This window comes from Dicentrarchus labrax, unplaced genomic scaffold (genome assembly GCF_905237075.1).
Source record: "Dicentrarchus labrax unplaced genomic scaffold, dlabrax2021, whole genome shotgun sequence".
NCBI lineage: Eukaryota > Metazoa > Chordata > Actinopteri > Moronidae > Dicentrarchus > Dicentrarchus labrax.
In genome coordinates this window covers 14,520,337-14,664,515 of record NW_026136718.1, presented here as the reverse complement: position 1 = coordinate 14,664,515, position 144,179 = coordinate 14,520,337, and the positions used below count along the sequence as shown (strand labels likewise).

The 144,179-nt window shown below is 39.8% G+C and overlaps 1 protein-coding gene across 31 annotated transcripts; it reads right to left on the bottom strand.

Moving 5' to 3' along the window:
* Positions 1-39,199: 39,199 nt before the first annotated feature.
* On the bottom strand, positions 39,200-132,082 carry adgrl2a (adhesion G protein-coupled receptor L2a). 31 transcript variants are annotated; one of them, XM_051377700.1, is made up of 27 exons: positions 131,281-132,082; positions 110,714-110,898; positions 93,399-93,612; positions 81,397-81,506; positions 79,801-79,860; positions 76,181-76,195; positions 74,250-75,050; positions 63,196-63,492; positions 62,330-62,427; positions 61,500-61,685; positions 60,905-60,943; positions 58,689-58,872; positions 57,793-57,915; positions 57,158-57,363; positions 56,334-56,507; positions 55,917-56,120; positions 54,934-55,154; positions 54,234-54,300; positions 50,105-50,196; positions 48,707-48,751; positions 48,377-48,403; positions 47,464-47,632; positions 47,131-47,259; positions 46,237-46,333; positions 44,503-44,631; positions 43,661-43,678; positions 39,200-41,772 (listed from the first exon to the last, which is right to left on the bottom strand). In XM_051377700.1, exons 2-27 carry the CDS (start codon positions 110,787-110,789, stop codon positions 40,922-40,924), a joined length of 4,632 nt encoding a protein of 1,543 aa, XP_051233660.1. In that variant the 5' UTR covers positions 110,790-110,898; positions 131,281-132,082; the 3' UTR covers positions 39,200-40,921. The 31 variants fall into 31 exon arrangements, with proteins under 31 accessions (XP_051233660.1, XP_051233632.1, XP_051233633.1 ...); XM_051377694.1 differs by lacking the exon at positions 79,801-79,860 and adding an exon at positions 42,394-42,432 and having other exon boundaries at positions 41,625-41,772; XM_051377693.1 differs by lacking the exon at positions 79,801-79,860 and adding an exon at positions 42,380-42,432 and having other exon boundaries at positions 41,630-41,772.
* Between the last annotated feature and the right edge of the window lie 12,097 nt (positions 132,083-144,179).

Here is a 144,179-nt window from a genome sequence, read left to right as displayed (position 1 = left end):
TGTCAAACTCACTTTTAATTCCTTCAGGAATTAATCATTCAGACATGACTTGAATGATTCCTGGACCTTTAGTTTAATCAGACCTGCACTTAAAGTTTCAAAGATGTGTCCAATGCTAGAGAGACCAGCGAGCCAGCCAACCATGGTGCTTTCAGCCACTGCTTTATTTGTCCTGGAGTACTGCTCTCCTTTTATTCTTTTCTTCCTCATTTCTCATTCCTCTTGCCCTGCTCGCGTTGGGCTCATCCCCCAGACTTATTAGAATGGCTTTGACCTCATTATTCTGCATAGACCCAGCTGCTTTCTCCTTTTTAATATCAGCAAAAGCTACAAAATATGAGAGGTGCGTGCGTGTGTAGGTGTGTGTGTGTGCGTGCGTGTGTGTGTGTGAGAGTAGGAGGTGGGTATTGGTCATCAAAATGTGTTCGAGTCCCACAAGCTGTGAGTCAGGCAGAAATGAGAAAAGAGGAAAGAAGAGGAGGCGCGCTGGCCATCAGGGAAGAGTGGGCAGACCTGGGGAGACATGAAGATGCAGGTGTTTGGCTGGTTTCTGTGGAGCAGGTGCGTTGTGCATGTGTGTGTGTGTGTGTGTGTGTGTGTGTGTGTGTGTGTGTGTGTGTGCACTAAGGGTAATGCTAGCCAGCAAAATATTGAAGTAAGCACTGACACCACTCAGATTGAGAAGAATCATTTTGACGAGGGACTGCAAATGATTACCACATTAGAGTCCTTCCCTCAAAAAACAACACCTGCACACCTCCAGCTTGGCGAGCTACATCACACAAAGAGGAGATAGATGTTGATGCCCCTGCTCTCTGTCTCTTCTCTTATCACACACACACACACAAATGCACGGTAAAACATCCTTGCACACACACGCTCGTACTTCGGTGCAGGTGGCCTGGAGGATGTAGACGGAAAAAAACAGAGTTGCTAATAGATTAGAAAGGATCCTCGATGTAACGTTTGGTCATTACATTTTACTTTTTGTTGACCTCTTTTGAACGTAAAAATTAGAGCTCATTTGTCCCGCTATGGAACTGAAAAATGTGTCTTGAATGTAGATGAACAAAACCATTAAGTGTCTAAGAACACAGAATACACACAAGATAGCCTGGATGCAAGCATAGACGCACATACACTGTACACAGGTGGGAAGGTTTGGGAGAAGTTTGTTTTGCGGTTTACCCTGTGCTCACTCCGCTCTGCACCTGTTTATTTTGTTATTAGTTTCTCATCACAGTTTTAACTGTAATAAACTGCAGTGAGGTAAATATAAATATATTTTTAAAATATTTTTAAATTCACTGCCCCGTGATTCTTAGACATTTATCCGCAGTAGAATATCGGTAGATAATAAGCCAACAGATTCACCACCAGCCTTTATCTCTCATTGACAGAAAAAAATTCCGTGGAAAAATGTGGTGTTAAATATAGTTAGAAGCCCTGAGGTAATGTAGTTTAATATCCCTCAATAAAGATAGAAGCTGCCCAGGTTTGTCCCCCGCTATGCAAAACAGTGAACACCTTTCCCCGACAGCAGAGAGCTGCTGAGAACATTAATAACAGCCCTCAGTCTACGGTGAAACTTCAAACAGGATCAAGAGTCAATAACACTCGAGGTCAAAATTAAAATCAAAAACTGAGTCACAACTTAAGAGATTCCAAAATGGGGGGAATAATACCGGATGAATAATTTATCAATTTCAAATGAGAACACACTGATTCAAGGATGAACACGCAGTCCTGTCCGTGTTCGCCCTATAAATAGGCACTTTCCCTTGCTGTAGCAGCTGAGCCCATTCAAACATTATGGATACGGTGGTCCCGGGAGAGAGAATGAGGTGTCACTGGATCACAACAGTAGAAACAGTGGTTACCATGTAGCCTTTGCCGTGGTACCCAGCAGTAAACATCTGTGCCATTACGGGTGTGAGCTCCAAAGGATGAGGCCTGGAAAGAATCCGAACAGGCAATTAGACAACCTCAGGCCAGCTGCTCTCCATCCCTGCAGCAGCGGGGCCTTCTTCTCTTGGAGCTAATTACATAACAAAGACAGTCTTTAATCAGGTCTTGCCTGTCCCCTCCCCTACCCCCACCAACAGCTTCCTTCCTCCTCCTCTTCTGTCCTCTATCTCCCCTTCGCATCCTCTCGCAGACTGCAGTTTCATGCACCCTGAGAGATGAGCAAGAAAAAGGATGAGGGGAGAAAAAAAAAGGCCAGTGGTTTCACTTCCTTATGTTCACCCACGCTGCTGTCCAACTGGCTAGTTGGTTACGGTTAGCCTGCTGACCTCTCTCGTATTCATGAAGACATTGACCACTGATTAATTTGAAAAAGTAAAAAATAACATGAAATCAATTTTGTGAACTGATTCAGACAGCACAGAGCCCTGAACATGAGATTTGTGTCTTTCTACACAGAAAAACGATAATTCTACTACTTTTATCTGTTTTTGTGCTGTTTTATAATTATTTTACATCTTAACTACAAATGTTTTTTTTAACATATCCTTAAACATAATGGGTTCTTGGAAAACAACAACATTGGTTTTATCATCTTGACACTCTTGATTGTGAATTGAATTCATTTCTGTATTTAGTCAGCATCATCAAATGTGCAATCTCTGTTTGTGTCAAACCACTTTTAATACATTTCTACATATTTGTTGACGAAGTATAGCAACAAAAGTCAAGGGTTAAAATTTTTATAGTGAGTTGAATGGTTGAAAATAAGTTGGTTTTACCTCTGCCACACTGTACAGAATCATAATATAATATATCTTTATTGACCACTGGGTGGAAATTGGGGTGTTTGTTTTTTATATTCTCATCCATAAAAAAAATATCTGGTGGCTTTGAGCAGAAAAAGGTGGGTTTAATAATGATATCTGGTGTCTCATTCATCCCACTTACAGGCAAAGGTTGTTTATTTGTCCACCCCCAAAGATAAATGGGAGAAAATACTGGCACAGAAAAGGTTTTGTAAAATTTCTAAAGAGAAAATACAGTTGGTGGGAAAGTCCTTGACTATTGACTTGCTGTAGATAGAATATACAAAATAATTTTCTAAAAAGTTGATGAAATAATTAGCCTTTCATACATCCATTTGTTCATTCATCCTCCCTCCTGACACTTATCAGGTTCAGGGTTTTGGTGGCAACAGAGCCACTTCTAACTCATAATGCTCAAACTTATGAACATAAGAACATAAGAACAGAAAGTTATTCTGAACTTTGTCTCATCCCTTCATATCTCACCAGTTTTCTATATCAACATCAAGCTCCCTCTGTGAAAACGAACCCATCTAAGCAGGCTTGGATAATTCAATGTAAACTTCATCTCCGCTCAGTGATGGGAAGTACATTTATGCAGCACAGTACAGTATTTGAGTACAATTCTAGTACTTGTACTTGAGTATTTTTAATTGTATGCAACTTTATACTTCTACTCCACTACAATTCAGAGGAAAATATCTTACACTTTACTCCACTACATTAATCTGACTGCATTAATTGCGAATTACCTTTCAGTTTAAGATTTTACACAACATACAACACCATACTGAAACTACACACCTAACACCCACTCGACCTTCTACATCATTAAAATTCTATGAACATGGAGGCAGCTTTTACTTTTGATACTTTAAGTACATTTTATTGCTAATACTTCTGCCCCTTTCTGCTTGTGTTCCTCGAGTGTGTTGCTGCTACTTTTACTTTAGCGAACATCTGAACATTGTATATGAGGGCAAGACTATCCCATTATGTTAAGTCCCAAAGAAGGCAATCCCAACCCTAAGCACATACATATTGTGCTCATACATTGTTTAACATGATGATCTCCCCCAAATGGTATCAGTGGGCCATCTGTGTCCGAGATTATTAAACATATTCCGTCTTGGTTCCCTCTCTTTTTGTCTGAACAGGAGCTCTTATCCTCTTGTGCCACCGAGGCGCAACCATTCTAAGTTGGGGATGCAACATCCATCACAGTTAATGTTCTCAAGGAAACTCTGGGTTATCCTAATTATCGCAAACACAGACTAGCACAATTTACTCGTTTAATCAAATCGTGTGCTTTGTTTAATTAGCTGGATATGTGCTCAGAGTGGGAGAGGACAGGGTGAGTTTTTGGAGGAGAGAGAGAGAGACACTGAGAGAGCCAGAGAGAGGAAGAGTGAGAGAGATGGCTATGCACGTACAAACATTCTTTGCCTGAGGACAGAGGGAATTAGAAAGAAAATTACCAAGCCATTGTAGAATTTGCACTCAAAGCACAAAAAAAAGAGACATTTCACGAAAACTCCTGCAAAGACTAATTCAAGGTACAACTAAATCTGCTCAACAACCAGGAAACTAGACTGAGCACAAAATGGTTGACACTATGACAGAATTATTAAACTCAACTCTTTTTGTTATACGCCCCAAAAAATTAAAAAATATGAAACCAATTTAGTTTGCATCTCAAATAAAGTTATGCATGTTAATCTTTTAACTGACATTATTTATTGGGTTGGCATCTGAAAAGGCCGCCGTCATTTAACAAACTGTTATAATTCTAATAAAGTCATGCTAATGTCGCTGTCAGAGGTTAATTGCGTCTCAACTTTTTCATATGCAATCCACCTTGACTTTCCACTCTTATTTGCTTTGTTTGACAAATTAAGCTTGGGAAACTGAGAATTCATGTGATCTTTTGAAGTCAGATACAATTTTCTGAAAAAGGTCCATATTTGTATTAGTCCACCATTAGTCACTATCATAATTACTCTGTCCTCCCATAATCCAATATTTAACTCCCTGACCTTTACAAATAAAACTGGAGTTTTCTTTCAGAATGATTAAAACAAAGGACAAAATCACTATAAACCTTTCTTCATAATCTAAACTAATGCTGTAATGCAAATTCTCTTAATATGTATGTTTATATAATGGGATTAATGATGTTTAACAAAGGCTGGTTACATTGAAAGTTATCCTATTCTTAAAAATGCATTAATTTCTTAAATTAATTTAAAATTTAACAACTACTTACTTAAATAAAACAATATCTTTCATGCTTTTAAATATACTGTGACTATTATGTATAACATATCCCTTTAAATACATTCCAAAGGGCTTTTTAGACAGCATGTATTTAAAAATACATAATAAATTATCCTATATGCTACACTATTATTAGATAATACAAATTGACAATGCAGTCAGAAAGGTTAATCCCACCCCTCACTTCTCATTGTTATTAACCTTTACAGAACAGCTATGGTATAATTCCAGGTATACATGAAGTATTAATGCAGCTTGCAGTGAATTCTAACTTCAAAAACAAAAGAAACACAGTGGATCAAAGCTTTGAGGGCAAGTACCTAAAGACTGTCCTTTACTGAAGTGGAAGATTGTGTTCTTTTCTCCAGGACATGAGTGCACACATGATCCACTCCTCATCCTGCATTGCAGTTCCCCCGGTCCAGCTCTCTGAATCTAACCTGCTACAGTGTCAAATGAGACCAATTACGTCTCCCACCAATCAATCGTTCCCAGCAACTGAACCAACATCAAACTCATTGATTGAGAACAAGGCTCCGGTCGACGTAAGGTGATCAACCCCTCACAACTTCTCTCAGCCACATCGATTTTTTTGCCACTGCACTCTAGGCAGATAAATAGATATTGTTAGATAAAGTACAGTAGATAACACCCACTGTTAACTGTAACTTCAGACAGTTTTGACCCAACTTCTAGAAAAGTTTCTGTGGAGAGAAACAGATTTGGACTTGTTCCACCAGTGATGTTGCTATACATGTTGCTGCCGACCCACACACTCAGATGGGCAGGACAACATTTGTTGTTACACACACTGCATTTTAAGCAGGACAGCACATTTGTGGTTTGATTTCAGAGCTGATGCTGCTTAAAATGAATGCAAACATCAAACAAATGTGTCAATGAGCAATCAAATCACTGGTGTAGTTTTGTTGTCATAGCAACAGTGAAAATGACAACAGGAGCTTACATTATTTACATTTTACATTTCTGCCCGTACATTTTGAATCAATGGATATGACTTCAAGTAGTCAGCAGAACAAAAAAAAAAGCACACAATTAGAAATGACATTTAATAAACTACTTATTTGTTTTCCTAATTAGGATTATTTGGGGAATGTAATTGTTGCCCTGATAATGTTCCCTGGCAATATTTTTTGTAGCGCGTGAATGTGAATTGTTGGGAGGAGCATCCTGACTGCGGTGTATGGTTTGGTTGGAGGTAAACAGAAGCACTCTGATTAGGCAAAGCTTTTCCTGTCACATCCTTAGACTATCTGTTAACAATAAGGATAGCAAGAGTCAAACACACACACACACACACACACACATATATATATATATATAACAGCTGGAATAGTCAAGCGGGTCCCCGTGGTAGTAGGAGCTCTCGGGGCAGTGACCCCAAACTGGGGGAGTGGCTCCAACAGATCCCAGGAACAACATCAGAAGCCTCAGTCCAGAAGAGCGCAGTCCTAGGAACAGCTAAGATCCTGCGCAGAACCCTCAAACTCCCAGGCCTCTGGTAGAGGACCCGAGCTTGAGGATGACACACACATACCACCCCAAGAGGGTGAGAGGGAAGTTTTTTTTTTTTTATATATATATAAACATAGCAGTTCAGGCTTATATAAAATTGAGATGCGTAACAAATAAGAGCTAGCAAAAAAGAACAACAGAAACTTGTATTTTAAAGCTAAAGTAAGATGAGCTATAAGAAGAAGAGAAAGGTGGGCGGGGGACTGTGGGAGAGAAGTATATGAAAAATGTTCTCTCATTTCCTAAGCCTAATAACTTTCAAAGATACATGAGCAGCATTGTTTTGTAACTTTCAACAAGCTCCACTGTGTTTTTGTTTTGTTGCTGAAGATTTATTCAATTTCTGATTGATAAGTAGATTACTGATCGCGTAGGCACACACGCCTCTCCCTAAGCTGCTTACTTAGTGGATTCAGCAAGTCATCAGTTACCATGATAACAGGTCTGGCATAGCTAATAGTGAAAGGGTTAACAGAGAAATTATTATGGGCACACAAACACAATAAGTCGACTACGATGCAGAGACTATTAAATATTATGCGTGTGTATTAGAATTTCATACACCCAATAACATTTCATTGCATTGTGTAATGGTGGTATGAATCATTTTCCCTGTGCCCTGGATGGCAGATGATTGTATTAAATACACCTATTGTTACCTTCATATACTTTCTTCCCTCTACTTTAACAAATGTGTTGCTCCATTGCTCTTTCACTTCCTTCTAAGGTAATATTTAATAATGCACTCTGAGAATTGTCAACCTTGTCATTCAAAACAGTGACTTTCTGCTACCAGGGTGTTTTTTTTTTTTTTTTTGTTTTTTTTTGCTTTGCGTCTGTACAGACTTAGGGAACAAATCTCCTGCCCTTGTTGCAGCTCAAGGACACACAATGCAGTGTGACCAGTATTATCAAATTGTTACAAAGACAAACCTTGAGAGCCTCGGGCTACAACTGCCTGGGAAAGTGTTTTGAATTTTTTATGAAGTGTACCTGATGCAGAGTGCTGGACTCTGTGATAGTTTCACAATCACAGGCAGGTGCAGAGTAAATAAGTGGTTTTACTTGAGTACTGTGCAGTAGTTTAGTATATATAATTGTACTTGAGTTGGAAGGACCCCCCCCCCCCGTCTTCTGCACTGTTTCCTTTTCCTATCTTTCGTATCTTTCTTTCTTTATATTTTGAAAGTATTTTATTTTTCTGTGTGATTTTTGTGTGATTTGTATATTTGTATATTTTATACACTAATGCACCAGGACACATTCCTCGTAGGTGTAAAAACCTACTTGGCATTAAACCTAAACCTGATTCTGATTCTGAAGATGTGATCTTTTTTGTCATGTTTCTTCCAGGATAAATATATTCAATACATCATATATGTTGCCAAGAAAAAACAGACTTGACAATTCTGTCCAGGATGATCACATTATAGTTATAGATGTGATTGTTTCATGTGTTAAAAAAAATGCTATGTACTGTAGAAAAACTAATTTGCAATATTGTTATTGTACAGAATTTGATCATTCCATTTGAAACAGGATGCAGGGGTGGATCCAGAGAAATATTCATGGGGTGGCATAGAGACTTTAAATATATAAAAATATGATCTTTTAACTGCAAACAATCACATATATCAATATTTGCTTAGAAAATATCACAAATGAAGATATTTTAATTGCTAAACATTACATTATTGTGGCACATTGGTAAAGCATTGCATAGACATATCTAAAGGTGGCAATAGACATTAGAATTGTTTTATTTCCAAATCCTAAAGACATTTTTCCAAATACATGTCTTTTTTAATTGAACTTAACTTCACTTAGTTTTAAATGTGGCCATAACAAATTATTAAATTATATGTGTTAAGGTAAAGTAGATTTATGATATGGTAATACTGTGACAGTTTTATTAATTTAAATATGTATGTACATACATTGGCATGACTTCACATAATCACTAGAGTTAGACAACAAGGATTTATGGGTTAATTTTGTGTGCTATGGTGCAGAAAAAGTGTAAATAAATTGATCATTATTTCTTTTTTGTGTCACTTTGAATAATTGAGCCATATCTTTTGCATTTTGCCTTTATCTATTTGAAAAGCAGAGGAGACACATGGGATCAAACTTCTGGAATCAGATCTCAGACAAGTTAGGGAGCACATGTTGCTTCAGAGGTGGTGGACTGAAACATCTCTTTCAGTACACAAGATGTCTGATATAACATCACATCATACAGATGTGAACAATAAAGAAAACATCTGTAAGACATTTCCATGAGGCAAATAGACACTGCTCTGCTCTGTTGGACCAAACAAAACCTGCAGAACTTCCTGTCCTTTTTTACCACGGACCGTTATCTGTTTTAAATTCACTACCAATTGGGCCTGGAAGCTGTAAAACTGGAGTCTGGCTGATATTCAGACATTCTGGGACTGATCATAGTAACAGCAGTCAAGTTTTCCTTCAAAACCTGCGTCTAGTGGTCTCACCAAGGTGGCCTGAAATGCAGCTCTCACGCATGGTAAGTAGAGAAAAAGGTTTGTCTGAGACTGTGTGATGACCACATTATAACAGAAAAACCAGATCATACAGACTCACAAAATTGCCTAAAAGAACACGAAAAAAAAAGTTTGCACTAACAAGTGTCAGATGAATGTGCAGCATTAATCCTCTATTTAAGCCAAAGTGAACTCCTGAGTTAAAATAAGTATAATCCCTTCAAATTGCGCTAAACTTATTTTTCATAGATTACACCTCCTTATTCCATAAAGTCACAATGGCAATAAGGAACAGAGCATTTGACATATTGTGAGGATATTGTATAAACTACTGTCTCTCAAATGTTCTGTTACGTGGTACCTTATGGAGAGAAGCAATGCTACAACACTAAGCTACAGTATTCTGACTATAAAATCAGACATATTATACACTTGAACTTGTTTTCAGTGACGTTTTAAGTTCCATTGTTTTCTTCTGGTTTCGTAAATACAATAAATCATATCACACAGATAATGAAGTGCCTATCTCCTTAAATCAATGTCATGCCTCCAAAAAACAACAGCAGTAGTTCGTTCAGTAAACAGACTTTGATGTGCAAAATCGGCACACTTGAGGTCTGATTGATTACCCAATTAGGAACCTAACAAAACATTATTCTATCTATTACTGAAACCACAGTGTTGTTATTAATATCAACACTGTTTAATCCTCTTTAGTATCAGGAAAGTCCTTACTGAAACACATTCTGATAACTAACTCACTAGCATAAGGCCATTTTTTTTTGTCTTTCTGGCATATTTAGGACAAAATTAATTGATTGGCTGGCGAGGGGCGTCGCATCTTGGAATATGAGAACCAATTAAATTTGAGCAAATACTGCACAATAAATTCAGATGTCCCAAATAACATGCTGTGCCATGTAGTCGTTGTGAGCAAGAGAGTTAAATGAATTAAACTGAATGAATTTGAATAGCTGTCTCAGGGATAACAATCACAATATGGAACACTGAGAGGCTTTTCGGGGGGTCTGTCAGTTCAAATGCTGCAAACAGGCCTAACTGGAAAGAATTTGCTAATGAGTTGGTGAGTGGAGCCAACTGTGGCCTAATGTAGAAGTGATATGTTTATTTGACTAAGTCTGCCTGCGAGGGAGGGTTGTTAAAAATGAAATCACTTCGAGTAAAATCTGAATTTTGTCAATGTGCACACTACAGTTTAAGTATTGGTTAGGAGGGACTAAAGAACTCTCTGCAACTCACCGAATCTTTCTCAGAGATTTCCCTGCTGATAGTGCTTAAATATAGTCTTGACACATATGAAAATAGTCTCCCTTCTTTCCATGCCCAGAAGATGATGAGTAGAATTGAGGGCACATTCTTGGCCAAGTTGGTGGGTACCGTCTATGTGAAAATGCACAGTGGCTGCTCAGTATTGTATAATGCCCCCTTTTGTAGATAAAGAATTAAATAAATCAGTGGCTGAAGAGATAAATGAATTTAAGTGATAGGAACAATTTATCTTCACTGCTTCACTGCACTTATTTGCCAAATCTTTGCTTTCACAAAGGCCTGCAACACTGGCTTTAACAAACAAGGACATGTCAGAGTGGCTTCTGTGGCAGCCACGGTCATCAGTCATCTTAGCTGGATTTAAATACTCCAGAGAGACCCATACATTTGAAACGGTTCAGGGCAGAGGCTTATGGTGCCTTACAACATGTGCTATTTATGTACAACGATGGGAGTGAACTCATGTCTAGTGACTGAGTTTCCATTCACACAACATTTAAACATTTCTGTTGAGAAAGTTGGAAAAACATTACATCCAAATTACAGTGAGGAACATATTATCATATGACTGAACCATAGATTAATATCTTTCACTCTGAGAAAAGTAGTCTCATAACGGGACTGGTCTTTTAACACTCTAATCAGTCAGTCGTCTAATTTGTCCTGACGTATGGGTGGTGGATAATTTTACTCACTTCATCAAATGATCAGAAACAGGCACTGGAACTGGCAACGGAAACTATTTTGGCATCTGGTGTAGAAATACATCCAGATGAAACAAAAAGAAGAAATGTGGACTAATACAGGTTGTTTAAATACTTTAATCACTGTTTATACAGTACACAAGATTGAGCATACTACAAATAATTATTAATTAAAAATGATAACCAAGGTTTTCCGGCAGTTAAAATGAGCAGGAAAGTGTCAGCAAATAGTGTTTTGTCAAGGGATACAGTGCCTCAGACGTCATCACAGCAGGGTCAACTCACTGATGAGTACCCTTGATGACACGAGTGCGTGTCCAATGCAAAACTTGAAAGAACAACCATGTGGTTTTCAGCGAGGGCGTGTTAGCCTTATCAAAGATCTATTGATCATTTCATGTGAACATTTTTCAGCCAAGAACAGCAGCTTGCCAGCGCTTTACCTCCTTCTGCTGACAACACAACTTTAGCAGCAGCACCTCTTCATAAATGGATGAAAATCTGTCTTCTTTTTTCTTTTAGTTGACCAGGCTCCCTACATTCTCGACCATAAATCCTGCCCGGCTTTTCTGCACCCATTTGTTCAGAGGCCTCCCCAGAGCAGTGCTGGCAGGAGCCCCAGTCCTGGGGGTTCGATCGGCCTCACCAGACAGATGGCCCTCGCACTGTAATGGCAAAGTTCTTAGCAGAGCCTTAAGCTTTCATCAACAAGGCCTTGACTGATGAAGACACTCATCATTCCAGGTTAGGGGCCATTAGTCTAAGATCATGCCATTTATCTTATCCTGTAAATGCCTGCATATTTTAGAATGATGGCTTGTGTTTTCATACTTAGAAATTTCAGTGTTCTTGGCAACGGCAAATAATCTTGCTGTCTACATATTATATAATAAACGTTCAGAAAGAACTATGTTTTAACTAAAAAGCACTTACTCAATGAAAATAAAAAAACATGAGACAGAGCCAGCAAAAGCAAAAAGCAAAACGCTTTTGCTGACTTTAATGATAAATGCAAAGTTTATTTTCCTTCACAATTTCACAGGGTATGTATTTGTTGCAATATGCATTTAAGATGTATCATGGGCTGTTCTAAGATCACTGAATGATTTGGGTTCAAACTAAATGGGCAGAATTATACCTCTGAGAGACGGATTTGACATTAACATCAGCCTTCACTGTAATACCTTACTTCAGCTTGACACTTTTGTCACCTACAGTAGAGCACTTTAAGATGCTGAAAGGTCAACTTACTATTTTTGTATTTGTGGCGTTTGTGGCTCTCTCTTATCACTCTTATCTAGACAAAGCATATTAAAGTGAAGCACAACATTAATCTTGCTGAATGTCTGCAGGAGGAGTGAGGCCAACAATGTCAGGTCCAAAGGTAACATTAGTTGTTGGTTTCTGTGGAGGGATTGAGGGATTTTGTCAGATTTTAATCAGAGTACAGGTCGTGGTCATGTTCAGTTGTAACTTCAGTCATCTGACCTGCACACAAATCTAAATTATCATTCAGCTCAGTTTTTATCCGTCAGACATGCTAGGCTTTTAGGTACACCGCCCTCTGGGATATAACATCAAAGTGGGTTTTGCAGCCAAGAATTACAACATAGAATATACCACTCACATAAAAAATATAGATTCAAAGAATAAAACCAAAAGCCTCACAATCCCATACCATGAACTCATTTAGGAAACAGAGAAGCTGCAAAATCAGTGAGACTTTGGAGTCGTCACTCAAGGACTACAACATAATTAACCAAGGATTACAAAACAAGTCAAGAGCTGATCATCGGGGGTTATGGGCTAATTTCAGTCATCGACTGATGAATATCTATCAAGATAGAGAAAGAAAACAACATGCCTCTCTTGATCATTCTGAAACTTCTGGCAGAAGTTGAAAGTCTCCGAGAAAACTGCGGACTCCTCTTAATCACTATGTGGTTTGCTTAGGGATGCCAATGTTTACAGAGAGGAGTCTGATGAAAAACCTTTGATTACACGATGAGCATCCACATACTCACTCTGTCGATGTTGTTTTGGAGCTTCATTCACCATAACTTCAACTTCATATCATCAAATGAATGTCCAAAAATAAACTCATGAAAATCATGAGGGATTCCTTTGTAACTATCCTGATTAGTGGTTGACAACATAAGAGCTTAAACCACACAGCACCTTTTGTGATATGAAAATCATACTGAGCTGAGCTGAGTTGTATATCTTGTATTTCCTTTTGTGCCATGACATCACTGGAAGAGACGCTAACAAACTGAGTCTTTGTCCAGAAAGCCTTGATGTTTATGTTTTGGTGCAGGAAATATTTTCAAAAATCAGATATTACCACATATTACTCTTTGAAACAACAGAAACTCTTCATACTTTAAGTGATATACAGTACATTGACTGGAAATGGCCTGTTCACAAAGTTCCAGTGCAGATATACAAAAGATGAATGCACAGTCTAAGTGAAAAGCACCAAAAGGTGGCTACACATCTTAAAAAGTTGCTGCACCTCAGGGAGTGTGAAAAGAAAGGTTGGCTGCACAGCGGAGCCACTGCATAGCTGCAGTGCTGAATCAAGAAAAACTAAACAACCGTGTGCTCATTGGAGGTGGAAGTTTAGTGTGAACTGTATACAACATCACAATTCCAACAATAGGCAATAAAGACGGAGGAAATAGTGTAATTAGTTTAATTAGTTGGACCACGACTTGCTTATTGTGCCATTTGTATTCTTTTTCAGTTTGCTTGAAATACACACTCGCAGTCATGTACACTTACAGATTACTGCTTTTATGTTAATTTAATTGTAATATTTGTTTCATATTGTTACTAATGATTCCATCAAATTCATCTGTGTTGTGTTGGGTGTTCTTTAAATTAAACTCTAAACAAATATAGAGAGAAGAGAATAATTTATGAATAACTTGACACTAATGGGTTTCATCGGTCTACCTCACCACTACAGCATTTATTTTTATTTCCCTTTGTTCTCTTTATTGTGTACATTACATGGTACATATGTGAAAATAAACAAATTGAATGCACAGCTGAAAATTCCATTAACAAAGGCTCAACAATAAGCCTACTCATGGGGGAAGCAGATCTCAGAGTTAAAACACCTCATATACTGGTGATAACTAGCGAGCAATCCATTTCCCAAGTGAACTACTAGCAGCACAGAAAACAAACAAGAAAGTAAATGAAATTTAATTTACTAAGCATTCCTGTGTCAAGAGGAAAAAAAAAATAGTTGTGTATCTTGAAGGTGAATGTGCTACATTTATAAAGTCAATGATTAGGGCTGAGATATATTTTGTTTTTCCACAAATCTATTTACACTAAAATAGTGTACATCTACTTTTTGACATTTTTCAGAGCTGGATAATTATGTTTACATTACATTGTACAATGTGTAGCTTGATGCTTAACTATGAGATTTTATGGTTCTATTATCCTGAAACGAGCTGTAATCATCCTGCAAGTGTAGCTGAGCAGAAACAATCATAGATGTGTATTGTTTTTTTTATTGTTGTTTTATTTAGATCACCTGGAGAGCAAGAAAGAAGACACAACGTGTAAAATAAGCTATTCTAAGGAGGAATATCTGCAGGCAGCAGACAGTTTCCTAATGGACCAACCAGAGAGTCCAGCCCAGCTTCTCCTCAGAGAAAATCCTCTCTGGAAGGTGTAGTGTCCCAAAGCACACACATACAGCATCATAAAAGATTGATCTCCCTTTTTCTTTCAGGAGACTCTTTCTGTGTGTAGTACTGCACATCAAGTTAAGACTTAAGACTAAAAGAGATCAAACTTTGAGGCTAAAAAAATTGATTTAGATGTCGATTTTAAATGAATAGGTAAAACATTCATCAGAGTAAAACAAGCCAAAATGCAGCATAATTTGCATTTAAGTTCCTTTTTGTGATTTTGGAGAGTTTTGTGGTTGCATTTTCACCACAATAACAGTTTGTTGCAATTGCACTGTTGTTTTTGCATGAATACTGAAATTGTACAGTGCAGCCTAATCTGCATAAATGCAACTGCATCTCAGCACGAGCAGTGTTGTTAGAAGCTATGACAATAATAGGTGCAAATGCAAAGAATGAATTTGCACTGGCAGACGCGGCACTGCAGCTGCGTGTGCGATACCGTTGTTTAGCACTTGCATAATAAAGTACCTTAATAGAGCACTTAGTGCCATTTGCACTTCTTTGACACAAACTAGTTTGTGTGTGAATGTATTGTGTGAGTTATGGTCAAAGAGAGGAGTGACATAAAAAAGAATTACTAGATATTACATTTATCATAAATAATTAATGTGACAAAACAATTATGAAAATGTCTTAAATTGAGTGAAATAGATTGTGAAATTATTTTTAATTTTCAACATAGACAGTTGCAATTCTCAGTGGGGACACTTCAATAGCAACTGTAACAAGATATTCTTTAATGCATGAGTGGTCCTATTCTCCAAATGGAATATAAAGTGGCTCAAATGCTTGAACACACCATTTGCCGTTAGCTAAAGCAGACACTCCCACCAATACCTGCACATTTACGGGTCACCTCCTGATTAACTTCCATCGTCATTAATGATCCCTTCATCTGAAATATCATTTCAAGACTTTGACAGTGTGTGCACCAATTTTCAACACGTTATTAGGGGGACTGTCGAAAGAGAAATGGGCGACTTTCACGGTTCTACCAAAGCAAATGGCACTGCAAGTCCTGTTAGACTTGTGAGGCCCAAATGACGGGGTGAGTGAAGGAAGAACTGCAGGAGAGAGTCATTATTTTTAAGCTGCTGGATACGAGCCCAGATATTTTGAATTGGTGCCTAACAGGAGATTAGGACAAAACCTATCAAGGTCTTGTCATTTCACAGAACTTTTTATGAGGCTCTGTGCTTTATGTTGAGTGATGAGCAACTTACACAGTGTGCTGACTGGATGTCAGACTGGACCGTATTGTATTTTAGCATGACAAGCACCTGCCAGCCTACAGATGTTGCTGGCAACAGTTTAGGGTTTCAATGTCAGCTCTTACTTGGCCTTAGCAGATTACCAAATTTGACAACTGCAAATTCCAAAAGCTCCGTCCTGAACCACAAGTGTGATGTGCCATCATTACCCACATTTCACATCATTTAGTGCTTTTCGAAAAGTCTTGCCATTTTTAAAAAACTCTTTGCTTTCAGGCACATACATCCCTCCATATGTTGGGGGCTGTTTGCTGGGATAGCCTCAGGGCTCGTAGAGAAATGTGGCACCGGCCAGAACTTTCCCTTCTAGTGGGGAAAAGAGCGGTCAAATCTGTTAATGATTGGCCCACTTCGCTAGATGAGGTGTGGAACTGGCCCCGCTGCCCCCACACTCCCCTGTTTTTCAATACGCAGTCCATCTGGTTGAACCACTCAAAGACTTTCCACCAGGAATGTGGCTTATACTTCTGTGAGAAACAGAGTGGATCATTGTTCAGGTCTCTGCTTCCTAAACCTCAACTGGAAATGCCTTCTCTATACATGATATAAGCTACTAAAGATACTGTTATGTTACACATACATACTGTTGAAGTTTTAAACATCAAGGAACATACGCACTGGAAAATGTTGGGTTGAAAGTAACCTACAATTGAGACCGATGGTTACTAGTTACTGTGCAGGTTAATATTTTAAATACAAAATACGTAATCAGCTTAAAAAATAAGATATAAATTAACTGCACAACAGTAAATGAGGAAGTTAAAATAATTTCCACTTTGACTGACTAAAACATTAAAATGTTGTTTACACATCAATGCACATATATTAGTAATAGCATATTAATATATAAATATATATATATATATATATATATATATATATATATATATATATATAAAAAAACATGTAAAGACACTCTGGAAGGAGTTATACTGCAATGAATATTTTTACTTTTAATACATTTTGCTGCTACTACTTCTGTACTTTTACTCAAGTACAATTTGGAATAGATGACTTACTTTTTACAGAGTATAGTATTCTACTTTTACTTAAACCAGCTACAGGAGTTTTGAACTGGTTACTCAACTGTCTCAATTTAATACTGATGCCGCTATGCAACCTACATAAGCAAACCAGATCATCAACGAGAAGAGTGACTATTTGCATATAGTTATTCCTAATGCCACTCTATGTACCATTACCCATCAAAATCATTTTTACAGTTTACAGCATGCAGACCAGAAAAGCCTATGTTTACATTTTCCAGGCAAAGTTTTGTAGTGAGTAAGATAATTTTATTTTTGTTATTATTTTTATTCTGTTCTGTGGTTATGGCTGATCATCCAAGAGAAAAGGAAAAGAACTGGCCATAGAACAACAAAAAAAGCTAAAATGGGCAGTGTTAGACCTGTTAGTTGTATGCTTACATCTAGACCTGTACACCTAGGTCAATGGACATACTAAAACAAAGTTTACTTTCACCATTGTCATACTATAGTTATTCATCTAACATAGCCACAAATAGATGAATTACCTCATTTCTATGCATCTTGCAAACAGATGTAATATTAATAAAAACCCTAGCCAGATAAAGATCTTTACAACGCAAGGCAGTTTAAACACTACCACTTTTGTCCACAGGGGCCGCCAGAATCACCACACAACATTAAAGTTCCTTGTAGCTGCTTTAAGTAAAGGATTTTAATACTTTTCCACCACTGCAATAATTACACTAGATCATTTGCAAGAAATTGAATAGAAAAAGACCATAAAAGTCTCTCAAATCTGTGATCCATCTAAAGTGAAAACACCAGGCATACCGAAGCTGCACAAACAGTCCTCCCTTTGACGAGAAAAACACAGCTTTGAGTTTGATATGAATTATAATCCCTACCGTACTCCTTCCCTATTTTCAAGACAGATACACCAATATTCACACACATGGATGGATCCAACATTGAACAAATGAGCACAACAAAAACATGATGATTATGTTGTTTTTTCCCCATCACATTGAATTACATCTTTCATGCCACCACTTCAGTTCCCAAATGTCTCCTATTCAAGTTTCTACCCGTCAAAGTCTTAGATCCATTGCTCTTCTCATGTGTGATGGACAATGTTTACCATGGCCATGATAAACTATTTCCTTATAAACGATTTTGTCACGGCCTTCTGCTAGCTGTCATGTGGGATTCCGCCTGCAGACTAAAACAACCATAATTCACTGGGTGTATTTACCTCCTCAGAGGACAGAAGCTTGACAGATGATAAATGGCCACTGCTGACAATCATCAACACATACCGCCCTGTGTTTGCCTTGAGTATAAGTGGCGCCAGGACATGGAAATAAGACTTTGACATATCACATATGGGGAGAGAGACATGGACGGAAGGAAAGAAATAGAGAACAGGAAAAGAAAAAGAGTGAGACAAAGAGGTAGGGAGCCATGGCTCTATTAGCGACATGGTTGAAATCTGTGTTGTGTATATTGAGCATGTTTGTTTCTCTGTTTCCACGTGTGTTGACTGTGTAATATTTTCCTACTGTGAATGGATTGATGCTGTACATGCAAACCCAGCAGGGGAGACGCGCAGCTGTAAATTGAAGATGTTTTTCTCTCCCTCCTGCTTCTGTGCGGTACAGTCTTTCAGCATATGAGCGCATGACTCAGAAGATAACACAGTCAGGGTGATGAATGTGCGTCTCCTTACAGCATATTTTTGTATGAAGACATTTTCCGCACAGCCTAATGACATGTAGAAAAGTCACCTGCTGCACAGCCTGTGCAATCTTTCATGTTTTTTTCTCTTTGAATATGCACTTGTTTACAGTGTACATGTACAGTAGTTCTGTGTGACAGCGTTGGCTGATGGTTAGACAGAATCTGCTGTAAGTGAAGCCTCTCTACAACAATCATTATGTTCATCAACTTACATACGTCCTTGAAGAAAAGCATCACATTCCTTATGGTACCTCCTCACTGGCTACAAGTTACTCAAAATAGAACCTTCAGGAAATACAACATACGGTCATACAACATACTGACTCTAAACAGGCTTGGAGTATGTAATGTGTTCACACTAGAAAAGTGAGAAAATACTAAATATGGTCGGTTGTTAGTGAGAAATAGTACATATGTTTTTTTTCTTATCACTTTAACTTTAATTGGTGTTTCCAACAAAAACAGTATACAGTATTTTACTTGCATACCAGCACAGTTGCAGAAATACACAATAGAGAATAGGTATTAAAATAACACAAAATCAAAACATAAATAAAAACATTAGAGGGATTATGTGCAATTATGAGAGTCTAGAGGATAGACTAAGGAAAACAGAGTACATTTCAGGCCATCTGTCCAGCAAAATAATAAATTAAGGAAACATTTACCATTTATATTGTTTCGGGAGTACGGCTCAAGAAGGTGGGAATTTGACGACTAATGTCCATTATGATGTTCCTCATTATAAACTTCAGAAAGATTAGATGCTGCACCCTCCATGGAGATAGGAATCTTTGTAGCCACAGTTCCTCTTTCAGTTGCATCCTTCCAATTTGTTGCTATCAGTCTTTTAACAGTCATGAATCCAGTTCTTAAAATGAGTTTGTTGTGTTTGGACCAGGTTCATTCAGTAGTGTAATCCAAAAGACATACTGCTGGATCGCAATGAACAGTAGCCAATAATCCTTCCCAGGGATTGCGTAACATTTTCAGTGCAAGACCACATCATATGAAAGTAAAGTAATAATAAAGTACCTTTATCTTTTTTGCAGTGCCAACAAATTAAGCTCAGCGTAAGTTGAATCAGGAAGAACTTCTCATTATGCTTCATTCATTCACAATTCTCTCCAGCCTATTCACCTCCAGTTCATCATAGCCAGTGCCCAGGTTGAGCTCATCATATCCAGATCTTCAGCATTTTCCTGCTTCAGGACTCTAATCGCTTAAGACTTCTTACATTTCCCATCTTCATATCAGCACATATCAATTAAATATATTTGTTCATTAAAAAATAATTTATCATTTTGTTCTTCACCGAGTTAGATGCTTTTTGAAATGTTTTCCAGTCATAATCCCATTTATCAGTTTTCAAGGACACACCTAAGTCAGTTTCCCAATGTCTTTGCGCTGCCATCCAGTTTTTTCCTGATGTTTTGTTAATCAATTTGTATAATTTTAATGCAATTTTCTTCTTCTGTTTGACCTTTATTCTAGTTTAGACTCTGTTTCTGTCGACCTAGGTATGATTACAGCTTTTCCTAAATACCTGGTGAATTGTGATCTGATTTGCATTTATTTTACAGTGTTTATTTTCAATACCATATACGGCTTTGAGCTGAGCACAAGTTCTCAAATTTCCATCATGTTGATTTCTCATATCATTTTAGTTCTCTTACCTTTGGATTCCCAGTCATCATTTTGTAAGTAGCCTGCTATTTAATGTGAACCTAGTTTTTCCACAATGGAATGCTGGGAGGGTTAATAACCTTAAGATTAATCAGGTATTGAAATGTACAGTAGAACAAGAAAACTGAATCAAAGAGTTATCAAAGTTCTTGCATAAGGGACCATACCACAGTCCTTGTATTGAGACCTTTTCTTTTAACTCGTCTTAGGCATGCTAACATGCTTATGTCAGGAAGTATTACCATGTAAATGTTTGATAATCAGCACGAAACACAAAGTACAGCTTAGGCTGAATGTCAGTTTTGCAGGTATTTGAACATAAACTACAGCATTTGACAAATACAATTTAGACCTGATGGTGGAAATTGAGTTATCATCAATGTTGTTAAAAGTAATCCAAAGTGGAACATGAACATCACTATCTCCATCTATTGCATGACAATCAATGTAATAGTTGTCGAGAAATTTCACTTTACACCACAGATGTCAACCTCATTGTGGCGTTTGAGTAAAAGTTAATGCACCACCAAAGTCAATGACCAAAGTCAGTGGGATTCATACTCTGGAGACCATGAAAAACATGTCAGTCCATCCAGTAGTTGTTGAAATATGTCAGTCTGGAACAATGTGGTCGGTTGACACTGCCATCCCTACAGCCACACTGCTAGCTTGGCTAATAAAGGAACAAATGTTACCTTTGTTTCACAGTGATTTCTAACATGCACACTTGTAACTGCAGATACTACAAACGAAGCACTTCTCAGCCATACTTATCTCATGACACCACAACTTTACATGCAGCTCTACTTTTTGCCTTCAACTCCTCTTAAGCACAAAAACATGTGTTTTTTTTCCTACAAGGTAAACATGGCTGTGCAACATGTTTTGAATGTACCTCCATCCCTCCACCACATGAAACGAGGATAATTCCTAATCATAAAGCCTTTCATCCAGGTAAAGTACACCCCTGAACACAATATTAATTAGCAGCAAGTCTTTGATCTTCTTCTAACAAGGAAGTATGCAGTGTAGACAGTCTTGAATAAAGTGTAAAAAAACACCACTTTTTATGGATTGAGGTCTTTGCTATTTTCCCCAAATTTAGCAGTCTCATCGCAGCTGCAGCTTCCTTCAGTGTTTCACGTGGCGTTACATCTGTGGACGATACTATTCTTGGTAACCTTGTCCAAAGATGTTTTGCTGCATCTTGGATAGGTGCAGGGGCGTAGCACAAAATTCTGTATATAGGCATTCTCTATACTTCCACTGCACTATATTATTTTGTGGGTCCTCCTCACATGTGTGTCACCCTGTTCACTAGTCCCCCCACCCAAAGTCCTTTGTCCCTGGATAGAAGTAGGAGTCCTTGGATTGCATTTAGCCTTTTGCTACAGAAAAAAAAGACAATTATAGTTCTCATCTATGCAACAGTAAAGCAATTGGAGTGCCTTTGTACGTTATCCTTCTTCTTCCTCTATGTGCCACACATTATCTATTTGTCAGAGAATTAGGAGATTAGTCATGTCGGACCTTGCTTCCTTTGTAGGCTATCTGTGAATTAGACTCTGTGAAGGACGTTTTTGCCAGCCAGCAGTGAAAGGATCCTTCGTGTTTGCATATATTTCCCACACACATACTTTGCTTGCTAGTTGGGCACACATGGGGAGTCTACAGCTGTTCCCTACCCTCAACCCTGCCAACAATCATTACGATGGATCTGAAACCTAACACTTGGTTGCATTTGGCTTATGCAAGAAAATGTATTCCTTGTTTATTTAAGTCTAACAAATACAGATCCATTAACATGGTGCTATTTTAACGTCCAAACTTCAGAAGGAAATGCAATTCACCCACAAAATTGAACTTTTCCACCAAATGAAACTCAATCTATCCCTTTAGACTGTTTCAATAGGGTCAAAGTCAACAGCATGACATGTGGAGGCACTTCTGCAGAAAGTTAGTGATGCATCTCATATCCAAATAGTTTGAAAAGGGCTCTGAGGATTTAGATCACTGTCTAGATATAGTATATTTGATTTGTTCAATTTCACCCCTGTGAAAATCCAAAGAACAGGCCGTTTTCAGAATGTCAATGTTGTGTATCATAGCCATCATAATGCTTACATATCCTGCTTCAGGACTCTAAGGTCTCTTCAGAATCCCATGCACACGGTGAAACGGATGATTCCCAGAGATATCCTGGGGATATTGGATTTCCCCGGCAGATGAAACTATTTGTGACCAATATGTCAATTTTTTCCAGTCTGTTTGCGAGGGGCAAGGAAGGCAGGTTCTGACATCTCTCAGCTTAAGCACACACGTGTTCTGCTGACCAGCAAAAGCTTCACGTCTAGATATGGAGAGATTGCTCTGTGGCAATTTATTAACATCCTTTCCAGGTGACAGGGTCAGCTTAAGGCCTGGATCACATTTGGAACAAATTTAAGCATGGCACTGCTCCCTGCCATCAGATTAGCAGCAGAAATTCACTACAGTATTTTAGATATTATGCTAATTGCGATTAATATGCATGAGATACAATTTAAAAAGACTTACTAATGAACTGAAATGCACCCTACTATCTCAGGTCAGTGTTACGTTTGCCAAAAAATTCAATTCGGTCGGGCAAGATATGAAAGATGTTCCAGATTTCATTAAGGTATTAGAATAATAATTTAAGAAATACAGACAAAAATAGCTGCCTCCAGATAAATCACCCAAATGATAACATTTCCAGATCGATCAGTGCTGGCAGCAGCCCAGCACTCAGTGAGCGCATCTACTTTTCACAAGGCATTTCTGTTCAGACTGATGTATATAGGAGTAGGCAGGCAGATGCAGTCATTCTCGGCTCCTCTGTTCCTCTGTCTGATTTGAGAAAAACAGGACTTATTGGCTCTGTAAATGAAATCAGTTGCTTGTGACACAAGTGAGCCTCCCAGAATTTGTTTATCGTGCCAAGTCTCATTAAATTCCCTTTAAAATAAAGGGATACTTGCAGTGTGCCCTGTTTAGTCACATCACTTAAAATGGTTAAATGTTGAAAAGTGACACCTGCTTCTGCAGTCGTGACACGTCTGAACTATTGTTGTGGTCCAGCTCTCTGTCAGTGTTAATTTTCCACGAGTCTCTTATTTGCTCTAAATCTAGACAGATCATCACCACTTAAAATGAGTTCCTGAGCATGCCACTATTTAGCATAGTAACATAAACATGTTTTATTCAAATGACGAGCGATAAGAGCACGGGAGGAAGCCATATTCCCCTCAGTGCCAGCAGGCAGGCACGTAGACAGATCTAGCCTCGCTGACTAAATTGTGCTTTTTTTCCTGAAAATTGGCAAGCTCTGGCTCACTAGAGGCACACTATGGTGTTGTCAATAACAATGACTGCCTGTGGCTTATTTATTTTCTTATCAGCTTTAATCAGTCTGTGTTGACAGTGACATCTGCGCTCAGCAATATCCAAATGGTACCAGTTAAGATCCATGTACATATTTGTGTTGTTCTGTGTCATATGTCTGCAGTGTATAATTTGACATTTGTGTTTGAAGATGCAATTGACCATCTAATTGTTTGGTATAGCCACAGATGTTCTTAAAGAGCTTGAGTTACACTGTATATGGGGAGTGTGTTTTTAGGGATCTGTCTCGAAACATTGCAACACATCAGGACATGACAAATCACAAATTCTTACAGCCTCAAAATACACAAATATTTGTTTATTTATCAGCTCCTTTTGGTTTCTGCCTTTTTTATCTTTGATGTTTTGGTCTGCTATCCTCAAACATAGTCATCTGAAAGTAAGAATTATTAAATGATACTACTGAGGGCTATTTAAGCAAGGCTATTTCCTGTAAAACATTGAAGGATATAACGTTATTCGTTTTCAGTTTTATAGTTGACGACTGAGTGAGAGTTGAATAAAAAGACTCTGGCCTTTTGCCCTCAAGTCTCTAACTGAACAGATAGCTGCTGGTTTTGGACAGCTGTATGACTGACTGCATCTCCACTGAGGAGCACATTTTTCCACTTTTCTGCCTGGCTCAACTGCCGGGTATGCCGAGAGGCGTTTGCCTGTCTGGAGAAGCGACGCTGGACTTGTGGGCAAATGTGTGTGTGTGTGTGTGTGTGTGTGTGTGTGTGTGTGTGTGTGTGCCTGTGTGCGTACGGGTCTGTGTAGTTTATGTGTATCGTCCATGTCTACCTCTCTCACTTGCTGAAACATATCCGTCCAAATTTGACAGCGCGGGGGCAGACAGCCATGTTGCAGAATTCTGATCATTTAAATGCTCAGAGGCCCGCTTGAATAGCAGAGGTGTTAAAAAAATGAAAGACACACGGAGAGAGAGATAGAGAGCAGCCCTCCACATGCCTCCATATCACATAAGGGACTGCCTGCCACTTTCCTGTGAAAAATAATGCTCACTTGTCAATCTTCCAAGAGCCAGTCAGATAGCCGCCAGTCCCATGGAGACCTATTGAGGTGTATGCTTTGTTTCATCTGGGGCACGCCTCAGAGGAGATCAGGACTGTTGTATCTAAGAATTGCCTCCAAAATATAGGGTAGGAAAAAACGGCACATTTGATACAGCCTTTGAGCTTATGTGCTATCTTCCTTCAGTATAGAAATTTACTCATTTGCTTGAACATAAAGGGTCACAAATAACACAAACAAGTAGAGAGACACAAATAGATGTGATATGTATTTGAAATGGAGCTTGGAGCTATGCAAATGTTAATATTTTTTTTTTCTAATGATGGCTTTGCCACACCTGAAACTTAAAAAAGCTAAAAGGCTAAAGATAAATATCATTTACGCCCTGAGGATACTGCTGTACTTTGTATGAAACACTATTTGAACTGCTATTCAATAGCACAATTGTCCCTGAACCTTTTTTAAAAATTTAGATTTATCACTGCCCTAATTACTTAAATTACTGCCTGATGATAAATCGACTAGCACACAGTTATGTACACAAAGGTACTGCATTCTTCCAGAAAAAGCTATTCTCTGTAGTCCATAGCGCAAACTATAAAGGTGTCAAGTGATTTATCTATGCGGCAATGCAAATAAAGAAAAACATACCCAGCAGCTTGAGGACGAGGTCTGCATATCTGTCCACACAAACATTTCCATGTCATTTTGAAATACACTTCCTATTACAGTTTCATGATGCATAGCACTGAAGCAAGCCAAAGAAACCTTACTTGCACTTACTATAGGGAATATAACTTTACCAGCAGAGATGCTTATTTTTTATAAATAAAATTAACATGACAATGCTCTAACAAGTACAGCGCAGCCGACCGTGCCTTCAGCCAGAGACCGCGTTGAAAGAGATTCTGTCCTAAACATCCCACGGGTCGTCTTAAATGAGGAGGTTTATATCAGTCTATCTCGTACAGAGAGAGAGAGATTGAATGTTTTGCAAATTATTCACAGGGATTATAAATCACAGCGGTGTCAGTGTTTCCAATGATGGGAGAGGATGCTTCTTCATTCCCTAATACAAATGACATGGAAAACAACAGCTGCAGCAATAAAACGCTCTGCCATAAAAAAAAAGGATAAATAAATGTACAAAAAGGAAAAGCTGGGGCTCATCATTAAAACAGGTCGACGTGTATCTCAATGTCATCTCAATAACTTGATGCTTGTTTTATTGTTGTTGTATTTGCTTGTTTTGGGCTTGTGTAGACAATTGTCTAATTCATTTATCTCATTCATGTCGTCGTTATGTTTATCTTATTGGATTTTAATTGTTATTGTTTTTCTGTCTGCGAAGCATTTTTCTCAAACTCTTGAGGGGTGATTTTTACCTCGTGCCTCGTGGTGATGTACAACCTAATGTGACAGAAGGGATTTCAGCATCTTGATATTGGTCAGTCAACAGAATGCACTGCATTCTGTGGCAGCTTCATATTTCTCGAGCATCCAGGTGTCATGAAGTGACACATTTTAATAATGATGCTATTTTTAAAAATATAAAGCTTATTCCCAGATACACTGCTGGCAGATTAAAGACTATCTTCAAAAAACTGAAAAAAAAAGAAATGTATGGCTTTCACTTTAAAAACATCAAGCCTGTTTAAATTAATATGTTATGTTGTTAAACTCACACTGTTCTGTGCAGAACTGGTTTGGTTTCCTGTTCAGTAAGACTTACCAGGTCTCTCCTTTTTGCATTGAAGACAAGACAATAACACAATTTGCTGAGGGCAACAGGTCATAGAGTGACAGTGCAGTTAATGAGCGTCTTCAACTGGAGTACAACGCTTGTCATGCTTATAGACTAGGAATTTAAAATATAGTAATACCATTACCTCATATCATAGCATCATAACTGAATAAAATGGGTCTTCTTTTTTGGGGATTTATTTTTGCTGACATTGGACAGCTGTCAAGTGTAGATGATGACAGAGAAGATGGAGAAAGAGAGAACGGATGGTCCAAACGGTTCAAACAGTAGGTTGAATTTCAAATAAAAAGTGATAACCCAATTTCTCTGTTATGTGCTTTTTCAAATGTAACCATGGATTTTGAGCTCCACTGGCTCAGTATTGATGCACACTAACAATTCAATATGTTTCCTATGACGGCCTTCCTGTCAAGGTCCACTTTCCAAAAGCCAGAAATATACTTACAAAAAACCTGAAACACAAACATACACTGGCAGTTGTGACACAGCTGTCGTGAAAGAATTATAAGGAAATTTGAGAATCTCTTTAATTAGTCATGAAAAAAAGTAGAACCACAAAGTGTCTGCAGTTTAAGGAAAGGAAATGAACAGAAAATGGAGACAAAACAACAACCATCTTTTCACTTATACGTTTTCTATACTTGCTTATGTCTGTTGAGGGTTTATCCATTGCCCGACTATCTCAACCCACGTTGAATCAAAAGGCAGCAAAACATCTTGGTCCAGTTGCCAGACCATGGCAGGGTTAACACCAATAAACAGACAAACACATTCAAATTCATACCTACAGGCTACTGACTAATTTCACCAGGACTTCATGTCCTTGGAGTATGAGTGGATACAGAGGAAATTTCAAAATGTAGAAATGTTCGAACTCACACGCACTCACAGAAAATATTCAAACCTTGTTTGTTTGTAAGGAGAAGGTGTTAACCACTGTAATCTGACCAATCACACTATAATTTTGGAATGTATAAAGTTTGTTTAATAGCTTTGTTATTTCAAGAAATATACATTTTTAGACTATATAGGCTACAACATATAGAACTGAGTATTTATAGTATTAGAGAATATTTTAGATCCAAGATGGAACTGACAGAAGGGCGGGACTGAGCGAAAAAGGCGTAATTGCAAATCTACTTTAGCACCATGGATTTATCAATACACAGTTAGGCTGCTGATAAGGTTGGGGTCATAGATTCTAACTTGCACAAACCTCAGTCAGATAAAGGATCCATGAGTCAGGCAGACTAGACTACTGCTACTAGGGGATGGAGAGGTGGGATAACAGGTTAACAAAGGGATGGCACCCCCCCCCCCAAAATCGCCTACTGCCAGCAAGTACACTGTGACCTTAATCCCCCAATCACATAAAGACTCAAAGTTACTGTAGGTTTTTTTTCTCCCCTGTGACAGCAGTGATGAAATGGCTAATAAATGACTGATGAGGAACGATGTTCTCCAACAGTTGCTACCTCCCAAGGTGCGTGTCACCCTGTTTCTCTTTCCATTTACTGCACTTTGTCATTATGCAAGCCAGCAGCTAAGATGGTTAACTACACTAGGTCTAGTCCGGGTGAGTACGTGTAGTGACTCTGGCTAATGAAGGTGAAACACAATGACACTTCATTTCCACATTAGCCTCCCCCTTCCCTCTCCTCACTTTCCTCTGCGGGTTCACAGTGACCTGATCCTCCCCGCTCATCTGTGTTCTATGACAGCTCTGCAGACAGGCTCACATACTCAGGTTTTCATTAATATACTTACGAGGACTGGTCATATTCTTTATCTAACACTGTGCAGATGAATATGAAGAGAGAGTTTTCATGATGTGTGTAAGCAAGACTTGTTTGGAGCTGAAGTATCTACACAGTCATAGGTCTATGATAACATGATAAGACAGTGATTGAAAGGCACAAAGGAGAATCTGGAGGTTTTGGACACTGAGAGGTCAGATATGGACCCAAAGGAGCTACCTGGAGCAGTTGAAGTACCAAATCTGAAGGAAAATAGTGTAGCGAAACAACTGATGTGGACTGAATAATGATGGATTTTATTGTTGTGACATTATTAAAACTTCGGTTTAGGGTGAAGTAGCACAGCTGCGAGTGTAGTAAAATTTAGTCATTTGATGTAAGTCAATATGGAACATGTGAAGTAAGTATTAATATAAATAATACTTACATAGAAAAATGTGAACTCAAATATGAAATTTAGCTGACAGTAGAGTGGATACAACATTTAATGAAGAACTAAAGCAGAATACATACCTCTTCCAGTAAGGTGCTGGCTTGCATATACACCTGAGGAAGGAAGAAATCTGCCCCTTCATAACTCAGAGGCTGTCTTTTTTTTAGTTTTACTTCAAGGTAGTACAGTTTTAATTCTAAGTGAAGTGTCAGCACATTTCACTTTCTTCAGGATAAAAAGCCTCTACCCATGAGTGATCTTTAAAGTGTAGGACAGGTGACTCAAATCACTGAGCAATCAGCCTCAATGTAGAATCAGAATCCATAGATAGGTCATTCATAGCCAAAAAAGCCCTCTGGCTTTTTTTATCTGTCTATATTCAAGGAAGCAGCAAACACAAAGAAGTCCACATAAAGCAGGAAAAAAAAAAGAATCCTCAAATCCTTAAGTCTCTTCTTAAAAGTTTTGAGATGGAGTTAGATAGCCTTAAGAAGTAGAAGACATTTTGGCTGTTCCTCATGTTTGAACGTGAATACAAAATGTTCTTACTCTGTTGGTCTAAAACTCATTGGTCTTCACAATAATAGGAAATTACATAAACACCGCCAACTTAGCCACTAGTCATATTAGTCAGGCTCTGCATTGATCCTCTACAGCTGAGAGGTTGTATATATTTGTCTAGTTGCTCAGAAAATTTTCCCAAGTATTGATAATTCTCCACCCACCAGAAGTGTAAAATTGAAATGTATAAAATAAAACACAAAGAGTTTCCAAAACAACAGGAGTGCTCACTCCAGAGAGAGAAACTTTTGCCCCTCTTGTCCCTTGCATCTAAAGTAAAATGTCCATCATGTACATAACAGTAAGGAAAAGAAAGATAGGATGACATGCAGAAACTCTTCTTTTAATCCACCAGTTAAAAATTTCTCGAAATGAGCAGTGGGAGCATCCTGTCACCTGCTTGCACTGTTACAAGTTTAATTTCCTAATCCCACTAATACTTCCACTTGCAAACTTTTTTTTAAGACCAACAAGTGGCTAGCACACAGCACGGCTGTTCTAATATTAATTGGCTGCTGTCAAGTTTTTCTAAATGATGTAATGGATTCTCCAGATTGACTCGGAGCAGACTCATGATACCATGTACATGATATTGTAAGGGCTGGGGAATTAAGCATGGAGCATATGACCCCAATTAGTACTTATCTCCATTACTCCGAGCGCTGCCATCCCGTGAGGCGGATTTTAAACGATCATTGTCAGTCAGTATGAGACGTCAAAGAACTTTGAGAATGACACTGTCTCAGTTCGTCAACTTTATCTTGGGAGATTTGGCTTACTCGTTATAAAAAGTCATTTTTGCATGCAGAGAAATGTGGTCTCACTACGAAAGGATAAGTCAGCAGTTTCTTTCACTGGGTTGTGGCTTAATAACACTGACTTGCTGCTGAGGGTGTTGATTAGATGCAAAGGTGAAAATCTAAGATGCTGGAAAAACTAACAAACCAATATATATTCATGAGGTTAATTACAGGATGTGCTAAAATGATACCTTTTGATTATCATGCCCATTGTCAAATAGCAACTAGTGCTGAAAGGTGTCAGATTACAAATCAGTGCCAATTATATAGATATTACAAGTCAATGCTTTTCCTTAGGTTGGCAGGTTTGTGTTGGTGTACAGCACACTCAAGTACACTAAATTGTTTGGAGTCTGCTGTTAGAGAGTGTTTTTATTTACTGTTTGTTACCTCCACTGTGAATCAGCTTGCATTGGGTGTTAAAAGATAAAATGAGGTGTGGGGACAGCTGTTGGGTAAAGGTGAATACACAGTAATTCATAATACTGACAACTGTAGAGTATTTTTTCAGATACTAGGAAAAAATCGTTTTCATTAGACTGAATAATAGCAGCATGAAGAGCCTCCTTTTTATCAGTAATGTCAGGCATGAAATCATTTGTACAATGAGTACTTATAGCATATTTCATGAATCATACAATGATAATCATAGTTTGCAAGGCACAGTGATGCTGCTAAAACATTCTGTCAGACAAAATTATGTTTTTGGATCTGAGATATCATTGATATCAATTTAGCGGCACACTCAAGAGATTTATTTGTAAAAAAAAAAAAAAAAAATGGCACAGCAATTTGAACTTATTTGTTGATTAAGTTAAAATTCAGCACAAGCAGAATCAAATACTAACATGTCGCTCTTTAGCTGCATTTTTGAGCAACCTCTGATTTCTCGCAGATGCTAAATGAAGCCATTAATCAAATCATGTTTTTCGGGGGAAGGTGCAAAATTTAAAGTAAATAAAACACACTGATTGCTCACTGATTTACTATTGTGTTTCACAATTGGTGTTGTTGTATCACTTTCGACCAACAAGTGGTTTGTAAACCAGCTCATGCCAAGAATCACGAACAAGAGCGGCATTTCAATGGTTTATAATCACCTTGCTTATTATTCAGAGTAGTCTATCCACTGTTGATTAATGCCTCTGAGCAAATATGTACAGAGGGCCTAGTTAATCTGCAGTGCTGTTTTAATCAAGTGGACCTTTGTTTAGTCCAGCCGCCTAGTTTGTCCACCAGCCTTGAACTTTCACATGGTCATTATGTATTGATCACAGCAGAGTGAGAAATTCTGCAGAGAAAAAAAACACTGTTAGACATGACTGCTTTTTACCCTCTCCCTCACTCATCTGTCTCCACATCTTTCCTTCTTCCGGGTGATTTCAGAGTCTAGCTGCAAATCCTTGGAGCATTTTATCATGCGGTGGCGACAGTGAGCACCCCTGTCAGCTGCCCTGACCCCAGTGGACCTCTGCCACTATCGACCAAGTGACCCAGTGTACTGTTAAGGGAAAACAACATTTCTTGCAACTGTGGCGAGGTCCCCGAGCACCGAGAGAAAAAGTGGCAATGTGACTGACACCGGGTGACAAACACTTTGAACTCAGACAACAGGAAATTAATGCAAGGAGCGCAGCTCAAGGCACAGCACATTGCAGACAGCACACTTAAATTGACACTTCTATCCAGATGACACATGTTGATACTTTGGCTGTGGCCTCAGTTCAACTTGTGATTCTCTGCATCTTGTTGTCCTCCAATGCTGCTGGCACACTGGCCACATAAAGACAGACCCTGCAGACACTGAAGCCACCCTGTGAATACAAATGTAAGTGGTTTAGCTTTTACAAACCAGAACAAATCTCAACATGGCATCAGCAACAAACTTGCTAAAGGAGGACTGGCAGGTGTGCTATGAAATCACCATCATTTAAACCACAGTTTGCACTTAGCAGCGAACAGCCTATGCCCATCAGTCATTAGTCTGACACCAAAACACCTTTCAGTGTGGGCAGTGACAGCATCTGGTTTCTGGCCTCAGTGGCCTCTGGAATTTAGGTGCTTAACCTTGCATGCCTACTGAGCTAAAAAGCAGTTTGTTAGTCTTTTCTATCTGCTTTCTTTCCGCAATTAACCTCTTTAAAATGACGTACAGCTTTGATATGAATTTTAAACTTAGTGTTTCTCAATTTGCATTGAACCAACATAATTTAAAACACAGACAGATATGGCCACCCTCCACTGAAGATCTAATTTCACCGATCTGCCAGCCGCAGCTGTAAGCTATAACATCAAAGTGAGTCGTAATGTGGCTCCTACTTGATATCACCTTCAAGCTAAAAAAGCCCCCGAAGTACTCAAGACAAAACAACCGTTCAGCATCTGTTGGGATCCCCCTGGCTCTGCTTTAATGCAACAGTGCATGTGCAGAGAGGAAATATTGTAGGTCCCCACAAGACAGACAACACGATGAGCATTTACCATTAAGATTGCACTGCACTGTAGGCTTATGCATTGAATTGCAAAGTCAGGCCACAGTCTGTTATTAAAATGCTTACCCAGGAAGGACATCTGCAGTGGCGGCCAGACTTGTGCTGAACATAAAGGGTGAAACTAATCAATCAGGCGGCAGCACCACCATAATCCATTACACCAAACGTTATTGAAATACTTTCAAATTAAAAGTCTATTTCCAGGGCTTTTGCTAGAACATGTAATAGGCACCATTCATAGCACTGAGTGTCAATACTATGATTATCACAAATAAGCTCAAAGCAATTTACCCTTCTGTATTAACAGAGAAATGGCCGGGAAGGCGGAAGAATGCCTGACATTAGACCATCTGATCATTTAAATCTATTTTTGATTGCTGGAGATATGAGACCCCAGCTCAGATATCATTAATTGCTTGTCCTCCCTTTTTCAGTCAACATAATGCTTTCCCCCATCCTATCTGCAATGTGATCCATTAAATCTGAGATGTAATTTACATGATTGGCAAGACATCTTATTGTCATTTGTAAGACATCAGACATAAAAAGTTTAAAGAGGAAGCTTTAAAGGTCACGCCAGTAATTTAATCGGCTAAGAAATTTACTGTGGATTGATTCCAGGGCTTTCCTCTAAGAATGAAACAATGGCCATGTACTGTCATGCACTTGCTAGCCCCATGCTACCTCTTCCACAGTATGGTTCTACAGCCATACTTTCAGAATCATATGCAACAAAAACTATGATGTTTAATACAGAATATAGGAACATTCAGGGACATTTATTTACAGTCATACATCAGTGTTTAATCCTTATTTAGCTTCTTGTTTCTATATTTTCCAAATTGGTTATTTAAATCAAATTTTCACAGCTTCAGTAAAATGTATATTTACAAATAGTCAGCCAACAAAGCGGTGCTGTGTGCTGGTGCTGCTGGCCACGGGTAAAATAAACTGTTGATATGAATCAAAAAAGTGCGATTGATTCCTTGAAATGCATTCTCATTTTAATAAAATGAAATCAGATTAGATCTCACAACACTTCACTCATGCTATATTGAAACTGACCTGCAGTTCAGTAGACATTAAATTATACAGCATACTGTGTCTTCCTCTCTTAGTTTTCTCAGAAGGGTTCATCTGTTCCGGTTTCCCTGCTTTAGGCATAGATAATTGCATTTGAGCATGTAAACTAGATGATTATTTATTAATAATAAAAAAGGTGACCTGAACCCAAATTATTTCATCAACAAGAGAAGTTGTTTGTAATTCTTTTGACACGTGTTGAATCATACATGTAAAAAGAACATGCTTATATGGGCAATCTTCTCTGTTTCTATGTCCATATAGCTGAGAGGAGAAATGGAGCAAGCTGTGCATTTTGGTGTCTTAACCAATGATTTGACAAAGACAAACTACTATACAAATAGGACAATGACAACACAAAGGCAATGAAAGTAATATGACAAAGATCACAGACAAAAAAAAAAAAATCTTCGAGATGTATGCTCGCTCACAGTTGCCGGGACCCAGTGGGACCACTTGGTCAGGATTAGCATGACAAGGTTCCTCTGCAAAGGCCCTTCTGAATCTTAATAAGAAACCACAGTCCAACAGAGACATTCATAATATATTTTATATCTTGTCTTCATAGTCTCCTTGCACCTTCGCCACCAGCAAGGAAACTCGGAATCAATATTCAGTTGCAATGCACACCTATACTCAAGGTTACAACTGTTTTCCCTCTACTTATCAATTATAAACACAGTACTCGGCCCATTGCCTGCTTTATGGATCCCATTTAAGTCCCACTGCGAATGATTGTGGTTCCCAGGCAAGGTGTTTCTACGAGACATGGCCAATGTCAAATCAATAGATCTTGATGCCTTAATCATCTTAACACTAACGCATTTTTTTGCATATATATTCCACCAACATTTACAATTAACAAATTAACCCCTATAATGAAATGTTTTCATTAGAGTTACATTACATTATACCCGCATGCTATTAGTAGTATGTTCCTCATGGAAATTCAAATAATTTATGATTTGTTCCAGGGCCGTATGAGCAGGTTTTACACGTGTTATTAATTCTCTTTTATTTGGCTAAAGCATAGACGGAGATGTTCTTTAGAGTAGCAGGGGAAATCTAAAGTGTTTCCCTGCTGCTTTAAATTTAGAGGGTGACCTTCAAACTAGGACTTTCTTCTTCTTCTTCTGAAGACATACCAAATGGGGGGCAATGGCTGGTAGTCAGAACTCACATAAAATTATGTTTTCTAATGAATATTTTAAGCATTACCTGCTCTTATGAAGGCTGCACTTGCTCAAAGTTTCTTTGATAAGAGAAATGGCTGTTGATGGACACACATTGATTACTGAGCCTTTGGTTTTTCAGTTACAGGACAGTCCCTTTTACATTTCATCTATTCTGAAGCTGGAACAATCATATCTTGCCACAAGAAAAAGTAACAAACTTCTGTTGTGTCGTGATCGGTTCTGTTCATATATTCCAAGCTTAGATATCACAGATTGCTGGCCCACTCCAATTTGAGAGTTAAAGTGTGTTTTCTCATTTCTATGAACCTGCTCATTACAATAACAACAGTGTCTTGAGTGCGAAGATGGAAGTAGTTACCCTTAAGAAGCAAATGGAGTAGGTGAGCAACCATTAAGTTGTTATGTTACACGTTCCTTCTGTTCCTGCTGAATGATGAATTGAACTCTTGATGCTGTGCGATACAGCAGCGTAATGTATTAGTTTGCATGAGTCTCTGTATACAGTACGTGTAGTGTGAGTGGGAGTTATCTATATTGGCCTTCAGAAGCTTGTACACGGCAGGAGGTCCCGTAGTTATTGCTTGAGGCTTCCCTCCAGCAAATGCCAATGAGTTTATCAGACGAATGTTAGATTTACTGATGAGACAAAGTCTCTCTGCTGTGAACTGAACACAATAATATAGTGTCCCTGTTTACTGAGAAACAATGTACAGTGCAAACCATTTCATAAGAAAATTGTGATGTTTTCGTGATGATTTCCCATATGTAATGTACTGCATGCATTAGTCCAAAATATTCCTGACAAAATGTGTCAATAAATAATAGTAGACTGGAGGGGAGAATCTGAAAGTTTAATTCTGACTAATTATTTGACCTAAAAATAGATGGCGAGTTGTACAGGTCTAAATAATTTTCTTAATATCTTTAGCTATCTTTGTTCCTGTAAGACAGTAAAACTTCTTGCATCATCATGAATGTCAATTAGCCACAAGATGAAAACGTGTTCGTCTTACAGAATGATTTAAATGGTTTTTTTTTGTATTGGGTTTTAGTAGAGGAATCAATGATTTTTTGTGTGTGCTAAAGTAGCTCAGGGGTTTCACATTTTCTAAGCCTATAGCTCAAATCTCATTGAGCAGAGATGAAAGTTTAAAAAAAAAAATTAAATATAAAAGTCTGGAAATGAATGGGTGACATAATGTGTGTTATTTGGTGTTTATTTTTCTCAGCACCTCAGGTATGCTGAAAGGCTGGAACAACATTCATTATTAGTTTTAAATGGATCAGCAAATAATACTTCTTGACCTTTCAAATAAAGAGTTTTAATACTCAAAGTCCTCAAGAAGTTAGCTTTCTGTACTGCCAGAGATCCCAAGGTGCTAGTGTATTTACACTGTCACTTAAAATATCTAAAAGCATAACATTCAAGAGTCTATCCAATAATCTCAATGGGCTATTTCAAGATCCAACCATCCTCATTTTATTTTTTTTTTGTTAGGATATTTCTTATTCTGATTACAAGGGCTTTTGCAGGTCTCACCTTCAAACCGAGTCATAAGAATTAGCTGTTCCCCCTTGAGGTAAATTGGAACTCTGTATACTGGCAGGGAATGGTTTATTTCATCTTTTTTTCTGAGCCAGTCGCTCTCATCCTTTTTTCATTTGAAATCCTGCATCTGGTAATTTCATAATTATGGGAGGGAATTATAACGAAGGCAGCTGGAGCTGCAGGTTAATTGGATTTTTCACCTCGACGGGACCGGATCTAAGTCGCCCATGGGCCGCAAATCTGCACATTTGAAGTTGGGGACAGGACAAAAGAGGCTGGGGGAAGAAAAGAGTGAGCAGTTAAAGGGTCCCCTTTGACTTCAAGAGTTTGGGAAGTTACTTTTGCGCTGCCAGTTACTGTTTGTGGCATGAGAGGTTTTCCTTTGCTTGTACACAATCGCTTTCATCCATGTTGATGGCATCTATAATTGGCACTGTGTTTTCCGTTCACAGGAGTTACTGCAGCAGTTGTTACTGCAGCTATTCTGCTATTGATAGCCTCGCAGAAATCCCAAAGAGTTTGAAATGGAACTTCTTTAACTGAACTTTCAACAATAAATTAATGTAGACTTGTAAAAACTGACATGTTTGGACATATTATGTGCAGTCCTCTGTATTTTTTAAAGAAATATTGAATAATTTGAGCTGGAGGCTTAAGATGTGTATAAACAATATTTTTTTGTTTTCTAATGTGGGGATCAAGAATCAAAAAGTCATGGAGGCGCTGATGATATGCACATTATTATTATTTAATTCAAGCTGATGAAGCTTGTCACAGTTGATCTTAAACTAATCAGTTAATTATATGTTTATTAAATCTCTTTGTGACTAAGTGCTTTTAGGAAAAGTATCATTGTTTTTTGTCTCCCAGAGAGGACATAGACACATGTGGGAGACTTTCACTGCATTCTGGGATATGGGGAAAAAAATACACATACATACAAGAAGTCTTTCATCAACAGGAAAATCTCTTTCATGCAATTGCATCATATCCTACGGAAATTCCTTGGATCTTGAAAATTACCTCTGACTCGACAATCATAAATATCCATGTTTGGTCACACATTAGTCTCATGCCTCTGTTTAGTCAATAACACATCCGTCTTTAGCAGTTTCACCCCGATTCTGCTGACAGTATTTTCTACCTCGGTTTCCAGGGGCCGACTCGCTCCTCTGTGGGAGCAACCAAGCTCTCAGCCCCTCGGCTCCTGGCCTACTTCTGAATCAATGTTTGACAAAGGGCGAGTCTCTCCCTGAGCAAAAGACGGGGAATTAGAGAGGCTCTTGCATGGTGAGAAGGCCACACGCAAAGCTCGGGGGTGCCCACTCCACATTCCCTGTCAGACAAATAGCCAATCCAAGATCATATATCCCTGCCCTTAATAATGAAAATAAACCTGCTTACCAGCCGAGTTTATCAACGTCTAAGGTCACGGTATCAGGATAAACAAACTGCAGTTAGAGAGAGGGGTGAGTAAAGGGTTGGCAAAGATTTGTTAGTCTGTATTTGAGGAGAATGACCACTTACTTAATGTTAATGTGGAGTTTGCATTTTACAGTTTAGACAGGATCTTGCACTAAAGCATTGTCTTTTCTATTTACAGGTAAACAAACAGAAATTGTGAGTGAGAAGTGAATTTGGGCTTTTAAAAACAATGAACTCTCAGGTCAGAATTACTCTTGACTATAAGATATTGCTTTTAGTCTTTACTGCAGTCAAATTTTTTTTACACAGTATTCTGTACAGAAGGCAGGTTTTTCCTCTTTAAGTGTGGGAAGAACCTTCTCAGGTTATTTGTTAATATGAATTCTTTCTTTATAATAACTTTTGTTACAGTTTTGTCATGTCAATATTTCTGATTTATAATATTGATAATTATTAAAAAATGGATTACAAAAAACCAATATATTCAAACATTTGGGCTCGTGTACATGGATAAAATGGTGCTGCATGTTTTACAATGCAGGATGGAAATCAATATTATTTTTTTCCCCTCATTATTATGCACATCATTTAGTCTGCCATTTTCAACAGTCAACAATCACCTCAACACTTGATTCCTAACTGACATTTGAGGGGTCTGTACAAGAGATCACAAAAAAAGAACATAATTCTTCTATGACAATTTGTAGCCTCAGATAATTGCACAAAATGTCACATAATTGTGGAAAAAGTCAAAACAACACACAGCCCACACAGCATTATGTGCACCGGCTCTGACATAAAGTGCATTTTTGCTAAGTTCTGAGTCATTTCCTTCAATGCCAAATGGTAAACAGTGCAATTTCCAGCTACCCTGCTGAGAGCTGTCACTCTGCCTCAACTGGTGTTATATTAAAATGCTTCGTAAATTAGCATTACCTGAGGCAAAAACCGTACAAGAACTGACTGTGGGCTTCAGCAGCAGCAGACATTAATTAGACAAAATATGTGTCATACTCGGACATATTATGTGTAATATATTTCTACAACCGCAGCCAAGTGTAACATTGACCTCTTGTTAGGTCCGTGGACACGTTTCCACTCTCACACGGCATTAAAGCCAACATCTTACAAGATTTCTGTAGTGCAGGGCTATTTAATGGTGCCAGGACTAGTGCTCATTCAATAATATACTAAGTGGACAATGCTGTGAACCAGTGTCATTTTCGAACCTTTATTAGTGTTACAACCACACAGAGGAACATTTACAATGCAATTTTCCTACCTGAGTTTCTCATCTTTGAATCACATGGAAAGATTTGGCTTCTCTAACACATACGGTGGAATGAGTTCTCTCTACTCTGCAGCGATGGAAGAAAAAGCAGAACAAAAAGCAAATAAATCCCCTACAAAACAAATTCACCAATTTACCTTTCAAGGTGCTCGGGACTTACTTATAACCTGAGTCAAAAGTGTATTTTGTCCATAGCAAAATAATTCAACCTGTTTTCTCAAATAGTACCAAAAACACAAACCATTAAAAAGCAACTGGCATTTGACAAAAAATCTCACATTTATTTTATTTGTTAAACAAGTGTTGAACTTTACATCAGTCTTAAGTGATGAGCCCCTTGATAACATGTTTACATAGAAAACATGAGCTACAGTACAGCATGTATACCAGTGCTGGAAAATATTCACACATTTCCCATTTATTTTTTGGAAAGATTTTAATAAATAAAATGTCCAAACCCAGGCGGAAGAACTACATTTATGATAGAAACTTTATTGTCAAAAGTCAGTTTCATTTGCGCTTACCCACCACTCTGCCATGACTGCTAAAAAGATCTATTTCATTCAGAATTACACAAAAAAACTGTGCAATGCATAAATCACTTTAACTGGGTTTTTGCATTCCCATTCTACTAAAGTAATGATATTTTGGCAAAATCAAATATTTCAATGGGCGATATCAATGGAACTCAATAAGCAAAAAACACTGTTCACAAGTGGGATAAAGTGATAATGCATCTTTGTAATTTGTTGAATCCTCCTTTCTTTTCATAAGCCTTTACGTTCAAACATACTACCATGAATGAAGTGTTGGAACCATAAACACACTGTATAACATATGTGCAATTTCTACACAATAGTCTCTCAAACGTTAAATTTTGCAATTAAAAGGTTTCTTCATATTTACGGTTTCCCATGATTTTTTATTTTACACTAGCAATACAACAAAATATATATTTTAGCCATTTTCCTTGACAACAGTTCAATGTACAGTTGAGAAAATATAAGGCCAGGGGCTTGATTGCTAGTGGTTATACAATCCAAACTTCATGGTGATGGAGAGTCTGGACAACCAGGATCTTATGTTCCTTTTCTAACAGTCTGATCAGGAACATTTTACAAACAGAGTCCATGTCCTGGTCCAGGGGTGTTGTTTTGTTTACAATAAAATAAAAAAAACAGGCTTCAACGAGGATGTTGGGGAGTGTATGTACAACCTTTTGACTGGGAAAATGCTGATCTGATGTAGCCAGTAATGTTTTTATTTTTTTTGTCTTTTATTTTTATTTTCGTACCTTAAATTTTTCTCAATTATTCAACAGCAGCAGCACATTTAAATACATAGTTGGCTTGTCTCTTAAAATTGAAATTCGACTCTGCATTTTATGTACAGTCTCACTGAAACTTTGCACTGCCATCGCTGTGCACCAAGTCTGTTGGTCTGCAGGGAAGATAAGTAGAGTGGCATGTTTGGGGAAAAGTAGATGGCAATGCAGCTGGAGGAGGAGGGTTTGTAAATGGCTAGTGTGTATGATGGGGCTTCTAGGCTCTCTTCAAAAATAAAAACACATTTCCCTTCCCTAGTGTGTCCTCTGAGAGGTCAGGGCTGCAAAAGGGCGGGAAGAGGTTTGGGGACGATTTAAATACATTTAAAGGCTTGTCACTAACTGCATCTGTCCTTCCCGTACATCGCCTTCGGGGATGCAGCCCTCTGCATTAATAGGAATAATATAACCATCACTGCTCCCTCTGCCTATCTGGTAATAGGCTTGGAGCTGGTGGCCGGACCCTAAGTTAGGCATGCTCTTGTAGTAAACGTCCTCATTCTCACTCCTCTTGGAAGGGGACAGGTCCTCCACCACTTCGGGGCTGCTCTCGGGGTATGGAGAGTCCCTCAGATTAGGCATACTAGTGTACAATGAGTCTCTGTTTGGGGACTGTAGACTATCGTCGGGGTTGGTGGGTGTCAGCTGGCTGACAAAGGTATCAACTCCCCCATCGGTCCTCACCTTCTTCTGGGGTGCGTACAGAAGAGAGTGAGTCCGCTGGGGGATGAGTGGCGCCTCCAGCTCCTGCTGATGGTGCAGCTCAAGGCCCACTGTGTCACCCATGTGCACCAAAGAAGAAGCATCAGCGACGATAGCGTCATCTTCGCTGCTGCTGCTGCCGCCGACCACCGTCACTTTGGGCGGAGCCCGCTCCGCATGGTGGTGATGGTGGTACTGTGGGGGCTGCTGGTGGTGGGGCGGATGATGTAAACTGGGGTGCTGCTGCTGTTGTTGTTGGTGGCTTTTGTTACAGGCACGCAGGTTGTTGTGTACTAGCTCGGAGATGATCATTTTCTCAAAGGCAGCATCGTCCAGACTGAGGCCGCAGTCTACTACCTGCACACTGTCGCCAAAGTCCCCATTGCGGAGTGAGTAGCTATTATTAAAGTTACCATTTAGCGGTAGAGTATCCATTGCACTTGTATCCCTCACTGCATTGTTCAGTGAGTGCCCTGGAAAGAGAGGGATATGTGAGGGGATTTTACATTAGTCAACACCAATAATCATTAAATAAAAAAAAGTTTAATGCTGTTTAGGATGCAGTTTCACATAGAAGACCCAAGTCAAATTAAGCCATGCTGTAAATCTGTTAGTTAGGCACAATCCTTAACATACAGTATATAAGCATGCATTATTTGCAATGAGAAATCATTTTACTTTCTCATGTATACATTGGGACTTTCCCTTTTTGAAATTTTTTTAATAAGCAGAGCATTGTGCATTTGTCTGCCACAAATGTGACAAAGCAATGAAAAAGATCCCAAACAACATTAAAAAACAAACTGAAACAGTAATCACCATCACAACACACCGGGCAAAAGTAGATGTCCACAGGTATGAAGCCACAAATGGGCAAGCTACAACACTTACAGGTTTTCTAGCAACTAATAGGTTGGATGTGCCAAGGGAAAGAAAAGAACAGAGATGGGAAAAGATGACATAGACAGAAAGGGAAAGTAGTCATGTATCAACATGGGACAGCCATCTTTGTTCTCACTACAAGGGGAGCCCACAAGCAGCACTCCACCATCACCACACACAGCAGGTGAAAAGACTCACTTTAGACAACTCACATCATGTCTGTCTGCTCAGGCTATCTGGTCTAAGAGCAGCTGATGTACAAAAGAAAGTAAAATGATTTATTGTAACATGAAGAAGAATCACTCAAAACAACAAAACGTAAAGTAAAAGTCTTAACTGCAACTTAGCAAGAGCAAGGGTTCAGCAAATGAAATAAACAAGCATTAAATAGCTTTTATTTTTATGAATTAAATGCCAACAGCTCCTTTTTTTTTCATTTTCAGGAGATTTTTCATTTCATTTTTTTTGTTTGTGCTGGTACACTTTCTGTCCATTAGTGGGCAGCTTGTGTACCCAAAGCTGGCAAAGGTCAGAGCTTGCCCGCAGCCCAGCACTTGGCATCCGTCACAGTGACAGTTCCCAGTGAGACCCCAGTCACTAGCAGAACAGCTCAAGAATAACACAGCCGCTGCAGAGGTCAGACGCAGTCATGTTAGGAATTTCTCAAAGCATGGAGGTCATGGAAAACAGCAGCAAAAAGACTAAATATTACTTATGCCATGATTGAGAGAGGAGATAAAGGAAAAATGTGCTCTGCTATGACTAACATGCCTCCTTGTAGAACAACAGATGTAAAAAATTTGACTAATGGGTAATTTTATAGCAATGTTTGTCTTTGTCAAAGAAAAAAGGGGAGGCATTGTGATTGTTGGAGGCATGTTAAAAGTGCAGTTCTTACAGAGCCTATTGGAAATTAGGGAACATGACAAGAAACCTATAAAAAAAAAGGAGAGAGAACAGCTGCTGCCATGACATCCATGTGTTTATGCCTGCTAGGAGGCAATTTAGTGTCCAGACAGGTGTTGTCTGGGAAGGTGTGAGGGGAATACTACTGGACACTGAGACCGCCGAATGCCACAGGAGGACAGATATTTTGGGAGAAAAGAAAAACCAAAGAAAGAAAAGAGGAAAAAAAAAAGGGACCTCTGTTATAAATGCTCCTTTCTGCCAGAAAAAAGCAACACAGTTTTGGTCGGTTAAAATCACAAATTAAGCAGAAGAGAGAGAAGCAGAGAAATGGCCAGTTGCGATAAAGCTGTCAGATCCTGAAGATTACATCAAATGACTTAAGAAATCTTTTTTATTTCTTTTCAGATTAGAGTAGAATTTGGGTGGATAATTTTGTGAACCACTTGCTCACTGAGTGTGTGTTAATGGCCTAAAGTAAACCAGTGATTGTGCCGGGGTTTTGGTTGTTTTTAATAAGCATGCTGAAAAAAATTTACATTTGATAGGCAAAGTTAAGTTTTACTCCCATACTTGTCTCTCTGTAGGTCACTAGAGGGAAGCACAAGGGAAAAGCACAAAACATGACAAAAGATGCCATTTCAGTTTCAAAACAGAATAGCACACGTAATTGCAGCACAGTCTTAACAGTGTGATAGATGCTTAAATGCCATGTGCAATTGAGATATAGTGATTTTTATGTATAAGCTATAACCAAATATATCTATACAGAGACAACTTAATGCAAACGTTGCATTAAGTTGTTCTGTGTTAAGTAACATAGATTTTGCTTGCAGTTTAACACGTTTTAAGGGGAAAGCTCCCACTAAAATACACCGAAAATAACAAATCACCTGATAAATTCAGGAGCATAAATCTTAATAATCATGCAGTTTATACTACAGCCTCAGGTCTACACCACTGTTTACATTATCGCAAGGCAGAACATGTAGTATCTCCTTCCCATCTTAATCATTATGTCCCGTTGTGAGTTTGGATAAGAGAAATATGAGAGCACAGAGGGTGGATCGAGACAAACCACAAAAACCTCTGTCCTTCACGAAAATGTGTGTGCGTTTTCACACACAGACACACACACACACACACACACACACACACACACACACACACACACACACACACACACACACACACACACATACACACATAATGTATACTGTCTATGTGCAAGACCCACACACACACAGTATGTACTGTATCAAGTATTTGAGAGACAATGATTCAGAAGGAAAGGCGATACTGCATGAACATCCTGCTTTTCATTTGGCTTGCTGTATACTCAACTGGAGAGACAAAGAGGGAGAGAAAGAAAGAAGAAAAGCCTGAATGTAGGTGAAAGTATTAAGTAAGCACACCTGGCGAGTTAAACACTGGAGCCGTGGGGGTGTTACATACGACTGTCTCAGCCAGTAAGGTGTTATAAGGGTTGTTAGTGCCTTGTGGTCGAAGAAGAGGATTTGTTAGTAGATAATTCCCGGTCATTCCTGGAGTGGCAAGACAGAAGAGGAGCAGATAAGTTTGCCGCAGTCAGCAGACAGTGATTGAAAGTTTCATGGAGAAAAGAAATGATGTGTCATGTGGTGTCATCCTGGGTGCAGTGTGTTTGTTTGAGAGGCAAGAAACCAGCTACTTCTGCATGTGCCAAAAATATGCAACTTTTGCAGGCCTTCCTCATATTTAACAACTTTAGTTGTTAGTAGCAGGTTTTTCCTTTTCATTTCATTCATTGTGTGTGCCGCAGATCATTCATAAGCCATTCATTTACAAACCAATTCTCAACCCACTAAGCTCATTATTGCATCCTGCCATCAGTGCTTTTCAGAAGTCACATTTACTTATTGTTTTGAATAAATATAATTTTTCAAAAATAGCACCCTGTATCTCTGTGATTGGGAGACAATTTTACTGTTTGAATTAGGTCCAAATATAAAATCTCCCCTAAGACAAAGTGCAGAATCCTTCCAATCTTTATTTAGACTCAAATTGGCTATTTTCATTCTTTCAGCTTTTTCCCCAGCTTGCAGTGTGTTTTAAGGATCTGATGTATTTCTGCTGCCATTTATCACCTGTGTTAAATGCCATCTGTCATGTTGGGAGGTCTCCAGGGATGTTTTTAATGACAGGGAAGTGCTTCCAGGAGATAGAGCCCTTAGTGCACTGACTCTACAGGGTAACTAGGCTACTACACCCCGGAGTGATCAATATCCAACCTTTACATTAACATCTCCAGGAAACGGTACTGTAGGGAAAATAAAACCCTGTCCTGCTTCTATATTGTTACTGATGTATCAGTGAGTCAAAATGTGCTTCAAAGCCCTGGGTGTGAGGTTTTACCTTGTGGGAATTAACAGCAAAACAGAGAGAGAAGGCAAAGAGCGGCAGCGTCAAGAGTCAGAGGAGGGTAGAGGAGGGAGTGAAGTTAAACTACCTTGGTGCAAACCCTCTTTTCCCTCACATGCTTGGAAAGCCATTTCAGAGGCAGCAGAAGGCCTAACAACACACTAAGCACTCCAGGTCAGCCAGAGTTGAACATCATCTTCTCATCATCATATTTGTGCTCAAGCTAAATAATAAATGACAGTTTTTTTTTCTCCCTCCCTCATAAATCCCACTGTAAAGTAACAGAGGTCACCTTATATGCCAGGCAACAAATGGCCTCTCTCTGTGTGTTAAGATTTTCCTAAAATAAAACTTCTTTTCTCCCCGTTTTTAGTTTTGTCTGTGTTTCCCCTGAGTCTGGGTATGAACTTTGGACAGCCAGCACTTAAAGAAAAAAACGTTCCTCTAGCCATGCCCCAATTTGAGAGTGACGTTACGGGCCAGAATGACAGTGCAGAGTATTTGAGGACGGATTTTTGTAATCCTCCACTGGCAGAACAGAGAGACTAGACTAAAGGCCTAGATCTTTTTTTTTTTCACTTTTTACCATACTGCTCTGTCTTTTCGAGCTGAAGGCATTTATTACGTTTACCAGCGTACGATCCTCTATGGCAGCGTGGGATCATTGGAAGTTGAAGGAGGTATTTTTAGCTGGATGATGAAATGTGTGCATAGGTGTGCATGTGGAGAGAAATGAGGTGTGAACTGACCTTGGTTAAGGGTGGAGGTGCTGTTGATGTCACCTGAGATAAAGGAGGACTCAGATTGCTTTCTTACGGTGTCATTCCACATTCTCCTGATACGACTCTGTCAGGTCAACAAGGGACAGTCATTAGGACTTTAAAAAAAGCCCGCTCACCTTTCAGATCAACTTTCATTTATTTTCTATGTACACACTACTGACTTTATCGCCCCTCACATGCCTACTAGTATTACAGTGAGGCAAAGGCAGTACTTATGCTCAAAACTAATTTTCTCTGAGTCAGCTTTTGAATGACTTCAGGTCACCAGTACCTTGAATAAGGCTGGAGGTTTAAGTATGATAGGGGTGCTGCTCTATAAGCACAGTGCATCTGGAGCGATTGTCTAATAATGCCTATTAGCCTTTAATAGGAAACGGAGAAAGCAAATGTTTTTTTTTGGCAATTTCGGCTTTCCCCATAGTAAAATGTGCTTGCAGTGCTCTTTAAACAGCGCAGTACTATTTCCCATGCACATGACGTTAGTGAGAAAAAAGATAAAAGCAAGTGCTAAAGGGGGCAGAACAGAAGAAAGGTACTCATGCAGTACAGCAGATGCTGCTTATAAAAATGTGGCATAATGTTTGTGTCTCTTGATCTACCTCTAATGCTAAAGTGCATGATGTTCATTTTTTTGGTGCCATACCTACATGCTCATGATGAAAGTACATTCTCATGAGCAATTGTTTAAACTTTGGGCTTCATAACAATGTAAATGAGCTGTATGATGAGTGTGTGTGTGTGTGTGTGTGTGTGTGTGTGTGTGTGTGTGTGTGTGTGTGTGTGTGTGTGTGCAGGAAACTGTGTATTGTTCTCTGTTTTGACACTCGGTGAGTCTTTGATTTTATGAAGCTGAAGGTCTACCTGTGTACCAGAGGAGTAGCGTGCGCTGGTCCGTGTAGTGGAAGTCTTTGCAGAACCGTGTGAGCTATCAGTTGGCAGCCCTCCGCAACAGTACGTGTGGCGGAAGCACTTGCTGTACTCTTTGCGGACCTGCGTGAGCAAACAGCCAAGTGTTTACATAGAGTGTTGACTTTACATATGACTTAGCCAAGATCTTGAAGCGAGCAGTGTTTGTTCTCTATATCAGCGTGTGGTGCACTGTGAATTCTTCAGGCCCAAATTCAAATTCAGGAGCGTTTCACCTTCAAAGTAAAAATGGCTGTCTTTGAGCACTGTGGATGACAAGGAACTTACTTTTTTTTGGAGAAGGCAGTGGAAGATGAAGATAAACATTCCTTGGAATGCGTTGAATATGGTGAAGAGGTATGCCATGACAATCGAGGCCTCATTGATGAAGAAGAGCCCAAAGGACCACGTGAGACCCAACAGGCACAGCAAAGCGAAGGCACCCATGACCCAGGATCTGGAGGACAGCAAAAAAAAACAAATCTGGCATGAGAGGCATTTAGTGATCAGAGGGGATGATGAGTGGGATTTGTAATCACCATAACTATGAAAAACTAAGCTGGAAACCAGGTGAGAGGAAAACAATAAAATGACAAACGACATCTATGTAATCCTCACAATCCCTTTCCCCACTGTCCCCACCCCTCCATCCACACACACTCTCTCAGCCCAAAGTCGAATGCAGTTCCTGCCGTCAAACAAGACAAGACGGATGCAAAACCTTGATCTGTTTTTCTGTAAATAACTTTTTATGTGTTAGAACATACAGAACATCATAATCAGAAAGCACAGCATGTTTAAAAAACAAGCTTAAAAAAGCATTTTACACTTTCATATACTAAATATTTATCTAGTGAGTGTGTTATCAGAACTGGAGAACTAGGCAGATGTGGAAAGAGTTCAAGGAAAAAAGGAGATCTCCCGCCTTGTGTGTGAAGGTCCTGTGGAGCCTTCAGACACCAGCAGCGGTCACAGTTCAGCGCTCAAACACACAACAACAACAACAACAACAACAACACTGGATTTGAAGATGATGGACATGGTGAAAGTGAACAGTCACAAAGACAGTGGATGAGTGGCTTTGAAGCTGCAGTCTGGGAGAGAGTGAACCGGCGAAAGAAAGAAAAAGAAAGAAAGAATAAAAGAGGAGAGAGAATAAACTACAAGCTGAAGAGGATACTTCTGGGCAACATGTCCTTACTTGATAAACTGTTTATTATCTTCATAGCTAGAGAGCATGATAAGCAGGAAGAGAGAAACACAATTAGATCAGAGCGCAAAACAGCGTGGGTTAGTCGCATTTGAGTAAGATATCTTCAACTTTGATCCAAGGGAAATCACGAGAGGCAATGAAATTAAGCGTCTAACAAGAACTGAGTATGTTTTGCTGTTGATGATTCAATTACAAAAATCTGTGTAAAGCATTTGGTCAGAGCACATTGTCTGTGGCTAAATTTGCATTTATCCTTACTGCAATGAGTGGGTGGTGTTGTGTGGGTAAAAATGTCTGAGGTATATAGTAAAAGCTTACCCAGGCAAATCTGTATTATAGTAGCCGTCACAAACGCGATAATTACTGGTGTGGATCGCAGAACAGAGAGAGGAGGAGAGTGATAGCAGAAAGAGAAAGGAGAGGGTGTGCGTTAACTTTGCCTTCACATGCAGCATGCAATGACACTGGTGCTAAACTGACTTTCACTTTGGCACAAAACACACAAAGAAAAAGACCACAAGGAAACAGCTATTAATACACAACGTATTTCTGCAGTATAAACAAGCTTAAGAGAAATCATTTCTCACATCCAAGTACAAATGCACACCAATCTCACCATGTGCCACCATGTTCGGTAAATGTGTTCTGTTGTGGTTTCCTTGATAAGGGAGTAGTCTATCTCAAATAAACCAAGAAGTCTAAATAAGCCCTTTTCTGACTGTTCTTCCTGATTACAGTTTTACCACAGCGCAGTAATGTTTGCACACATTCATTAAGGAAAAATGAAAAATAACAAACACTGGATGAAAATAGCAACAACCACTGTTCCTATGCAGAGTGGTGGGAAGTTGAAATATAATGGTGCAAACTAACACAGGGCTGTGCTACTGCGAACAACAAAACCATATAACCCCAAATGGAAGAGGCCCTGAAATCCAGTCTGCAGTAAACAGCAATAAATATTGTTTTCACAGTAGTACAAAAAAACCCAAAACAAAACAGTTAGTGCCTCAGAAAACATTGCTTTCCTTCCCGAGGCAAAACACATCATAAATGTTGAGGCGACTCAGAGAGCCTGGACTAGAAGGGGGGTGGTGGGGTGGTGGTCGGGTGGTGGCGGTTGTGTGGGGAAGGAATTTCTTCTTTTCTGGGATCTATAAAAAAAGGTTTGACATGTTCCAGCGGCAAACACACATGGTAGCTGTTACACTGTACCCCACCCTAGCACAGCTAACAGTGCATAGTTAAATCGCTGCCTTAGACTGATGTGTGTCATGCCAGAGCAATTCTGCGGCCGGTGGCTTGGAGCAAACGGACGAAAAAGACGACTCACAAAGTCATCATGACAGCTAAGCCTTGCCAAAAGTCTCATTAAAAAACTGTGTAGCGTTTGAAATCTATAGAGACAAAATAATTAAGTTCCATCTGATTTGGATTATTTTAAAAACTGATATGTGTATGTATATATATATATACGTGTGTGTGTATATTCTAATTTCACTTGTTAGTCCAGTACTGAAAGTAGGCTTGGACGTGGGGGAGGTAATGCATTTTCCAATGAAACATTAAGTAAAAAAAAACAAAAAAACAATAGAAATCATTACCTTAAGAGTAAAATAGCCTTAGTTTTCCTGGGGGTAGTGGCAGAATAGCACCAGTGTTATATTGCTGATAAGCGGGAGAATGCGGGGGTTCCGCATATGACCCTTTACTTACTTTATATTCTCCAGTCGGCTAGAGTCTGGTTTCAGGGTGGTAGAGTGCTTCACCATTTTGTACATTGTGATGACCAGGAAGATGAGATTGAGCTGTCAAAACAGAGTAATGGCAGTGTTAATACATGAAGATGTATGACTCAAGATACAGCAGACAGAGAGAAAGAAAAAAAACTGTTAATTTGTCTATAAGTATTAAAAGAGGAGAGCCTTCAAATCTCTGCATGTCCACAGACTAATCCAATAAACATCTATCGTTCCAGCCGGGCTCAGACGGGCCGACTGGCGCCAAATTTAGTGTCATTCTATATCAATAAGAGCATGGAAATGCATTAAAATCCATCACAGTAAAAAAAAAAAAAAAAAAAAAAAAAGAGAAAGAGAAAGAAACAGCCACACAGAAGCAGTCTGGCAAAATCAGAAGGGAATGAAAAGAAGCAGGAGAAATAAGAGACACTCTTGTTGTACAAAACAACTGCATATCATTTTATGCATATAGTGAAATATTATAAGGTATAACCAGCTCCAAAAGGCTTGAGGGGACGTGGTATATTTTGTTCGATTCTTGTGGACAGATGAAAAGAGAGAGAGGAGGAGAAAGAGGGGAAAAGGGAGATGGCGTTTGCTTGCTTGTTTTAATGTATTAAATCTTAGGGGAGCCAGTGGCACATATCAAGTTGAGACAAGGATACTATGTGCTGTGTTTCTGAGCGCATTTATTCGGTACCTTAAAAATCAATACCGTGATTTAGAGACACAAAGGCTGGATGGGCCAGCGAGGAGCCGCTCCAAATAATTTACTTCAAAAACATTTATTCTGGGGCAAACTAGTCCCTGACACAGCATGTACATGCACTCACACAGCAGAGGAACCAGACTGTGTTTGTACTGCAAGCCAGGCATGTATAAATAATGTCAAGGAATATCTAAGAAAGAAAAAATGAAATGTGTGTCTCCAATAGTGCACATCAAAGGATCAGTAAAATGAAAAAAATACAGCAGACAAATAAATGTAAGCTACTGTATCACTGGCATGTGAGCAACAAAAAGGACAACACACATTTTCAATAACAAAGCTTTTTTTTTTTTTTTTCCCAGGTGAGCCTCATAAACAGTGCATTTAAGCGTTACCTTTAAAACGCCAAAACATAGGGAAGACAAAAAAGGGAGACGCATTGCCAGTATTAGGGCATGAAATAAACGAATGACCTTTGTGAGCCGGACTCAGACCATGGCCATTCACTCTTGAACAGAAATTCTCCGTGTTCTGGTGCACACTGCTATCAAAAGACTGCCTGTGATCAATACATCACTCCTCCACATGCAATCAACTCATGGAGCCGCTCACAATAACCCAGGCAGTAAAAGAGAGGGACGACTGGGGGAGAAAAAAAAAATCCTGAATTGTGAACCTTCTTTTATATCAGAGACGGCGCTGAAACTATGTTTTGTTTCGCAGCTATCAGCCATTATTTCTATCAGCAGCCTGCATGAGTCAGACAGTGGGGGGAGGATGGGTGGGTGGGGAGTAGGGGGGAGGACAGGAGGGCGAGGACTTTTGAAAAACCCTTTCACACAGCCTGGAGTGGTGACATGGATCCAATGAGACAGAGGAGAGGGACACAGTACTTTAAAGTAACCTAGCAGCACGGCACATGTTCCCACCCCCACCGACATGCTTTCGCAGCCCTTCCTGGGGGGATCCCCCCTCTGCAAGAGCCTAGCTGCCTTGCCTCTATCCTTCACTCTGTCTCTGAATCATCACTGCAAGCCATGCAGAAGCACCTCGCCACACTGGGACCGAGGAGAAAGCTTTTTTCTGAAGTGGACTGTGTGTGTACACACTGAACTCCAAATGAACTGCTGGGGATAAAATATTAAAGGTGCAGATGGAGCTGTCCAGATGATAAGAACTGCTTGCGACGTGTCATGATCCAAAAGGCCTTGTGTTGAAGCTATCTCAAGCATACTAATGGCTCCCCCCACCACTCATTACTTCCATGTTCCCCTTTCATGGAGCTAATACCCCCTGTGCCCAGAGACAGGGCAACCTCTGCCTAAGAACAAGGATCTAAATGCTTTTCACCAGCTTTTGTTTTCAGTCAGTATTTAGGCCCTGTTTCAGCTGGGAGCAAAAAAAAAACACTGGAAAAAGCCAAAAAAAGAGTGAGAGGAAACAAAAAGATGAGAAAAAAGCACGACCACCCTAGGTCAAAACCAATGTTACTTGGCACAAACATGGCTTGGGTGGCGGGTGGGGACCCAGACATGAGCCAAAGCAATACTGTTTTCTCTCCTTTTCTCTTGCTCATGTGCCTTTTTCTCCTTCTTTCTCTCTCTCTCATTGACAAGGACAAAGCCAATTTGTAGAGAAACCAGGGTCACGGATGGTGTAGACAAACCTTGCCCCTGCATGCTCCCCTGAGAAGCCCCTTTCCACAGTACTTTGTCTTTTTGAGTCAATTGTTGCACAGAATCAAGAGGAGCAGTGTGCAGTGCCTGAGCACAGTGCTGCGAAACATCATTCCTGTCACACATTAGCTCTGCTACAATACATTAGCTCCTCACAGGGTCATGATTCTATCTCTCCGGTCATCACCACCAGGATCCTGATCATCATTTCCACTGCAGAACGCATTTTTCATGCAAATCATAATAGAAGCAATGCGCGATTGGAAAACAATGAGGGTCCAATTTAGGGAGAGGAAACATATTCCTGTGTGGCTGACAGAGCATTTGCTGAGACAGGGAGAAATGTATGTTTGTTTTGATACAATGTTAGCTTTTACTCAATTATAAGCTCACACATTCAAAGCAGGTGCTGAGCCAAAAAAGCAACAACAAACAACAAAAACAAAAAAGGAACAGCATTTCACCATTTACTGAAAAACATTTCAATCTGACAGACCTTCGTCCGCTCTCATGTGCACTTCTTCCTCCATTTTTAAATGCTACATTGAGTGGCAGTGTCTCGTTGAGTCGTCGTTGAGAAAACTGTGAAATGCAGTCCAGCGAGCACATTCGTCTTTTATTTATTCTGTTACCACACAGACAAAGAGCTGTACTATATATTTACTCTGTAAGCTCGTAACGGTCTGCCAATGGTGTGCAGAGACTCGCTGGAATTTGACACGGGTGCCCCCTCTCTCCGGTATATTTTCAGTGTCAGTTTGATGTTCAACAGAGGTCACTGCATCTGTAGATACAGTACCGACCATTATGCTGGATAATGAACACAGTACTGAACAAATACCACCCGTCCTCCCCGCACAGCAGCAAGACAAGTTTGCAGAGCTTCCTTATCCCTTGGTGTGCACGAGGGCAAGGCAATACATGGTGTGATGGGCTGAGAGGAAATATTCGAGAAATACCACCTGCTATTTCTTTTTTTCTATTTTTTCTTGCGTAGGGAGGCAAGACTCCCTGAGGTCTCATTCTTCTGAGCCTCTCTGATGGAGCGGGAGATAATAATGTCATGACCAGTAAATAATTGCATGCCTCAATGGGACATATGTCATTATGATATGCTATATGTCCTTCACCCTGACGGTCCTTGACCAAACAGAGAGGTGCCTTTGCCTTTCTTCTTCTCTCCAACACTGTCATCTGCTATTTACTTGAGGCAGACACACACACACACACACACACACACACACACACACACACACACACACACAGACACAGACACAGACACAAACACACAAGCAGGCTGATCCTGAGGAGTAGAAAATTAGCTTTAAAATCTTACACTATGTGCTGCAAAATGCACACACCGGGGCCACTTTTCAAACACTTTTTTTGTTCATTTATCATAAAAAATGTAACGTGAAAGCCATTTGCTGACGTCTGTAACTTCATGGGAGTTGTGTAAATGCGAGGTTAAAGTACACTATAAAATCCTGATCCTTGTCAGGTGGTGAGAGGCAGGGAGAATTGTCAGATGCCTCGAAATCTGTCTTTGGCACAAAATTAACCTGTCATCACCGAGGACGACTGAGGAGCAAAAATCCAGCTGAATTTTGCTTCTGTTCAGCCATCTCACTTCCTTTATCTCTCCCCTTCATCTCAGCCTCTCAGTCCCTCCCTCACTCTGTCAGACTCAGTAATCAAAGAAAAATAAAACAGCTTACCATGATGATAAAGGTGACAGGTCCTATAAAACTCCATATGAAATGATTGTCCACTCTTAGCCAGCACCTATGACAAAGAAGGGTAGCACACATTACTAAAAAATAACAAATAAGTCTTGTCCTCAGACTCCTACGGATTAATGGAACAACATTCATTTTTTGTTACTTGGGGTGATGACATTGGGTGTGTAATTTTAAGTCAATATTTTACTTGGAGTGCTTTCAAATGCTCCTTTCACCGGTTGAACATTAATACATTCGCACAAAACAGAGGGAAGACACCAAGTAGCCCCTCTTGATAGCTGGGTCTAAGCTGAGATATGGCCATTAATCTACGTAAAAGGCTTTTCCTGCACAGTGCTCTTCTCTTTAAGAGAGCATTTACAAACAAGAGGTCACAGGAGGGTCTTTAAGCAGAAAGGCATTAATGTAGCTGCGGCCCCCCCTGAAACCACAGTGTTGAGTCTGTCAGCCACTTTCAAATGACATAAAAAATTGAACAGTTGTCCATCCCTGGCCAAAGGAGCTCAAATGTTTTTGGTGTAGTCTCCAGGGATGCACATAAGGCGCTAGCAGGAATGATGAGTAGATTTCTTTTCAAAAGCTGCCACATACAGACACAGCAGGTAAGCCCACACAGTGTAGCATCCAGCATGTCTGCTCTGCATTTCCAAGGATTTTTTCAGAAAGCTGCACTTACGCATTCTTGGTCCCGTAGCTACTGTAGTCGATAGCTGCGGAGACGCCGACCACGATGGCAGGGAAGAGGTAGCCAGACACGTAGAAGTACTTTTTCCGTGAGTATTCGCTCTCAAAGACCTCCACAAGCATGAGATACAGCTGAACCCCCTCAAGACACATCCAGGAAAAGGAAGCCAGGAAGAAGAAGTGGAGGATCCCCGCAATGATGGCGCATCCGATCTAAGATTTAGACAATCAAAGAATATTCAAGGAAAAATAAACAATACCATCACAGTTTCCATAAAATGGATAGATTTTTTTTAGATTACCTTGTGGTGCAAAAATGATTTAAACATGACAAGACGTATCTCCATAGCACTTTCTTTATTGAAAATTGTATATCATACGCCCCATCTTTTATTAAAACCCTCTGAAAAGACGACATTCACTGCTGCTGCCTCACCCATTCAGTGGAACACATATCAGTGAAACTGCTGGAAAAGGGTAATGAATATTCATGCACCGCATGGGTTCCGACGATGCACAGTTTTAACTTTCCATCAGCACGGCAGAAATTTAAATGGCATTTGTATTGTAAGGACGGAGTTGGTAGATTTAAATCATACAGCTCAACATTTGAAGCTTTGATTCTCAGCTGTATGCAGAAAAAACGTTTTTGTATGTCTAGAGATTGGAGGGAAATGTAGGTGAAAGAAGATTAAAAAAATGGTATGGATGCAGGCTCAGCCATGGCAACTGCAGCTTTAAGTGAAAGAGGAAAAAAGACCTGTCAAGTGGAAGACATGGCCCCTTAGTAATCTATATTAATGGTGCTGTCTCACTCATGTCATGTCAGGGACAAGCAGAGATGGTTAGAAACAAACAATGCTTAAAGTCTCATCTGTTTCATTCTGAAAGGGTCTTTTGTTTTGTTTTGGGGGTGAGAGGAGATAAACTGAGAATCAAAAACCAAATCAATAGGGTGAAATCGTTCCGGCTTACCCTGGGTTCGGTCATATTGATACCAATTAGGAATATTAACTCTGCGATGAAGAGATTGATGCACAAGTTCTTGTGGATGGTGTTACGATCGCTCTGCAGGCCCCGGAAGAAGCAGAAGGTAAAGATGCTGATGGCGAGGCAGACGAGGGACACCGAGATCCCGACTTGGGTGATGATATCCAGTTGCGGATCTTCATGTAAATGCTGGAAGTAGAGATAAATGGCGAATTACAAAATATGTTTGTGAAAGACTGAAGACTGTAAAGCATGTTTTCACTGTAATCTTGTATGACTGCTATCTAAACCTAGAAGCAAGAATGTTTGGGGTTTGCTAGTGAGATGGAAAAGAAATCTTAAATATTACAGGTGAGTTTAAAAGAAAGCTAGAAGTGGGTATTAAAAATGGAAGCGACATACAGAGATTTCACGGTGTGCCATTAGGATGGCAAAGTTGGTGAGATGGCTGCAGGAGCAGGTGGTGTGTGTTTTATTGGAGTCCAGGAGTTTGCAGCCTTGGGTGGACCAGTAGCCCATCATGCTCCTCTCAGAGTAATTCCAGAAGGAGCAATTGGGATTGAAGTACTTCTCCATCTGCAGATAACAAGAGATATGGTTAAGTGTCCAAATAATTGACTGCCTGAAATTGAAGTACATGTAGAACACAGAGGCCATTTACCCCCTACTCATACAAAGTATTTTTTCGCACTGATATGGATGAGGATTTTTCACTTCACAGCTCTTATGAAGCAATTCATATGTTGTATCTCATTTGGCACATGCTTGCCAAATCAACCGAAGAATAGTTGGGTATATGAGGCCTTAATAACAGAGAGGCATAATTGTTTGACGGCATGTCTTTGGAATTGCACAATTTCTCTGATAAAGAATGGAGTCACGCATGGCCCTCTGGGAACTCTAGTGACAACTTTAAAAGACGAAAGATAATTGGTGCTCCAGTAATTTCATCCTAGATTGTACGGCTAATCTAGGAGTTAATTTCCCCCACTATAAAAGAAAATGGGTATCATTTATATCCCAATGTTGATTAAAGAATTAGTTTTCATTAAGAATTCACTTAGGTTCTAAAGACTCCTTTAATTTGATGTTCAATGACTTAAATAAACTGCCGACTGACCTAGCCAGACATTTACAATTCAAATTGCAGATCTCTGTCTACTCTGTATGTTCCCTCCTGGTGTTTTTAATATGACCTCTCCATTCACGCCAGCAGGGAGACTCACATCAAAGTGCCGCAGGGTAAAAATCACCGGGTCATTAATGAATACACGGCTGGACTCTTTGTTGATTGAGGCAGCGATGATGTCAGAGTTGACAGCCACCGACACGTTGCGACCATAAGCCTCGTTGGCCATCTTGATGGTGGAGTTTTCTGCACTGAGGAACTGGCCCAGGTTTTTGTACAGCACAAAAACCAGCTTGGCAACTCCTGTAGAACAGAAGATGTAGACAGATATCAGAGGATGAGAAAAATCAAGCTTTCAGAAGAATTTATACAAAGTGTGAAGAAGAAACAAAAAGCACAAAAAGAGGACTGAAGATATTTAAACACTCGATTTATTTCAATGTAATTCAATTTAAAATACTGAACAAAGGAACTGCAAGAAAGAGAGAAAGAAGTGGCCTCTCATTCTTCAGCCAAAATCACAGGGCTCGGGGTATTTGAGATAAACTCCTTTGTTGTGCTAACACTGATAGAGACTTTTCACAGAAACAAGGCTGGGAGCAGAAGTCAGACACACACTCACATTTCCCAATTTCTCACACACTGAATAAGATCTCTATTGCTCTCTGATTAAACTATCTTGACCAAGTTTCTCTTTCTTTCTTTTCTTCCGGTACGTTTAAGAGAGCTTACCATTCCGACTGTTGAGCTTGACTGTGTTGGCCGACAGCTGGATTGAGACGCCGTCCTTGCTGGATTGTGGAAATTTAAAATCCTGGACCTGGCCATCCGTGCTGAGAACATACACATCCAGTACTGCCAGGTGCAAAAAGACAGACGACCAGTTAGAGAAGAAAGATTTAAAAGGACAAGAGTATGAGATACCGGTCATTTCAGACTATTTGACTTAGACCCAAGGGGTTAAAAAAGAAACAGCGGAAAATACTGATGTTACAGCTTTGTTCCTGACATTTCCACACAACCTGAAATGCTGGCACAGACCAAAGGACATATCAACGACTCAAATGCTAAATCTTTGCGACAGTGAGCTACAAAATAAAAACGTCAATCACAAAGTGATTTTTCAGCCCAGTGAGACTCTCTACTTACTTAATAATATGAATAAAACAACACTGCAGAAAAAAACAACGGAGAGGAAGGAGAACCCTTCCTTACATGGTCGAACAGCAGAAAGAAAACGAGAAAAGGAGGAGGATGCTGTGGATAAACAATGTACTTTTTCTGACTCCACAGCAGGCTAATGTTCACATTAATGTATAGAGTTACAAGGTCTAGACGCATACATTTATAAACTAAGCGTGCGCAATCAGAGAATCCAGTCTATTTAATTGTCTGATATTCATCACTTTGTCAGTAAGCGACTCGTTAAACCTAATATGCGTTGTTTTTTCTGTTCCCCCCGAGGTTTAAACGCTTATTATGAAAACAAAGTCCTTTTTTATGTGACGGCCTTGTTTTCCTATCACAAGAGTTACTCCGGCAATGAATTGAAAGTAATCAAATTAACTGAGCTCACATCAATCGAGGGGGCTTGTCATTTGCTTACCACAAACTCTTATTTTACTTACTTATATTGTCTGCAGGGACTTTGACAATGGCGGGTTCCATGAGGTTGTCGGCAAGGACAAAGGCCCCTTCCTCCAAAGTATCAAGTAACATGGTGGCTGCGTGCGTCTGCTCCGTGCTGTTCATGTCCTTCCAGGAGTTCAGGGCCTCCTGTCGCAGCAGGTTATCTACAGTGTCCACAATGGCCTGTGTCAAAGCAGACAAACAGAAACACACACAAAACAGAAACAAAGACACATGAGTAACTCTGAAAAAAAGGAATTTGTTTGTAAGCGCAAGTGACATGCAGACAATGAAATGGATGAAATGGATGAAATGGATGAAATGGATGAAAAGCTGTCTTGAAGCATAATATCTGTAAGAATTAAAATAAATGTGATTTAAAACTAAAACTAAAAGGACACAAATATAAGAAAATTATATATGACAAGAGCAATTAATTAAAGACATTTACTGAATAGGAAAGCCATTTTTTTCAATTGTATTGATCATGGAGGAGAAACTGCAGAGGGAGGGGAGAACATAAGCATCACTGGAGATGGTGTGGATTCAGTTTCTTTTTCAAGGGCGTTGGCACCAGGGCAGACACTCAGGGTCACAGTGTATTGAGCCTATCAGGTCTGTCCAACAGCAGGATATTAAGAGATGAACTGATGAAAGTCAAAGTAGTGTCCGCATATAAAATTCTCTAATTGCGATATTTAATGTTCGGCATTTATGAACGTTCCTTTTCTTTAACGTTTGACCTGCAGTCCACTTTTAAACGCTGCAAATGCTTGACTGTACAATAAGTCATTAAGTCATCCTGCAAAAAGCTTCAAAGAAAAATGTGTGAAAAATAAAATATGATATGCTAAATTGTTTAAATAAATTCTATCCTTCACACAAACATTTTTTCGATCCTCACACGTTCTGCCACCTGAACAGCTCGGGCCTGACAGCGGATAAATTGGGCGTAGGATCCAGACGACACTAGGTTTTCTTCAGGAAATAATCAAATCAATGTGTCTAATCAGGTAATCGATGCCGGCGACGGCTGGTGGAAAGGGTTGGGGGCAGCTTTAGTGATGTTGCATCAAGTGTGGCATTTGTCAGATACTGCTGACTCAACAATCTCTGTCTGATCCTCTCATGCTGTCATTAGTCAAATAAATGCTGTGATTTACATCGACGCAACCTCCCTAACACAGTCGCTGCCTCTGACCTCAAATATAAATGTTGTGACATCAAAAACCAAGCTGATGATGTCACATTTTAGGGGAGGTGGTGTGACTGCATACGTATAATTTTTTCCCTTTCCTTCCTTTCTTTTTACGAGCTCACGGCCATTGACTGGCTAATTAGCTCGATCCATTTTAATACCCTCCCGGAGGAGAGATCTGGATTGAGGGGGGTGACTTTGGTGGCAGGTGGAGGACACAGATCTCCCTAATGGTTGAGGGATATATATGGCCAAAATACTTTGAGGGATGAACCCAACCAGATAGCATTCGAGGAAAAAAGGGGAAAAAATGGTTTGACTTGGCTAACCCTATTAACCAGATAGAGATGAAGATATGCACCTCTAATCTATGAAACAAATGACTTCTATGACCTAAAACCTATGTCCTTGTGAAACAAGAGCCACGATTTTTACTTAAAATGCAGTGAAAGGTCAGGTGATGGTCCGTGGAAAAAAAAAGGGTTTGAATAAATCACAAGTGAACTGTGTTTGATGCAATATTCAGGAGTGTTTCATATTGAAGGGATTTCTCGTGTAAGAGCAAAAATTGCAACAAAGCAATAAATCCTTCAGTAAATGAATAATGAGAGCGTAAAACAGGATGTTTGTTTGAGTCATGGTGTTATGCATCCATACGTGCAATCTTGAGTAAACATTTAGAAAACATACAACAGGGAAAAAAACAGAATGAAAAACAAAATACACCATTGCTGTCAACGCATAGAGGAGAAAAAACAACAACACAGAGACACATCCATGTAAAGAAGCCACCTCAGTAATTGGAGATGACTTCTCTTTGACTTAGAAAGCACTTTGGGTACGATTGTGTCTGTGTGTAAGGCAATTACTCAACAAAGCAGAAGGCACAGGGAGGAGGGAGTACATGACAGTGCAGAGGGTACATGCTGCTGAACTTGGGCTGGGTCATATACAGTAGCACAGGAATAGAGGAGGGGACGGCAGCAAGCAGAGCGGGCAGAAGCATTGCTCCAGTACCTTCATGTATGCTCTGCATGTCCGTTCTCGTTTTTGAAGCTTTTTTATTAAGAAAAGAAAAAGAACAGATGAAAAATAGAGACATCATTTGCACAGGTTCATGAGCTTTGTAGAAACAAGGCCCTGACTGAGCGGTCGATATACAAACTAACTGCTGAATGACTCCCCATCGCCTGTCTCATGTGCCGCTGACCTGCTTACCTGGAGGTAAAAGAGTAAACATGCTGTAGCTCATGTTTATGACATGCTGCCATCTCAAAGCCTCCTGACAAAGAAGTATTACATTATGGCCAATGACACAAATTTACAAATACTGCCATGAATACAGATCTCTCCTACATGTCTAAAATAATATAACAGATTTTTTGTTTTGTTTTGTCTGTTTCCTCAAGTTGAAAAGAAAGACAAAGAACGTGTGTGACAAACAATAACTGTACATATTACTGTATTATTTTTGGGAGCGCTGTATTCCCTTCTGCATTTGTCTTTCACAGTATTAACTTGTCAGGGAAGAGTGCCGCAGCAAGAGGGAATTGGTGAGAATACAGTGCATTAAGTGATACAAGAAAGGCATTTTTGTGGTGGATGTGGTTACCTTGTTAAAGCTCCGTCCTGCAGAATCCTTCTCGCTGGGCCTGAGCTCCTGCAGCTGAGCATCCAGGATGTCCACCAGCTGCTCCATCAGGCGCACCGAGGAGCTGACGTCCCCGGCGAAGATGGGGCCTTTTGTATGCTTGGCTAACTCGTTGGCCAAGTTAGCTGCGTTTTCACCACTGCGAATCTGCGGGGGGAGAAATATGAATAATGTTCACAAGAATGCAAGAAGACAGACTTGGAGGGTTCTTTACAGCCCTGACATTGAATCACACTTGAATGAGTCCTTGAAATGCCAGCTATGAAAAGGGGGTTTAATGTTTTCTTCATGTAGGAGAAGTTGCTATGGTGGCGGTTTTTCACTGTGTGCTGAGTTAAAAAATCAGGCGCACTGAGAGCTATTTGCTTTATCTGCTGAGGGCACATTTAAGGAACACTTAATACAGAGGGTAGAGAAAATATTGTTAACTTTTTTATATGAATGGCCTAATTAGTAATATTTTTGTATGTATAATACTAAAATATAAAGTTTATGCCTATCATATCTCTGTTGGTGCTTTATGCTAAACCTCTGTTTTGACACTGTTTTTCTGTGGCATAATTGTTCTTAACACATAAGCTTTTGCAGACCTCCTTTATAGCTGACAAATGCACGTTTCAAGTTTATCACACCCAGCTTTGCTGCCATCTTAGTAACTGTGATTAAGTTACTTCAGTACTGAAATCCTTTACAAGGATGTGTTTACACTATTTTGTCTACCACCTCTATGTTTTTAAGAAGCACATTCCACTTAGAGGGAAGAAAAACAGTGAGGCAAAGCTTGTACAAACCTTTTGGGCTACTTGGTTGACCCAGTGGGAGGTACAGTTGCTGAGATCAGGGCCCTTTGGGTGCCAGGCCCCAGTGGAACATAAATAAGAGGCTGTGCCTGACAGGGAAAACAAGAACAGAATAGTCAAGTTCAATCAAGTCAAATCAAATTTATTTTCCCATGAAGTCCTTTACGGGGCAACAAAGGACAAGGGTACAGATAAAAAGAGGAAACTGCACACAAACAAGACATTTACAAACATGCAAATTTATATGTTTTATACAAATATGAAGCCAGAGAGTCTGCTTGTGAGTGCACACAGCAATAGTTAGTCTGGTAAGACTGTTTGAATGCTGTCAAATGACAAATGAAAGTGGAAATGTTGGGTACAGTAAACTCCAAACCATGTAAAGTCACCAATTTTGTTTCTGCAAAATAATTTGCAGAAAATATTTTCAACAGCTTGCTTCTGTTTTTGCTACAAAGTGGCAACATTTTTTCTTCCTGTCCTAATTAGCCCTGTGTCTGATGAACTCTGGGCGCTAACATGATTTCACACACAATCAAATGAGGGATGCACGTTTCCACGCAAGCTGCAGGAGAAACAGCTGAGCCTGCTCCTCTGCAACACCGCCATTATACATTGCTAAATAATTTTTCGACCTGGAATGACACAACTAAAACCTAACACCATTAACGGCAAATGAACTGTCTTTGCTGATACCCTGAACACATACTTGTTGGTGCTCTCTATAGATAACAAGGTGCTTGTATGCAATAATATCTGACAAATCTAACAAACTCAAGAATGTTCTCCTGGGATGCCTCGGGTCATATTAAAAGCAGCAAGCACACAGCCCTGAGGTGAGAGGGAGCCCTGTTTACCTCGTGTTCCCTTGGGGCAAGGTCGCTCCACAAGCATGCCCCTTTGGGTCTGAGGCCACGTTATGTCTCTCTTCTCAGTAGCCTCGCAGAAGCGCTCAGGTAAAGGGAAGGACTCAAGGGGCGGAGGGGAAGTAGTCTGTGGAATCACAGGAGGCGGCTTGGGTGCTCCCCTGCTGCCTTCCTTGAGCCCTGTTGTGGTGGTAGTGTTGGCCACACCCCAGTGCACTGTGGTTGTTGTGGTGGTGGTTGTAGTTTTCTGAGGCTGAGGGGACGTGGTGACTTCTGACAGTGGAGGAGCTGTGAAGAGACAGAGGGTACAGAGGAATTATGTTTAGGTGGAGCTGTTATGTGATTGTGTGCAGCTCAGTGGGGGAAACATGGACACTTCTATGATTTATGGAGTTTGATTCTCACTGGGACACATACTTATCATGTGTTTATGATGCAGTGCTGCGGGTAAAAATACAAAAATAAAAACCAAATTGTAGTTTTTGAAATTGGGCTGTATAGTTGACTTGGAGTTGAGTTGGCTAATTTGCACTTTAGTTGCAGTGTGAGGTCCACTCATTAGTCTGGCACCCCTGGGACGCATAATGTGGAATATACCAAGTATTTTTCAAAATAGTACTTTGGCAGGTATTCAGATATTGACCCTCTCGTGGGCAGAGGCCCTCATGTACCACTACACCTTAACAGTGCCCCCACCTTGTAAGTAACATTCCTATTTTTTTTCTCAACATGTTCCAACACTGTAATGCTTATACATCCAAGTATCCTGTTGTGTAAATTGCTGCTAAGTGCTTTGTGCAACAAGCGTATTTGCCTTCCCGTTGACTATGGCTTATCCAAGGCACTCAGTCTGCAGTGAACAAGACAATAATTACAGTAACATCCTCCTGCCTGGCAATCATTCTTGCCTGGGAGATTTTGTGGCATGGCTGATTAAATTTCACTAGAGCAACACAGAACCTGTATGTGTAGCCATGGTGCCTGAACATTCATTTTTACAGTTGTTTCTTGCTACAAGTCATACTCTGATAAAGCAGGTGTGCAGTAACTCATGCAATGCCCCAGGCAAAAACAATATGTTTCAGTCCTGGGAAAGGAGAAAATAGTGCACTCCTTACATTTAACATGAGCCACTAAGGAAAAACTATGAAGACATTTTTCATGTGATACACCAGAGAAGTGTGAGCAGCACTGTAATTACATTTCATAAAAGTCGAACATAAGGGAGTTTCATAGATGAAATGTTGATAAACAGTAACTATTTGATATAAATCTGCTCCACATCTCCAAGTACAAAAATAAAGCATGACCCCCCTTTTAAAAAAAAGTGTTTGTTGGTTGAATCTAGAAGGATAAGCTATGTAAATGAAAGAGGCTCTGATTGGAATGCAATGTGCATACTGAATCTAATCGCATTTGAGTACTTTGATTTCCTCCATTAGGCTGCCTGTAGAGCATGCAGAGAATGTGAAGAGGTGCTGTTACACTGCTCGAGCTGAGCACAGTCGTTCTTGGTAGTACAACGGGTAGCGAAAACATCGAAGAGACAGAGAGTCAAAGTGAGGAGGGAGTCAGAAGCAGGATAGGGGGAAACAGAGAGTGGGGGATGGTGGAAAATAGAGGCACACATAGAGGATGATGACAGGGAAATTCGGAAACAATGGCGCCAAGTCGGAGAATGAGAAGACAGTTTCTGTCTTCCAGTGGATTGGAGGAGAGGCAGCCAGACCCCAGGCAGCAACACCTCCATATCTATTGCCTCCATTGGATAATGGTTCTGGCTGATAGCAGCAACCCCCCCCCCCCACAACACACACCACCACTACTACTATCACCATAGGCCCTACGGTGTGGATGAGAGGCTTCAGCACAGTTGAGCTGAAGGGAAATCGCCTTTGAGGCTGGCTGCTACCTGTGGCGAATTAGGCTCTATTGACCAGAGGAGATGATTCTGTGTGCTCCCTCCTGGTGATGGGCGTATAGAACTCCATACACACAAACACAAGCAGGTGACATGAAGGTGTACACAGCTGACTGGCTGTTTTGACACTGAGCTGAAGGCAGATTTGGCTGGCTGGCTTCACCTCAGCCTCCTCTTCTCTTTGTCCCTCCTCCCCTACCTGTATCCTTTTACTCAACACAGTGAAATTTTTGACTGCACGGACTGTCACAGCGGTTGAGAGACAACCTGTGCTTAGTGTCCTTTCAGCACTAGCATTTAGCTGGCTGGGAGAAATGCCTGTCTCTATTCTGCACCAATACCCTTCTATTGCTATAACCATTGTTTTTTCATGAATCACTGAGAAGACACAGAGGTGAAAGCGTTGCAAATTTCTGGTTAAGTTTATACACTACAGCATGTACAGTTGCAGCTCAGCTTAAAGAAAATGAATGCGTGTCGACATAGTTTGTAAATTATTATCGTTGTTTCTTTTTAAACATCTGGGTCAGGGTTGCTTGGCAAATGTCCAGAAGATTCCCAAGAAACTGTGGGGCCCTTTATGGGTTTCTCATTTCCAAAGTATGAAAGATGATAATGATAAGATCCCAGTCTCCATGGGTGGGGAGTTAAGAATCCAGACAGAAATAAAATGAAAATGAATCGCTGTTCTGCAGCATGATTTAAGATAAAGGGCTCGCATCCTAGGCCAATAAATCAAAGAGGCATCTGCTGTAATCCAACCACATTCCTTAAGCATGTCAACTAGCAACTGTATCTTGTTTACACCCCTCATTCAAGAGGGGCAACTTGTCATGGCTCGCTGGGACGTTGAGCTCCATGCTCTAGTTACAACATGTACAAATAAATCACTTAAAAGTTTTTTTTTTTTTTTTCATTTTTTAGCTGCTACCTGCTATCAGCGGTTAATTAGTGTTAGACTTGTTTATTACCAACTTATGGGTTTGGCTCTCTTAAAGCATTCCACTGCAGAGAGAGATTGCCCCAAAGCAAACTGGATGCCTTTAGCTTTGGGAATGGGGTGTGGGTTGGATTTGCTGAGCCAGTATCTGTGCTGCACGAGACAGAAAAGCTGTGCTGGAATTGCTAAAAAATATTTTTAATTCGCACCATCATAGAACACAGCTGTGCAGTAAAGAGCTTCATTAACAAGAAATATTATAAAAGGGACACAAGTAAAAAGGGCTAAAATAATCCTGTCGGGGGTTTTCATTTCATGTTTATGATGCAAACTAATCCTCTTTCCTGTGTGAAAAAGATGCTAATGTGAACGTAGGCTATACTTCCCGGAGAGATTCGTGCATAAACAATGCAGCCTCTCTGACCACTGCTGTTCCTGTGTACATAGCGTGTCAGCCCGTAATCCTGCCAGCAACACAATAATCTTATTACCTTTATGCCTGTAGCTTAGTTTAATTTGATCCAATGAAAGCTGAGAGGAATTAACCCATAGGTATTAAAATGGACACTCCTCTCAGGCAGTCACTTCTTCACAGAGATGTCTAAGTGGATAAGTTTATAAGCAGTCACTGTGAGGGATGGGTATTGATCTGTTGGTAGTGCTGCAGCAGTCCTTTCTATACCTTTTGTGATTCATAACATGGAGCAAATATTTCTGCTTTCCACTGTGGCAACACATGCCTGACACCACTGAAAACCCTCCCCGTGCAGTATTCCTTTGATTATGACAAAAGAAGCAAATCCCACGTTCGGGCTATATCGCAAAACCAGGACAGGATCCTTGATTATTATGTCTCTGCTGCACAGAGCCCAAGGGGAACCTTCAATTAGCTGTCATAGAGTGTGAGCGCACGGAGTGATATTCTCCAAAGCACTGCCAATAGTCGGGACAGACTTATTCATAACCTCTTTGTCTGATTCGACGCCCACACATTGTTGCACTTATATGCATCTCTATGGTTCTGTTATTACCACTGGGGTTATAGGTCTGGGATTGATGACAGACAATGGGACAGGAATCCAAGAGAGGAGCATTGCTTGTCATATAAGCACTCAGGAACACACACACACACACACACACACGCACGCACACGGAGCTAAGGTGAAACTTTACCGGGTGTCAGTAGTCATGCAGGGGTGACAGATGAAAACCAACAGCGTGTGTGTCTTTCATATTATGTTTAATAGCTTCACTTTCAGTAGGCACCGCATGGTTGTTCATCAGGGTAATGTTTCATACACATTACCAGGTGCTGTTTATCTTGTGAGGGAGGGAAAAGAAATGGTACGGGAACACACATTTAGCATTTTGTTTCACCTAATTTGCCACATAAAAAGTTAAAAAGAATTATTAGATCTCACTCGCGCACCCTTCTATCCTCTGCTCTGCCATGGAATAATCTCGTGATGATGTGAAGCGAGGCTGCTTAGGAGATTTACCTCTTTGTTCCCATTTTGTGGGAGACACACTCCTCGCTAAGGTAAAAGAATTGTGTCTTTTTGAACACTGAGAAATGTGGCTCCTGGTGGTAATCACCTCCTAATGGAAGAGGAACAGCAAAAGTTAACAAGTCGGCGGAACCTCAAACAATTCAAGGTCTGTTTCAGCCATCAGAAGCGGGCCCGCGCTCAGTGTCTGTGAGGGGGACCAAGAGAATCTAGTAGATGGAAAACAAATGAGTAACCCATCAGCTTTCAAGTCATTGCCACAGAGCGTAGGTTAATTGAAATAAGGTGTTGAACTGTGGGAAAAAAACAACGTGTAAATGATTTCCTCTGCTAACGCTGTTACTGAAATGTCTGTTTCAAAAATGTATTTCAGTCGGTCCTCTCTGGATGCGGCCTTGCTTCTAAGTTCACATGGAAATGTAGCTGTTCTTGAGTATGAAATAGTGTGATGATTTATAATACGTTTGTGATGCATTTTGATATCTACCAATAATAACAATAATACACAAAGGAAATTGGATTACACGTCTTTCACTCTGCGCTGCATTTGTAGCTGTGGAGGGGAACACGGCGTATGATTGCTTGTGTATCAGCAGTAAATATGAAGAAAGCTGAGTGAAAATTCGTATAATTTCCCATGAGTCATGTCCTTGTGAGGGTGTGTACAGTATACGTCCATGTCTTAGGGAACAAAACCTAATAGCTGGATTATGTTATTTACTGCTGTCTCCAATATTTCTCTTTCCCACAATACAAACGCATTGATTCATATGGACACAGGCAGGCAGAGTGCACTCCCACACGCACGCAAGCGCAGACACGCTTATAAACACATGTACACACTCACATACACCCTCACACACAAAATGACACCAAAGTATAGGGAACAGACATAGCAGCTGCCAGACTACAGCCTACATTTTTTTTTCTGCTCCTTGCAGCTTTCTCTGTACTGTACGTGCCTCAAATTTCAAGCATTAACTCTAAGTGTGCCGAGCAGTCGGATATTTAATGCCATGCGCGCAGCGGGCGCCTATTTCAGAGGTGTTCGTATACACACACATAAGGGTACACTTCCAAACATGCAGATACATAAGCATGCAGGCACGCAAACCCGATTAGAGAAACACAGACACACATAGACACAATAATCAGGCCTGTGTGAAATAAATCTCCTCAAAGGCGTGTGTCAGGGAGTGATGGGGGACCATTGTGATGTCTGAGTAATAATTCTTTTAATACGCCTTGTTTCACAGTCAGACTGTAATCAAACAAGAGACTGTGGATCCCCTTGGCTATAGGGCTCAGTGTAACCATAATCACACCCCCCTTCCTCTCTCTCTTTTATGTAAAACAACCCTTTGTGACATTCTAAATCATAACCCCGGGTTTGCTGTTGCCCACATACTCAGCAAAGATCATTTGGCCACGCTGTGTGCAGTAGTTTACCATCAGCCGGTAAGATGTTCTGTTCGGGACGTATGAGAAAAACATCTTGAGGTGTGTTTTTAGAAAGGGGTGAAATGCTCTAGTCTGGCAACAACTGGCCCTCATGTCTTACGACGTTCAGTGCAGGAGGAGCAGCAGAGATCAAGATCAGATTTCAGAGGAAACAGGTGACCTCCTAGCCTTATGTGCTGGATAGCCGTTACTGCCACCAGACACAAGGTGGTAAGGTATTATCCCACGATGTAATATCAGAGACATTGTGAACAAGACTGTAAATCCCCAGCGTGGGATTTCCCAGCTTTTATCGCCCCAGTTAAATTCACCCCTATATCGTAACCAAGAATGAGACCAGTGGGTCACGATGTAGACAGAATAACGTCACAGTATGTCATAAAATGGTGGTTAAAAAAGCTACATGGGAGGAATAAAGACTAGAAGCTGGCATATAGGGAGATCCTGTAGTCCAGCGTAAAGAAGGAGGCCTTTAGCTAAACATACACTCCCCTGCAGTGCCATAACATCTCAGAAATTCTTCCAAGTTTACACAGCTCAAAACATTATCAATAAGCTGGGCATAATTCTGGGATTTAGGGACACTTTTAAGTGCTATAACAAAACAAGGGACTTGTTGAATTCTCTGCTACCAACACACAGGTTTAGGGCTATGGGTCACTCTTTTTTACACAGATTCTGGGTGGTTGTCTACAGATTGTTGTGTACAGTGGGGTGTTTGATTTGGTCTGGTGGTAGCTGGCCAAGGCCTGTGTAGTCTGTCAACATCAGTGTGATCCTGACAACAACCAATAGGAGTTTAGGTCTACTGGAAGGAATATTAGAAAGGACCTGCCAGAAGTTGCTTTTAACAACAACTTTTACTCAAATAGGTAGTTTACATCAGCAGCAGTTCCCAGCTGCACTTGGCAAAAAAGTCTGGATCAATCAAAAATGTGTGCACTTAGGCGAAATAGGTTTCATGCAAAAAATGTCTGTGGAATAATGTCACTTGAATTTGAACACTGTTATAAGCTGTTCCCCCAGTGGATAAATACACATTTCTGAATGACAAAACTGGTAGTGTGTGGTGTGCATGATGGCAGTCTCTCTCCAGTTGTTGTGTGTGTAGAGTTTCCCAGAAAGGCACAGCTAAGGATTTACTTAAATCCTGTCATTTAGTGTTCACGGCTCTCATTGGGGCATGATTTGGACAGTCTGACCTCGGCTTTAGCCTGACTTAAGGACAGAAGCCAAATGGACGCATATATGTGTAGACATGCACGCACAGAAATTCAAATACCAAGATGTAGGACACAGTTCATGAATGATCATGTAGGAGTAGAAGAACAATGGGAGTCTACAAGCATCAGGAGGGTAAAAGCAAAATGAAAAAAAAAAAAAACAGACAGCAAGACTGAACCCAACAGAGAGATGGAAGAGATGAAATGAAGGAGGAAGACAATAAGATGGAAGCAGACAGAGAGAGAAACAACGAGAATGAGAATATGACAGGAGGACAGAAAAACAAAAACAAAAAGGGTGATTTTCCACATCAATATCCTCTCCTTTCACACCGCTGTGTCCACTTGGGCAGCTGACAGGGGGTTGGGGAGAGGGAGGGGGGTGGGGAGTTGTTGTCAAGGCAAACAAACAAATTGGCTGTTTTTCACACATCCTAAACCCTGCTCTTGCACTGTTGGTGTGCATGTAAGAAACAGAAGTCTCTGCCATTTTACCTGAGCACCTCAGATGGCTGATGTCGATGCTTAAAGTATCCATATTGCTATCTGTTTTCCCTGCTTTCTTTCTAAATGTTGCCATACACAAGTTGACCTCTATGTAAGCACTGCAGACGACAGGAATGAATCATAGTGGTGCTTATTAGGGAGCTGTATATTCATCAGACTATAAGAGGTACGCTCTCTGGGGTAACTGCTAATGCATATGACTCACAAGCATCTGTAACAGCTGAGCATTTTTGCATTGTAAAGCACTTTCATAACACACAAACTACAGGGCATTGTTTTGACCACATGCAGAGTTTTGTAAGCTAATTGGCAAGTCGCTTTAGTGAGCCATACCTTGTAATTTTTAACAAATTGGGTCATTCTCTTCCTTACGATCCCCACTTGCGAATGTACAATTTGAGGATGCAGCAAAGATTGAAACCGTATGCAAATGTATTGACATTTGAACAATTAAAGAGGAGGTCCTGATTTGTGTGGGTGTTAACTGCAGCACCGGGGGCTTTTATATGAAAGTTATTCAGAATCTAATTTTGCGACAAGGGATAAATAAAAGGTTTCCGAGGCTCACCTGTGTCCCATTGAGGCAGTGAACACAGTCTGTTTGTGCACACTTGTGGTAAAAAATAGCTTTTGATATGCTTACTCAGTGGTTTGAGGCCACATATCAGAGCTTGGCATGAATAAACGGTCCATAGAAATGGGTGCATAATGAGTTTTCTCTGGGAATACCTCATTTAAATCAATTTAATCATCTCACTTACAAGATGCAACAAAGGAATATGTCTTTTTATGAGCTCCTATATGCAAAAAGGAAAACAGGCATAGAGTCGTGGTTAAATGAGTGGATTATGCTGCTGTTGGTCAAAGCCAAGAGAGAGACTTACTGACCCATTTAATGTCCACTTTCAGTGGAGCCGCTTGTTGGATGTGACCCCATCCACTCCCCCATAATCCTACAAGAGATGATCTTGCCTCGACACGAGCACTGTTATTGGACTTGACAAGAACCCAACTGCCTTGCACAGAAGGTCTCAACATCACTTTGATGTGATTGCATTCCATGACGGAGCGAATCATGTGACAGAGTTGTTTGTGCACTTGCAGCTTGCAGTGTACAATGGCAAATGCATACAGTATCACTGTCACCCCCCGAAATTACATCATTGACTCAGTCTGTGTACATGCTTTGAAATTGTCTTGAATAAGAAAAATCTGTGTTTAAATGAAAAACTTGCGGGTCCTTTTTTTTCTTTGAAGTTTGACTGAAAAAGTCAAACAATTAACACAGCTCTAGCATCTATATTCATAGTTATCCATGCTCTGTTGTACAAACAATGCATTTCTGCATGTGCCAAGCTTTCACGTTTGCTTGTGGTGATTTGAGCAAAGCTGAAATGTTCATTTGATTTCTAGTTTTCTTTTTTTTTTTTTTTTTTTGCCAAGAGCTGCTCAAAACACGTACCTTCAACTTTTAACACCACAAAAGCATTCTGATAGCTTGTTTCAGTGCCTAGTGAAGCAGACACTGAAATGAGCATCAAGATATCACAGAGAGGGCATCCAGTGACAGCCAGAAAAAAGTGCCATCATTTATGTGTCAACATCAGCCATGTGGGAGGACAAGTTTATTGACATCTTGATGATCATCCTGGGCCATTCTCCCTTGCACTCATCGACTGCAACTCAACATACATTAGTCAGAAGCAGGGCCAGGCACATGTCTCATTTGTCAGGAAGAAAGAACAGAGTCCTCGTTGACGTATAAATAAAGATGTGTGAATACAGAAGCCCTGAGGAGCAAATACAGTATGTCAGGTAGTGTATATTTCTAAACATAATCTAAAGGAAGTGAAGTGGGTTCCTTCGGGTACTTGGGAGGTCTGACTGTGAGAATAAACACTTGTAAAGCATGTTTCTCTCACATGCGCACAGGCGCAATATACACAAATAATCATAATGTAGTCTTTTTTCAGGGCGGATCCTGTTAAAGCCTCTGATTTCTCTATCAGTAATCAGTGTCCATTCACAAAATGAATAAATCAATTGAGCGTGCAGCCTGTCTATACACAGCTTATTCCGAGAATCCATAACAGCTAAGCTGAAAATAAAGCTTGTTGTGGAGGCTGTTGCTTGACTGCTTAATAATCAGTTTACTGTATAAACATAATGGCATGTAAAGACATGCTCCAATTTATTCTTATTAAATAGCAAAAAAGGTGATATTATGAACACTTTTACAGCAGCAGTCCGCAAATACAAGGCACTGCTTAAAATCAGCTGCTTTTATCCGTGTGTGACATTATGTTTTGGACATGACTAAAATAAGGATACACCTTTTGACTGTAGCATATTCCTCAACTGCTCTAAATTAACTTGTAATATGCAAATTTTTAATAAAAAATCCCTTCGTATCTGTCCTATTGGCAGTAGACAAACGTCAAACATGTTATTCAGAGTTGGAAAAATTAAAACGTTTTTTATCTTGCCCTCCATTATGGCCCCACTGCATATTAATTTTGCTTTCCAACCTGGGCTTCTTTGTAACAGTAAAGCTTGGCTTGGTCTGCCTAGATTGATGCTTTTCCACTGGTTGAACCCAATTTAGCAACCCAAGCCCATGTCCTATCAATACAAAAGTGGACGAGCAAACACATAATAAATATTGAGCTCTCGGATAATCTGTGGAAAAGTTGCTTGACCTCTGTGGCTCATCACTGACTGCGTTGAGCATTACGTGGACTTAGGACTCTGGGTGTGGAGGGGATTAGGATAATTACTGTTATTATATTCTCACTGTAAGGTCTATCGCAGGCGTAGGGTAGCCTGCCCCTCGGGTCTTGACAGCTAAATTAAAAACATACGCTGCTGATGTGACCCTGGATGATTGATCCCTCTTCTCTTGGGTTTACCATCGGAACCTCGAATACTGACAGTCCACCTACAGAGTGATAAGTATTTTCTTTTTTAATGGCTGATGGAGATTTGGAGTTTCGGCATCACTTGGGGAATGATCTAACCTTGCCCCAGGCCAGACTTTGCACCTGTCCGGGCATGTATGTTTCCAGAAGTGAAAATATAATCTCTCTCTCTCCCTGCCTTCTCTCTCTAAAAAAAGGGATATGCTAGCAGGGGTCCCTTGAGTCTTAGCACCAGGGACTCAGGGAACGCCCGGATGGTAAACCTCCCCAAATCCCCTAGATACTGATCCCTTATGATATGGTAACTGGCTTCGAGGTGTTGTTTACCACACAGCCCCACTCACTTCACCCCCCGAGATGCTTTCCTACACTCCAAAGCTTCCGTAACATATCTAGCACATATTAGATTCTAAATTAAAAATCAGTCAGCTGTGACACTTGATACATAGAAGGAGAACACTGAAGGAATATCAAAGTGCAGTTGACAGCAACTAAAAATCACGATTTCAGCACCGCAATTGAACATTATTGTCTGTAAAAGAAATGATTGGGGGGATGGGTTCTTACCATGTGCTGGATCAGGTGGGCCAAACTCCAGATTGTATCTCAGGATGTAAAAATTATTCCACACATAGAGCTGGTTATCTCGCGGATTGTAATCCACAGCTGCAATGTACTGGTACTGGTTGGGAAAGTGGATATCAACGTATTCCCCACGGTTCTGTTTGGTATTGTAAATGTAATCGATCAGGCTCTTGCTGACCTCACTTTCATTGTCTTCATAGGTGGAGCGGACCACATACAGTACTCCACAAACCATGAAGGCATTGGAGGCAGAGCGCTTATCATAGGCCGTGTCCCAGGTAGCCTCAAAACGTAGAGTGTAGGGGTTTAACTGGCTGATTACCATCATGCCGTTGTTCTGCTCTGTGGCGTAGATCACCCACAGCCCATTTTCATCTACTGCCAGGTCAATGTCTGTTTTTCCACCCCACTTGTAGGGTGATGTGTCATGGTAGTTGGCATTATTAATGATCGCCTCACCACTTTTGATTCGAGTCCGCAGGTCAAACTTCACAATGTTGCGGGTACGCTCCTTGTTGAAAAACACGGCCCCGTCATAGACCACAAATCCCGTCCCATCCACCCGGTGGGGCAGCTTGTATGTGATGGTTTGCCGGGCATTTTGGAAGTCATCCAGGGAGGAATACTCAATGAGAGTGTCTGTCCTATAAGGAGTCCAAGGCATGAAGTAGATTTTGTCGCCGGCTTGCAGTGGGTCTTTGCACCAGGCACCAGCTTGTTGCTCCGCTTCAAATAGAAAGGAAGGATCACCGACAGCTTTCAGAGTCCCAGGACAAAGAAAAACTAGTAATGGGAGAAGAGTAGAATAAGAAACAGACACAGGTTAACATGTGAAAAATAAAACCATACAAAACTATACTGTTTATATATATATATATATATATAACATCCATATAATCTCTAATGTCTTCATTTTATTTTATAGGTTGTCCACGAGGAGTGGGGACAGACACACATTAAAAAGTGGCCAAAACACAACTAACAGCTATAGCCAATATTCACAAGCAGTATAAGGATTTTGGTTTTGTGCATAGAAAGAAAAAAAGGAATAGGAAAGTTATTAAGCATAATATTTAAATATATAAAGTAGTCTGAAACAAAAAGAAGCTTGGCCTCATCGACATTTACTGTTGGGAGTAGAACACAAATGAGGGGAAATAGAACAGAAACAAAACTTAACGAAACAATTGGTCCTGTAAACAAAAAAAATGCAGCCAACTAAAGTCACTTGGCAACAGACGGGAGAGGTTATGAGAGAGCAGGAGTCAGCAGAGTCTGGAATATGTTCGTGTGTACTTTGATGTGTCTCAGTTACACCATTTCTACAGTATATACCTGAGAGGCTTGTCATTACGAAGTGGTGCAAATGTCACAACCATTAAGATTTTTAAAACTTTCATTACGGGTCTCTTGAGGTGTTTTGGTTGTTTCTCTGAGGCATAAGGAGGCATCAGAATCAACAGAGAAAAGAGCAGCAAGTGGTCAGGTGAGAATAATGGGGAGAAGAGTGAGAAAGAGGGGGGCTCTGAAAGAACAGGGATAGTAGACAGCAATAGCTTGAAAAAAAGGGCCAAGAAACACTGTTACCATGGCATGCTATGGAAAAGGGTTTGGAAGCCAGGCAATATGAGATTCTGCTGAGTAGCAAAAGCACCCAGGGAGAATGAGGAGAGGAAGCCCCTGTGGATCACAGCCAATACGCCCCCATTTACATCTTTTGGCTGCTTGTGTGCTGTCTTTTTTATGGCCAGCCTCACTTCCCTTGTTGCATTACACTGGCCGTTAACATTACAGTTAGGGGATTCTGGAGATAACGTCTGCGATGGAGTTGTAGGGGCCACCATGGGAAAATAGGTTGACAACCAGATGCCACAAAACAAGGAGCTAGGGTTTGGATCGTGTCTGTTATTTACCTTTTTGCTCCACTTCTATTTTGAGCGTTGGAAGAGAGAATGAAAGGGGTGCAAGGGGGAAAAAAGAAAAAAATGAATTAACTGTCATCGCTACGATTACATATGCAGAAACAGGTTATGAGACATGGACAAAGACGGGTAGACCTATTTAGAGAAAGCAGGAAAGTAGTGAGAAAGATGTCGCCGTCAAGGTCCAGTCTTAGAAAAACGGTTTGATTAGAACATTGAGAATGGTATGATCACGTTTGTGATCATGACCGATCGTAACAATTGTTTTAAAGAACAGTGGTGGATGGATTTTAAATTGACTGCCAACTACCTGTGAGTATGTGCTATTATTAATGGCCTAATTTTTTAATCAATCCTTTAATCTTTTTAATCTTCAATTAATCTTCACAAGATTCACAGGTAAAAGAATTTTGAGCAATCCTGGGATTCGAGAGAATGATATTGTAAAAATACTCATAGGTTAATAAAACCATTTTCTAAGACTCAAGCTACTACAGTAAAGTTTCATTTAGTACATCATTTTATTGATTTATGTTAATTATGATTTCAACATGACTGGTTTTGCTGAAAAGCCAAACCAAGCTGCTTTTAAACTGTGCTCAAATTTAATCCACCCACCACCATATACCAAGCCCAATTCCATGGAAAAGAAAAATAAAGTTGTGTATATATATACAGTATATATATAATAGTATTATACCTATTTGCTATGTCTTTGAGATAGAATACAATAAAGATGCCATGTACTTTTAAAATTATGAAGCCATATATACACATAAAAAAAACAAACTAAGTGAGGCCTTATCAAGGAAGCAGGTAATCAGTGTAAATTACTGGAGCAAAATACATTAATATCATTTATGCACTCACTGTTGAAATATATTTAATTCCACAGTATAACACTGCACTTAATTTGTTGAGTTATTTTGTGCTTTCCAATACAAGTCCGCTTTAAATTAGTCAACTTGGGCACATTCAAAAAAGGCACTCTGAAGGCAACTGTGCTTAGAAGCATTACCCAGTCCATTAATCTGAGACAACACATCACAAGACTTAAAAAGTGAAAATAACTGCAACAAATTTCTAACTGCAACAACATGACTGAACATTTCCAATTACAATTATGTATGACTATTTCACAAATAAATCTCCAGAAAATAAGTTTAACCTAAAGCCTAGGTCAGACTAGAAGACTGTTCAAGTCATGTCTTCCCCAACTGGGGAAAAAATATCATAAAAAATGCTTAATCCCTTCCTATTACATGGTACTGAAGCTACAGTTTATATTTAGCAGAGAAATGTAGTTTCTCTCATTTCAGTGTTATGAAACTTCTTTGACATGAAAAGTAATTTCTACTAGTGTGGACTGATGCAAGCTATTTGATATAATTTGAGATTGATTTTTTTCAACAATATAGTACATTTTTACAGGTACAGATGTTAATCTCCCAAGCGCAAGACTGCTTGCATCAGTTCTTTTGCCCATGATGTACACCTCTATTGGTTTATGGCTGTGTCTTTCTCAGATTTCAGTCTCAGATGGATTCACAATCCAAAGGCTCAAGCACGGAAGGCCTGCGAGAATCAACGTTGAAATACTAATTGTGTACATTTTGGGCCACTTTCTACCATAGCATAATGTGAGCAGTCATAAATTAAGTTCCCCCTGGATCCTGCAACCCTCCGGCTCCAATTAGAGCAGGTTCATGTTAAAGTTTGAATCTGTTGTAATTGTTGAGTCTGACCTAGGCTTCAGTGGTACAAAAAAAAGGCAGTGAAATCTAGGATCCGTAAATGAATGCACGCCAGTCTGGAGAAGAAATTCAAGTGTGTTACAGCTAACTAAGAGATCAAACACGGACAGGAAGCAAACAAATTCATAAACAGTTGAGCTCTCAGAAGCCGACTCAGCCGCATATAACAGAGGAGACGAGAAGAGGACAGAGAAACATGGCATGAAGTAAGCCTGGAAGGAAAAGGACACACGACGAAGACCTGATGACGTTAGTAGAAATGTAAAAATAGAAATAGCAATCAGTGTGATCAGAAATCGGTCAGTGGATGAAGAGAATGAGTCAGATAGCCGAGGAGGTTTCCTGCAGATTGCACAGGGAAGGGAAGAGAGTCAGTCACTTTTAATAGAGCAACATTAAAACAAACAAACAAACAAACAAACAAGCATGAGATACATCCCAACCCACACTAACCCCAAAGACCCTAAACTTTCTCCACTAGACATTGCAGATTTTCTAGGAATTCCTGCTGCCTATAAACTATTACTAATCAAATTATAATTACTGTTAATAATCACTGTGAATAATCTAGTGTTCCATCTTCATATGGATGGATGTCTGCTGTCAACTGCAGACTCAGTTAGTGGCTCCAGTGTTTAATCTAAATTAAAGCATAATGTAAACTACACTGAATAAACGAGGAGGGAAAACTGAACAACAAACACCAAAGGGGATCCAAAAATCATGCAGTTACAGTTTAACTTCCTTTTTTTATAATCTGGTCATCACTGTCACATGGAGCAGAGGGTTTACTGGCATTAGAAAGTGATGAAAAATGAAAATATTAGCATTGAGTACTGTTTATGCCCACTGGCACCACTCTACAGTTTTGCAAGAGTAGAATGGAAATGGCAACTTTTTCCCTTTTTTTTCACCATTTCAAAATAGCTTGCACAGAGCAGTCTTAATAAAGAAAAACATCTTGGCTTTTATGTTGCCTGATTCAAGCAATTACTAGAGCCAATTCAGAGGGCAATTCAGTGCCAGGTGAAGACAAAATTTACATCCTTGGCTGGAACATGAAGATAATGTTGCTAATGAGGGCAGTTCATGACGACAACCAAATTATGAAGCCAAAAGGATGAAAATGGTGGAAATGTAGGCAACTTGCTGCAAAAGCCACTTGCACAGAAGGGGGAAGTTCCAAAATTGCTTGTGAGAAGTGCAAAGGCTTAGACAATATAATGAATTTGATAGCACTTTTCATTCAGTCAGTGATAGAGACAAAAACAACTCTATAATATTGTTATTAAACTGCTGGTTATATTTCATGGGACAGACAGTCTTTAAGGGGCAGCAGTTGCTATTCAAAATGAGGACACTGTCTGTGGTCCCGTCCTTGATCAGCTTAATGGGGATTTAATGCGTTTTCTTGCAAAACAACTTCTCAAGTCTTGTATCCCAGCAAATCCAGGGGATCCTAAGCTCCTGAACCACTGCAATGTTTTTAATCACAAATCTTGGTATTTGGCATATGATCTATTCCATCTGAAAACTAGAAAAATGTAGTAAGGTATTTGCTATCCCATCTGAAAACAACAGTGATGGTTTGCTCTGGTGTGGAAAAGCTCAGTAAATCTTCCCCTATGATTGCCTTTTTCTGCATTAGTCTGACTCTACAAACTGATCTGGGGTATGTGGTATATGGATTTGATTTTGGGGAAGAGGAGACAGAGGACTGGTAAAAGAAAAAAAAACATAACACAGAACTTGCCTGTAAATCACAATCTATCACAGTTTACAACAGGGCTTGAGTGGGAAAGGCTGGACTGGGCTTGTGTGGACTGGATCAGACTTGGGAGAACACTAAGCACTTACCGGGGCAGTTGCGATAGGATACATTCTGTGTTCTTGGTCCTATTGTGGTTGGGCATGGACCTTGAGAAGCAAAAAGACGGGGCTACAGACGTGCATGTTTCAAACTGCTTAGAGTGAAGTGAGGACCTGTTTGGAATTTTTGTTAGACAGGCGTTGCCAGGACTAAGAGTCCTTGGGCAGAAGTTTATTTTTCACCACAATACGGCGGTCTTGGCTGCTTCCTTGGTGCAAGAAGGAGGCAAAAGACAATCATAACAGTGGGTGGACATGAGAGCACCTTGAGGCTAATCCTACTATTAAAGTTTGAGGTAACACAGTAAGACATAGGATCGATACTTCACTTAACTATGAGGCAAGTAAAAGAAAAAAGTCAAAAAACAAGCAGACGTAGTAGTAGACGTTTACGGTAAAAGCTACAGGATTTGGCTTTGCTCAATAAGGTGGACTCAAATGCTCATTATTGCTTATTCCATTTTTAATTACAGGTCCTCAAAGCCTTGGGAAGGTTAACCTTTAAGTTGTAATGAGTTTCACCACCTAATGATGTGCACTAATGCATTCTGATTCAACACTAAGGGGAACAGCTTGGACAGGTATACTGGTAATGAGCAATGTAGAAGAAATGTGCTATATAAAATATATATTTTATATCAGTAGAAAAAGGTGCTGAAGAATAAAGGTTCATTATCCAAATTTGGGCTAAATTTCCCTTATCAGTTAAAAACTGAAACATGTCTAAAGACATCAGTGTACAAAATACTCATTTGAATCCACAAGAGCTGCCAAATACTATCTTCCCATCATTCCCACTCTAATTATTTCAGTTCCACCTGATTAGTGATTCTGGCAATTCATCTAAATCTTTGTCATTAATCAGTTTGTAAAGGTTACACGGGGGAATTTCCTTCACAAATTGCAAATGAACATGGCAGCTTAAAGGACAAAGGGCAATCTAAAGATTGTTTGGGAGCTGAATGGCAATGAATATTTTAGCATCTAAGGAGCAGACAAAATGTTAACACTATCTCTTTAGATGAAATATTACCCTGTTGACTCACGAGAGGAGCCATTCTGTTCTGTTACATAATGAAACATCTGTTAACATATTTCAACACCTGTTGTATGGATGTATATTAAGCCATCAAGGTGAGCTGTGTTTTGCGCCTGATAGACTTCTCCGTACCAGACTTGAGTAATGAAACACTTGCTTGCCATCATGGAGAGTCAGCATGACTTCCTCTACCCTTCCTCTATTCTGCTACCTCAAAACCAGGCTCGTCGATCCACTGGAAACACGGCGAGCACATCAATAATAAAGGCAGTACAGAAGAGGACCAAAGGGTCTTACAGGTCATATTTCATGAAAAGTTCATGGTGTGACACAGATGGAAGAAGAGACAGAGGAAAAGGGTGCTGGAAGGTGTTGCACATGAAGAGAACAGACTGTCTGGACAAGGCAGGAGGAAGAAATAGGATGGGATGTGGTATGACAGAAGAGAGAGAAAGGGCAGGAAAGAAGAGATAAACTGAGAATGGGAGGGTGGAGAGGGAAAGGGAGGAGGAGTTATCAATTCATGACAGAAGGGTCGTACTTACTGTAGGGCACACACTCATACTGGACCTCCAGGTACTTGTAGGTCCCTGGGCAGGGGTCAGGGAAGACATCTGAACCCGTGATCACGATACACTGGGTCCGATTGTTGCATCTGAACAAAAAAAGGAAACATGAAGCACATTTAGAAAATATAACTCATTTGGCCAAAGACATCAAGGTTAGTCTTTGAGTCAAAGTAAATAGTCAAAGGTATTACATAAATGCATTAATGTTAAAAACACTGTCTACAATTGGAACACATGGCTCCTCAAAAATACAAAAACAAATGTTCCTGACTCATGTTCAGGGCAAGGAAAATAAAAATTCAAAAAGTAACACTGAACAAAAAGAACACTGAACTGCTGTTGCCAGATACCAATGCTATTTCGTCTGTTAGAAATAAAGTCAGGGCCAACTCCATTGCTTTCACTTAGCGCTGGCCTATTCGGTCCTTTGTGCGCTGTACTATTCCGTACGTCGTTTTCAAGAGCTTGGATAATCTGTCTGAATGTCGATAGGCCAATGAAAGAATCCAAAAAGACTCTGTGGCATTTTTATAAAGCAATAGTATCTGGCTAGTAAATAGCTGGCCAACAGTGTATTACATTTCCCGTTTTCTGAATGGATCTCGCAGTCACACACGGTTCTTAAACTTTGTCCTTGATCAAATTTCAACTGGCTACTGTGTTATACATATAACTGCTCTCTTGCAATTATAACTCTCTGACAAAAATTAACTTTGGAATTAAATTAAATGTACATGAACAGCACAAATCAATGCAATAAATATGTATGTGTGGAAACAGATAAAGCCTTATTCACACTGGATTACAATTGCATGGGGACCTCATGTGATTTTGGAATTTACCCCCCACATCTGTGTTTAGTGGGGCGCATTTGCACGGGATAAACAAAGTCTGTGTGTTTCACTCAAATGTCCTGACTTATTGATTTGAGCTTGCTCATTCTCTGAATGGGTCTACATGCTGAGTAGCTAGATGAGGCTCTTGAATTTGCACCCAAAATGCCATCAAAGGTCTCATTAATGATTTCTACTGGAGTCTCTATAATTCTCAACCCAGAAGAGCAGAAAATACCAACATACTCATTACAACACGATCTTTCCAAAAAAGTAAAATGATCAGAATGAGTTCTGTATTTATAGCAAAATAAGTGTAATTTATAGTACATTTTCTACACATGGGATTAATAATTATTAGAAATCACATGGAGAACCTATGGTGAAAACAGGATATAAAATGATTTCAATTTGTTTTATTTTCTTTATTATTAATGTTTTTATCTGTCACACACACACACACACACACACACACACACACACACACACACACACACACACACAAAATATCCCTAACTTCTTGTGAGTAGTGTGTGTGTGTGTGTGTGTTATATATATATATATATATATATATATATATATATATATATATTCTACATATTCTGTGTTCATTTCACCAGCCACTCAAAGCACTCAAAGCAGTGTCACAAGTTAATTTCAGTCACTGCCTTTAACATCTGGAGAGCAGACGTTCTAATTGAGGCTGTGGTGTGCTCTGAAGCCTGGGGAATTGCAGGTGACCACCCTTTTGCTGTACTGAAATCATGATAATGACATCAATACCCCAAGCCAGCCATCTTTGCTACCAATGGGACTTAAAATTCTATTGGCAATGCGAGGAGCCAGATCAATAACTCTGTTCTGCTGATTTAGCAAGGACCAGAGATAATATTTGTTTCTTCTTATCACAGACCAGTGCGCCCATTTACAGCAGATCATTGTAAAATGTATTACTGATTGCATTGCATTGTGCTTTGGGTTTTGCCTTTGTTTTGGGCTGCTGAGGTAATCACTGCTCGGTGTCCAAATGTTATTAATATAATATTAGGCAGCACAGTGGAACAGTGGAGAGTTGCTTACTATTGAGGTGTATAGCACTGAACAAACACAGGGGGCTGGAAATTGCAGCTGTTTAAGTTTAAGATTGAAAACAACCATATTTTAGCTGCATACCATAAATATGTGCACTGTATTATGGTTTACGGCTCAAAAAAGAATTCAGCAACTTAAACAAACGGCTCCTGTGTTCATACAAAAAAAACCCACTAAATCACAATAATGGCAGGGAACAGAATTACTTGTTCCTTTTTTTTGCAAGCACAAAAGCAATTCATCTCCCTCTTCCTCCTGTTCTGTTTCGCCTAATCAGCATGCATGCCAATTAAAATAGTTCACACATTTTTTTTTTCCAAATACATTTGATAGAGAACACTTTTTCAATTTCACCAAAAGAAATAAAAGGGATTTTATTTTTTTGCTTTTGGCAATGTTAAAGCACTATATTATATCACAGAGGCATAATGACACATATTTGTGTCTACATCTTTGTGTGTGCATCTGTGTTTAGTGAAGGTCTCAAGGGGAATTTCACTTTATTAATGACCTTTACGTGTAATAACAGATGAGAATATCAGCATATTGTATTTGTTTTTATGGAAATGGATTACTGTTTTGGAATTAAAACATGCACCTCATGCTGGGCCCATAATACGCCGCTTGTTTTGTGGGTAATATTTCATGACTCTGCAGCACTTTCCATATATTATATGGTCACTTTGATGATTCCGTCCCCTTTGCTCATGCATAAGCATATCATGCAGGAGCAATATAAATTACAGTGCTTTATCTAACAGATTCCAATGAGACTGGGAAATGAATGCCTGGTTTATATTAGGCACATGAAACAGAATGATATCAAAAATAAAATTCATGACACTAATGAGACATAGACCTGCCATCGTTTCTCAGGCAAATGTATTAAACAACAGGACATAAGCACTGGAGAAAGAAAAAACCTCATATTTCTTTTGAAACAATGTTGACATAAGTGTTGATGGCTCTTTCTGATATATTGCCCTAATTTTAGAGCTGTGGAGCAGGGGCGCCCTGATATACGAGATTGTATGACTGTGATTCCTCCTCATCTGTGAAACCTTGGGTATCTCCTGAGACCAATTGAAAGCCCTAATGACTTCTTCTATGCATAGTCCTAGCCCTCAATTTTCAGAGAGAGCATGTAATTGAAATTCCCCCCATAAAAAGTTCAGCATTTGGGCCTGCCAGGGCACAGGTCTCAAAGTGCACACTAATTAAATACATGTAAAATATGATATCTCTGACTATCTTTTGATAGTCTGAGGCTATATAGTAATTAATCATGTACATAATGAATATTAAGTCAAAGAAGCTTTTCTCCACTTTTCTCCAGAGTGAAACATTCTATTTCTATAAATACTTTGACTGTTCACCAGATTTTGCTGAAGTAAAAGTGGAAAGAGTACTAATTTATTTTATCCCGTAATGCAAGAGAGAGAATAATTAGCCAGCTAGAAAAGGAGCTCAATATAAAGTAATTGTGAGGCAAAAAAATGCCTCAGATTTTACTTATAATTTCTTTTTTTTTCTTTTTTTGGACAGATAATACCCAGTTGTTTGACCCTCCACACATTTTCATTTATTCAAAAATACTCTAATAGTCAGAATGTTCTCAGGGTGTCAAAAAATTGTTAGTTTCTTTAAGTAAAACTGAAATAGAAGCAGGATGGAGCTACTTTCCGCTTTGATTGCCTCCATTTCCCCTACCAGCCCGTTAATCACACTGCAGTATTCCAAATGTAATCCCATCACATCTCTGACCTTTTGGGAGAGGCAGACATCAGTACAATTAGAGTGTCATAGAAAATGCTGCTTGGATTTGATGCAAATCTCCTTTAAAAATGAGCACTCCCTGCTGACAGCGGGAAGGGGTGCGATAAGATGCCAACAAGGTGTAACTGATAGCACTCCTGATACCATGTATCCACATGCAATTTAACCTTTTCCACTGCCATCATAAAGCATGTCAGAAGAATAATTGGACATGAAGATAATGTGCTAAATGAATAATAAATTGCCTTGAGTATGAAAAACTCTATTTCCACTAACAAGTGTAGTAAAAGGCATTACTTAGGTCTAAAGCCTGCCTAAACCATAAAAGACTGTAATTCAGATCTGTTTTTCACTAATCCATCTCTATGAACAGATACAGTGTCATTTTAATCAACGCTGCAGCAGTAGATTAACGTAAGCCTGCAACTCAGCTTTGCTCAGGGTGCACTACTCTAACCTGTGCAAATTTAAGCTTTAAGTATATTTTAATCACAATTTTTTTTATGCACCCCCTACTTTTACTATTATAAAAACATGTACATACTGGCCGATATCATCTTATCACAAATATTTAAAAGCAGATATGTCAGCGAATAAGAAAAAAAATTACAGTTCAGAAATGCCAAAGATACGATGTTTGAGGTCAATTCAGAAACAGTGTCACCATTACATAGTTTGCCAAAAACAGAGTTTTTATTTTTTCAGTTTTAATCTTGGTCTCTAGTTTATGTCAATGTGTTGATTAAAAAAAGCAATTAGCCGATATAAAGATTTTTAAAACTCTCACATAGTGCCGGGCGATACACAAGATGGTAAACCGGTTTTGATTTCCTGTATGATATGAATATTTTATATACGGCCACACCGGTGCATATGAAACAACTGCTGTAACTCATTTGTTTCTTACTGTGCAAAGGAAAATTTGAGAAATATCTCTTTGAAAACGTACACACTTTTTATACACACACAGTTTATAGTGTTTATACAACTGTTTTTAAATATCTTGTTTAGAAAAAGAAGCCATGTTGAAGTTGTTGACATCTCTTTCAACACTTTTCAAGTTCTGTTTTTACTACATTGCAGTTTGCACAATAGAAACTGTTTACATTCTGCACACACATAATGGCATTAAAATGTTTTTATATTCTATGACAGTAGAATAAGCCACTATAAACAGGGCCCAGTCATGCAAAAAATAAATACTGTACTGTGAAACAGCCAGAATCTTAAAAAATACAGTGATACAAATTTGGTTTTGCCCACAAAAATCCAGCTAAATATTACTTAATAGGCACAGGATGCTTTTGCAAACAGTGTGTAAAAAATGTAGCCCGATAGTTGAAAATATTTCACCCTCTAGTTCAGATGTATACATCAACAGTCTGGAAAAAATAATTGTTAACAGCCTTTTTGCCTTTGACTGCTTATAAACTGCCCCAGTATGGACACATATGGAGGTCTCTTATAACCATTTAAAGTTGTGCCACATCATGTGTTGCTCATGTGCCATGACCAGTTTGGACTAAGGGCAAGATGCTCCTTAATTGCTGAATCCTAGATTGTTTTGCCCCCACTGCTCAATTTTCTATCCCTAAACGCTCCACAGCATTCAGGAAGCCTAAGCAGCCACTTGGAATTCACAATATAAAAAATAGCATCAGCAGCGAAAACAATCGCTGTGTAACTGGAGGAGAAAAGCGACATGAGTGAGGGGAGCACATTACAGGAAAAGGCACAATCTACTTCCTGGTGCTCCCAGTTTGAATTTCAATCAAATTAGCGTCTCTTAAACTCAAAGTGACCCGTCTAGCTCCATTTCATCTGAAATGCTGATGAGGTTCATGGCACAATTATCAAGGCAGACATCTCTCTCAAGAGGCAAGCCTGTTGATAGCAGACAGGCCATTGAAAAATTAAATCATTTCCAGGGCCACAAAATGGCAGCGATAGAAACAATCTGTTGCAAACAGGACACAAAACAAACACACAGACACACACACGAGATGTATAATCACCTCCAATATCAGTATATTTAGACCATTTTCTAAGGGGGTGGCCCAATAATGTTTCAGGAAATAGGTCGTTAGAAATTAACCATTAGCATCCTGCTTTCAACTTGAGGTCTGACCCAATATCCAAGTAAAACTTGTAATTACTGTCATATGCTTGTGTTTATGCTATATTTACTGGAGCTGCCAATGGTGCTCTGCGGGGGGATTCCAGGCTCTTACAGAGTCTGGAGGAAAGCTGTCTGACTCACATCCGTCCATCTCACCTATTGATTTTTAAACCAGCAAAGGTATATCGTCATGCCACTCAATGGAAATACTATTGTGACATTCTGCAGCTCTAAATGTGACCTTTATAAGATGGCAGACTGCAATGCTAGCACACACAAGCATAAAGCCAAAGCTACATAGGAATGGCTTAAAAACAACAATGTTAATGTCCTGGAGAGTCTAGAAGAATCTATGGGTGGACTTGAAAAGGGCTGTTCACTTATGATCCCCCCTGGCAGAGTTTGAGCAGTTCTGCGGGAAGAATAGGGAAGAATTACAAATGAGTGAAGCTGACAGAGACTTGGACCACACAGACTCAACACTAATTGCTGCCAGAGGTGCATCTACTGACACTGAAACATAACTTTCATTATATCATATTTATATATCATAACATATTAATGCCATATTTGATCAGAAGTTTTAAAAAAAAAGCTAATTTAAATTCAAATCTATTTTTGAAACAACAAAACGTGGAAACACATACATATTATGTAATTTGAAATTGTGATCTATATATCATAATACAGTGAATTGTCTGTAAACTCCTATGAACTCAACTGTTTATGGATAAAATAACCAGATGCCTGTTTTTGGCAAATCCAACCAATTAAATACCTGAGGTACATAATCACACTGATGCAAAAATCCAATATAACCATAAAGCAGTCCTGCTCATTGACTTAAAAAAAAAAAACAGCAGTCAAAAGGAGTGCAGACAGGTGAAAATACACATTTAAAAAAGTAACTAGAAATTAGCATTTAAAAGGTTGTTTTCCAAAAAGGAAAATAAGGAATTTGCCCCCAGAGCCCCCTACTTTTTCTAGGGTTTTATCATAAGAAGAGATGTATACCTTCAGATACCTTAGGTGTGTGAATTCCCCAGGGGTAGTTAATTTTTCTTTAATTGTCTGTGCATTTGTAGTACTTATTTTTTGCTATCCCAATATAATCACTGCCTCTAACCTGGTCAACCCAATATGAAAGTTCTGGCTATGCACCTGCTTATCTGGCCGGCAAATTCATTTTTTTTTTTTTTTTTTTTTTGAGTTTTACACCCCTGGTAATGCATCCGGAAAATTTTAAAGTGATAGCTACCATGGTAAAAATTGCATGACAAATATGGTATGACTGTTGACAGTATATTCTGTCCTGCTGCCCAACCCCATTGTCAAAGTAAAATAACATGTTGGTATAATGAATTTCCCCACGTTTTAATATGCAGAAGTTTTTATTTAGATTATTTAATTCCATAAGTATTATTTGTTGGTACGATCAGTTTTTAGGCTAGTGAGGATCACTGATGACTGTTTCTACACTTTTTAATTTAGCACATCACCACCACTATAGTCTGGAGTAGAGAGCCGTTTCATGGCTCATGAACTTGTGTACACCCCTCTGAAACGCCCAAGCTGAATCTGGATCTTTATAAAATCTTAATCTGCAGTGCTTTAAATAAACACTAACAGCGTATGTACAGAGAGGAAGAACAAGGCAGTGTGCTGTCAGGCGGCAACAATGGAGCTCCTCGGAGAGCCTTGCAAGCAGTCCTGTCACTGATATAAATAGTGAAAGCAGCATCATTTAGTCTCCAGCACTGCCTCACATTTATTGACAAGAACTTGAAAAATACAGCAGATTACATGCTAATATAACCGGGTAATTTCAACATTACAAGTCAGTTGTTACCAACACTATTAACTTCATAATATTTGTAAAAATCTGTCACATTGAAGCTTAGCCATTACAAAATAAAGATTTTCAAAGACCCACTGGTGAATAGTAATGATTGTTTTCATGAGAATTATTAATGGTAATCAACAAACTAATAGCTGTCCTATAATCCCACTAGTGAATTTCACAACCTCTGTTAGAGAGCTAGCTGCTTTGATCATTCTTGTCAATGATACGCTCCTTGGAAAAACCCAAGATCCACAGGCACGGCAGGACCCGGCCATGTTATGTTACAGCAATCAATGACCTTGTTATCGAATACTTACAATGAAGCTCATTAGTCAAAGAGAAATCAATAGATGTAAGCCACTTATTCATACAGTATATCTTAATATGTTCTTTTTGTGAAGATGAGCAGTCAAAATGTGTCATTGTCATCTTCACTACTCCTCAAGCTACTGCGATAAGGACGGGCAGTCAGATTTAAATCAATAATAACTAAGCACCAGATGGTTAGTGCATGTGCAGCTAAATATTCTACAAATAATATTCAAATACATTTGAATTACAGTTTTAATCTAGTCGACGTTATCTGTGTGGTAAGAATGTGTTGTGGTTGCAATCATTATCATTACCATCAGTGCTGATGAAGAAATGTAATTATTAAAAACTGAAATCCTGAAAAGAAGAACATGAAAAAAAATAACCTCGCTGAATATTATTACCAATGAATTAATTATTTCAAACTGTACTGCCATGCAGTTTCACATCTGCTGGGGAGGTGTCCACGTGAAAAATTCCTGTACAGATTATCACCCACTTGAGTCAACTAATTGCTTGCAGCTGAATGTTCTAATTGAGCCACAACAGTCCTAAGGCTATTTTCATAAAATCATTGTGCTCATGAATATAATATGCCAGCCAGATATAAAAACAACTTGGAGTGCCAACAGGATCTATCAAACTCAGCGAAGCCTCAATCCAATTCTCCACACTTCAGGACCACATCAATTTCGGATGTTTAAAAGTGAACACAGTTTTCCACACAAGTGCTAATGTAATTTTCCTCACACACTTAAATTAGTAGGCCAGGGTAATTATGGCAACAAATATTTTTGGCTCTTCAATCCTTTACTGATGGAGACTGTACAGTAGGAAAAACAATTTCTTTCCTATACGCAGTGTGGGCAGTGGGTTGCCCCACATATGGCAAATTTCAGTTTGGTTAGCCTGAGCATGAGCCAGACCAGAGTATGGAGAAGTGAAGGGCTCAGACCTCCTAACAAACAAACATAGCATTCCAAACAGGCAGAAAATTCACCACATTTCTCGTTTGAGGATAATTGTCTTTGGCAGTAGAGGCATTGTTTCATTACATTTGCTTCCTATTTTAGTCTATTTCTGTAAATAAATGGACAATAGATACAAAAAAATCACTAATTAGTCCCATATGCAATCTTGGGCGTTTGTCAAGTTGTCCTTGAATCTATTTTCATGACAGTGGACTGTTTTAAGTTTCTGATTATGCAAACACTGCCTTTACGTTATAGACCTACAAAGGAGTTAAACTGAGCATCTTAAACTCTGTGGCTAATTTTCACATAAATGAGAACATAAATCTGCTCTCACATTTTCCACGGTGGTATATCTCACAAGAACTTGCACACCAACAACAAAATTATCCATGTATGGCACTTTATGTAAATATATGCAAGTCACTTTTTTTCATCAGTTGATCTCTTTTGGATTCCTTCCTGTCGTATCAGATGTGAGCTCTTGTGAGGTTTCTTTGTGTGATTTTTGAACCCACGCACCTGAGAGACACCTTTTGAATCACAGGACTTTTTCTTAGAACACACATATTTATGCCTTTGAGTACAATAGCTCGGCAGTGACATTGAAATGCTAAAAACACATTTAAAATAACATCTGAACTGGGGCCTCTGGCACTCTCAGGATATGCATATGAGGAATGAACCCGCGTCCTCTACAGACGCTGGTGGAGAGACGAGACTATTTGGGATTTGTTGTCAGGTGGCTCCTGCTGGGTCAGTATTTGTGCTTCAGTGGACTGTTTTGTACGAGCGAGGCTGAGGGCAGCATAATACACAGGTCCACAAGCAGAGAGCATGCAGGCTGCAGCCTTTCAAGACAGACGATGTGAGTCAGCTATCTGACTTCATCAAATAGGGCTTGACAATAAACCCCCTGAATACAAGGGCTCTACTGTTTTATTTCATTATTTTTTTTATTTCCCAAGGCAGCTTGCCAAAGTTGCTGACGGCCTCATACCGTCCAATATCTCTCTCTGTGGCACTCATATGTCATTCCATCCTGTGCACTTTGGCTCAGTTGGAATCCCTATGTGACAACTGGTCTCATGTATAAGGTCTCATGCATACGGTGTTACCAGTGGAACCCTACTGAGTTGCGTGTGTGTGCACAAGACCATGTGTTTCTGTGGGTTTCTTTTCCACACTAAATCATCCTTCTTTGCACACGAGTGAGAGCTGCAGAAAGGGTGGCTTTAAAATGAGGGGGCATCTCTGTAAATACTTCATTACAGACAAAAGAGCTGTGATCAATTTTTACTTAAGTCAAAGTTAAAGTTTTATCATAAAAAGGTACTCAAATTTAAAAATACTCATTATGCAGAATTGTTTTTATAATTACTACATTATATTATTATATATTAGGATTAATACTGAGCACTTTACTGTTGTAGTGTGTCAAATTTTAACAATTTTACATAATAATTTAAGCAATAGGATAGCCATGCATTATATTTTATAAACTGATGTTTTATAAGTAAAATCTAAATATGAAACAAATGATTAACTATATCCATTAAATAATAATAATTATATTTGTCAATAAATGGTGTAGTAAAAGTATAAATGGAAATACACAAATAAAGTACAAGTACCTAAAACTTTTTTTTTACTTATCTATAGTATTTGAGGATATGTACTTATTCCCTCAAATGCTATATTAATGTAGTTATTTTCCATCAAATGCTCCGAATGAAACATATTTTGTACTAAACTGCCATATGAAGATAAATAATAATACTCGATCTGAAAACCAATGTTTATTAAGATCTAGTGATCTATAGAAGCTACAGTTAAACATCACCACAATATGTAAACTTTTTATATCAGACAAGGCCAGCGTGTGTGCGTGTGTGTGTGTGTGAGTGTGTGTGTGTGTGTGTGTGTGTGTGTGTGTGTGTGTGTGTGTGTGTGTGTGAGGCTGGCAAACAGCCATCGGTTTTTGGTGGCCAAAGTTGAGAGAATGTTTATTTATGATTGGATTGAAAATAAATAAATGTATAACCAAAAAAAATGTTAAACATATTTTATATATAATATAATAATTTTGTTCTCTCTCTAGCTCTTCGTGTTATAGACACACAAAATACACCCACCCACACACACACACACACACACACACACACACACACTGCATACTGTGCCACCCCCCAAACACACAGGTACACATTACATGGATTTTACTAAGAGCAAGTGGCTCAGCTTCACTAATTCGGCAAAACAAAGCTAACAGTGACAGACTAATGTTAGCATACTTAATCTAGAGTGCACATTTGCAAGGTAATGTACTTAACAGAGTAAATTACAATAGACAGAATAATTAGCTCCTGCAAGCCGGATCAGATTTGCAGTTTGTCAGTAATGTCAAACGAGGAGAGACTGAAAATAGCTCTTTTTTTTAGAATGTAGTTGAAAAGTTAATTTGTTATGTTCATATTTTGGAAAGTGAAATTTAATGTCTGTTGTGTTGAGTGTTTTTTTTGCTGTGCTCTCTGACCGATTAAAATCAGTTTTCTCTTGTTTATCATCCCCGCTTTACCTCCCAAGTTCTGATGGAGGTATGTAATTCTCTTTCGATCAGGTTCAGCTGTCTCGATGTTGGTGCTAACATTAATGTCTTGTAGGTTATTGATGCTGACAGGCTACTGTTGCTTTTTCTTTTTTTTTACTCCACGCTTGCATTCAGTTTTGCTATTTTCGATAGAGTAAATCAATCAGACGGCAGCCCTGTTATTCTCCTTGGCGGAAGATTGTACTCCAAAGGCAGAAGGGATGTGGAGGATTTTTTTTAAGCACAGGAAAAGGGATGCCAACAGGGGCAACCAGACAAAATGAAATAGTTGACAGTGGTCCATATCTGGTTGCTCAGGGCAACGAGGCAACCCTTACTGTTGAGCCCTGTCAATTATTTTCTAAGGGTCCTGTAACTTTGGCAAATACCTCATTTTTGAATCATTTTTTTTGGTACTGCACAGAGATGTCTGCAGTTTTACCTTTGTGACATGATCTTGTAGGCATCTGGAAGATAGCAGTTGATGTTCTCCATCTGGAAAGGGTCGGCGTCGCAGATCTTGTCATCTGTTCGGCCATAGTTGGCACTTTCGATCATTATGACATCACTTCCTGGACACCGCAGATCAATGGGGTAACCCTCACAGGACAGCTCTCTCCGTACTAAGCCAAATGGCAGGGCAGCTCGACTAAACCCTGAGGGAGAAGAGAGAAAGAAAGAGCTCTATCAGTGCAAATCGAAGAGAGATGTGTTAGTTGGGCTGACACAGAGGAAGACGGTATTAAAGGCAGAAGACACATTATATAAGAGCTGGCTGTGCTGGATATACAGAAAAGCAGCATTTTTGTGTATATTCATTCTTTTTAAATCAAAAGGCCAGAACTGTTTAGCAAGATGAATCTGCTGATATATGGACATAGAACTATGGCTTGGAATACTAGCCTGACATACATCAGTATATTGAGTGAACATTTCAGATCTCAACCGCACCAGTGAGTTAATGGTGCTAGTATGTCACCCCCGTGCCTAACTGGTCCTGAAAAAAATCGATAATTGTCATTAAAGTCTAGTTTGTCGGCTAAAATGTCTGGAGCACTGTAACCCCTTATGGACGTCGTTGTACAGTGAGCACACTGATACACAAAAAAACAACCCGACAGCTTATGTAATGGTAAAAAAAAATACAACTGCATTCAGGATTTATTTTGTAATGAGTTTTTGTTTTTTAAACCGTCGCCATCCCAGTTTCTTCTTTGTCATACTGCTATCCTGTGTTTCATTTCAATATCAGAACATATTGTCAGTGCAGAGTCTGTCACTAGAGACTTGTGGTTTATTCGCAAAGCTCATTTTTCTATCCAAAATGAAAAACTACAACAAGCATCTGTATAACATGAGTGTAATTTAATCCACTTTGCAGTGCTGACAATCGAAGGGCGGGCTATTGGAAGGCTGGAAAAAAGAAAATAAAAGTTTGTGCGTGTGTGTGTGCGTGTGTGTGCGTGTGTGTGCGTGTGTGTGCGGCGTCTGCCAGGGAGGGTGAGGGGGTAGGAAAAATAGAAAAGAAATCAATATTGTGGCTTTGTGCTCTGCAAATGTGAACAATGCCAAAAGCCAAACTTTAACTAAAAGTGAACTACATACATAAACTATACCAATCCAAATATGGGATATTTTTGGTCAGAGTAGCTTTCTACAGCTCCGACATGTCAAGTATTAGAGGTGAGTGGCATAGAGCTTAAAGAAATTGCCAACTGCCCCTCTGTGGACTTTAACTAAACCACTAGCAGCACTGAATAATAACTACAGCTTTCTATCATGTAGTGCAATAATATTTATTTATAATAATAATAATAAATAACTATATGTGTGTATATATATATATAATATATATAACAATAATAATTGTATTGGTACCTGCAACTTGGTTGATGGCTATGCTGTTAGTGTTTCTAAAGCCTCTATTCCCCTAATGAGGTTTAGTTCACAGTCACAGGAGAAAAAAAAAAGAATGTCGTTGCTACTTCTAATGCACTAATTTGTTTGGCACCTGGACAAGTCGGACCGATCCATATGTGAAGTTGTTTCTAATTAAAAAGCACTTTTTCTTTTCATGAGTCATCCTGTGAAATGTTATTTGTGTGGCAACAGTTTACTTAAAGCCACTGACTTCATCTCTGCTAAATTGGCCTGGAAAGGCTGAGTTCATTTTACTCTATTGGATGCTTCATCAATTAACTACCAATACAATTATCTTTGTCTGATTAAAATGCTATGCTACAATGGCAAGGGATTAGCATTCTGTAATGCGCCCCCTCGCCAGGAAATACTACTGTGGTATTTTACAAAGGAAGCTAAATGTCAGTTTGTATTGCCTGATCTTCCGTGTGTGCACCAATCAGGTGAAAGTACGACTTCTTAGGCGCTCATTGAAGAGCTCAGCGTAAACAAAGGATATATCAGTATGGAGGAGGGCAGCTGGCCTATCGAACCTCTATAAGACTTTATTTGTTTGGGAGCATACAATCATCAGGGAAGGATCTTTTTTCCCATACTTGCTCTTTTTGACAGCAAACTTTCTCATGTGACCAATAGGCATGAAAAAGAAAGGCTTTCAAATATGATAGGTTTCAGCCATATTTCATTTTTGCAGCCCCTTTTCTCTCTGGAGTCAAAAAGAAACGCTTAAGGTGATAAACAATTTATCAGAGATGTTGGCTTGAGAGAAAAAGCCCAAGTGGAAAAAATGAAAAACACGGCGTGTTAGGAACACGGCTTGACAGCCAATCTTGAGTTCATGTCAGTGCACTCCAGTATAGCTCCATCAAAAGTCAGCAGCACAATGTGTAGTAACTATAAGAAGCTATGTAAAACATCAGTCAATGCCACATTACAATTTTTATACTCAAACCATGACTTGAAAATGGCAGATGTATAATGGAGACACATCTATAGCTTTTCTCTCACCACTTATCAAAGAAAAAGACAGCTTTCATATCGACACATGTGGTACGACCAAGACATTTAAAAGCTTTTTTAAAGAAAATATGAATAGAGGAATTGAAAAGGCTGTGTAATCTATTCCACTACAGAAGCAGAAGAAAATTACATATTATAATTCAACAATCGACAGCTGTTCTACAGTATGTCATGTTGTATATAACAATCCAATATATACATTTATATGCATATATTGGATTAATTTACTTCATGAATGAGTATATTTTTTATACTTTACAAATAATAGATTTATAAATTAAACCAACTGAAGCCTAACTATAGAGGTCACATAGGCTTCGCATGGATCGATTGTGCGGCAGTTAGAATGGCTGGATATGTTACCTCACATTGCCCTACTTTGTGGCTACAAGTAAACTGGGCATGTGCAAGACCTCTGAGTTTAATCTCCAAATCCACAACCAAGCCCACTGATACTCTGTGTCCCAAGAACACTGTTATAACACTTAAGTCACTCTGCAGGGCCTTTACAATCTCAACTTCTGGTTTTATGATTTACAACTGATGCAGTCTCTCTGCTTAAGTAGGAAAACAGAGACTGCAGCAATGAGGAGATAAGTGTGTGCTCAAAAATACTGTAAGACTCATACTGAAATACACTAGCAACTTTTCAGCCATGCTGATGACAGGCCCTATAATAATGGTACATTTTTGTGTTAAAATCAAACAAAATTGCCGTCCTCTAAGCGCACTTTATTCGCCAGCTGGGTTTGTGCATCGTGGACCAAAAGCATGGTGGTAAACAACCTCAAAAAGCCTCTCTCCATTGATTAGGCCTGAAGCTGAACTACTTTCTCACTCTGGTGTCGGATGGTATTTTTGGTACATGGGGAGATGAGTGACACAGACAAATCAATATGGGGACACCCAATAATCCTGCAAACAAATTTCAATGCAATAGATTAAAGTCTGTATTACAATTAAGTTAGGAAGTTCTGTTGTATTCTCTAATGCATTGTACACTTATTTTATTTTGGTTCAGTTCACTGCCTTATTTATTCTGCTTAGAATGAGATTCCTCAGAAAATATCCCCTCTTGAAATGCAGATTTCACACTGTGGTTGTATGATCCACCAACATAATTTGCAACTACAACATTCACCTACAGAAATATCCAGGGGTCGAAACAGACTGAAGAAAATGTTATTTACACTACTGTAATGACATATCAAAATCTGCTCCTTCTATGATTGTTTTGTATAAGTTATTTTATATTGTGTAACCAAGGGTTTATGTGACTACTTCAAATAAATCCCCTTTTCTGTATTTCATACAGATGATATGAAGACACCAAAACACCATCGATCATGCTCTGGCACGACAATGCATTTCAATTACAACGGAATAATATGATCACACTGAATCTAACATAAACAAAATCCAATGCTTACTGTCTCACTTAACTATATAATTTCATTATTCAAATGAGCCTGAAAAGTAATCATTATTTTTCTCATGGGGCCATTAGCATAATTATTCAAGGAATGCCTGATATGAAAATTATTTACTTTCCATATGGTAACAGTAAACCATGTCAAGAATATCAATACCGTTTGTGGTGGATGCTAAAATATTAGCTATATAAGGCACCTACATTCTTTTCCTCTACACTCTTCCCGATAAGTCTCCCAAAATCACATCTAGAACGATCTCAACAGTTAATTGGAGCAGCTGAGAGCACTTGTTGCTATATTGTATTTCAGGGGCCTTTTTACTTCTGAGCCTTCTATGATGGGAAAAATGACAAAATGGCGCCACACATAGCGTGCAGCACTGGTGCACAGGTGCAAAAACAGACAACACGACTGCAAGTGAGAGGAATTTTTAGTTGTATTCGTTTTAGGTCGTCACACACGTACACACACTGTTCACACTCAAAGGGAAACTCAGCACCCTCCTCTTCACAGGTAGCACACTTCAGACACCTCCTCAAAATATGAGATGTTATTTTACCAGCTTTGATGTCCTTTCACTCTGTGATAGTGCACCCAAACCTATGCAAGGGCTGGGAATAGAGATGCCTATCAATGAAACACCCAAAAGGAGGAGTTTTACATGTTCTGCACTAATTAAACACCAGGAAGCAACGGATCAAGGCATAGCCAATACAATATTATGTGGGAAGCTCATTCCTGTGACCATGGTAACATGGTGCAGCAGAGACATTACTGGTCAGATCCTTATCGTGGCCTTGCTGACACTCTTCCTAATCAGGCATTCTGGTCACCCACCACTAGAAAAGCATTTCAAATCCTCTTCATCAGCCATGTGGCCAGCATTGAACAATGATCAGTGCCATCGTACAATAGCAAAGCATTGAGTTGGGGCCTTACTCTGTCTTTTCACAGACTGAAATTAAATTGTAAGCTTTGAAAACACTGCATATTTTACAACCAACAAGTTGAAATTAGATCAAATGTTTGCCCACGCACGTGATCACTCAACCTTTGGACATGTGCTTATTGTGCATGTTGTTATCACATGCTAGTAGTTGATTTTGATTGGTGCACAGGACCTCTATTTCCATGGGTTATAGCACTTTATTACACCAATGAGGAACCTCTATTTAAAGCTTCCCAGGCTGGCATTTACTACCATGAGTAACAATTTCGATTACATTAGGCCCATACAGAATCTGCAGCTGACGAACTGTGAGAAACTCCCGTATGTAAAGGGGACCCATTATGCACCGTCTCTCTGGTGCTGTAATGTTTTAATTCATTTTTTTTTCACAGATGAGCCAAATCAATTGGAAAGTGACCATCTGGTAGGATATGAGTGTCACTGAAGCAGAGGTAATGAACAAAATGTCTTCCTATTTCACAGAAACAAGGAGTCATTAGGATCTTCATCAGCCATATAGGGGCCTTCTACCATGTAGTCCCATGAACCTAGACAAACCCACAGGGACATACAGTACATGCTATGGACATAAAGAACATGAGGAATATAGACAGCCTAACTGCAGTTTCTGAAACAGCCGTATGTTTAATGAGGGCAACAAACTTGAGTCTCTTTCAATTAAATAGAATTATTCCACTATTGCCTAGCACTGGTTGTGCTGCATAAATGACAGAAGGACTATTTTGCTTTTCATCAGGACTATCTTGCTTCCAGTAAATGGTTTTCATATTAAAATGACCCTTTGTAACATGAGTTGCACATACTTCAAGAGTTAGTCCAGGGGCAAAGCAGAGACTGATCAAAAGGCCTATTCAGCCACTCATGCTGCCATCATTGTGGCCAGAGCACAAAAGAGGTCTCCAGATTATTTTGATGTGAAACCAGATAATTTTTCTGTCGAGAGCCAATGAGGAGTGTGACGGGGACGCTCCCAATGCTTGTCGTCTGTCGTTAACACTGCTCTTTGATTTTCCTCGCTGTTCTGATGAGAGCTAAACAGCTGCTTGTAAATGAGCTAGCATCTCTGCTTGGCTTGCCATTATTCTGCACTCCTGAGCCGACAAGGTCGCTTGCTGGGGGGATTTGGGGTGAAAGAAAAGTATGGCCTATAGCATTAGCTTGTAGCCACAGGAAACACAGCTTGAGTCCTCCAGGTTCTGCCACCCTTCCCCTTACCCCTCCTCTCTATGGTACAAGCAAAGGAAGTCTGTGCAGGAAAAGAAACCTTTAAGTCAAGACTCTTCCCACAGTGCTGATTCTATAATCCAGAGATATCCTTTACAACAGCATGTATTCTTAAGAAGTCAGGTCCACACAGGGGAGGAGAAGAAAGAAAATATTGCATATATCCTGCAAACAGCAGGGTATGAGGTAGACTGCTGACTTTGTGTGGCCATTGTAAAAAAGAAATACACTACTGGCTTGACAGATATTAACATTCTTTTGAATTTCTTAACATTAACTTTAACTCAAGACTGTGTTTCTATTTTTTCCACAGTGTGTGCTGAAAGCTGATGTCATTTTTTGGGCATGGCTAACAACGAACGACAGTCACTTATGTAGAGGTTTTTTCTCCTCTGTAATTCAGCCCATAACATCTGTAGATTATTAAACTCTTTGACAACTGATGTTGAAACTGAAAGACTTATGCAGCACAGAAAACACTGCCACAACATCTTAGCTCATATGTATATCAGAGATGATCAGTGACAACCCAAAGTTATTCTGTAGGGGAAAAACCATTGATTTTTCTGTTCTTATTTCATCCATCCATCAGTGCGATGCACAGTGCCAGACAGAGAAAGAAAGGCATTTGCACAAAGCCATACTGGTCTTGCCTTAAAAATATTTTCTTAGTAAAACAGATCTAAGGCTATTAAAAAAAAAAAGAAATACAAAAAAGAAGATCCTATATCACATTATGTAGTGTCAAAATATGCGGAATACTGGTTAATGTTAGGTCTTTGAAATCTACTTGCACAGAGAGAGGGAGACAGGAACAGAGAAAGATATTGGGAGAAGAAGACGAAGAGGCAAAGAGCAGCAGGGGAACGAGCATTCCAACCTCATTTGTATTCTCCACCATCCAATTCACTCCAGTTCATTTACATCTCCGCTACTTCCATAGCAACAGCAGGGGGGCTATCAGGAGCATCTTTGATATAGGTACATGACTCTGAAAAAGATCTTGTCATTTCTCTCTGAATAGATGCAATGAAAAAAGACTCCCAGACTTCCACCCTCCTTGGAGTGTTAAGGTGGGCTTCTTTAAGCAGAAATTTACCCTGTCAGAGACTTTTTCACATTCACTCTATTCCTCATCCTCAACTAGCACTTGTACACACATAAGCCTGCACAGGAAATGCCATTATTGCACAGCAAAGAAATGTGATCCCATAGCTTAGTACTTGATGATTTTACTGTGTTCAGACAAAACATGGACACTAGCTAAGTCTGGTAACCAAGAAAGGTTCTTTTTTTTTTTTTTCTAATCCGGAGGAATTTGAACAGATACAAGGCATCAAGTGTTGCTGCCAGACAAAATGAAAATGCACCGTACCAGCAGGAAAACACAGCCTCATCAAATTCCATGTACACTTGTATGTAAATCAACCTTAAGGCCTAATTAAGCTCTATGGGGCTCATCAAGGTCATAAATCCCCTTTTTTCATAATGCATTATTGACTTCACATCATCTGCACATGTCGGCTGACTGCACTCGCACAAGCACACAATGTCATCTCACTGTCTAATATCGGATAGCCCTGGGGCCAGGCGGTGTGTGTGTATGTGAGAGAGAGAGAGAGAGAGAGAGAGAAAGACGGGGAGCGAGGAGGGGGGTGCTTTTTAGGTCACAAAAAAGCAAGGACATCTTCTGGTAATGAAATGGCTGCGATGACCATCAAACAGTAAATTTTGCGACCATGGTCCTTAACAAATGGTCACTAGTATATTTGAGCCTTAAATTACAATACATTTTCAGATTATCAAGGATAGGTCAAGGCTTTTTTATAATTTTATTATAAAAGTGTTGACGTGCAATTTAAAAAAAAAAGTTAACATCCTTCAAACCCACCCTAAATTTAAGAAATGATACAGAAGGAATCATTTTCGTATCATATTATGTGAGCTGTGACCTTACATTTAAACGTGTTTTGTTTGATTAGTAGTGGACTGATTCTGAGTCATTCCCAAAGAGAATTGATATAGGGCAGTCCCTGCTGAGGGTCACAGTGCCTTTTAGCGACAGCAAGCTCTTATTATACCTCATTACTCAGCCTTATCAGTGACAATATTTCTGACACTATCAAATGATCCAGAGTGATAAGGATGAGTCATATTTTTTTGTAAAAAGCCTTTCATTTCATTTCATTTGCAATGTATTTGTCAGCGCTTCCTCTGGTCTATATCAGTTCCACAGTTTCTATTACAAATGATGGAAAAAAGATACATTGGGTAGCCCAGACTTCCTTCTCTGCTTCAATGAAGCGTCTGATGCTCCTCGATTCAATAAGGAAGCATTTCCCAATGGGTCACCAGTGGCAGTACACACAAATGAGAAGGGTCCATCTGCTTGGTTTGCATTCCCAAAGTGCACTTCCTCAAGCAGACCACAGCAGTGGTTCCTCTTCCCGAGACTCTCATGTGTATGCATTTGTGCCACATTATTCAGCTAGTGCTTCAACTGACCCCCACCTGGCATTTAAATTCCCTGACCAACCGGGTAGTCATGCCCTGATGACACGACTGCTGCTCCAGCTGAATTCTTTATGCAGCTCTTATTCAGACTAGACTGAAGACATGCCGCCTTGTAGGTGAGGCAGATTGTTATGTGACACAATGCTGTTTTACATATACACTGGCCTCCTAGGCTTTTGTCTCCTGACTGGACTCACTCAAGGTTAGGCACATATTCAGACACAGTACACAGACTTTCTGATTAATGCAACACAAGGGAAACAATAATATTTATTAAATTTTTTAATGAAGAAATTTTTTTAATCAAGGGACTATTATCTATACATTTCCTGCGGTTCAAGGATTCCCTCTCATAATACTTGAAGAGAAAGCTTGGCAGGTTCAAATTTAATTTTACTTTTTCAATTCATCAAGAATTTACTGGCTGGTATTCATTAGAATCCAGAGACTGAATATTATCTTGATGACCTTCCATCTTCTATGTATTTTTCCCCTTTAGTGAACTGATTGTTGTAATGTTCAAAAGGAGGTTTCCCCCCAACATTTTTTATTAGAAACTTTCAGACTTGGATTAACCTCATTTGAGTCAACAGACTAAGCCTGCTTCCTAACATTCTCACTCCTCCATCTGTTTCCAGCCCTCACACGTCACAGCAGGGGCACTTTGAAGTTCTCATTTAAGGATTTATCAGATGTCTCTCATGCTTATCGGCCTTAATTATTGCTTGTTGGCTATCTAAAAATAATTTGGGGACTTGTCGGGGGGTGTGATGGAAATTAGAGTACAAGAGCAACTATTAAGCAAGAGGCAATGGTCCAGCTGAGCTGAGTCAGTATTATAATAGACACCCTTATATACTAAAAGGGGCTGATTCAAAATGACCTCTTTCATTTGATTTCTTCAGCCCATCATTTACTTGACACGCTCTGGTTTAAGGCCCAAGCCCTTGACATACGGATGCACTCAAGGGTCATTATGACTCAAAAGGTCAAAAGCTGAGTCATATGTGGTCAAGTCGTAGTGATCTGCCAGAGCACAAATGGCCCTGACTTGACATGTGTTGTGTTTGACATCAAGTAAACATTTCAGCACTTCATGACTTCTTCGCTCTAAATAATGGCCGACAGAAATGGGGCAAAAAGCTAGAACAACTTTATTATTGACTCACAGTATATTTTAGCAGACTGCGTTTTGGTCAAGTAGGTTTTGCTTCCAAAAAGGCTATAAGAAGTTTGAACAAAAGGGAAAAATACTAAATGTACCAGTGAAACTCTGTAAGTTAACAAGCTTCATAAATGGGCACTCAGAGTTCCTTCAAAAGGCACTGGTTCTAAATCCTTTATATTTATGGGCGTAGTTTCACCACCCCCGGTTTACAGGAGCCTCTTCGGGATTTATAGCTGCTCTAAATCAGGACTGAAAGCAAGAGGACAAAGAAGATTCCACTAAGGGCAAGCAGGGATATCTTGCATCTGACTCTTGAGAATGAACTGTAAAATCTGTGAAATCATAAGCCTTTGGATATATTATGTTCTCTTAACAGAATATGTCATTACATGTTCTGCAATCAGTTTTCATTGCATGACATTCTAACCATAACCACACTTTCCCGTGCTTCAGTCAACAGCATCCTCACAATGAACACGTGATTACATTGCCTACCCCCTGAACACCTGCAGATTGTTGTTGTTTACATTTGGTATTTCAGCTTATATGGGATGGAAAACTCACAGGCATAAGTTGATGGTTTCATAAATGGCAGTTCTTGTAAGACCACTCGAATGCATTCACCTTAGTTGCTCTTGTTGCTCAAATCAGAAAGCGCAGAGGGACTCGATTGCTCACATTAATAAATAGATGTAATACACTGTACGAAGGAAAACTGCATAGCATGCACAGTAACCGTTCATTCATAACAATTTATATCAGTCTCTGATTCACAGAAAAAGCTCAGGCCTATATGGATAACAAGTGAATATTGCAATGCTGCACTCCATGTGACCTGAACGCTGCGGTCTAATCACCTTAAAATTCCCCAGTATTACAGTAGCAAACAGGAAACCAAGCTACATTTGCCCTTTGACCAGCTGAGCTAGTTCATTTGTCTGGCGCGGGGTCTACATGCTGGTTCCTGCTTGAAATACCATCTACGCTGGATAATCAAAAACATTCTCCTCATCTGCCCCTTCCAGACAGCACTTCATCAGCAGTATGTGCGTGAGGTCTGTCTGCAGTCCTTGATGTCCACTACACAGGCTCTAGCAACATAAAAATATTAAAGAACTAAAGAGCTTGTGCTATTTCTGTTATCATACGGGTAGCTTTAGGTATTTTCTCAACACTGGTGCCTTTTGAGCTACATATACCACAACCTTTGAAATCAAATCCTGCAGCCAACCCCAGTCAAACAAGTAACAAATACAGAACACAAGAGCAAACAAAAAGACAACTTTAAAACTGGCATATCTCTGACAAATTGAAGCCTGCTTATACAAAGATGCCCACATACTGCTAGTCACATCTGCCACGGTCAGATCAGAGACAACCAACCAAAGCACAGAACAATAAATGTTCCATGAATAAAAGGTATTTGGTTATAGACCACTGCACTGGAGATTGATAAGTCATATTTGTTTTTGTCTGTATTTGTGATTCAGAGAGGAGACTCGATGGGTTATCGGAACATGTTTTCTAGATTGTTTGGGATATACTTGTTAGGGGCCCACATGTTTCTACCTGGGCAAGAACAGAGCGAGACAAAGCATGACGGTAAAATCCAAGGCAGATAGGGACATGTGGGCATATGACTAATCTAGGGTGCCTGAGATCCCACCCAGCGAGGGCCTCATGGGACCCGTGTGAATGCCCATTATCCACAAAGATCAGCACCGAGAATGATGGGAGAAGGTAGGTTTCACACTAAGTCTGATGCTCTGTCACGCTGAACCACTCTCATAGACAAGTCTGAAACCCAATTAAGGACCATGTTAGAGGGTTGAGCACCATGTCAAGAAACACAGTCCTGTTGTTTTGTGTGAGAAGTCCTCAAGACTCATGACTTAATTAAACAAATATTCCTATGAATGCAAGAGAAAAAAACCTTGTTTATAAAGGAAAAAAAACACAGTTCAGGAACCTTGAAATAAGTGAGAATTAAGGGATAAATAGCATCATAAAATACTATTTACAGTGCCACTGCTATAACTAACACATGGAGCAGAGTAATTGGAGTTGAAACAAGGCATCGTGTCTCCTGTCTGAACTGCCGTATTGGTGTCACGGCCGAGATCTCAGCATGAGTTATGAACGGCGACAGCACACAACAAACTAATGATGCTTCCCAAGGTTATCTGTGCATAAATAACCATTAGGAAGAACGCTGATGCTGCAGCGCAAACCCACAGACACCTAACATAGGCCACCAGAATGGCGTTACAAACCCTTGGCAAGGGCAGTGAGGTAATAATTATGAGTTTCATACGTTTTGGGTTAGTGGAACATCTTTTAACTGCCTCAGTAGCCAGGTGAAGAGAGGGGTCTGTGTTTCGGTGGAAGGGGGAAGGGTGGCAAGATGTCAAGAAGAGCTCCGCAATGCTCTTGCATGACAAACACCAACCTGGAGCCAGCAGTGACAAAGCCCTAATCCAGAAAATCCCTCCATCCTTTGCTGAAAATCCTAATGAGGATTTGAAGTGCTCGGCAGGGAGGAGACCCAGGGGCTGTGGTTACACCTTGCCACTACTTGCTCTCCCAGTCATTGTCTCCTTATCTCCTTATTGGCCAAGCCTGGCTGGCGATGAAAGAGACATGACAGCATGGTGGGCCTTCGTACACAGGCCCCACGCCTGCCTGGCTCCACGGGAAGCCTGATTCCACAGTCTGCTGCAAACAACCGAGATGACATCAAGCAGGAGGCGGAAAGACAAAACCAACAGAAGTTGTTTACTAAAGACACACGAGACAAAGGAAGAATTCACCCCTTTAGCCTTAACTGTTTTATAACTGTTTGCAATATGAAATGAATTGCAAACTGTAAAAGCTTAATAGGCATGTCATAAAATAATTAACTAACAAATAATTTGTTTCCATTAACAAATTAGCTATGGGCCAGCCTTTTCAAAGTACCTTAAATACCAAATTAAGTGGTCTGGGAGAAGGAGTGTGGTGACGCAGTGGGATACTATTCTTTTTCATGGACACAACTCTGGCACAAATTAGTGCTTCAAAAGAAAACTGCCTGTTGTTCCACAAATGTTTAGTTGACAGACAGTATTTTGATTTTTTCTTTTTAACATAACACACACAAGCAAAGCCGCTGAGAAAGAGGCCCCTAGTGGAGAGGAAAAAAAGCAGATCATCGGTAAACCTTTAGTATCTCTGCCTCAGAAGAAAAGGCTTATGATATCTGGATGTATACTTTACCTGACTGGGTTGGATACTAATGCCTTCCATGACAATTATCAGCCTGCTCTAAAATAGTTAGGCGTGGCATGAAATCAGGGGCCAGAAGCAAAAGTGAAAGGGAAAAAAAAATTAAGGAATGCCATCTCATAAAGTTATATAAATATGTTTTCATGGTTTCGTGGTTACAAGAAAAGGCTAACCAGAGCAAATAGGTGGTGGCACAGCAATTGGGAGGTGCTGGATTCTGTTCTTGCAGGTTCTGGCTCACATTAAGCCCTAGGCTTTTACTTCCAGTAATTACATTTCAGAACACCTTGATTGTCTATTTCACTCCTTTCACTTTGAGATGAAGGCTTTAAGTCTCTTCTCTTTTCCTTTCACATGGCACAAAAAGAGGACTTTTAAAGGTGCCCTTCCCTGTTGCCCTTGAGAAATCTCAAGTGCTTCAAACATTTCAAGCTTTGAGGAGAAACAATAGTGTGGTTTTCAGGGTGTATGCAAGGAACAGAAATTCCCTGTGTCAGACTTGTCCACACAAGTTTTTCCACTGAAATCCAGCTTTTATATCATGGTAAACTCTTTGTGTGCCCTTAACCTCACCGACACAACCACCGGCCCTCATAGTAATGTAATGACAACACGCAATCTAGAGAAAACAATTATTGTTGAATCACTGTTACAATCCCCATGACCTACGACACATTGCTTTGTTTTTATTATACTTCTACTGAGCAAAGTCTTGCATGTAAATATAAAGCCAGCAATGCTACATGATAAAAAACTGATTCCTGGCTCCAGCATGTTGTAAACTTTGCCCTCCCTACCTCTTGACACAGAGTCCTTGCTCTGTTCCCTAATTCTGTCTCACCGTAATTCTAACAATCTTCAGGAAAGCCTTTGAAGGGAGCATGTCGCTGAGCTAGGTGTGAATTGTTATTCTGTCCCTGATACAGACAAATCCTTTCAACCCCAACTGAGACGTGAGCCAATTGAACCATGTTTCAAGGGAAAATCATCACAGTTTTTACATTTTGCAAAAAAACTAAACAAAAGAACAACATTATTACTTCATGAATTACACCATCACCTCTTTTCTGGTATGTTGCTATGGTGACATCCACAGAGGACACCAGTAGGACAAAAGGAAATAAACCTGCAGCTTCAAAAATGATCGCTCTGAATGCCAGAGGGGAATCTTGTCTTGATGCAAAACAATATCAAAGCAGGTCAGAGTTAAGCATCCTGATTAAAGCGATAGACATCAATGTCTTTTACTTACTGACCTATCGCATCTACCTTAAAATACTCATCGTGTTAAAAATCGCTCAATAAATAAATGTTGGGGTATTGAATACAATGAGCCCTTTACAAAGCTGGTAAATACAGAAACAAGCCAGACACTTTTGACTTTGGAATTTTGTATTGGTGCCATCATACAATATGTAATCAAAACTATGGTTTGGATTTTAGTCTAAGTAATTAGATTTAAAGGGACGCTCCAGCAATTCTGCTTCCATAAATTTGAGAAGCTTGCGAGAAAAGTTAAAATCAATGCAGCAAAGGCCAAGATATCCTTCTTCTAGTCCCTACTATGGGTCAATCTAAAAAAAAAAAAAACCTTCCTATCCCTACCCTCATGCAACTCAATAACATCTCTTGTTACCCTGGCAGTCTGGTAAATACCCATGTCTTTCAAACTCCACTCCTCCAGTTTGTAATACAGACTAATAATTCAGACTTTGGATATCTCCCTCCAGAGCCACAGAAGACATAATACAACTGCTGCAACAGGCAGAGAATTACTGTAATGAGTAGACTGAACTTGATGAGTAAAATTGGTTTAATGAAATTGAGGCCAAATTGTAGAGTTTGCATGTGACGACCCTTTAAAACTAGGAAAATGTTTGGATTCTATGTTATAACCAAAATCTATGTTGATATTTAGTCTCCTATCATCATGTCCATATTGATATTGATATTGATTACAGTATCTGTGTCACAATATGGCCCTCCTGGGCTTTTGTAGGATTAGAGACATACTGTAAGAGCACTGACTCAAATTTCTGTTCCAAGATCATCAAACACAGTGTATAAAACTACCTGTATTATAACCGCTGAATTATTATTCTTATTTTAGGTTGTAGCATGACTGTAAAAAATATGGTACTTTAAGAGTAACTGATCATAAAAGGGACAGAGAAAAAAATCACTGTGGCGATCATTAGATTCACAAGCTCTAGGCCCCAGGGTTCCTTTTGATATATATAAATACATATATATAGAAATTAATTTCAGAAACTAATGTCACTGACTGGGCTGCTGGGGTTGTGGATGCATACAAGCAATTTTTCAAGGTTAAGATGTGAACAAAATAAGGTAAATGGGAGATGAAAGACTAGGAATGCCAGTGAGTCAGCAGAGCAAATACAGATCTCAGACATGTATACTTGTGGACATGAGTCCAACTGATGGAGCAAAATGTGGAGGATGAGATATGCATTGTATAGAAGGAGGTCACAGGAGGAACACCATCCCCCACAGCTACAGTTTCAATCTTGGCTGTGTGTATCTCTTCCTTCAAATGCAAAAAAAAAGGAGGGAAAAAACAGACTTCAAACTATTTACAGCATTTGACTAACCCATTTAATTCAATTATAAAAATGCATTAAAAAGATATTAGGGGTAGACGCAGTTTAATGAAGCATGTTTTCTTGGGGATATTGTTTGTAATGAAGTGTTTCTCGGCTGATCTCTGAAGCTGAGACGGGAAATGGGTAGGAGGTGAGGGCAGAGAAGAGAAGAAAAGGTGGATGACAAATGTTGTCAATAAATGGGTTTATTCTTTTGTTATGTTTACTTGTTTCCCCTGATTTGGAATACGAATTTCCTCATGTACTACAGTCACTGCTTTTTCCTTCAGTTTGTCTGGGGAGTGTCACCTCCGAATCACATTGAGTACCCTGTCAGCTAGGAGTCTTGTTATATGTATGTACACGCTATTGCAGATGCATCCTGACCAAATATTAGGAGTTATTAGTGTAGATTCCTCACTGACTTCACCCCTTTCAAACACTGCCAGTTATATTGAGCGCCTGGTGAAACAACAGGTGCCGCAACTGAGGATGTAAACTCTCTGGAGTGAAAAATTCTCTTTCCTGCTCCCTAAATAGGTTTACTTATATATATTTAGGCCTTGAAATGACAAACTCTTATCTTTGCATGAGGTTTTTAAAACAATATGTCACAGCGCCAACATATGTGGAACATATATGATTATGTACAGACATGTTAAAGTGATTTCTGTGACCCTCTGAGTTTCCTTAATCCACTGAAGCCTATAGAGACCACACACTCCTCAAATTTCACACTTCTTATATGAAAGATCAAATCCAAGCCAGATGATTCGTGCGAAACACATATGGTGACATACAGTATATCGTTGCAGTGTGCTTTACTAAAGTGTAAATCAAGCACCTTGAGAAATCATTACCTTTCAAACTTGAATCAATAATCCTATATTATTGAGGTTTTTTTAAAACCAATGAAGCAAGTATAGTGAACAGTTGGCTAGAGCTTCAACAGTTGGCACTAACAAACCAAATCTGTAATGGCTCTTCTGATATATTGCACTGAAAAAATGCCAACTTTGGTTTATTCTAAATCCAATCATCAAACATCCAAAGTATTGCACCTCGATTCTTGTGATTAAACGCTAACATGTTAGGGATACAGTTTATGAGATATGGTTTGGACGCATAAATCTTGCAATTACGATACAGCTGAGGGTGATTTAATCAAAGCTAAATGCACTATGATTAAAACACATTCAGGCTTTATATTTTTCGAGGTGTGAAATCTGTGTGTGCCTGCCATGAGACAGAACATTTTACCGAGGAATTTACAAATGGATCCTGCTCTGATGCCACTGGGAACAACTGACGCTTTCAAGCAGAAAATCTCAGACAAATCACAATTTACCAACTAATGAAACCACTCAAGATTATCCCCCATCCGCCTGTGCCCACTGTCCTCTGAGCTGCATTACTTACACAAGCACTGCCTGCGCTCAGAGGAGCCGCTTCGGTTTAAGTCACAATTTCACTGCTCATGCTATACTCCTAAATAAGACAATAGCAAAACATATTTTCTGGCACTGTCTTTCATTGAGTGTGAAACAATACTTATTCAAAATATGCTATACAAATACTAGCATGAGTACAAATTAGTATGTTTTTAGAGAAAGCGAAGACAACTGTTTGATATGTACTTACCCTCTGTTGAGTGTACTTGGGCTAGTGTGATGAGAAACCAGCAGAAGGTTTGTAGTTTCCACAGGGAGCATGCCATGGCGCCTGGTGTTGATGGTTTGTGGCAGGTTTGTGATGTGACTAAAAGGTTCTGATTAGAAAAGTCCAAGCCAACTGGTCTCAGAGATGCTCATCATTGATGCTTTCACCTGTGGAGCAGACCAACAGAGATGTTCAGTTCAGAGATAAAATTCATTCCACATGCGAGCTCTGTCTCTGTGTGATTTTACAGAGGAATCCATCCTGTCATACTCTTCACACAAGGCACTTGATGCTGCATTAACATTCCACTGCAGAAATGTGACAAACCTTAAGCTGTGAAATGCTACAAACTCACACAAGCCACTAAAATAAGCCCAGAAGGTCAATAATCCTGAGAAGGGAAATCCTTTAATGGTAGCTGAATGCCTACCATTTCACAGGCAGGGAGGGGGGTGGGACCAACCATGCTGTCATCTCACAGATAAGGCCCACCCTGTCCATCTCCTCGTGACCTATAGCAAGTGATGCTAATCTTATCAGTGCTGTGTCAAATTAGATTTTCTTTACCTTTTTGGATTGTTTAAATCTCTAAATTATGTAAGACTTTTACTTTCCCATAACGCAAAGTGACATATCAGAGGGGATTTTAAAGTGAGGCTGATTGCATTTTATCATTATTATTTCCAAACTTCACCCTGCAGACTGAAGTTTCGAATGAGCCCTGTAGAGTAAAAATTGACTCCCAAAAGTCTGAAACCACACAGCGGAAATGTTAAATTAACTGACAGTAGCATTAAATGCTAAATTTATCCATGGTAATAGCTTGGTGAACAGTAGCCAAAAAGCTTTTTTATCCAGCTACAGTCACATTGGTTTGCATTAGCTCGGTTGGTGTCTGAGTAACCAATGGAAAAAACTCTTATTTCATAATGCAGGTGGATATATACTGTCTTGTTTAGTCAAATACGGTGTTCTGTTCTGCTATTTTTAGAAAGTCTACATGGCCAATTTCACCTCCAGCATCACATATGTTACACAATGTATATAACAATGTAGGCAGCTCAGTCACATTTACTCAAGCATATTCTAAATTAGCTACATTAGTGTGTTATTTAAGCAGAGTTTCTTACTACTGGCACTTCACTTCTACTTAAAGCAGCGGTGCAAATGCAACACTGCTTCTACTAGACTGATATTTTGTGACTTTTTCCATCCCCACGCTCTCGCCAAACAAACAAATAGAGAAACAGTACCAAGCAAATGGTCACTTCACTCTGTTGTGACTGACCACAAACCACCTTATCTCCGCACCCCCCCCTCCCTCCCTCTTCCTTACATGTCTCCAAACCAGAATTCCTCCCTCCCCACCTCATCCATACCTGTCCCTCTAGTACGAGTCTGTTTGAATGTTTGTTTTTGCTCTGTTTCGCTACAAAAGCAAATGGCCTCCTCCCTGTCATGGATACAGTGCTGGAGCTGTGTAGGGTGAAACCTAATGCCTACCTGCGCGCCCAGGCATGCGTTTCACACTACTAACGGCTCCCTTTTGTCTGTGTGTTTACACTGCTGGGCTAGACTCAGTCCTCTCACTCCCATGAACCATTAGCACATTCACCATGGGATATGGCATCACTCTGGCAACAAGGCACATAGGACCCCATTAGAAACTGTTTTTTTGTCTTCTTTTTTAGCACATTCAAAAACAACATTCCATTTTTTTCTATGTCTACAGCCTGCAACTGTTTGTTAAGATTCAAGGGACTGAATGTTATTCATCATATAGCAGCTAACAAGAGAACTCAACTGAAAAGACGGTGAGGAATTCTGTTTGTCATCTACAGTCAGAGCTGCACAAATCAGCTCCGGCTGGCTCCTCCACACTGGAGAATATCCACGGCCTGAAGAGTCTTTGATCTGTTTTGTCTGAGATCTCAGACAGTGTAATAATTCATCACTGAGAAAACATGCAGAGTGCACACATTAGCCAACAAAGTTATAATTAAGCCTGCCATAATCAGCTCATCTAGTATGACATTACGCCTCACCTGAGACCTCTAATTTTCGAGCCATTTAAAAGAGGTTAACAGGAGCAGAGTAACACACAGCCACAGCGTATTTACTTTCAATGGAATAATATGCAGTCATGAGACTCGACAAATGAAAGTTGATCACTGAGACCAAACATATTGGATTCCAACAAAACCCTAACCCTTGTGTTTTAGCTGACCAGTGCATGTGGCACGAATTAAATTTATTAGGCAAGTGGCAAATAATCATCCTACAACGAAGGTCCACACAGTATAACGAGGCCTTAAGCAGATTGTCTCCACAATGAAGCGGCATAGTGAGCATATAGGCTTAAGGATCTTCATCCGTGCGCACAAAGTCTTACTGTTTTGTTCACTGAGTGAGACAGACAAGACTTAGAGCACGCACGCATTAAAATGTGTTGAGATCTGAGAGATGATAATCCCATTCAATCATTACATTGTCATGCACAAAATAATTTACTGTAAAAAACTCAGATTAAAGTAACAGTTGGACTAAGGTGTTTGCATGGTTCTCCCCAGTAATAGCACAGTATGTTTACATGAGTGAAAAAAAAAAAACGTCTTTGATTATAATTGTTTTTAACATCTGATTTTACAGAGCAGATTCACTGAGGCTCTATCACTTGAGGTGTTAGTTGTAGCATTAAATTCATTTCACTGTCACTCAAAAAAGAAAAAGGAGTTTTATTTTCCCACCATCCCTAGCCTTGTCACTCTTTTATCAAATATAGTCCCACTTTGCATCTGGTTCACTCTGTGACCTCTGTGGTGCGTGCACAGAATCCAAACACTGGCACTATGTGATATACGTGCCAAGTGCAATTTTAAAGACTGATGCAGTCCGTACTCGGCTTACGACCTTGACGCCGTTAAGATAACCTGGTTAAGGTCTTTACATGATAGTTGCAATAATTGATGTATTGCCTTACTCTGGTTGCAATCGGATTGTTAGAGTGCACGTAAACACACTTATTTTCTCATCACAGCTGCGGTTAATGCAGGGGATTAAGTGCTGTACCCAAAACTCGTTTAAATCTATCAGGAGAATTCTTAAAAGTCTTCTATCACATCACATTTCCTCCTCAACCCCAAAAGTATTAGCTCAAGGTTTTATTCCTCAGTTTTGCAAATTAAATACGATGTACCTGAGTGCACCATTAATTACATCTGGAACAGGTTAAAAGCCTGCATTTCAGTATATTTGTGTCTCTTTGGTGGCTGCGGGTGCTTGTGTTTACATATGTAAACAAACTATTATTATAAGTCTCTGCCTGAGATAACAGTGTTAAATCAATATGATTATTCTTGCTTGCCTGTCATCATTGCTTAGTGTAAAAAAAGCAGCATGCTCAACAGACCTCCTGTGTCAGAATGTGAACACAAAGACAAAATGCCTTTAAACAGTTTTGCCTCCAAGGCAGTCGAGACCCCCTGCCACGAAAATAAAATGCAGGATGTAGATCCCTAGTACATGGGATGGGTGTTCTGTAAATCGATGATAACAGTCCTATACTTTAGAATATTTTGTATCATGCTGTGAGTGTTTAACATGCTGAGACACCAAAGGCGCAGACTGGAGGGGGAGACTGCCTGACTGCCGTTCTCCTCATTAAACGTGCGGAGGTCTCCCCTCTCAGCTGGGGGTTTCTTTTCTCTCTCCGCCTTGAAACAGAAACCCACCAGTGATCATACCTTGACTGTTTTTCTGATAACCCTCGACTCAGGTGTGATCTCAGAACAGGTTTAAGCATCTGCAACCATGTGTTGCTGTGCTAGGTTTTTGGAGTTTATGTAAGGGGAGGGTGGGGGGGGGGTGGTGGACAGATGATGACAAGCATCATCATCAACACGGCTGCCTCTAATGCACGAGACAAATGATCAAGGCAATTTTCTGTGATTGTTAAGCACAGATTGCTAAAATGTCAACAGGCATCACACTGTTTTGGCTAAATATGAAGTCATTTCAGACAGATGTTACTCTGAGAAGTGGAGAGCCACAGGGGCGTGGGCCCAGAGGCTTTAAACATATGTATACTTGATGTATTCGCAATACAACAGAATGCTTTATAATCAACAACTGAGTGACAAAATTGAAGTGAATAGCAGGAGCTCAGTTGGCCTTCTTAAGAAAAAAAAAAGGCTTAGTAACTGGGAGGAAGGGGGTTATTAGAAGGGAGGGGTGGGGTGGGGGGGGGGTGATTGAAAAGGACAGTTTGAAATTTGAATGTAGCGGGGGTCTGAAAACAAGAGGCAGATGTGAAAGAATGCCAGGCTCCTTAGACAAAGGACCCGGTTGTCCCTCTCTGGCTGTTAGAGGGCCACAGGAGAATAGAAGAAGAGTTGGGGATTCTATAAACGAGGTCTGGGAGAATGGAGGGGGGGCCCAGAATAAAGAACCTGGGTGGGGGAGGGGGGCTCCAGTTACAATAAAAGATTGACAGCTTGCAAGTCTTGCTTGACCCTTGAATTAGCCCCTGAGCTTTCAACAGACCTCAAGAAAGAGTTGGGATGTTAATTGTCATGGAACATCACAGGGATGCAAAGGAAGGGAAATATGGGGCCGGAGATTCACTGAAATGTAAATCCGAACCAACAGACCACCACATGTTGAATGGGGAGGAACACATTTGGTTTCTATTGGGTTTTCCCAACAGCATCCTCATACATGAATTCATACATACTATAAGACTCCTCTTATCTCTGTTTCTCTTACCCACTTTGAGGGAAAAACTGAAATACCTGGGGACACAGAGCTCAGTCACAGAACACTCAGCATCAGCTGTGGAGGAAATATATTCCCAAAAGAGATTGTGTTCCTGCTTTGACACTGGTGAAGATGTACAATTTGCAAGCGTAAATCAGAAAATTCGCACTCCAGAGGGAAGAGATTGGGCTGGTGATGGGATGAGTCTGGAGCCCCACTGAGTCAGATATGGGGCAGGGAGGAATCAGAGGCTGACCCCTTCCACTGAGGGAATGATTGAGAGCAGCACAGGGCAAGAGGAGCTGAATGACACCCAACCAAACACTGTGTGACTGCTCGCGCCCCCAAACGCAGGCCCTGACCCTGACAGGAGCTCAGCCAGTGAAATACCAGGTCAAACACGCATGCTGCGCAACAGGACAGCTTGGCTACTTTAAGGGGGGACTGAGGGTGGGGTGATGTAGGAGATAAAGGAGTAGGAGAAGAGGGACTGAACGAGCAAGAAGGGGGAAACAAAAGCAGGTCGGGGGGGGGGGTTCTGTTAAAGCTGGCATAAAACAAACCTATTATGGCCAGAGATGTCCGATTAGGATGGCTATTTTTTCACATCCCTTATAGTCAGTATTGCAGTTATCATTTTCAGGTATTACCTAACCCATTTCATCATCTGAGAGTACATAAAAACAATTGTTTTTGAATCTGTCATAATGTCTGGATTAAATGAATCATTACCTAGCTCTTATGCAAGCTACAGTAGTGTGCAAGAGAGAGCCAGAGCGTGTGACATAAGCATGGGGCTTGTCATGCTCATTGCTCTTAGTGTTTGCACCATTGATCATTTTTATGAGCCACTCAATTAATCGATTAGAGTACTCCCCACTGGTCAGGACATATGGCTACTAAATAAAGCAATCATGAGCCAAACCCTGGAATGCTCTATCTCATCAATACATTTATGGGGACAAAAATGGAAGCATGGTCAAAAACAAATTCATGAGATGGGAAAGAAATCTATTTCAGGTGTAGTTTTAAATGTAAGAACCCATGTTTATCAGTAAATAATCCCTAATTTAAAAATGTCAATATATAATAAGTTTTTTTATGACTCATTCATGTGATTTTTCAACTGTATCCCTAGGCGGTAAGCGCTACTTTGCCCTTTGCCTGAATATATATTAAATCCATAGCCTCATAATCATGTTAGCAATGCAACAAAAATCCTATTAGTGCTGAATGATACCTATACCTGTCTGTCCACATGGATTATAGCCAGATGATTTGCCACGGTAACAAGGTTTTAATACAGGTTCCATACATTTTTAGTTGTAATTTTGATGTTTTACTGGGAAGTGAAGTGGATTATCTCAAATGAAATTTCAAAATGTCATTTCCACTTGCTGATAGCACAAAACTATTCCTTTCAGGTCTATTGAGATAAGAATGATTCAGCCAGGACCGTTAAACGGTGTCTTCGCCAAATGTTCCTCCGCTTAGGAATTAATAGGCTGACATTAATACAGCAAGATAAATAGGAAGGTCAGGAATGGGAGACCTGCCATTATATGGGCATCTCATGGTGATAGTACCTGCCAATCAAGTCCAATAAGTCCTTGACACGGCATGATTCACCTTGGAATACACAGAGCGCATGCAATATGAAGTGTATACTCCCCTGTCCAGAAACCCAATCCAATTAGTATGTGCACATAAATACTTTTACTCGGAGAGCACATTAGGACGCCATAAAAAGAAACATTTGTTGGGTGATCCAGTCTGCCATGGCCAAATTAGTCAAAACAAATCAGGGATTATACAAACTGAGTTCGGCATTTGGCCAAGACACTCTCCCAAACTCATCTTCTCAATTTCAGCATGAGTATAATCATGGTTGCGTTCATGCAAAAATAAAACAACGCAATGTGGCTACGCAAGGTTAAGCAGTGGGGACAAAAACATGAACAACTGCACATTCACAGCAAGAGACTAGTGAGTGTCAGTTGAAAAGTGTCTGAGTCAGTCATGATGCTTGCATGCTTGAAACTGAACTACAGAGAACAAATACACAGTAGAGGTCAGAGATTTGCCTGCCGGGGTCACCTTCACTGAAAAACTGTAATTGAGTTTGGCAGCTTGTGTTACTTTTTTTTTTGCCACTCCTCTAAAACATGTTTGTCTGCAGAAAAGGGACCAAGCTGTTTTGGGGTCCACAGGGTCTGGTTTTTAGTCTATGATAATAATGTGCTGTTTACTCGGATGTGCACCAGTAAGCAGCTTTTGTGACCCTCCTCCCCCTCCCTCTTCAAAATGAGCAGCTGAATGGTTAAAAACCCCACTCCGTCCTTCTATTAAGGACCTCACCATCAATAATGCACTGTGATCGTGAGGCGTTATTAAACAGGATGATTAATTTTTAAGGTAGTGGGCAGCAACACAAAACACGAGGAAGGTAATAGAGAAGATGACTTGTCAGATACACATTTAAAATGGAAGTGGAGCAGGTAGGAAAAGAAGTCATTTATCCACGTCTTGACTCATTTAAGCAATGAGAAACAAAAGAGGAATTGTGCAATTATCTTTGGGACCAAAGACGAGGGGGGGATGTTTTAACTCCTCCTTGAATGAAAGATGTTTCATTGAGTAAATCCTTGGCTTACAGTGAATGTACAATTCTGATATTGAGTCATAGCCCATTTTGCACAATCCACATCTCAATTGTCTAAAAGCTCAAAAATCCTTCTCTGCTTTGTTTGCTTTCCTTGTTGAGCTACATCTCCTCCCTTTGTGACTCGTATATTTAAAAATGGCTTAAAGACAGCTTTTAACCTGGATTCTACCCATCATTGCACTTGAGCATTCGTCATATATTTTTCTCTCAGTACACATTTGCTCAAGAAACCATCAAGGAAGATGTTCTTTCTTTGAATGTTTCTAAAAATACTCAAAAAAAATCCTAAAAATGCAAAGGCATTCAGAAAGCAGTGATTGGGTTGCTAGTTTGGTGGCTATTTTGATTTTTGAAGAGTGCTAATTCTTTCAGATTAGAGGCATTGTGCATAATGTGGCCGACCTTGGCTCACTGTCTAATTGAGGCTTTTAACCTTTCTGTGGCTCAGAGGAAGGACAAACACAGCCAAAATAAGGGACAACACATAATCTCGGTCCTCACTAAAATAGAAAACAGCACAAGGACCTTACCCTTACAGCAGAAGCAATACTATACAAATTATTTCAGCAGTGGAGTGGATCTACTGTAGCCTAGTTTATCCTAGCACATTTCTATCCCAGTGCTGCCGTATCTATTTTCAATCTAAAAGATGGCATGAATGCCTTTGTCAGACAGAGGAAGCAGCGTATGTCAACCTAAAACAAGGTATAGCACTGTGGCTCGTCAGGAAGCTCAGACAAAAGAAGTGGGTGTAGTCTTTCCTGAATGCAATCACTTGTCAGCTCTAAATCTTCACTCAGTCCTGCCCTGACAGGTAATGGTGCTTGTTAAACCTGATGAAGGTATATTGGCATTTTTTTTTTTTTTTCAAGAAACAGAAAATGTCTAAAAGGCATTTAGCTGCTGCTGAAAAATGAACATTACATGCTCTGCTGCACAATAACATGAAACATATTCTACAACAAAAAAATGGTTTTAGAAAAGGCGAGCATCTAATACCACATTCATACAGCAACGTGACAAATAATAGTCATTTAAGTTGCTTTGAATTTTCAGGCTGCATCATTAGATTTCCTTGTGCAGTTTCAGTGTCACTACTCCTTGCCCTCTCCCCCAATGAGTGAAAGAGAGAGGACAGTTTTGGGGCTGAGCCTTCTCCACAGTGTTCATTAGCATAACATCAGCACTGCGTGGGGGATTGTGATGCAAACAAGCTCAGATTGGCTCATTCCACCCCCCTCTTTTAATAACTAAGGTGCTGTAGGATCTCACTGTACAATGGCCCAGCCTCTTTGGGACTGAGAGAAAGAGAGAGAGAGAGAGAGTAGATTTCTTCACAGTTTCAACTTCAGTTTGGATGTGAGAGGTGTCGTCACGCAAACACTTAGCTTATTCAATAGATGAGCTGCTGCACTTTGCCTTTGCTCTAATCGAAACACATGGCATACCACAGGAGACAAAAACAGTAAAATTTAAAGTTTGTTATAGACAAAAATATCTCTGTTCGGGAATATGCTCTGCTTCCAACTGACCACGATTCAGGCTTGACTTGATTAAAAAAAAATATGTAAATGGTTCTGTGGCTTATGTTATCGTCCCCTGCCACCCACAGTAAGACAGCAGATACAGCAATCACTGCTTCTGCACCTTGTGTATGTTTAATATGTGTTTGCTCTTTTGTGATAACAAAAGGTGGGGGGAAACAAACAGGGTTTTTCTTTTCTTGTTCATTTCTTTTCCTCTGAATAACTGGACCAAAGTCAGGGAACCTAAAGACACAAGGAGAGAGAAAGCCGGCAGATACAGGAGACTGTCAAGCGGACTGCGATAAAACATTCACTAGGAAATTATCTCCCTGTCATAAGGCCCTCCTGTTTTGAATACCAAAGGGATTCAAATTCCCAAACAAACTCTGAAAGGTTGACCAATTTCGTGCTCTGCCAAACGATAGCGGATTGCAGTACAGGTCGCACCTTTGAACTGCCGCACTGGAGGTAAGCAGAGATTTTAATCTCTGTATCTCTGCATAGGTAATCCACTGAAGTGTAATTGCTACAGCTCTAAGTTACACAAAATAATGACAGGAGAATAAGACTCACTATGAATATGAAGTGAGTGCGATAACAAAGTCCCATGTTGGGACTGAAGGTAATACTTCAACAAGGGCTCTTGCTGGGGAGCAAAATTCTCTGAACAACAACAAGCGTCTCTGTGAAGTGGTTTTTTGACACTATGCACCATTCAGAGCGACATAATGCACTGGGTTGTGTACATGAAAGATTATGTTTGATTGGACTAAAATGGCTGGTTCATTATAACACAGAATAAGTTGTACCTTTCTCTGACTGGTTTCTGTTTGCATAATCAACAATTATTGTGTTTGTGATGAGCTTGATAAAAGAGGCATATTAGAATGAGATGCACTCGCTTATGTCCAAATAGTTTTGTATTTTACACAATTAATATGGTCTTGTTAAATTACAGTGCAATCGGCTGCCTTAGGTATAAGATACTTTCGCATTATACCTTTCGCTTCTTCCCCCCCACAGCTGCGTATAACATTTTTTGAAAATCAATCATTGCAAAACTCGCACGCACACACCAGCTAGTTAGGTGGAGTTAGTGACATTTTTATACTTTATTGTCAACCAGCAGGTGCGAACAATTGACGAAAAAGCCGAACACTCACTACTTCTTCACTACTACTTCTCACCCTTATGTGTTTTTTACGATACTGAAAATATATTCATTTATTTAAAAAATGAAAAGAAAACCTAGGCAATATCTTGATTTGCATTCCACAAAGTTTACTAAAATGTGAAAAGAACGTGTGTGAATAACAACCACAGGTTAAAAGCAGTGAAACTTCAAAGGAGAAATTCTTGTCTAGCTAATAAATATTCAGCCCTGTCCTGTGAATATTTTCCATCTCAGTCAACCTTCGATGTCTTATACACCAAAATATCCACAGCGTCAATTAGCACTTTTGTTTGGGGCTATCACTGCATGCTCCAGTTGTATGAATCGTGTTATGAACGCTTCATTACACATTTCTGCCTTGGCGCAAAATGTTTAACTTCTGTTAAAGTTTAAATACCAAGTATGCAGCTGAGAGAGTCTTGTGGCAGTGACTTCAGAATATTTTTTTGCACTGTCTCTGAGTAATGTCTGTCTGCACACCCCTCCCTGTGCTACACTGCTTCCATTATTGCACAGGAGCCTACGAGCCTTTTCAGGTGAGAGAATAAAAGATCCCTTTTTTGGCCCTTGCAGTAAAGTGAGTAGGCGTTGCGGTGTCTGCAACATTCACCATCTCTCGCTGATTGTTAGACTAAGCTTCAGTTTCTGGTAGCTACATTTTAACACCACATTTTTACAAAGAAAAAGTTCCTGGGGTTCATCATCGGAATATCTTTTGAAGCCATGCTAAATATCTCAACTAAATATACCACCTCACCTCTATACTAGATAGATGTTATCAGGCAAACATGGCAAACTTTTCTATCCTTTAGGCAGGTCTCGGCCTCTTCAAGCTGCAGCTCCTCGCCTAGCCCCGGGCCTGCTGGACCTATTTCTGATGGTAATGGCTGCAGGAGCCGCATCCTGTCAGCTCACTCCAGACTCACTAGTAATCAGCTTGGGCTGATGAATGACGGAAATGCCACTGGCTCCACTGCAATGACAAAAATGCACCCGTTTCTGCCCCCCATTTGACTGTCCTCTTTACACTGTTTTTTTCCCCATTTCCATCAACTACTAAAGAATAGAACTCATCACATTGGTTCAGCTGCTGATGCTGAAGCTAAAAATGAAACGTGTTGCCGGGGACAGACACAGCACTTGAGAGTTTGTGCAGCTTGCTCAGAGATGTCTCTCTGGTCATCATCTAACCTTGATCTGAATTTATCACAGAGTGATTCATAAGGACAAAAACATTTGTTTGGCTTAACGGCTCCTATTTGTTTCTATATCTGATTACAGATTTTGGCTTTTCGGTGTTTAATTAATTAATAATATTAACAATAACGACCAGTCAAGTGTCATCTATCTCCAAATAAGGAAGGTTCCTCAAAAAGTAATTTCAGGTTTTATAGACTGTTTTTATGAAGTTGCAGTCAGCTTCGTAAAACAGTCTGTAAAACCTGAAAAACTGACTTTTAAAAAAATGTATTACATCGACACTTGCAGTCCAAGTAAGAACTTTGTCTACTGCTCAATAGATGGGTCACAATGTAGCGGGCCGGATCACACACCTAAAATTCTTATTAAAAAATTGTTAGAGGAGATAAAAGTCCCATTTTTTGCTGTCTAAATAAAACCACATATTACTAAATGTGGGGCTAAAAAAAAAAGGCTCAAAGCTGAAAACAAGGCTGTATTCCCTAAAATAAAAGAGACATTTTAGAGATTTATGGTCTTCATAGGACAGCGACGCAATAAAGATCTTGAATGTCTTTTAAATTCTCATCATTACTTTCGTTAAATAAATGTGACCAGTGATTCACGATTGAAAATAATCATCTTGATACTAGCCCGAAACAATTATTTTAGTCATGCCACCAAAACATGTATGTGTTGTCCTGATTTGGAGGAATCTATAATGAATCTACTCAACTGGATTGTCATTTGGTGGCTATTTTTTCTAGCTTCTCCACATGTATGTGTCTCGTGTCCAGCGATAACATACCAGGTGTGAAATAGAAGCTGCAGTTCTCACACTCGACTTAATTACTAAAACCAGTTTGCTAGAGACTGAATAGCTGGATTAGACAAACAGGTCGGTCTAATGGATAAAGCAGTCAGGGTATGTGTGATTTATTGCAGAATTCACACCAGCAGAGCTGCCTCACACCTCATTTAGAAGGAGGAATGATGAATTATTAGGGCAGCCTGTATATGTATTTTTCCTGTGCAAATGCCAAAAAGATCAAATCAAAAGATACACGAGGTGTCAATATTAAGCATTCCAACTTTCATTAGAAATACATTAATAATTTGATGTCTCCATCCAGACACACACACACGCACATTCAGGAGCTCAACTTATCTGCAGTATTTAAGATGTTCATTACCTAACCCCCCGGCAGTGGAGGAGGAGTTGGATCCAACAGGCAGCAGTGAATGCCAGCCCTGGCACAGCTGTACAAGCAAAGCTGTAAAGAGACGTCACCGGCCAATGTCGCTCAATCTTTCCCTGTGTTAATCCCACACTATCTGCATTCACGTCAGCCCCACTCCTCGTGTCCCTGCATTGCTTTTCACACTCCTAAGTTCAATCTGGCAGGAAAGTGGACATGTTGCATCACTTCTCCTGGCTGAAAATCCTCTCGGCATTGTTCCCCCTCCAATAATCTTTTTGTGAGACAGTATTATGATCCAATAGTCATTTTCTGCAAGATATTTCTTGCTTCTTGTTTTCTTTTTCAGGTATTCATTGAACCAAATACAGTGTGTGCAAAAATGTTAAGTGTTATTCCAATACCAGATCCTAGCTCTGTGACTTTTAAAAGCAGCGTAGCAAATATGAGCACATATGAGATTTAAAAGCCTTTAATGCTCTTGAATCTCTTCTTAGCTGATCAGATCATCTTCTGAATGGCCTCAATACACAAGCAGGGCGGAGTGTGTGTACAGAAGAGTCAGCTCCATTTATCTGTATTCATCATTTATAATATTATGGAAAGACAACTTGCTGTCATATCATACCCCAGACTGTTACTGTAGCTGGACAAATGCGCTGAAGAATGAACACTCAAGTAGTGGTCAGGTTTTACTAAGCCAGCGCTCTTAAACCCCACTATGTTTCACAGACAGGAATGTTATATCCAAGCTCCAACGAAACCAAATCCTGGCCCTCGGGGCACAAATTTTATTTTAACATCTCTTTTCGGGACTGACATTTTGTCCTCTGTTTTCAAATGTTTTCCCAAGAAGCTTCTCTCCAGTTGACCCAAGCCAGAGACCATTGCCTCTGGCTTGTCACGGAGAGAAGAGTGATGCGGTTCTGTGGGCAACAGAGAGGGAGGCTCTGTACTGAGACAGCAGCAGGTGCAGCTGTGACAGTTGCCGTGTTGTTGCTAGCCCCACACTGTAGTCAAGATGAGGTTCACAGATGTAGCCACTCAGTGCAGTGGTTTATTGGCTGCCTGAAACAATGCATCTCTGTCAAGAACAGCTCCTCCTAAGGCCATTTCAGTCTAAGAGTGCTCTGTATGAAACAAGGCGTAGAAAAACCTCATTCTGACACACAAGGTCAATTCTGCTCCACAACAACACAATCAAAGCTCCCCCTGCTCTGCCAGAAAACAAAACAAATTCAAACCTGAAGCAATCATACTGAAACATTGGCGTTTGAGCCATATTTTCATGTCAAGCGATTTGGCTGTCTAAGGCAAAAAATAAATAAATAAAACAAATAAATAAAAATAATATTGTGTAAATTCTGCATAAATGTACAAATAATTATTTATAATTTTATAATTCTAATTATATATAATTAAATAATTAGCAGACATTTTTGCAGTAACTATTGCTACAAGAATTGCCACTGTTTGTCAAAACACATTTCTGATTAATTATTTCCAAGCCCCTCTCGTGCGCATGCTTCTTAAGTCAACCAAGCACCACCCAAGGCTGCACTTTACCCTCAGGTGGATCTTGCGAGACATGCATTCCAATCATGCGACACTTTCAATACATTGCGCCTCCAGAAAATGAATGGCATCCATACTGCCGTGACTTTTTTTTTTTTTTGCGGAGAGAAAGCTAACCTGATTCCTTTCTTCAATTCAGACCTCTCGAAGCAGTCCGCAAAAGTCCAATCCAATGTAGTATTTTGTTGAATCTCAGAGTAGTGGAGATCTGAGATAATATGACTATTGTTTTCCTGTAAAGCACACAGTCTCTGCTTGTTCAATTACTGGAAGGAGCCTCAACGAGGGCGGTTAAATCATTTGCAGAGACATTATCTACGCAGAGAGAGAGAAAGACAGAGAAAGAGAGAGAGACGGGGGGGAGGGAGGGAGGGACAGAAGAAGAGAGAGAGAGAGAGAGAGAGAGAGAGAGAGAGGGAGGAGAACAGACATAGGGGCCAAACTTTAGTCTGTAGAGGAAACAGAAACATTTTTTTGTGGACCACACATGGAGGGTACTGCGAGGATAAAAGCAGCAGGATTCATGATTCACTGCAGGAAATTAATAGACTAATACAGTTCTCTCTGTTTCTATGCCAAAAACCACATAATAAGATAAAATTGTTTTCATTACAGGTGATGATGGATATCTATGTAGATTATGAAAATGTACGCAGAATTTATGAGAGAGCGACCACAAACTTCATTCTTCCTCACATATGTCTCCTGCAAACAAAACCAACACATGAGCGCTCATCTGTCAGCGTGAGCAATCATTAAGAGATAATTTGATTGTTTTTTCAACCTCGGCTGTGTTTGATGTCTCTGGCATGGAAGCAATTGAACAGACAATTATTTTGTTGATTAGCTTAGTTTTTAGCAACTTACCATGCCTGTGATATTCCTCTGAAACTCCCAGACCAGACGCTCAACTCCATCTGACTTGGCAACTATATTAGGAGAACAAAGCTTCCACACTCCCCAACTAAATACTGTACAATAAAATATCATTTATCAAAGCCTCAGACTTCCGAACCAACCAGACAACCAAATAAGCATATAGAATGAAATAAGCGGCGAGGCGTACTTAAAAAAGTGAGCACAAACATTAGATGTAAAATGTATCTGGCAGGCTTTCAACTTGCAAATTAGCCTGAACACAGTGTTTTAGAGTGCATTTACTTGCATGTCTCGTAATTTTTCCACAGTTTTCCTTTACTGTTTGGTGTATTTGATCATCCACTGTCAAAAACTGCATTCCAACATACAGACTTCAATCTAACTGAGCGACTACTGTGGTTTTCTGAATTAAAGCGCTCTTAGTAAATCAGTATGCACACACATACTAGCAAAACACTAGATCATAACCCGCTCTTAGTTCCATTTTCACCCACTGAAAGACATGCTATTGGGGTGTTTTATATATATATATATTTTTTTTATATATATATTTTAATGGGTTGTCGCTTCTTCCTATTTATGCTATGTCAGACTGTTTTAAGAGTATCGTGCTTCACTTATTTCCTAAATAGTATGTAACTCAACACACAAGGTATGTATGTTAAGCATATCATAGACAGCCACAGGTACGGTAAAGTACAGCACCGGAAAAAAAAACATAAATAAAAGAAACACAGCCATTTGAACATTTGAATAAAAGTAAAATGATGTTTCTAATTCTGAGCACTGCTTACCGGTTTTTCAATACGCAGGAATATTGTCACTCTGAATTTACTGAAGAACGCCCACAGCCCAACATGAAATTATTTTTTGAAAAAAAAAAAAAAGAAGGAAAAAAAAAAACTTATCTCACTTTCAATGAGTCACAATTGTCAAGGACAACAGCAGCCTATATGGTGGAAATATATTGCTCTGGTGTGTTTACCCACACCATCCCTAAATAACAGCCCTGTCTTGTTGGAAAAGGGGCTTTTAAGTGTGGATGTGCTTCGCTCTCCTATAATCCAGCCGAGACATTACTCCTTCCCCTGGCAGACGTCCGCAGATCCCCCCTCTCTCCCAGCCAGGCCTTGCTCTCGGCTGCTATGGCAGAGTCGCAATAACTGCTGTTTGCTTAGAGCCTTGCCTCCCAGGTTCTCCTCTGTCACACAGAAATTGAATATTTTCCCAAATAGTGTTGCAGCTGTGCACAGATAAGGACAAGTCCTGTTCACATAGCACAAAGAATGAGACAGGGTCAGTGTTCGTGTGTGTGTGTGTGTGTGTGTGTGTGTGTGTGTGTGTTGTCTATATATTTTAGTCTTCTTTAATTTAGGACAAGAATAAATGTAGCAAATTAAATCAGAGCAAGAAAAATAACTATCATGTGTATAAAATGTAATTGTGAAAATAATTAGAACATCTTTCAATAATTACAAATGTGTCTGTAATTTCCTTATTGTCTTAAAAATTATCCAAGTGATAAATACTAATTATTCCTAATGTGATGGCTCTAATTTGAATCTGTAAAATAATTTTTAAAATCCCTATTGTGATCATTTGTGATAATGTTTTTTGCATAACTCTATATTGACTTTTCTTTCACTCGTACTGGGAGTGACCTTAACACACACTGCTAATAGCACACAGCATATCTTATCCGGAACACAGGTAGTGTTTGCAACATGATGTAAAATATATGAGCTACGGTTAGAAACCAGGTCAAACCCAATCGTTTTATGACCAGAAGACCATTTTTACGGCCCTGTTTTGCACTTTGCACTTCCTTTTCTTCTAAATACCTTTCAGAGAAGCACAAAATGAGTGACGCAATGAAAAAGAGATGCCAGATAAGCTCAGGGAGGCTGCCACTTCACAAGAGCACAGAGAGCTATGTGAGAGCCATCGGCTAATATCCATGTTGTTTCTTGTCACCAGAGTTTGAATTGACCCTCACTTTCTGCCGCCTATGTCCTTGCTGTGTAATGTTCTGCTAGAAAATTATTTAGGCAAGCAGAAAGTTTCACCTGCCATTTCAGGGGCACCGAATCCCCCGCTGCACCAGAGGCCTTTGGCAAGTGGAAACAAATGTTTCACAAAATGGCAGGGAGGGGAACACGCTGGCGCACAGGATTTCACTGATTGCCAATCGTAAAATAAAATCAGTCATGAAAGGGGAGGTATTTTGGTCCACCAAAGGCCTACACATTACATCGAATTTGCCATAGCTTTCTTTTACAGCCTTGTTTCTTCCCTTTAATGGCGAGTAGTTATCTGCACAGTATGGCTCCATGTAGGTGGTTTAGCAACAGAAAAGATTGCATCTGAAAACACAAACCCACAATTTATATGCCAAATGGGCGACAGGATGTAAATCGAAACGCTTTAACTCCCTGAAACCCTCTCTACTTCCGTGGTATCCACAACCTCCACCACTTTCTTGGTTTTGCTAACACAGAATTTGCAAGAATTGCAACTTAAAATCGGTCCTTGTGCCTCACATACTGTTGGGCAACAAAGCCTGCGATTCTAAAGAAATGAAACAAAAGATAGATGAGCTTGAATTTAGTGGTGTTCACCGTGAATAAAGCCACGACATCCCTACAGTGTAGCACTAGCACAAACAATCCATTCAGCCACAATGCAACCCTTGAATCAATCATATGGACTCGCCAATCGCTGCTCAGACAAAGACAGCCGGCTGATATGCACGCTTGTGAGAGAGTACGACACAAAAAACAAAGTGAGGAAACTGGTCAGTGTGTGTGCATGCTTATATTGAATTAAATCAATAACAAATTGCCTTAATAAAGCCAGAGTGGAAGTGCCTTGTTAGAATTTAAAAATCTGGAGAGGCAATGAAAGCTGCGTTATGATCTGTTTAATGCACCAGTCAAATATCCGTAGATAGTATAAAACCTCAGAGGCTCTTTCGGGGGGCGGGGGTATATGCCAGCAGAAAATGAAGCAACAGTCCGTAATGTCACAAATTTTGATGCGTTCACACCCACTCACCCATTCACACTCGCTGTAGGAGTCTCATGTGCTGCGAGAGTGCGATATAAAGAGTTGAGAATAGAGTGATATGTAGCACTTTGTCTCCCCCAAACCCATATAGAAGTGTGCCGGGCTGTATTGATCTGCGAGTGGAGATGAACGCACGAGCAAAGAGGGGCAATCTGGTGCTCTGGCAGATCAAGAGCAACTGCAGTTCTTTGAAACCGGACGCACTTCCACTGAAATAAGACTATAGACTGAAAAAGGTACTCTGTCTCCTTCTGGATCCAATGGTAAAATGCTCATAATGGCATGCTCGAGCTAAAGATATGAAGCACTGAGACATCCGAGAAGACAGTTTCCCTCTTTAATCTGCATTCACAAGTACTTTGTGTTATTTTCCAGTGAGAGTAGACACACCTGTTTTTAGACGCCGACAAACTGAGTAACTATTTCTTTTAAAAATTGCTCTGGATTAAGAATTCAAAAATCTAACGCTTTGCAATACATGTTTTAGATTTTTTCCCCCATTAGAAACCAAATGCCCCCCACCCTCCCCACCACAATATTACACTACTTTGTGAATCACTGTACAATTACCCTGTTGTGCGAAAGCGAATACAAGTGAGATTATGTTATACACAAGATGTCATACGGACCTACTTACAAGAAAAAGGGGGAAGATACACAAGTCTTTCAGTTTTACCAGCTCACACACTCGTTCCCCAGCCTTTCAGGCTCAGCCAAAAACCAGTGGCAGAAAATACGACTCCTTCCATTGTGTAAGGGCTCTGACCACTTTGATATGCTAATATCCTTCCAAACAGCTGGAATTTGCACTTGCATTAATTCAAACATTTTTTTATGCACAAATACGTGAAAATGGAGTTCCCCAATAGAGAGGCTAGAATAAGAAGTGTAGCTTCTTGGAGCCTGATAAAAGCCTGTATCAGCTTATTCCTTACACACTCCCCGAAAACTCAATACTTATTCACAAAACAGACTGCCTATTTAACTAGTACTTTGTTATGTATGGCGAGGGAGATAAAGCCACTTCATCCTCCAAGCACTTGGTTTATTCTTTTGTTTTCTTTCATCTCTGGAATATATAACCTCAGAAAATGTGCCAATTCAATCAAGACTTTTGTGTTTGATTATTTAAATGCCCATTTAACTTAATATTCAACACATGTCACACCTTACACTTGCTGTATATTCCTCTTATGGACAGCTATCATGAATGTGCTCTACAGGCATACCAAACACAAAAAATGAGACAAATGCATGGACTCTAATACGTAGCTCCCTTGTCTCTTAAAATCAAGACGCACAACAAAAAAAAAAAAAAAAAGAAGAAGAAGAAGCTTGAGGTGTATGTGGAGACTGGAGCTAAATTTATCCCAATCCACTGATCGATCACTGAAGATTACTGCTCTGCTCCCAGGGCTGCCATGCATCACCGGCTGGCCGCTGCTGTGTGTTTTTCGGGCCAGGAGAAGGAGCACACACAGACACACACACACACACACTCACACCGCACCGCCGCATGTGCGCTCCTGCTGCCTACTCTTTAACACATGGTTGACAAAACGCGTTCAGAATCGGTAGGCCTAAATAATAAATGTGCAGTAAGAGGATCTAATTTTACTGCCACTCTGCACCGACTGGGTTCGAGTTAAGTCTAAGCAAGCCAAATCCGTCCTCTTTTACGCATGTTTTCGTTTGTATTTCTCCCTTTGGTTGATCTCCAATGACATTTCCTGCGCTTGTAGCCCCGTTGCATCATCACAGCCTCTTCTCCGGCCAAAACTAATTATTACATTGGTAGGGGAGGCTTGTCTGAGTTTCTTTTTTTCTTCATTCCTTTCTTTTTGGACAAATAGTACTAGCCCCAATTATAATGGATTAGCCTGTGAATGCTCTCAAGAATCACACCGACATCGCCTCTCAGGTCACAGCTCCCAGCATAAATCCCCCCATTCAAAACCAACAAGACCATCAGTGGGGTTTAAAAGAGAGAAAAAAAGAAATGGTGACCAGCACCACCAACAAACTACACTTCAACTATAGAGGCATAAATTCCAATTAAATGGCGCTTTACGTGTTCTGGTTCACATAAATGCGCTGCTCTCTCCCCCCACAACACACTTTTTAAATAGTTTCCATTCAGCCAAACTCGGCAGCCGAACAAATCTATCCACATCTGGTTATGTTTTGATTAACCATTTTTCAATTAACCACGGTACCCCTCGGACAATTTAAATCACCGCAATAAGAGGTGTCCTGCTTTATTCATTGTTCCAACCAAACTGTTCCTCCTAATAAAGTCTGACCTTTTAATTATTTATTTTACTTTGAGATAGCAGCCCCAACACACTGTGAGACTTAACTTATGTCTTGCTATTATTTCAAATGACCCCCGAAAGCAAATACAAGGCTCTTGAGTGACCGAGCAGAGAAAAGAAAAAGTTACTACACTCCACACCAAGTTGTCAAAATACTGCTTAGGGGGGTTTGATTTATAACGTGTTGATGAGAGAAAGAAAGGAAACTACTCTTACCTTTTCTTGAAAAGCTGTGAAGCCAAACGGGCTGAAACGAAGACAGTGTGGAATATTTCAAAAATAAAAAATAAAAAAAAGTCAGATTGTGGAAAGACAGTCTGATGGGAACTCCTCTGCAGCGAAGCGAGTGAGTCTGCAGGTCTGAGGCATGCTCCCCTTATCTGGGACAGAGGCTGGCTATCAGGCGGCAGGTCCCCCTCTCAGCCCGTACATCCCCCTGCACCGGACACACACTTCCATGGCAAAAGCAGAAAACGGTGTTGCTCTCGCGTTCAGTCCTGACTCATCAACACCTAATAATGCGCCTCATCTATTCTCGCTCCCTCTTCCCTGTGCGCCCCTGCACTTCCTCGAAGCTGCTGCAGCACACAACAGAACACAAGAAGAGGTAGAAGCGGAGCACGGTGGTTGGTGGGTTGGGGGGGGGACCCCAGGAAACAGACTGGAATGACTGAGAAGGGACAGACAAGAGTGGGGCTTTCAGTGTCTGGTTGGAAAAGGAGGATAAGAGGTGAGGGGAGGAGAGGAGAAGACTCTCCAGCTCTCCCTGCTACTTTAGAAGTCGACGCTCCTTCCTCCTGGCTCCTCTTGAGTGAGACCGTGTGGGTGAAGACTGGGACAAGAGTTTTTTTTTCAGCGGCTCGCCTCTGGAAAAGATCCCGCTCACAGTGTTGAGACACACTTGGTGGAAGCGGCGCAGGAGCGGGGCTTCCAGCAAACAGCGCCAGTGCAGTGGAGAGAGCAGAGCGAGGGGCTGCCGTCTGCGAGGAGCTGTCTGAGCGGAGGGGCTCCACCGAAAACCCGGAGTGGACTCTCCGCGTCCGCGCTGACTCGGAGTCTAAGATCTGTGCAGGAGACTAATCACATCAACTTATTATCATGCCCGACATGATTCAGCTCAGCTTTTTTTCTTTCTTTCTTTCTTTCTTTCTTTCCTTTTTTTTCTGAGAGGATTCAGCTACGTCACACAGAAAGGAAGGAGGTTATCAATATATACCCCCCCCCACACACACACACACACACACCTCCTCCTCCTCTTCAATATTTGGCCCCCTTTTTTTCTGCTTAGGGATGCAACACTGCCTTCCATTTGGGCATGAGAGGCCCACACTCTGTCACAGTAGGCAGCCCAGCCTATTCAACCAATGACAGAGGACTTATTCTACTGTAATACTACCAAGCATCAAAAGGAACATGGAAGCACAGACTCTTTTTTTTTTTTTTAATACCCCCCCCCACTCCCGTACCCACAGGATAGCACACTGGCCCGGGCAGCGGTGGTCAAGCTGCTGCTGCTGCTGCTGCTGCTGCTGATGGTGTGTAGAGCCAAGTGTGTGCAGAGCCAAGCAGTTTTTCAAACCAAGAATCTCTCCTTGATTGTGTGTGTGTGTGTTGTGTGTGTGTGTGTGTGTGTGTGTGTGTGTGTGTGTTCGTTTCCCCTGCACTTTTCTTTTTACATGATTCATGACACCATTCAATGGAATTTTTGTCAGGCTGTTGTGTCTTTGACCCTTGCACTCCTTACTGTAGCTGCAATGTTATGTTGGTGATCCACAGTTTGCATTTGCCGTATAATGCAGGCGATTACAGTTCGTCCTGTACAAGATTTCTAAGCGACATTCCTTTTAAAATGAAGTTTACTTGTAATATATGACCTTATTTTTTTTATTAAAACCGCATAGAACAACGAAACAATGTATTTTTCCAAGTTTCCAAATCTATTCAATGCAGCTGCTATTTGTCATATTTTCATTAGGACCTCTATCTTCAAATCAGAATATGTTAAGAATAAACAAAACACGCCGGGTCACAACTGTTTGATGTTTATTTCTGTTTTTGGGGAAGACTTGGAGCGTGTTATGATCTGGTTGAGGAATTCTGTCCAGAAACATTATCAGGCAGGACATGGGTACACACCTGGCTTCAATAAAAACTGTCTTTCACCCACTATGGGGAAATGTGAAGTTGAGTCATGCTTGCCAGGTGAAGGTGAAAGCAGGAGAGGGGCAGACTTATGTTTTCATAAGCATAATTTTACATAATAATACAGCCATTTTTTTTTTTTTTTTTTTTTTTTTGCAAGGGACAAAAAAGAGAAAACAGATGTAATAAAAGGTCACCCAGTGGCAGGCATCCATATCTGGAGAAATGTTTATTTATAAGCCGAGACTAAAAACACATGTGGTGTCTCTATGGCTGCAGTGTTGAACAGCTTAAACTGCCATTTTGCATGAATTCATTTGAATCTGCTTCCTCAGATTGTCAACAGAGGGCATTAGACTTATATTGATATTCCTCTGAATGAACATAATTCATTGAACTGTAAAATTCCAGATGAAATATAAACAGGTGAAGACACAGATATCAGTTTGAATCACACAATAATTAAATTTTCTTCTGCTAATTATAGACCACCTTGTGTGTGTGACCCCCAGCTTGTGCAGTCATTTCTTTGACGAGTCACAGCAGTTGCACATAAATTGTTTATGTGCAAGTGTTTATGATAAACCGTGATATAATCATATCTTGCAAAGGCAGCACAATATTGCACGTAATCACTCACCAAATGGTGCATAATAAATTCTGGCTCTTTTACATTCAAAAGGTGAAAAACAAGGAAACAAGGACAGAAATGTAAAAATATCAACATACACTCCAACAAAACTGAAAATGTAAGCGTCTGTTTGCAGGATGGTAAAGATATAACTGCAGTGGGGTTTTTCTGGTTTCATATCAGTTGAAAATGACGGCAGATGCTTTAGACGGACCTCAGTCAGCCATGGTGAGAGCAAACATGTCTTCCCATTTCCCATGTGGCTCCGAGCCTGCCTCTTAACCTTCAATTGTTAACCTAACAATGCTTATTGGTTCCTTCCCAAAATATTTGCACATGATTGACATTTCTGGCACACATGACCAGTCACAGGACTGCTGCTGACCCCGACAAATCAGCGTCCTTTCGCCGATGACGGACAGAGATTTGGCCAGGTTATATGCTTCAGAGCACAATTAACAAAGCCACGTCTAACCTTGATCACTCAATCACCTTCTTTACTTTGTCCTTTTATTAAATTCTACTGGGCTTGACCTAGACATACATCAACAGAGTTTGCTTGTGTCATATACTTGTCTTATTGAGACATTATTTTGGCGTACAGTTTAACAAATTGTTCTGTGCAAAGTGCAGACAAAAGAATCAGCTTTAGGACACTGAAAAGGGTTGCATTTCCTATTTTCTTCTTGTCACATCTCTCCCAGCCACTGGAGCAAAAGTTCAAAGTGAAGCCTCCAAGTATGTGAACTGCAAACTAGTGATGTTTCGTTCCCTGCTTCGTTTGCATGAAATCCAGCAGCTTGATCTGTTCCAAACCAAGTGAAACTCCTCCACATCACAACTACACCGAGTCTCTCGGTATTCTCTCATCAATTTTGTCAAGCTGGCTTTAGTGGTCTCCTTGGATATCAAACTCTCGGAGTAGACTCATAATCAAAGAAGGCCTCTCTACACAGTGGAGACTTGGTTAATATTTATGTAGCCATCGGCAACCATACAGCTTGGAGTTTTGACCTCACTTCTGTAGCACCTCGAGGAGCTGCCCCGTTTCTGCACTGGTTGAACTACACACATACCTTATTTAGAGAAGCAACAGAGTGTGTATAGGCTTATTTCAATAAAATGAAGGTTTCATTATGCATAATGTTAATTTTGTACATTTGAATACTTACAGCTTTTCTGTAAGTTATGTATGAGGATGTTGAGTTTCAACCTGTGGCTGACGGTGTGGTAAATAATATATAATTCAACTTCTCGACTGAAATTCTGTTCTTAGTCTAGCTTGTAAATATGGATTTTTTTATATGAGAGGACAGCTGAATACTACATTTATTCAACAGGCTTTATTCATAGAGACTTTTACCAATACTTTGACACAAATATGTTAGTAGTAATGTTACAGATTTACTTTTGAAGTCATGATGGCAGATTTTTATCAACAATCGCCAGAAATGTTGAAACAATGCATTATCACCAACGAAAGTAGACAGAGTGCAGGTTGACACAGACATTATTTTGCCTTTACTTTGCTGTTGGGGTTAATTAAAAATGAATGGATTACCATATGTTAATGAAAACCTGTTTTTATGTATTTTTAATCCGCTTGCTGAATACCAGTTAATCTTTTGAGCATTTTTCTCAAGGCTCATATTTTGTGTTCAATACAATACCGTTGGGTTGTTTACACCACAGTGCACCTGATCCAAAATCAATAATGGATAAAAGAGTAAGACTGTCTTTGTCTCTCTCCCCCCTGTTTTTCATTAAACAGACCCAAGAAAGGCATCTCCAGCAATCAACTCCTGTCTAAACGTAAATCAACATGTGTATGATGTGAGCTGGCACACCAAGTAAAATATTATCAAATCAAGTCCCAATGAGTGATCTCATCATTCTGCTCAAATTTCGGTTATTTAATCACTTCGTCTGTTCAAAAATGCTGCTATAGTCAGCCCACCCCCCCCTAAAAAGGGCCCAGGACTTATAATTGACCCAGCAGACAGGAAGCAATTAAAAAGAAGTCAAACACATGAGGGGCTTTGAGATCAAATTAGAAAAAAGCAAGGTCCAGTGTGGGCATGTTGGGCTCTGGTTTGCACAACTGTCAAATAAGTTGAGTGTTAAAAGACCACACTACATAAACAGATCATTTAAAGAAAACTGTGTCGCAGTGTAAAGATTAAAGATTCTTAGCACTCATTAAACTATGTTCTGCTATCAAATCTTTTCAGAAATAAACTTTATGGTACAAAACAGCAAAAAAACTTCAGAGGTTTGATGTATGACACACTTGATGATTTAAACAAGCAGAGAGGAGCCACAGATATAGGTGGAGAATCTTTATTCAAATGTTTTGTATGGAAACTTCACCAAGTGGAAACAGATGTGCTTCACTTGTGACCTATAAAAAATGATATATGGTCACGAGTAATATGGTTCAGCAGAGGCCAACAGTTCCAATTTGCTTCACTCTGCCGTGTTGTGCTGTGTTGTGTAAATGTGGACATATTTTTCAAGCAAAAAATTTGGCATTTTCACTGTAAACCAAGTGAATGCTCAGTATACTTTGAAATGACTGGGTTGAAAGAAACATCCATTTATTCATGATTGCGACACATTTCAAACCACAGGTTTTAGTACAATGTAATCACAATTATAATTCATCAAGCTGATATATTATAATACTAAGTTTTTCAGCAACAGAGAACATCTGTGGTATTCCCCCCACACACACACACATTTTTCACATTTTTCAAGGAGCTCTGAAAGAATAACCAAACATCTTTTTGCATATTTTTGTATAGTTATTCTTCAATTGTTTCCCATAGATTTAAAGTTAGTATATCCCCAAAGTGTAGGACTCCAAACATGGTATGCAAAAAAACTAACTTTCATTCAACTTACACAGTATTTGAATCTATTTTGCCTTTAAACAAAGTCTAAAACCCAAATACTCTCTGACAGAACAAAACAACAAATACTAGTTATTTTCATATTGCCACAGTAACAGAAATGACCTTCCTATGCCTGCTGAAAGGACAAAAAAAAAAAAAAAAAGCAGAGACGAAGAGGAGGAGTAGGTCAGCCTGAGGAAGACAATGCTTCAAAATCTGCCTTTACCTGGACAGACAATAATAGAAATCAACTTTATTAGTGAAGTGTGCAGGGGATAATCTGTCTGTGTTAATACCCTCTAGTACGAGTGGAAAACGCCTTTAATTGTTCTCTCTAATGAAGATGAATACTATACTGCAAAGACAGAGGAAAATATGTGACCTCACCAGTCCCTTTAGAGGTCAATAATCTTTTAGAATAATTGCCTGAAATTTTAATTGAAGCAAAATCTTACTTAAGCATTCATCATTGTGGACAGACATTCCTCCCTTCAATTTTGCATTCCGATTAATTCCACTAATTTAAAAGTAACTGCTTTGTGCCAGTATAAAGGAACACAATTATAAGTTTTAAATACATATAGCTTATTTCCATAAAACATTACTGTTCTAAATACAGAGGCTGCTCACCAAGGCATTAAGAATGGTCAAATTTATGCTGTCTTTTTCCTGTAGATGCTTAAACGTATTACCAAGTCAACAACAATCTTTGAAGGTTTTTCAATTTGTCAAAACTTGCACATATGACTAAACAACTTGTTCTTGAGGGCTGATTACCTTTAGAGGTGTGTTTGCAGTCACACGCCTCAGGGAGCACAGGCTTTTGCAAATGTACAAGGTCGTATGTAAATACTGCCAATACGAAAGCACATTCTTTAATACTCATTCGTTAATAGGTCTGGAATTGCACCCATCCAAATCATTTGACAAAACTGTTTATTAAGCCAAATTAGTCCGAATGAAATCTTTCCAAGCCAATCAAATAGTTTGCTTGATTAGTGGTGTGTTCTTCCTGGCACACTGAAGAACAGATGAATCCAATAGGGGAAAAAGACAGGGAAAGGAAGGGCAACTTCAATTTCTGAGGACAATGAACTAAATTGTTCTGTCCCAATTTCTCAAGAGATACTTTGCAATCATGGCTAATTATTGTTGCATGGTAAAGTGGGAAAGGAACAATAGTCGTTGTTCCAGGCTTTCCACGAGTCTGCTAAATAAAGAGATATTTTGACGATTTGTAAAAAGTTCCGTTACTGCACACCTGAGACTGTTGCAAATGCAACACAGCAGAGGACAACATCAAAACAAATCTCTGCTGATTTGTTAATTTGTCTCAACTTTGTATACTCCAAACAACAAACTGAACACAGTTCTACCTCAGAGGTTTATCAGACACTAATAATTGGTAAAGACCAAATATTAAAACAAAAGAATAGGACTAGCACTCCAAGTCTTTTGTTTTAGGATTTAACACATTTAGGATGTAGCACCCAATCTTTAGAGTCTTAATGGCAATTACTATAAGTAATATAACTATACAATATGAAAACAATATTATATGTAAAGGTCCTGCAATTAAAATAATCCCTTAAGTAAAAGTATGCAATCACAGAACAGGATGATATTAAATTTATAGTAAACCACTGCCAGTGTGAAACAATAATAAGATTCATTAGTTATTGGTCCATCAGACAGAAAGGACCCTTTTTTGTCTCAGTTTCTGTCAATCTAATGCCAAGAAAAACTATGGGTCAAAGATAAATGTCTAAGTGTCTGTGCAGTTTCTCACCTATTATTCTTTGACCTACTTGATGCATTGGATTTTCTCTAGAGAGTTTGTGTTATAAACTGTGTGTGGGTGTTTTTTTTTTTTTTTTTAAGTTTTCTCAATAGCAGCCCTCTGAGAAGCAAAATCAAACAACCTTTACAGAAATACCACTTGGATTATACTGCATTTGACAATTTCTTCAAAGCTAGCTACCTCAAACTTGTCATTATGGTTCACCAAAGAGAGGAAATTAGTGCGAGAAGTCAGGACTAACATACATACCTTTTTAAAAGAAGCAGAATAAATAGGGGGCAACATAATAAATGCAATAAATGTTCCACAGGCAAAAGGAAATGGAAAAATGGATATGTGCAATGGATCCCATCCTTTTTGCAGATGATGGGATAGGCTTGCCATGTTTAACCTAACACTGGGATGTTTGATTAACTGTGTTAATCATTTCCCATCTGCACTGGGCCTCTGTCTCTGCCTTTTGATTAAATTCCGACTAGTCTTGCATTGTTCATTATGTGTACTTGTCAAATAATTGACTGCTTGAAGGCAAAAAAAAGAATGTACGCCTTTCAATCTTGATGAGGAAGTGCTTTAATATCATGTCATTCACTTTGCATGGCATGTCCAGGAGACGAGCGAGAGGAGACAGGGAGAAGTACCTTTCCAGCACCACCTCAGGAGGGAAAGGTTATCATGAATTTGCCCTGTCTGGTTTTCAACAAGCCTTTTCTCCCTGAGGTTCATGTCCGGGGTCAAACACACTGACTTTTGCCCCAGCTAATTCAGAGTATGTATGGAGGACACATGACTGGAATTGAATTTACAACATCATCTCCAATGATAGGAAATGGGATGATTAATTAAAATGTCTTTAAAAGGTAACTACGAATATCCTCTTAGCATGCTGTGAGGTAAGTGTAACAGATTCAAGGCATATGTTTATGTAATTGATTTGCATTAAAGCCTAAATATGCCATGATGTGCTTTTTTTTTTTTTTTTACTGTATATGCAGTGTGATCTGAAACACATGGATTTGCGGTAAAAAGATTGCATTAATTTACATGCATTCACAGATCATTTTAAAACACTGGGATGCAATAATACCTTGTATAGAATTCACAAATAATACAATTTCTGCTGTCTACTTTTTCTGTTCACAAGTTTCCAGTGTTACCCTCCTTTTTAATTACTTCACACCACAAGTGAATCTCAAATCATAGAGCTGTCAGCCTTCACTAAGAAGTCAGACCTGCCGCGATAATGATACCTGACTCAAATGACAGCTCCATGCTGTGTTATTCCTGGGGTTAAGGGTGTGTAACTACAGGCTCTTTAGCATCATCTTTGCTCCAGGCTCCTAATACAGTCTTGTTCATGCAGTCCTTAATAAAGAAGCACACCACTTTGTATGCATATGCAGCGCACTGACAGGCGCTCTTTCCCTCCTCAAGGATAAACGGGAACCAAACACTCAACACGATTAGTCTTGTAACATAAGTATAACTTATAGCTGAAGTGTATGTGGAATAAAAGAGAGTAAGAAGGGTTTATAGTCGTGTAAAGCTTTGTTTTGCAACTGTGTTATAAGCCACAATCACCACATCTGTGTGAATAATTCATCCGTAAAAAGCTTGTTTCCAGCCATCCCACTCAAATCGCCTCAGTATGGAAGTAAAATGAATTTACTTGCACGGTTCCAAAAAGAACTGTCTAATGATGGACTTTTAATATTATGGGTGCCTATTGTCACCACGCTACTCACTGTCAAATCTACAATAGAGGCTGGATTTAATTAAAACACTACTTGTGCATTTCATCTCAATTGCTATGGCAACATCCTAACTTCCCTTGCCAGGCTGCAGGTTTGTACTACATCACATGTCTTGCTTCCTTCTCAGTTTTACACAAACTGCAGCCACGAAGATCACAGAGGACCCAGTTTAAGTTAGAAACCAGCACATTTTTCGGGTAATGATATTATGTTGTTGACAGAAAAGGAGCCAAGAATTTCACCCTTGTTATTTTGTCCATGTTGAAGAAGAATGTTGAATTTCAGACACTCTTATTTTTTTTTTGTAAATGTCCTTGTTAGGATACAGAGACAGAAACACAGAGGCAGATTAAATGGAGCTGTAGACAGAGGGAGAGAGATGGGTGGGTATGTCTGTGTGTGTGCGTGTATGTGGGAGGTTTTCCCCAAATTAGTAGAGTGAACCCATAGGTCACTGGTTTGTCATGGTAAAAATAAGCCGTTGGAATTGAGTTCAGGAGCTTTCCCACCATCGCTCCGAGGTGGCAAAGGCTCAGCCACTGCTGCATTCTTGTGTGTCTTACCATTAAGACCCAGTGAATACCTTTGTGACAATGGTCATGTGGTCAATGAGGAGGCAGCAGTGGAAGCAGCTCGGACTTGGGCAAAGGGTGAGCACTTTGGAAAGGACTCATTAAGTCACAGCTGTTGTGTTCGGAACAATGAGGCTAGGACTCCTCTCAAACTTCTCCAGCACCCAAACATTAAAACCTCAGCAGAAGATGTGCTGTAGAGCGGGGGAGCACTACAATGGGCGGAGGTCTGACAGCAAGCAATTGTATCTTAACTTTGTCTCTAAGGACTTGGTAAATATTTATGGGTGTTTGTGTCCAAGTTTGAGAGGCAATAGAAACAGGAAGGTCTTATTTGAATAGGCTTCCACTTGTCCAATAGATGAAAATGTTCTCTTTCTTTCTTTCTTTCTGCACAAAGTACACAGCATACTATATTTTTACTTGTTTGTCTTATTTCTCATCTGCATATCTCAAGTGATTCAAAGCTAACCTTGCCTTGAATTCACAATCCCACTCATTCCCAAGCCTCATGTCGACACAGTAAGAGGAAGCCAGAAAACCAAAGCTGGTGACCTCGCCATGGTTTGGGGGTCTCAAAATTATAACACCCTTCCTCTTTTCACAAAGAAGTCCCCTGCTGCTGCAGCCTTGGTACTGCAATGCCAACACCATTGCACTAGATTGGATTAGAGAGACAACTAGCTGTGAGATGGAGCCCAGGCTCACCACCAGTCCCATTTCTCATGTAAATGCCACAACAGTTCATGGTGTCCAACATAATAGGATGGATACAACACAGTAAAAGGTTCCTTTGTCTGCAAAATTACAAACGGTGACATCAGTTGGTGAGGATCTTTTTCTTTTTTGTTCACTTCTGTAAAACTCTCAGAGCGTCTGGGAAATAACCACAAGAGTGAGTCCCTGACTCATGTCATAGTGTGTTACTCTGTTAGAGGTTTTCTTGTGGTACTCAACTCTGAATTTGTTCTCTGCTTCCCTTTTCCTTTCCGTCCTGGAGTCGGCGGTGTTTGCTTTGGAGCTGACACTAGACGTTTTAGGATTCCGGAAACCGGCCCACCGGCAGGCATGAAATCTTAACCTGTAACAACAAAGTCACTATGATTCAACATTTATACAACTAGCAACAATGAAAACCTCACTCATAAATGCTAAAAACATGTTGGTGTGTTAGAGTGAAAATTTGTCTTTAATCCTCTTCAGGAAAATGTTCTGTAGCAGTATTTCTCCAATGCATGGCTTTAAAAACAGCGTGGAGAGAGGGAAACGTTGCGAAAAAAGGCTACATAAACAGAGAGAATGGGTGCAGGAAGCGCCAAAGAGGCTCAAGTGCAGGTCATCAAATCGAAGAATTCACACCTTGTCACTTCGGAAACCATAAGTCAAGAAACCTAGTCTCCAGCTGACAGAGGAGCTAACTCCCACTTAAATATTTATTTGTGTTTAGGCGTCTGCAGATACCTCCTGTTTCTTTTTCCAGATGAGGTTTGTGTGAGATCACGGCTGCACATCTTCACATGACCTCTCGTCACTCAAGACCTTTCTCGTATTTTCATAATAAGGTCCACCTGGATCCCATCACCACAAGTCACCAAATGTAATTAAAGCTAGTGGTTTCACAAGTAATTATCACAACAAAGTCTGGGCCTTGTGCGCCCTGACTACTTTGTTGGAAAAAGAAAGCAATGTTTGTGTTTATCTTTGCGAATTAGCTGGAACCTACTTTAAAATTAACTTGGATCTCTGAGGGTTTTTTTTTTTTTTTTTTAATCATCACAAATCCTCTCTAACACATGCGTTCATGCTTGGTCACATGCCTGTGCTGCAGCCTTTCTAAATCCTCACAAACTTGTAGTTTGTTTAAAGTGAGGAGCAATATGATAAGACATCTCCTGAGAGGCAGGAGTCAGCTGCTTGGTCCCGTTCCAGTTAAGTGCAGTGGTGTGTATTGGTTAAGCTGGTATTGGACCATCTCAAATTTGCCCCTCGGTGTCAGATAAGCATATGCCTTGCCCCCCTCCCCGTCAACGTACACACTCACACAGACTGCTAACCACTCTCTAAACAGCACCCCCACACAGCTGTCTCCCTCCTCTGGGAGACTGTGAAGGCCAACTGTGCAGCCACTGAAATGAGCTGCTAATCCGTGTACAGGCTCCCAAGCATATTACAATGCACAGAGCCATCGGTCCATCAGCCACTGTGCGAGTGTGTGTGCTATCACTCTATGTGCATGCATGTGTACGTTTAGGCATGTGTCAATCTCTTTGAGTGCCAGCTGCATAAAGAAGTGTGTGTACATGAGAGGGTGAAAATGATTGTTGTTCCCGTCCTGTGTGACCTCAGTAATAGCTATATATCCCCTTGCAGCGTTTTCTAAGAGCACAACCAATTGCCATTGCAGGAAAAAAGATTCCACTTCTCCCCAACAAGTGTCTCAGCCTCCTCCTCTCTCATTTCATTGGAGGGAAGTCATTACTGGTCCTTATGAAAGTGAAATGAATGAGAGCGTAAGGGGATGGATGGGAGGTCATGGCCGCAGGGCCTCTGGGGAGTGAGGACGCATAAACTCATCACCTGGTACTGATGGAGGACCTCAACCGCCATCTCTATACCTCTGTCCTCACCACCTCCACCAGTTTTTGCCCTTACCACACAGGCGAGTACAAAGGTATAAGGCAGGAGCAATTTTCTACTAAAGTGATGTTCACAAACAGCAATAAATAAGACATTTGAAGGCAACTCAGTGTGATTACCGGAAATCAACATGATAAAGAAATGGGGGGCATTGCCGGAATGCAGGAGGCCAGATCAGCATGTCCCCCCTCTGATATCACTCCTGATTGGTGTAATTGCAAAGGTGAGCCTTTGTTTGAATCGGTTAATACTGTTATCATGGAGCTGTTATGAAATCATGCATTTTTAACAAGGAGAGCTGATTTTAGTCCCCAAATACAAATTGAAATATTCAGCAGTGTGACTGCGTCAGCCTTAAAAAATAGCATCAAATAGATGTTTTGGGCAAAGAGTGTTAGAGGCTTCTGCTTTAATCCCACCGGCAAACCTGTTCTCCATCAAGAGAGGCCTCCATCAAAAGAGAGTGTCCTGTAAATACAAAATGTGAGTGTCCTGAAAAAGGTCACATGTGCAATCACAAAAAAAAAAAAGACTTTTAAAGTTTTCTTTAGCAAGGCACAGAATATTTACTGGTGTCTTCACTGTAGGCGTCTCTGTAAGTGTCAGTGTACACGTAAATTGACTCAGGCACTGGAGTTTGATTGAACAGGGGCTCTTTGGTTATGATTTTAATCCTAACATTCA

Excerpts from the sequence above, each read along its gene's own strand:
- adgrl2a (XM_051377700.1), bottom strand. The coding sequence starts at position 110,789 with ATGGCATGCTCCCTGTGGAAACTACAAACCTTCTGCTGGTTTCTCATC. Across the intron at positions 79,861-81,396 it reads GTATGAGTGTGTGCCCTACA|GTCCATGCCCAACCACAATA; the intron begins GTAAGTACGACC and ends TTGCTTCTCAAG. Across the intron at positions 46,334-47,130 it reads GCTACTCCTCTGGTACACAG|AGTCGTATCAGGAGAATGTG; the intron begins GTAGACCTTCAG and ends TTGACCTGACAG.